Here is a 144,179-nt window from a genome sequence, read left to right on the forward strand (position 1 = left end):
GACTCAATTGTGCCAAAAATCTTAAAACATGCGAGTGCAGCGCAGCTGGACCGACCCAAGCAGCGACCTTTGCCGTCACTTGGATCAAGTCAGACAATTACCTTTTGTAATCCGCTCAATTACATAATCAGTTATCGTTAATTTATTAAATTCTCACATATATTTTTTTAGCGAAACTGTCAATCAGAAAACTACAGAACATCATAAAAAGTCCCGGGTCCATCTTTCTGTTGCTTAATACGTGCTACATAAATGTACTTGTTTTTTTATTTCTTTTCCAAGCGGTATTAGATATTCCGCAAAACACGAAAAAGCGCCGTGCGACTCGCACGGCACAGTCTTCCTGTTTTACGGGCTTCCTGTAAGGCAGCACCTATTTTATGTCTTATGGTACGTTTGCAAAGCACCGTTCATATATATATATATATATATATATATATATATATATATATATATATATATATATATATATATATATATATATATATATAGAGAGAGAGAGAGAGAGAGAGAGAGAGAGAGAGAAAGAATTGGAACCGTATAGGGAATTGGAAAATGAGGCCTCCAAGTTTCAAGCTAAAATAGCACCTTTGGTTGAGCAGGATGAGCCATAAAACTTTGCAAGACCTTCAGCTTTCACACTGAAACCAGTGATTTGGGTTTAAACAAGGGAAACTTTTTGATTCGCGAAAGTAAGCGAAGCTAATAGGCCGGCCCACCTATGCAAGTTATTTTTGAGCTGAACAACGTACATGTAGTCTTTTCATGCTTAGGTTGTCCGCCACTATAGTAATGCGCGGAGGCGACAATGCGTGACGGAGCACGCGAGGGAACTGGTGCGGCGCTGTCGGAACAGCGCCCTGGCACATGCCAGGCGTCCCACAACGCTGTCGTGACGAGGAACTCCGGAAGTGCTGTTAAAGAGGTCGCACCTCGATATTGCGTGGAACGAGACTGACGTAAAAGCGTTGGCAATGGCCAGCGCCCAGTGATAGCATTAGATATTGGCGGCGAGGAGTTACGGAGTCGCCATCTATCGGAAGCGCCTCGCTGGCGTAGTATGAGGGATCACGTGGCGCGCTCCTCATAGGTTTTGCTGTCAGCGCTCACTGAAAACACCACGCGCGAGCTCTCCCGGACATTTCTGTAAGTACTTTCGAAACGAGAAAAGTTTCTTACTGTCTAAATAATAACCTTGGGCAAACTGAAAGCACACAATCGTTTACAGACGCTATCTCTTTACCGAATACGTACAGTAAACGCCACTGCGCGCAGTCGCCGCGATGGAGTCTCCCGAACCGGCTTCTTGCGTGAAAGGTAGGTAAACGCTGAGAGCTAACTATGTGAAATATGTTCTTATAGTGTTTGTATAACTAAATGGAGCGTAATAGAATGAAGCCTCAATGCAGCGATCGCACAGATCCGCAGCGACCGTCTGCGCGTCTGCATGCATGTCCGCGCACTGTTTCGCTTTCTCCGCGCGTGCGTTTTCGCACCGTGCCATGAGCTTTAGGCCGCAGAATATGAGCATTTGACAGTATACAAGCAACCATTGTTGCGTGGGCGCTATCAGAGCTGTTCAAAAATAATTTCATTGTAGAGACTTCGACGCCTACGGGGACTGTGATGTGCCGTCACGACGATTCAATCTTTTTTTTTCTACTAACTTCTTTGACCTTTCAATACTATTTCTCGAGTTGCGTCGCACTGTATGTTTATCGGTGTTCTCAGCGTGCAATTCCCCGCTGCTCCTTTTTTGTAATCCAGTGCATTAATTCATAACACAAACATGACCATAAGCCATGCTTTTTTTTAATGTGCTTCTTACCGCTGCCTTTCCACTCCACTGAACTTGCCAGTATCTATAGCATCGACAAGTTCATAGACCAAACCGTCATGACATTAGTCGGGCAGCGGACTCGGGCGAGCGTCTCAGTGCGCGTTTTCAGAACATCGCAGACCGGGCGCCGTAGCAGAAATCTTCCCCGCGTCTGTGCTTGCTGCATACTCGAGTTGTAGCCGATGACTGTTTGCCGGTTTTATGTTTCGCGAGCCAAGCTTCACACAGCTTCTTGTCCTGCGGCTACGCGTGAATAAGGCTGACACCGTGCTCCGTCGCGTGCGTCCGGCATTGCGGCACCGAGCAGTAGCCTACCATGTTGTGCGCCTTCAAAGGCAGCCACTACCTATTGTAGTGCTTTCAAGCGTTGTAAAGGAGACATTCGAAGCGGGAAAATCTCGCCACTAAATGAGGACCGCAGCGTACGCGGGAATTTTGAACTCTCGTTTTCAGCTCGCTTCGGCGCGCCCGAAGCAGCCGACGCGGCCGCTATGTCCACGTGATCCCTCCTAGCACGTCACGCCGACGGTGGCGCCAGCTTTTCCAGTGGTGGAGCTCGAGGCCAATAGTTAGCTTGACGTTAAACTGTTCTTTGCGTGCACCACGGCGCCGTGTGCGCCAGAGACTCAGAACGCTAACATGTGGACGCAGTAGGCAAGCGCGGCCATCGTAAGGCGTCAGTCACGTGCTGGCGAACGGCGACGTGAACGGCAGGGTTGACAGCACTGGCATGTGAACGTTAGCAGTGTGTTCAAAGGGGCTGGGTGGTTCACCTTCAGAATAGAAACAGAAACAGCGCGACACAGGACGAGCGAGTAAATAGCACCGGACAGAGCGCTGGCAAGTTAAGCAGACGACGGAACGGTTCTTTTTCGGCTCTCAAAAAGCGCGTTCTTGCCAAATATGACCTTCAGCATCAGGTTTGATGTCTCGAAGGCATTGCATGGGATATTGAGCTAAGAGGTATTTGCTGCTAACGAAGTCCTTTACCATGACTGCTCTAATTTGTCTCTGGATTCATGCAATGACAAAGTATTTGTCGGAAGGCTACTCTTACTTCCAGAACCAGTACTATGGTTGTCAGCGATAAAACATAGGCTCACGCATGCACTTATTGGCTCCAAGGACAATGTACGGGCAGCCGTTAGCGTGATTCTGTTGCCTGAGTTGACACTGTACGTTTATGTGCCCCGGGTACCTTCCATAAATTCACGGCTAACAATTTTGCTTTTGCGTGGACGCTGTAATGAGTTTTGTTCTTGTTGCTGTTGTGTGGCGAAGCCAGTGTCAAGGGGACACCATTCATTATTTCATTTGCTAATCTGTTTTATTTACATCAAGTATCCTATATTACATGTGCTGTACCTTATATTGTACTTTTCGTTCATACCACAGTTGTAAGCGTGCCTACGGGTGAATAAATTTCCTTGTCAGCAAAGATGATTGCATCTGACGCCGAAGGTACAGCATAGAGAAAGAAATGTCAACAAGAGCGGACACTCCCAAAGAGCCCAGCGGCCGAATGGACTCTAGCGCACCAAGCGGATGGTATTAACATGTTTCGGTTTTGGGCGCACGCATTTTGAACGCCAGTTGGTACACGCCAAGCCGGCTCCACTGATCGGCGCGCCATTATTTTTGTTTTTGCTTCTACTGCTGAACCACGGGCGGCCTTGGCGCGGAATCGTTTTATTATTTAGGAAAAATGATTGCGAATGATCTTTACAAGCCTCCACCGAATCTGTGTGGCGTTCAATTTCATAAAGAAAACGCAAGACGTCTTCTGAAATGATGAAATGTTTATTTTGCTCGATATAAATGCTCGCTCCAGGTACCAGGTAAGCAGCAGTCGTACCGTACTAAGCTCGACCGGATGCCATCAGCTGAAAAAAAGTAAATTACAAGCATGTATCATTTTGATATATTCACCTAGCAGGAATATTGTGTGTAGAGGCGAAACTTGCGTAAGTGGTGAATGAGCGGCATTACGGATAAATTCACTTTTACATACATTTCGTAGCAAATACACTCCTCCCAAACAATGCCGTAAGATCTGAGAAAAAAGAAACAACCGATTTTCAAGCATCCCTCCCTTCCCGGGCATTCTTTACTGCACTTTAAGAGCACAAATACACGGGTGACTGCGCGTTTCCAAAACAACTTGGCCTCAGCCGACGCGATGGTACGCCAAGTACACAGAGGTGGCTACAACGTAGTTTCTCAGCCAGAACATGTGACACGCTCGCAGAATGCCTTCTAGTCGCACTCAGGACAGATTCGTGGGTGCAAAGCCTGTTTTTAGTCCCTCAGAAGACATAATTGTCAAGTCCTTGAGCTCCTGGGCGTTATCTTTTACGCGTCCTGCAGGCACAAGCAACACACTCCCGTGTTATCACTCTCGGCAATCGCTCGTCGCGTTTTCGACAAGCGTGAGTGCCGAAATAAGGCATATGTTGTTGCAGGGCCATAAAAAGCTTCACAAACTTGTTCTACTAAAATTTAGTACACGCAAAACTAACAGTCACCACAGTCGGCTTGCTTTTTTGCTAACAGCTTCACAACCCCAGGCGTGGCAAGCATGCCATAAAATATCCCAAAAAGTTACGCAAGGAATTACAATAATCTTTAGGGTCAGAGAATGCGTCACGAACTTCTCCCAGTAAGATTCAGTACACGCAAAACTAACTGCGCCACTACGCCGAGCGCGGCCGCTGTGCTTGAGAAGCACCCCAAAAAGTAGCAAAATTAGTTACAATAATGTCTGGGGTCAGAGAAAGCGCCAAAACGTGTCCCGGTATGATTCAGAACACGCGAAACTGCGTTACACGGCCGAGGTGATTTTTGTCACAAAGCCAGGTGGGGCGAGCGTGCCCAAAAACTACCGAAATAAGTTATAATAATGCTTCGGCTCTTAAAAAGCTTGGCAAACATCTTCCAGTACGAGTAATTAACTCGAATAGCTAGGCTTGAATGGCGGAGCTGTTTTTCGATAACTGCTTCACTACATAGGTTCAGTTTTGTGCAGTAAGCCTAAATGTGCTTGAAGTGTGTTGCAGACTGTCAAACAAATTCGTCACCTTGCTGTTGTCCAGTAGTGCAGCAGTGCCGTGTCGAAATGCAGACGGAACACAAGAGAACGCTGGGTGCCCCAGAAAATGGGCTACATCCAAAAGAGACGCGTCGCCGAGCACGCGAGCTTCACATGCGCAGCCTGCCTCGCTCGCTCCTGTGGCAGGTCTGGTGCATGACGTATGCATGCGCGTCTGGCGTGCCGCTAGCTTGTTGCTAGGCAACGCGAGGAAAATAAGTCGCAAAGTAGAAGTTCATTTACGCGCAAAACTTTTTTTTAGTTTTAGTGGGAAAGAATAAAAAATAATAAAACGTTGTCTGTAAGTTCATTTCACATTTTTTTTTCTGATGCTCGCGTCAACTAACGGATGAGGTTGACACTAGGCATGACGTGTTTCCTGTTGCCAGTCTCTGCCGAGTGTCCCCTTTTGCTGAATTTCTTTCTCTATGGGTACAGCAGCGAGATGTTCAAACCGTGTGCAGCCTTTTAGCATGGCGACGCCAACTGCAGTGGAGCACCTCTACAATGAACCCCTCTTGAATGAAATGACCGGTATAACGAAAGAATAACTCTGTCCATGTTCTTGCGTGAGCTGGGCGCTCCGCGAACTTTACAACGAAGTGACCTGTGTAACGAAGCATTCTGGAGGCCCCAAACACTTCGTTATAGAGACGGTCGACTGTATTATACTGCTTTGACACGACGGACACGTATACATCACGTCCCCCATAATATAAGCTAGTGCACTTGTGTGCGCTCTGGCTTCGATTCGGTCAAAAGCATTAATGACTTTCTTCGTTGCGTCACGAGCGGTAGCGTGTCGGTTTCTCCTATTCTCACCTCGTGTCAGATAACACTTTGAACGCTGTACGCCCTCCTTCGGGGCCGGCTCTCATTCCCCAGTCATTTTCCTCGTTGCAAAACGCTACGAAAATGCCGCCTTCTGTTTCGGCACAGTATAGGTTATAGGAATAAAACATTCACCGACAATTACGATACTTCCTAATGCGAGATCTATACGTGTTTTCATTTCGCGATATATTCGCTGGCGCAGACAATCTGTCTCGTGCGGCACGTTGGACACAGTTTGGCGCGACTGCCTCACTAACAGGGAGACTGCAAGAGGCAGCGCATGGGTGACGTGTGGGCGCGATTCGCAGCAGCCGTCGCAGGCAGACCTTAAATCATGCAGTGCTTTGTTTCCAAATATATTTTCAGTGCTGTGTAATGCAACGTAACGTCCCAAAGCGCTAGCTGTGCAGAGAAGGACGGAGAAAACTTGGAGGACGCTTAAGCTTCGCCTTTAAGAGGAAGCTTTAGCTCGAGTGCTCCTATCTAAATACATGTAAAAGCAGAATTCGTTTTTCTCGGTAACCACTGCACCAAATTTGACGAGGTTTGTTGCATTTAAAAGAAAAACTTAAAATCTAGTGACTGTTTGTTTCGAATTTTTGAGTAAGGTTGTGCATATTTTATTAAAAATCGGCAAAAATCGAAAATTTTCAGAAAACGGAACTATCAAGTTTACAACTCTGTTACTCAACAACAACAAAGGATAATACAATTCTGTGAATTGCATCTAATATTACATCTAAAGCGGACAAAATTTATATTCTACACATGAATATGAAAAAATTTACTTATATGGAAATACAGCTTTTGCAGAACCCTTGTAACCAACGTAACAATTTCACGTAAGATGTAAAATGACGTACCAAATTTGTCCGCTTTCAATGGTCTAATGGATGCCGTTTACAGCACCGTGATATCCATTCTTGATGCAGAGCTATGAATTTGTAAACTTCGTGCTTCTATTTTCTTCAAACGGTCGAATATTTGAAAATCTTTTTAACAAAATTCAGGCCCTAAACCGACATTCCGCTTCCAACAGTCACTAGAACTTAACTTTCTCTCTCAAATTCAACAAATTTCATTAAAATCGGTCCAGGGGTTATCTCAGAAAAACGTTTTTGCGTTTTACATGTATTTGAATAGGCCACGTTGGAGTTGGGCCTGAGCTAAAGCTTCCTCTTAAGAGTGGAACATGATAGGGTTCAAAGACCCCTTACTTCTGTTCATTCTGTCCGGCAACTGCAGCTGATGTAACCGCAACGTTTACCGGGAGACGCTGCTGGCTGCCAAGGCTATGCACGATGGCGAGCTTTCTGGTAGAAACGCGGCCTCTCGCATGGGTCGATCTCATGTTATTGTTTCGCACTTTTAATATTTCTGTCTAAGAAGAGCTAACATAAATGATATGCGCTATCGGTGTTTCTTCATTTACATTTGTTTATGGGGTGCCGTTCTCAAAATTCTGAGGAATAACTTTGTAAAGAATGAAAGACAAGGTATGAGCAACTTCGGTGGTAGCGAAGTGGTTCGGTGTGCCTGGTTCAAATTTTTCTCAACATAATTTTTGGCGAGGCGATGTCCGACGCTGGACGCCGGCGCCGGATTTTCCGCGACACGGGCTCCTTCACGCTATCGCGTTAATATAGAATCTTCGGACGCGCTTTCCGCGTGCCATCGGTAAACAGACGACGGCGCGCTACTCTGGCGCCATCTCGTAGTGGTTGTCGCCACAGATCCCGTCTTGCGCGACATTACGCTTTTGTTCTCAAGCTTTCGCCATGACCTCTTCATCCGCTTTCCTCCTCGCGCTTTCTTCGCTGGAGCCGTCTTTCATCAGCCGCTTCGCTCCGCGTTCGCACTCTGATCCTTCGCTGTACTCGTCCACTCGGTTACGCCGACGCTCAACGCAGAAACGGGCGCCTAAGATCTGTACTCAAAATTTATGGACGAAAAAGAGGCGTACGTCTCGCTTTGTTGTTTCTTGAGCTACTTCGCCGATCGCACACATGTCGGTAAGTTCTTGTTCTCTGTCCGTTGTAAGTACTTCTTTCTTTCTAATGCTTCGTCATTCTTAATGTCTTAGAAGCAAGCCCAATCTTCATTCATTGTTCATTTCAGAAAGCTTAGCGTGATGAGAGCCGTGTGAACATGGCAGTGCGTTTGCCGTAATCCACCTTAATCTACCCTAATCCACGTTATTGGCACCTAAACCACCTTAATCCTCGTTAACCCACCCTAATCGACCTTGATGCTCCTTTACCCACCTTAATCCACCCTAGTCCTCTTTAGTACGCCTTAATCCTTGTTCAGGCACCTTAATCCACCTTAATCGCCCCAATCCACCTTTATGTTCCTTCATGTACCTTAGCTTACCCTAATACTCCTTAATACAGCATAATCGTTTATGCACCTTATTCCACCTTAATCCTCCTTAATACACCTTAACCATCCTTAATCTTCCCTTATCTACCTTAATTCAATAACTAATGAATAATTAATCAACTTGTCGAGTCATTCATCTGTTATACATGCTGGACGTGCTTTGGGTCGCTTCTGGCTTTCCTGGGTCACGTGATATTTTCTGTTCACACTTTGAAAAAGAGACCGAAAGCCTTTCGCCTTTAAAAAACGCGATGTGGACTGGCTAGCGCTCATCACCTGCCATACCACGGGTATACGTGCCACTAATTTTTTCAGGGCCGGCATTCATTGTATGACTGACTCACACATTGACGTAAGCTGAAAATAATGGCTCCTGTGAAAGCCGCTATTTCAATTTTCAGTAAAACTGGCAACGGATCCTAACAATCGCGAAAAGTGTGATCGAGAGGCTATATCTTCGCACATAAATGTTCACAGCGGAAAGCAAAATCTATGGTGCTGAATTTCCGACTGAATAACAACAGTTGGCGACGTGCGAAGTAATGGAGTCACAGCAGAATATTAAGCATACTCAGGTCGACCCCATTTTTATGCAACGTACTAATTGCCGCAGCGAAAACGCTGGTGAGCGAGCCGAAAGAATTAAAAAAGTGCAGCATTAGGGGATGCTTTGATACTAGCAATAAGAAAGACGTCTCACCTCGCAAACAACCCTGTACTTTGTCGGAACAAAGTTCTTTCGGCCAGCGTTATGCAGCCACTGCTTCCTAAGCAGTCACGCTTTCCTTGCGGTGACATAAAAACTGCATAACCATTACAGAGGGAATAGGCAGAGTTTTCCGTTCCCCTATCATAAGCTCAACAGACCACAAGCTAGCACGCTCCACATGCTCCAGACAGAGCCTTACTCCTCCAGGGGTTTTCTGAACATGCTAGCAAACTGGACTCAGTCTGGTTAACCTTACTGCCTTTCCGTCTTCCCTTCTCTCTCTCTCTCTTCTGAACATGCTCCACCCGGACATTGATCCACTATGCCCACATTGTGGCACTGAATATTGCTCATAAAGTCAGGTGCTCTGGAAGTGCCCTGTGTTACAGGATTTTAACCGAGAAGAAGACTGGACGAATGCCATCACAGACCCCAAACAAGACGTCCAGCTCCTGGCTGTCCAGAGGGCCGGGGAACGAGCCGAGCCTCTCTGTTCCGACATGGGACTAGCCAACGGCTGAGTAGGGACCTACCTAGCAGGCCTCCTGCCTAGCTCCTCAGAACCCCAATAAAGTCGTTTACTGCTACCACTACCATCTTCAGGATTCTTGTTGCAGTTATTTGCGCAACAGCACGGCATATCGCTAGCACAGAGAGCAGGAAGCACAGCGTACAACGTTCGCTACGCCAAGCCAGCCGAGCTGAGAAAAATGGCGCGGAAGCAAAAGAAAAAACATAAGCAAACGCAAGATCCGTGCGTTTCCAAGGACTCGGGAATTTCTGCACCAATCGTCGTGCAGAAAAACAGGCGCAAGACCACTTCCCGCGAGGGGAGGGGGGGTCGATATAGGGCCGAGGAAGAGGCGAGGAGGTCGCGCGGCGGCGGCAGAATGCAAAGAGTGGCGGTACTCTCAATCTATCAAGAGATTTTAGGACAGTCGAATGAAGGGAGCGTGACGGCGCGTCCGCTGGGCTTACCCGTTGTGGCAGCCGAATGCATTTCGCGCCTCTGGAGGCGCCCTATATAGACCTCCAGGTGCGTGTCGCGCATGCGCCGTGGATACCGTAACAGCACGACACCCGCCGCAACGCAAACGGCATGAATGCGCCTCGAATGTCGGTACGACTCCTTTTACAATAAAATTACACTTCTGCAATAGCAAAGTAGCAATTTTCTTGTGCTACGCCATCAAATATGCACACGCAGAAAACGGACTTATGGCGAGTGACTCCATCCTGAAGTTTCCACGGAAGTGCGCCATTGATTCCATTGATATTGAAAAAATATTCAAATGACAAGACCTCAGACACTGTTTCTTCTATTATTTCAACATTCTTTAGTAGCGTGACCTACTGTGCGTGACCTGTACTGTGTGTGTTCTGCTTTATTCTCCGAGCTTCGCCATCTTGCTCTTGCTTTCGTCTTTCCTCTCCTTCTTCCTATCTTACATATCTATGCTTCTGTTTCCTCCTCTCTGAAGGGCCGGCAGGAGTTAATTGTGCCCCTTCCGCTGGTACTTGGCAGCTTGCTTCTCCCTTTCCCTGTTTTGTCAATTGTATAGTTGTTTTCAAATCCAATAATAATAACAATAATAATAATAATAATAATAATAATAATAATAATAATAATAATAATAATAATAATATTGTGCTGTTGTTTTTTTAGTTGCTTAGTGGAAAAGGTACCCCATTGGGTTCTAAAGGAACCAAATACTCAAGCTCGAGAGTCCGGAAGGTTTTGCTTTGCTGAAGCGGTCCAAACACGGGAAAGCACTTTGAAGCACGTTTGGTGCTACAAACTTAAAATGGAGGTTTCGCCGCCAATCAAAAAATGATAAATTTGGATGCATTTCCTGCGCGTGAACTGAAGCCTTTCCTAGCAAATGAATAAAAATGATTGTGGAGGAACAGGGCAGGTATTCCTCGAAAGGCTCGTTCGCTAGAATTGTCCGTGAGAGAAAACTTCAACCAATCCTGACGCTGGACATGATATTAGACGAGTTGGCGGGCCAATGGCAAACAGCACTTACAAACAAAAAGGCTTTACTTATTCAGTATTGCTTTTGAGAAGAAGCTTTAGTTAGGGGCAACTCTGATTTCCCTATTCAAAAATACATGTAAAACGCGGGGATGCTCTTACGGGAACACTGCTGAAGCAATTTAAATGATATTTGTTGCATGTTCGAGAAATAAATGTAAATTCTAGCTACTGGTGAAGGAGAATTCTGATTTAGGACCTCGTACTTTTTGCAGAAACAGCCGTATATATATATATATATATATATATATATATAGATTGGTAGGTTTAAAAGAAACGCAAGGGACAAAGTTCACAAATCCGTAACTCTGCACAAAACGCAGCCATCTCTGGTCTGTAAACAAGAGCTATTTGAGCATCTAAGGGGGACGAATTCAATTTACAAATTTACAGCCTAGGTGGAATTGTACTACTTACAAATTAGGGATGTATTTGACAGAAGTATATATATATAAGACATGAATCTTGTCGGTTTTAGAGGTCTTAATAGTGCTTAGCGAATTCTGTTACTGTGTCACGCATCCGAAGGCTTTGTACTTCAGGATTCTTGCTGATCTTTTTTTACGACATCCAACAGTTTTGTATAGATATTGATGGCCTAAATAACAAATTGCCTTGCTTCCGTTACCATATCTTAACCTTTTCTCTTAAATTCAACAAGCACCGTCCACTTCGGTGCTGTGAATGCCGAGATAAGGTGATTTCTCCGTTCACACGTATTTACCCGGTTAAGGGTATCGGCGATTTCAAATTTGGAAGCAAGTCGATCAAAATTGGCTGTGAGTATAGCTATAAACTTTCCAAAGCGCGATTGCGTGGTGACCTTATTTCGCCCGCCAGCTGTATTTCTTTCAACCGTTTCACACCTCTCCGCAAAATATCTCTCCAACTCCCGTTTCGTCATGGTAAGGCACTTTCAACGACTATTCCAAGTTTACCATCGGTTGGAGCTATATTACCTTACGGCTTTAGCCGCGGGGCAACTTGCACCGGTCTTCACAGGTTCACTGCAGCATCCAACTGCATGGCTTGGTTACTAGAGGTCTCATCTTTGCTACGACGTCTTTTTTTTTTTAGGTACCCACGTCACTTTAATTTCAACTTCTTTAGTATTTCTTGTAACTTCGTATCAGTTTTGTTACGTTGGATTGTCATTTTTGCATATTTTTACTTTCTTGTTAGTCACTAAATCATCGACGGTGGCCGATCCCGTATGGGACCGATGCGTTAAAGATTTGCCATCGCCATCAGCAACGTCTAATGAGGGATGGAAGGAACAATACGACCACGCCACAACAGCTCGCATGTAGGTGGCTTGAGGTTGAATCCAGCGTAGGGAAAAAACAGAGTTTCTTTTCAGGACGATTTCTTTCAAGGAAAACCCACAGTGAAAACGTCATGATAATACCAGTGACACAAGGCACGCTCTGAACATACCGAAACGTAAATTTTGTACTTGACAGATATGCTAATGTTCAGCCTCCTAATGTGTACTGTAAATATTTCATTAACTAATGAAAGGAAAATGAGACATCCACCTAATCGTAGCAATTCCTACAAAGGAAGCCCATACGGGTTCCTCGAAAGAAAAGCTTCGCAGCTGAAGAAAAATTTGTCCTGGTCCGGGACTCGCACCCGGGATCACCGCCTTTCCGGGGCAGCCGCTCTACCATTTGAGCTAACCAAACGGCTAGCGGAAAAGCCTGAGAGGCTTTTCTTTCGAGGAACCCGTATGGGCTTCCTTTGTAGCAATTGCTACGATTGGGCGCATGTCTCATTTTCCCTTCATTAATTACTTCTCTCCACCTTGCGGGTTTCCGCAGAACTATTACGTCAAACTTGATTAACTAATATTGCGTCGTCTGACAGAAATTTAATCTTTTTTTTATTTACTGGGTTATCGGGTTAGGCTTAATTGTCCGGCCAGTCCGTCCATTAGTGCATGCCGTTACGCTGACAAGGACGGTTGTCGTCATGGACAACACATAACGGCGATTTTTTGTTATGGTCAACTCACTTTGTCAACCCTAGCTTCTCCCTCCTCACTGGCCTAACGAAAAGAAAAAAAAATTAATCCACAACCGCCACCACTGGGATTCGAACCCATGTTTCTGGAGCACTGTGTCGCAACGTCGGCCCGGTAGGCGCTTTGACGTTGTCCTCCTAGATTATCAGAACAGAAAATACAACTGTTTTACACAATTTTTCGAAACTTATTACACTGACCACAGCGCCACGCCACCATGATAGCACACAAAAGAAACGTAAAGACATATGATGCAGCAAGATTGTCTGATTCGTGTATACATTAATATAAGAAGAATGTTGAACCTTTGAAAAAAAAAAGAAATAGCATAAGGCTTTGGTAAAACAGCTGCGTACGAAAGGTTCCTTAGATCTATAGATTTCAACTAAATAAATCTAGCTTACTTTGACATGGGGGGCATGAGAAAGCTATGTTGTGTCCATGTACATATTTCGAGCTCCACAACAAGCACTACTACTATAACGTGCTAACTTGGGCTGGTTGGTACATGTCTGAAGGAAACGAGTAACAGCGCGTAACAACGGGAAGTCAGTGAGGCAGACGACACCGCTGTCGTCTGTCTACGTCCCGTCCCGTTGTTCAGCACTGTTACTCGTTTTCTTCATGCACTTCTACGTCGTAGAGAGGAAGTCACGTATACCGCACAGAAGTCACAATTTGCTTATAACATCTTCGGCTTTCTTTTTGTAATTTCATAGAGTTTATAGCTATCGTGTTATCATTAAATATCATTTATATGTGCTTTGTAATTCTTACTTAAACGATTACACCTTTTTTGCTATTGCACCCCTCTTCACAACCACAACTTCTCAACACAACTGTTCACAACTTCACAACATGGGTTGTTCTGAAGAACAACCCATGTTGTTCTTCAGTTCACAGTAGAAGGCGAGCGCAATGATTTGAGGGAAAAGGTCGGACAGAGAGAGAGAGAGAGAACAAGGACAGGAAATGCAGGAAGGTCAACCAGACGAGCACCCAGTTTGCTACCTTACAAGGAGGGGGGGGGGGAAGGGGAATAGAAAGAGCAATCCAAAACAAGAGGCGGTCTTCATAGAGAGAGAATGGCGCTGTCGCAACAAGAGTTCAAAGCCGAATTAATCGCTGAAGTCAGCTGCCTTTTTCTTATTTCTTTTCTTTATTTCTTGATGTCAAAGAAGTAATAATTTTTTTTTTCTGGGTTATGCTCTCCGCTGTGCGCTGTCAGCATTGCTTGTCGTTACGTGCTGCCAGCGAGAGTTCGAACGCGAAATTGTGAGACTTCGCAAATTGAAAAAAAAAAATTATCTGTTACAACCTTTCGCGTGGTTTCTAAATGTGGGTTAAACCTCTTTCTAAACCTCTGTGGGTTGTTATGCCCTTGGGGAAAGGCCAACCTTTTCAATAGGGCACCCCCAAAACTCTTTGTCAGTTCGTCCCAAATGTCCTTGCATTGGGAGTTCCTTAAGCATTAAACAGGAAAGCTACTAGATTCGTTGACAGTCGCTTTTTTTTTTTTTTACCCAGCTCGTCAACTGCAAAGAGTTCATTCCCATTTTGGCGCGTCCGCCCGCCGTCTGTCCTGTACCCGGCGTGTGTGGGGGCGACTTGTAACAAAAATCGACACAGCCGGGCCGGTAGATACTACGGGCAGCACCTTTGCAGAGAGTGTGCAGAGCAAGTGGTGGCACTGCTGCGCCGACGACGAAAAGGATGGAGTGCGTGAATTGTTGCCTGGTGTCTAACGAGCAACGTCGCTTTATCCGCAAGCATGTCTAGCTAGGGCTTAGGTCCTTTCAGAGCGCGTTTGTCAAAAAACATAAAGCCAGCAATTAGACAGCACAGATGCTATGAATCTAGGAACCCCGCACCGTGCGGAATCTGGTGAACGTAAGCATTGGTTACCCTCCTCCACCGGACGCCACCGAAGGTTATGGCAAATCCGCCTTTATTTTTTGCATCATAAATGCAAGGCAGTGATGTTGAGGCGCCGACGCAAGAGAAAAAAGAAGAAAAAAAATAAAAAGGCTTGAATAAGGCCTACTAATCGTTGGCAGACACAAGGAAGAAGACAGAAGAGAAGCCTATATTCACAACCATATTCACAAAATCAATTAAGATCCTGTCAGCACTGATATATACGTATATAAACATATACATCATAAACAAGGTAACAAAAAGGACATGTGCGCTTATAAAGGAAAGAATACCTCAGAGAATACTAGAGATACCTCAGAGAATGCTATATTCGGGATAGATAAGAACTAAAAAGATAAAGAGCACACCGCTGGCTAAGAAAGAAAAATAAATTGTCAAACAATATATATCAAACATGCGCATAAAGATCAAAGGAACAACCATTTCGTGGAATACGTGAACGTATTTTGAATAGAAAGCACATGGGCAGGGCTGCAGATGCTTCTGAGTGAAACGCTCGGTATATATATAGGCAGTAGGCCCCGTGTATACATAGACCATTAAATTTCGGGTGCAAAATCGTATACACCATGTTCAACAAATTTGTAAAGAACGTGGCATGTGGAAGTTATTTCGAGCCTTTATGGGTTTGTTGTAGGTTGACGCTGTTCGTTATGTGGACCTCGTAAATGTAATCTATCTGCAACTATACTAAATATTTCTTTTCTTTACCTTTTCATCACCTGTTCCATGCGCTTGTCGTTAAAGCGATACATGGATCAAGCCCGAAGATCTCTGCGCGAAAGTAAATGCAAAGAGACCGCTGAAAGGGCAAGCAGATTGATTAACTATACCAAGGTTCCTTAACAAAACATGACACGATCGTTCTCATTATCTCTCTACTAACGAGGTCACCGCAGCTTCCGCCCCAAGGGAAGAGGTCAGCACGAAGATCCACGCCTTGACCCAAGTCTTTTACGTTCCTTTGGGAGACCACTAAGCCGCGATTTCCATGACCAGAAGAGCATCACTTAACCCTAAACTAACCAACCTAACCTCGTGAGGCTCACGGAAGGCTAGACGGGATCACACCGGCATCACGACGTCCGCACTGTATACAAACTGCGGCCACGTCATGATAGGCATGCTTCGCACCATTAATCGCATGCTGGCGATTTCCCGGCAAATATACGATCTTTTATTCTGCACGCCACCACTTTAAATCCCAGAACCTTATGCAATAAACGATGAATGTTTTTGTATATATGCCTGCCTTGCACGAAATGCTCTCACGATACCAAGTCGTCGCTTTTCCCGAACGGAGCGAAATCCTGAATTGTTCTAAGAAAGATCCTTCGTTTTCCTGGCCTGTTTTGAAATATCCTGCATCTATTACAAACAGGTTGTTGGTCCTTAACTGCGACAATGTCGGAAGTTAGATTACTGAATAGCCCGCTATTTCAAAGTTATTGTCATGAAATACAAATCAGCATAAAAGAGAAATGTATAGATAAAAAGTGTGTGTATGTGTATGTGCGTGTGTGTGCGTGTGTGTGTGTGCGTGTGTGCGTGTGCGTGTGTGTGTGTGCGTGTGTGTGTGTGCGTGTGTATGTGTGCGCGTGTCTATGTGTGCGCGTGTGCGTGTGTGTGCATGTGCATGTGTGCGTGCGCGTGTGTTTGTGAGCGTGTGAGTGTGTGAGCGTGTGAGTGTGTGATTGTGTGTGCGTGTGCGTGTGCGTGTGCGCGCGTGTGCGTGTGCGTGTGTGTGTGTGTGTAATGCTCACAGAAAGAAATAAATCACCAGTGTACACTAAGTACAAATGATACAGTTACAAACTTTCAGTGTTGCAGTAATTTAATTTTTGGATCATTGTCAACTGTATGTAGAGTAGCCGAAGCTTCTTCAGGCCTATTTGACTTTTGCTGCGATTTCCTGTTTCTTTGAAGAAATAAAAAATAAACTTGCCATCACTTCACACGTATATTCATCTATTGATTATTCGGACCATCGCATAACTTCTTTCGAGCGTCTGATCAGGCTGATATATTTTTTTTCACAGCCGCAGCAAGACTCAGAAAACTTGCAGTTTTGCCCGAAAGGCGACGCATCGATTGCGATAGCACATTAGCAGATTAGCATATTAGCATATGTAGTAAGGATAGTAGCTTTATCGGCTGTATAAACTGGGAATCATTCGCTTACTGATTAACCTAACAAGCATGGTGTAATCGCGCAAACACAAACGTAAACACATCACACTCAATGAGCGCTGTCAAAACGCTCCTGCGAGCAAGCGCGGCAGCAGCGGCGAGCGTAGTGACCTTCGTGCTCTCTATCGCTTCAACGCAAGCTGAGCGGCAAGAACACAGCACGCACGGAGGTGTGCGCCGTCTGCAGATCGTTTTCAAGATATGGCTCACATGACCGCGTGTGGCCGCGCAAAGTACGCAGTTTCTGCCCGAGTAGAACGCCACCCCCTCCTCCCTACCGCGCTACCTCCCCGCTTTTCTCCCTTGCGCGCGTGAAAATGAGCCGCCATCGTCGGTTCCCATGCGCGCGGTCGCGAAATACGTAGTGGCTGCCGGAGAACAACGCCTGCCCGCCTCGTTCACTCCCTCCGTCCTTCCACGGCCTTTCGCTGGACGGAAGACTGCGCGTTTCCTCCCAGCTTTCCGCCCTTGCGCGTGCCAGATTGAGCCGCGATAGTCGGCTCCCCTCGCGCACTTTCACTCGCACATACCGCACACAGCGCGCGGCGACGGTGTTATCGCGCTTGGATTTTATATGGAACATCATGACGATGGCGACGGCAGAAATGCGCCTGTAGTGTCCCTATAATTGCTATGGCAATAAAATTCGCTCACGGCGAAAACCCAATAGGACGCCCGAAAGAGAAATGAACACATCAAAGCACGCAAAATGTCACTGACAAAAAATAGACCCATTGTAACGTTACAGTGTCATGAAATTACGTCACGCAGAGAGGCGGCCACCCCAAGCACAGCTGTAGCGATGCACACGGACACGTTTCATTGACACGACAGCTATTAGCCACGAGATTGAGTAGAGTCGCCGCCTGGCAGACACTGGCTGAACCACGGATAGTGTGGATTGCGCCGCTCGTCGTCCGCTACGTCATATGTGTTTACATGTCCACATATGGCCGTGCGTATCTTTAAAGATCATTTCTTCCGCGTGATCGTGCAACAGCCGCAAACGCTTGTCTCCACTTCGCGACGATGTACAGAGCCATTTACCCTTGCGCTGTCGTCTTTGCGCAGTAGTAATCATCCATCTCTCGATGTCACGACTTCACCCAACATCAGAAGCAGGGACAGCGACCGCTAAGTGTCTGACACCGGTGTTAGGCCATCGGCCACGTCACAGTAACACATATACATAGATTCTCGCGGAATCAACGAAACTAAGCAGCATAGGGTTCAGGAGTTCCTTCGGACGGTGATGAACAAGCGTGCACGGGTCCAATCCGTATTATAGCTACGCGCTGCGAGAACTAAGCGCTGCAACATAAGTTAGGCAGAGTCCGTAAGATTGCTGGTCGTATGGCGGGAGACAGGGGGAGCCGCGTTAGACCTTTGGCATTTTCCGGGTTTACTAACGATTACACGCGCGAATCCAAAAAAAAAAAAAAGCGCGGAGTATGGCACTGGCGTACGTGTGAGACGGGTCGGTACGCCATAACACCGGTGGGTTTAATGAACAGCGTCGAGTGCTCCTTGCGCTATGCTGACACAGGGGTCGAACTTCGTGCTGCGAGGATCCGGCCTATACGCAGAAGGGGTTATAAAAATTGTCGCGCTCTTAATTGTTCCGCAATTGGGACGAAGGTCTTACATCACGACTTCTGATGGCTTACGTAGCGCTGTATGTGTTGACTCATGCGTATTCTACGTCCGCGTCTGTCAACCTTCAGAACAACAAACTATAAGATGACCTACCAACAAGTCAACATCGGTAACTTTGCAGAAAAGACTTGAGTTTAAGATAATGCTCTAGTAATAGCCGGCGGTGTACGGGCATATATTTCTGTTGATTGGCCCGGAAACGGGCGTTAGTTGAGAGCACATTCTATGTTCTTCGCATGATGTTGTGCTGACCATAAACAAACGACTTCGGGTTCAACTGCATATTCAATAAACTGAAACAACAAGGCTGATCTCACATTGGGAGGAAGACCCAGTTAGATTACAAATTCCCCGCTTGGCGGAGCAAACGTGTGCTAGCTATGCCGAGCAGCGTCGTCACACCTACAAGCGTGTACGAACCAACATCCGCAAGTGTACAGTAGTTTTTCAAAGTCCATATGTTTTATCTAGGTTATCGCTTTTGCACTCATTAAAATCTAGGAGGGCATAATAGCCACATGTTGACACTACTGCGTAATACAAGTGCAGTGCAACCTTTTGCGGCACGAGTGCTGTTCAGTTTATGAAGTCGACTAGCCGCAGGTGGTATTTATTCGCAGTGTGCTGCGTAGCTATCCAGGTGGGCGACTTCTTAATTAACTCCCCTCGTTTTATTGCTTTCGGGTGTTGTAGGTCCCAAAACCGCGATATGATTATTAGGCACGTCGCAGTGCAGGACTTTGGATAAATTTTTACCACCTGGGATTCTTTAACGTGCACTCAATGCACCGTACACGAGCGTTCTTTTCTTTTTTTTTTTTTCATTTGGCCCTCACGGAAATGCGGCCACCGCGGTCGGGATTTGATCCCGCGACCTCGGGCTTTGCAGCGCAACACGAAGGCCATAATGTTACCACGGCGCGTAAACCGGATTCTATCATTTTATTTCTTCCTGCATTTGGTTGCTTATCTTGCGTATTTATGTGTGTCATAATTGAGAGTTCGTACGTGACTAAGGCAGCACATCTAGAGAGAGAGAGTGAGAGAGAGAAAGGCTAAGGAAAGACAGGGAGGTTAACCAGAGATAATCTCCGGTTGGCTACACTGTACTGGGGGAGGCGCAAGGGGATGCGACAGGTGAGAGAGAGAGAAGGATTTTAAAAAAATAAGAAAAAAATTCTACACACACACGCACGTACACACGAACTGTTTCTGCGGGCACTGTCACGCAGCCCGCAAAGGCGTTCCTAGTGTTGTGCAGTGTCACCGTACAATCCTGCGTCACACAGTGGTCATAATCTGTCGGAAAGTCTTCAATATTAGCAAAAAAGCGAGATGGTGAGCACTCTTTGAGTGAGAATTATATGAGGCAAATCCTGCCGGCGGCCACCGAAACTATGCAACACACTGCATGGCCTCCAAGATCGGAGGCATGCTCTGATAACGCGCCGCCATTTCTCGGATGCCACGTTCAATGTAGAAATGTCGCATACCTATACTGCAGCACTCCCATGCAGTCGAAGACCAACTGGTAACAAGGTTTTATGATGTTTCGGTAATCTCAATGGAATTGTCAAGTTTGAACGACATGGCCGGTGGCAAGAAACGACCTATACAAATCAAAGAGGTGCCGCCTCACATACCGTATTTTCGCGATTTTAAGCACCCCTCGATTCTAACCACCGCCCTCTACTTTCGCGAAAGAATTTGGAAAAAAAGTTTGCATGCGAATCTAAGCACCCCCCCTATTTGCTAGGAAGAGCGCGTAGCCAAAACCGCCAAGCGCGCTTGCTCGCTTTGTCATCGAGCCGGAGCCGTCGCAGTCCCGAGGTGGAATGGCGTCCACGGCGCGATCTTGCCGCACAGCCGGACTGCAGAGCCGCGCGGACTCGTGAGTGGCAGTGATAGTGACTAAGCACCCGACACAAGCGGTGAGCTCACTGTCTGCACCAATTTTTCTTTTGGATGTTTGCAAAATAAAATGTTATTTCTCGCACCCGTCTCGTCGTGATGTCGCAGCGAAAAGGGAGAGGGGGGGTCATTCCAGATTTTTCGAATCTAAGCACCCCCCCTTACTTTGGGCATCGCTATCATGAAAAAAGGGGTTGCTTAGAATCGAGTAAATACGGTACCATTGCAGTGCAGAAAAAGTAGGCATGCGCTCTTACTACTAGACTTCCAAAAAGTGTAGTCCAAAAATGGTCAATACGTCATTCGATCCCCCTAAAAATATACGTAGTAGCCCAGTGTGCGTACTGGCATGCAGAACAAAAATAAAAAACAAAGAGCTGGCGATGCGAACTCTTCTTCGCGGAGTTTTCAATCGCGTAAGTGCCTTCGGTACTATGATATATCCACATATCTTCAACCTGAATTCGCCGGGGCATGACAAAATCGCATAGAATTGTTTCACTTTATTGCATCACATAGATAGATGATATCTGGCTGTTCAGCTAATTTTTCCCGCCTATAGGACTTGATACATCACTTAGCACATGTAAAACTTAGAATTGTACGCCTGAAAACAACAGCTTCCGAACCTCTGAAGCCTGCGGAGTTACACCACGTTTCTTTGTTCAAAATATCTGGAGTCGTTTATTATTCGATTAAGTTTTACTCCAGATGCTTTTTTTAGGTCTTCCGAAAACTTCGTTTTCATGGAAGCTAGGTCATCGCCCGGCATTGGCAGGCAACCGGGCTGGCCGCTTCAGAACAAACAGGTAGTGTTTCGAGAACACAACATAAACAACGGCCCAAAGAAGGCCCACTTCCTACGTTCTACGCCTATACATACTATTGCGAAATGACCAAAGAGTGGAAACATGAAAGGCATGAACAATTTCGATCCTTTGAGATCACCCAATACCAACCCTGCAACTCCTCGAGGCCTTGCTGTGTGGTGGGAGCACAGGGGAGGTCAGCGATCAGTGGGCGCCGGTCCATCTGGCACGAGACGTGAAAGCAGCTATTGGCCCCACCCGAAATTTTCTCTATAAGACTTCTGTAGACACTTTTGTCCCTCTCTCTATTGGATTCCCTTTGCGAGCGGGAGCTCCCGTCTGGAGAGGATTGAAACGTTCATTTACGTTCGCAAGCGCCCGCGCATGTCACAGGTAAGATGGTAAGATGGTCGCAGGTAAGATTGGCTTGAATTGGCATTGCTTCCGGCAGCATACGCCAACATATGTAATGTTTCTTTTTCTTTGTTTTCTTTTTTTTTACCTTTTACAAAATTTTTAAAATTCACCCATGGCATGCAGTACAATTGTACTTCCTGCGCTACACTACTGTCAGATGCCGACATTATTTGCACGAGAACTCCAAATGAATATTTAAATTAATTACCCAAATCTTCGCTAATTAACTTTTAAAGGAAACACTTTTTGCAGCAAGCATTGCAATTTCGGAATTGTAGCGAGTGACTTCGAAAGTCATCCACTTGGAACGAATTCTGAGGATGAAACCAGTTTCGAGGTACTGTTTCCCAAGGCATAACGACGAGATGCGTTCGTGTTCCAGAAATTTTTGGGCTTCAATGCATAAAAATTCATCTTTGTGAAAAATGTATGTGGAACATTACCATATCTTTACTGCATTATTTTCTCTGTTTATGCAGGGTGTCTCAGCTATCACGCACCTGGACTTAAATATACGCAAATGCCATGTAGCTCGACTGAACCAAGGTAATCTTGTTTGCCGTCGCTTGGAGATGCTGAAATTATTTTCTGCATTCCGCATAATTATGCGCTGAGTCTCTTAATAATTCCACTTCTCAAATAGGATAGTTAGATTAAAAGTGTCATTGTGAAAATTGTAGACCAACATGACAAACTCCCGATACAGCTTTCTGTTGATAAATACGTGCTGCATAAAGGTTTTTTTTTTTTCAAGCGTTAAAGAAGCCGAAGAATACACGCAAAGTTGCCGCATGACTGGCCACTGGAGGCACTTTGCGTGCATTCGCGGGCTTCTTTCATGCTCCGAAATTTACTTTTATGTAGCACGTATTGAGCAAACGAAAACTGATCGAGAATTTTCCATGTTGCTCTTCCATTTTCTCGTTGTCACTCTTTATCTAATTATCATATTTGATAAGTTGATTAATTATTAAAGCCTGATTATGCAATTAGCGTAGTGAAAGAATTATCGGACTATTTCCAAGCGAGGGTAAACGACATTACCTTAGTTCTGTCCAGCTACGTGGCACTTGCATATCCTTAAATTTTGGTGCTTGATAGTTGGGACACTCTGTATGTCTCAAAACTGGTGCTTGTTTCAAAGTTTTTTCCAAGTGGACGTGCCTTGTTTGTGGATAGCAATATGTGCCGTGAAGTAAGTAGTTAAATGTTGATTAGTGCATTTTTCTCATTTGTAAGTTTTCATTTCTAGTTTATTTTGTGCCGGCTTCTTCGAAGAACTGAGTTTAATAAGCCTAGTTGCGCATATATGCTGCAGGTAATTTTTTTAAAATTTTGTCAATGTTGAAAAAAAAAACACCCATTGCATACTCCCCTTGCTTGTGCGTCAACATTCGCGTCACATAGCTTTCATGCGATGGGTGCGGGTTCAGCTTCCACCGGCGGCAAATTTCTTTTTGTTCTTTTTTTGTCCAATTTCATTATTCCTTTTATCTTATCATTCCTACACTTCAATTAAAAAAACTAATAATTTCCTTTATGCGTTCCATGGCTTCATTATCTGTTGGCTTCATATGGTTGTGACTAACAAACATCGGGCACCTCTGAGTGCCCCTTCTCGTTCATCGCTTTTATAGATATTTCACGGCGACTGTTTAGCGCAAACTTCGCATAATGCTTCAGCGAGAACCCTGCGTGCATCCGTCAGGAGGCAATGTTAGCAATTACTCAGCAACTTCTTCGTTAGCTTCGTGTCAATGCTGCGTAATTTCATTCTTGAGACTTCTTCAATGACCAACTCTTTGCCCGCATACACTCACTCGCTTGAAAAATTTTTTGGCTTCTGGTATATGCCCTCTAAACGCACTCTTCTTACACGGTAATACCAATTTCAATGCGATATACTTGCAGATCTACTTGTGGCTATTTTGACTGTTCCTACGGCACCCAATGACCGCGTCTCCTGCGGTAACCTAGTTTGGCTCAGAAATCCGCCATAACTTATTTTCAACTGATTGTACCATCTATTGTCATTTACATCCTTATAACTGGCATGGCTAACTGGCATGATATGTGGCCCCTGGCTTCACGTGGCGCACTATTAACGTGGACACCGTTAACGCCGCTACTAAATGGCACAAGCAAGATTTTGTGGATTTAAATTTAAGCTTCGGGCCTCACAGCGTTTCTCCACAGCGCAGTGCTCCGCCCCTACATCAAGCAAAGACAATAAAAAAGAAACACATCAAGGACGGCTGATACGCACACAGCCACTCGCATCTACCGGACGTCCTTCGCCTTCCGCCCCATTAACATGAACCATCAACTTTCCTCCTCTCCCTCTATGCATATGAATGAAGCTGCAGGAAGCGTTGGCAAATTCTGTCGCTGCGTAACGACAAACAGCGGTGTCGCGAATGCGGGAGCATCATATCGAGTAAAGGATCTTCAGCACACATGACGCAAGAAGATATAGAGCAACGATCCAAGTCAGAACCTGGTGGCTGCGTCACCTATGCGCATCGCAGTTCAGCGACTGCCGGGACTCTATTAGTCACGTACACACTGACCTTTAAAGTGGGGGTTTTCCCGCGTTGTTCCTGGTTAGCGCAGACACAATAGGCAACAGGTTTTGCCAGTCCGCGTCCGCATTCTTTGGAGCTGTGTGTGCGGGCGCGTGTGTGGTGCGTGCGACAGCAACAAAGTGGGCGAAATCGGTGCCGTGAAAGTGATAACCCCTAAATGCAATTCACAACTAAAATCGCTCAGCAAGTTCTCTCGCCAAAGTGGTGGTCTTACGAGGAAGCTTGAGCGCGGGGTCAACACCTGTTTCACCATTCAAGTACATGTAAAATGAAGAAATATGCTTTTGTGAGACGACGGCTGCACCAATTTCAGTAAACTTTGTTGCATTCGAGGGAGAAAGTTGAATCGTGTTGGAAATGGCGTTCATAGTTGTGATTTACGACCTGGAAGTTTTTGCTGCGGCTACAGAAATCTGGTACGTCTAAAAGAAAATTGAAACACGAAGTTTACGAATCCGTATCTCTGCACCAAAAATATATATCGTAGTTCTGTAAACAGAATCAGCTATCCTCTAAAGCGGACAATTTTGATATATGAATTGACAGCTTCAGTAAAATTATTACAATAATTACGCGGCGTTTCGCAATAGTAGTACTATATATATATATATATATATATATATATATATATATCATCTGGCGCAGTTTACAGAATTTTGATATCGTTTTTCATTGCTAGCTTACAAGTTGTAAATTTGGTACATGAGTTACTTGAAATTTCGCATCTGCGAATATTTTTTCTCAAGAAATTTACAATCTAACTACAAGACCTGCCCCGTACATTCGTTTCATTTTAACTTTCAACTGCAAGAAGCCTCATCATAATGGTGCAGTTCTTGCCGAGAAGAATCATTTCTCCATCCCCATGTAGTTAAATAGCGGCTCCATAGGTAAAGCTTCCTGATAAGTCCCGTGTTGATGCAAGCTTGCAATCAGCGGATACAAGAATTGAATTTCGCGGTTTCATGAAATACCTGAAAATAAAAGTGTCTATACTGCCATGTATATACGCTCTTATGTAATGAGTTGCATGGAGAACATTTTACATAAAGATGCATTACAGTTTTCACGCAGCATGTGAATTCACTCGAACCAACCACCGGTTAAAGGTCCTGCTCATTAATTTGCATGCTGGCGCCCATTTCTCCTCCGTAACCGAGATAATAATGGGCCTTTCTTTTTTTCCTAGTGGCGGCTGCTATTTCTTTATCCTAGAACGTTTTTCGCGCCTAAATGTTTGTTTCAGTGAGAGAGCTAGATAGACGTTACTTTCTAGAAGACATTGCTAAATAAAAATGAGTTCTGCATTCATAACCATGTTGTGTCTTTAGAACTTTCTGACGCACAACAAAAAGGCGAAACACAGAGAAAGCACAGGACCAAGGCACTTTTCCTGTCGTTTCTTTGTCTTTCACTTTGTCATTGCGCTTCAAAAAGTTTTAAATATGACTGTCAATGAACTACCCCACTTTTCCAACCGCATTAATATGTTCCACCGCATTTTCGCGTCAGCGAAAGTTAGCCGATGCTTGGCCAGTAACATCCGCACTCGATAACCATATTGTGAACATCAGTTCACTCTGATTTGAATGTTCCAAAAACAGCCGAACTCGTAAACACCAGTTGTAAAATGAATCTAACCGTTTCGATTAACCAAATTCAGGGTGACAAACTAGCTTCGGGTACACCGTTTGAAGCCAGGAGCACTATAACACAACTTTAGACAAATCTTTGTGCTGCCTGTCATCCCCTGACTAGCTAAACTGCCGCAGTGACGGCGAAAGCAGATGCTAGCTTGAGATGGGGTTCTAATACTGTTACTATGTTAGTGTTACTATATAAAAAATGCATGTCCGAGAAAATATCCGCAGCAGCATGAGACACATATGTGCCTGCTACAGCGAAAGTCGGGAAACGACACGGTATTCGATCGGAAGGTCAACAATCAACAAGAGCAACCAGGTAAAATACCTAGGCATTAAACTCACGCCTAACCTTAACTGGGAACCTCATATTTCGACCATGTGTCAAAAAGCCATAGGCAAACTTACCTTTTTAAAAAGGAGACTTCGTGCAGCACCACCACACCTCAAACTAAACGCGTACAAAACACTAATAAGACCATGCCTAGAATACGCTGATCTAATCTGGAGCCCTCATCAAAAATGCCTTATAAATAAAATAGAACGCATACAAAAATTAGCAATTAGGTTTGTATATTCGGACTACAAAAGGCAGTCCAGTGTCTCGGGTCTGCTAGCAAGGGCTAACCTAAAACCCCTCTCGCAGAGAAGAGCAATTTCGCGACTAAAATTCATCTATCAATTATGCCATGGTCATTTCCAAATAGCACATTCTCATTACCTCCAAGATCCTCCAAAACGTTCAACCAGACTTAATCACTCCAAAACAATCTATCTTCCCCGAAGTCGCGTTAATGTTCACAAGCATTCCCTTTTTCCGTCAGCCATTTCCCAGTGGAACAAGTTAACTAACGATATTATGTGTTGCAATAACATCGACTCTTTTATTAACTGCATTCAGTGTATTGACTTGTCATCGTGATTTTTTTTTCATTGCGTCTCTGTACCACTCCTGCACGGGCCGTGAAGGGCCTGCAGTATATTCAAATAAAAAAAATGTCATAATGGAAGACAATATATTTTCCCAGCAAGGCCTGTAGGAAACGCTCACCTTCCATAAAGGCTTGGATTCAAAGTGGAATGACTGGTTAGCAATCGAGATAATTAAGAAACGTTTAGAGTACTGACGAGAAGTGTAAAAGCAGGAAAGAGATAAATTCTTCATACAGTTACTGCTACAAACATTTATTTGAGCGATCGGTAGAACTGCAGTTGTTACAGGCACACAATATTATTAAAATTTACAGATAGTGTTTTCAAGCAGAGCTCAAGGTGAGATAGGCAGAAAGCTAGACTCTGATAGTTGTAGTAAAACCTGATTAGATCAATCAACCTAGGTGACTTTGTCACGACCTACTTTCAAAGGGAACGGCAATAATAATCATAATCGTTATCATCATTTTCATCACCATAATATACAAGAAACTCTGCCTACGGCAATCTGCTTCTTACAGGCAGTAAATGTCAAAACTTTCTGCGCCAGGTGCCTTCAATAATTATTCCTCGAATTTCCTCTTAAGGGACACTAAACTTAAATCCTAACGAGCATGTATTTGTCCATTGCGCATCTCCAATAGCAAAGAGACCACTCTTTACACGATAGGTGGCAAGCATAAGCCAGAAAATTGCCGAAAAAGCGAAAGACGGACGGCGACGGCACCAAGAGATTCTCGCCACAAGCCGCGCCTCAAATCCATAGATTTCGACTGTGTTGACTCGGGTCATAGTTACCTGTCTACAGACGCAAAAAATTGGCTGAAGGCTTAGCTTGATTAAGCCTGGAAGATTGCGAAATCAATACCCTTGGCTGCGCCTAGGTTCGGCTGATGGTGTGGACATGGTTGCCCTTTGTTAAACTTATGGCTCTACATCATCCGAAATAGCGCAAGGCAGCGCGCCGACCACTGCGAGGAGCCGAGCTGTAGCCCCATTTATCCTCCTAGCGTGACGTCACACCAGCGAGCGCCCTCTCTCGGTAGCGCCGCAGCAGCGGCGTGCAAGGCTTCGCCTCCACCATCGATGCCGCGAGCTGGGGCCCAGTCTCTTGGTCTGGCGTGACGTCACACGGTCACGTGACGCGCAACTGTGTAAGGAGGCGCCACGACCACCGATAGGCCGCAAGTGCGAGCAGTATTGCTTTCGCAATAAAAGTGGCTGCCTTGTGTTCTAAATAAACAAATGCATTCACCCAGCAAGTTTCAAGTACGTTTCCTGCGCCAAAACTGTCAAATGTGAAAAAAGTTTTGAAGCCTGTTACGTAACACACATGTGAACACTCAGATTTCAGCGCGAATCAAAGAAAAGCGCCAGCGCTCAGCCTTCAGTTTCGCGTGCAGTGCGTAAAATACGCCACGGAACAAAGAAAGAAAGAAAGAAAGAAACAAGGCTGCGAGAAAACTGAAGGGAAAGCACCCCGACATCGTATGCAAAACAACGCGCTTTCCTTTTGTCGCTCGGGCTCGCATGCAAAACACCAACTGCTAGAATAACGGTGAGAAACAACAAAAGAAGCACGCGAAAGTGTCATGCGACATACGGCAATGCGACAACGCCGGACAGCGCGTCACCGTGACACGCACGTTAAACAAAGCAGCTGCGACTCAAGCTGTCAGCACAACGTGCCACTGTTCCGCGAGTACACACCCAAAAAAAAAAAAAAACGTAGCAGCACAGTCGTCACTCTGGCTTGTAAGTATACAGCGAGGACGCCGTAGTCAACCGCTCAAAAACTCTTGCGAACACAGCGGCAGTCTTTATATTACGCCCCGACTGGAGCATCTCACGCGCTCTCACGCACAGCAGCTTACATGCTAATCAAGCACTTGATCATGCGTGGAGCATGCGCTCGGAGCTGCGGGTACAAGGCTCAGTCCTTTTTTTTTTTCTTTTCACGGCCATTAAGGAAAACAAAGCAGCGTAACTCGTGCCTCATAAAGAGAAGGCAGAAGTCAGAAGTCAGAACAGCACGACCTGGGATGCGCAGAAGACCACGGGGTCTCTCGGTATACGGCTAAGACGTCAAATAATCTCCCCGAGTGTGGACACCTGCAGTAAACAAGGTTTCACAGCAGCGGCATTTTGTCTGAAAACCACGTACCGTGGTACATGATTATTATACATTCAAAAGGAAAAATATTCAGCCATCAAAATCGCTTTATTTTCGTTTAATTTCGCGAAATGCAGGGCCTATGAGCCACCAGTAATGACTACTACTCCCATTCATCCGAAAGCGTGCAGTTGTGAACTTATGGATGATTAGTTATGAATAGCCATAACTATTCAGGTCAGGTCCTTAAAGGACGCTGCAAAGGGGTGTAGCTTAAAGGAAGGGATATGTTAAAAATCATCCACTTATATTCCGTATAATATCATACATTTCCATAGGCTCAATATTATGCGCATGGTTAACTACGTTCAAAGCGATAAGTCGCACGCTGTTGGAACGAGAACGCGCAAGCGATGGCGACCAATGCCAGCAGGAAGGTCGTATCCGTCTTTGACATTGATTTGACTACTCATGTAGTCGTCATCATGATGATGATGATGATGATGATGATGTAGTCGTGCAAGTGTTCATTTATCTAAACATCTGTTAAGTTGTAGCAATTTTTCATATTACTATCGAAATAGGCAATTTACTTATTTGAATAAGAATGTTAACAAGAAATAACAAGGATGAGAACATGAACAAGCGCATACAAGCAAAATCATTGTTATGAATCAAGCATGTCATTGACCAAATAGTCAAAACAAAATTATGTCTTGAGATCAGTACGGTATCCTTGTTCCTACTCTATAAACGCGGTGGCACTTTTCAATTTCTCAATATATTTTGAACAAGCGACCTGTACATATTTCGAAAGGTTATTTTGTTTTGACAATATTATCAGTGACTGGCTTCAATGCTAACGATTATTTTATCAGAGCAGACCGCATTCGTCAAAGTCTCGACCAAAGTAGAATACTGGTTACCGGAAACTTGTCTCCGAAGCCGACGAAATTTACGTGAGTCAAAAGTAATCGCCTCGCCAAGCTGCCATTTTCAGTTGTAGAGAAGAAACAGTAATACATTCTTTTCTCTTGCTGGAATTTACTCAGTTGGAGTCGCGCGGAAATCAGCACATTGAGGACGGCGGTAGTCCTATAAGCTACTGTGACACTGAATTTGCCCGTTCGACTGGCCTATTAATGAACCCCAGTCAAATGGGCGTATTCTGTGTCGCTTTTAACGAGGGCGCTTCACCGTTAGTGTCATTCGGAGAATATATTGCACATAAAGGTTTCCTGATGCTAGCTGCAAAACGCACATGACAGTGAGTCGACCTTGGCTGTATATATAATGGGCCTGCACTGTGGACATGGTATCTGTGTGAAAGTGAAAGTATAGGCCACAGCAAACGGTCTGTATACAGTAAAGGGAGAATGAAAGTCATATTGCGCCAATCGTTTTTTTTATTTTATTTTTATGTTTTGTCATTGGCTGGTAGGAAGCCATTTTTTCGTTATCACCGGTATCAGCCACTCAATTCAATGGATGATAACAAATCAATATAATAGAAGGAATATAACAGAATATGGCCCCACGCTAAGGCTTCATTTTTCGCCCTACAACACAACGTCCTGTCTAGAATTCCGACAGACCCACGAAATCTACCGCGAGATATTAAGCAAAACGCTAGTGGACACTTGGCTGTCTCTTTTTACGTGCGTATGGATACTTGACATCAGTCTGGGTATATTTTTTGCCCCCGAAAGAGAATGTTCTTCGCCTCATTGCTTCTAACTAAGCAGTGGCTCCCGCTGTGTGTGTCTTTCTTCCTTTATCTTTCTGTCTCCCTTTACGCCTCCCCCAGTGCAGGCGAGCAAACTGGATGTTTGCCTTCCGGTTAACGTCCCCGCCTTTCGCTGTCACACCTTTCCCTCTTTCTGTCTTTAGCTTGACGCACGATCCGTGCAGCGAATATTATTCCACGCTCCTTTATTTATTTATTTATTTATTTATTTATTTTATTTAGTAATACTGCAGGCCTTAGAAGGCCCAGGCAGGAAGGGAAGGTACATACAAAAAAAGAAAACACAATAGATTGACGAAGGAGTAAAAAAAAAAAAAAACTCCGGAAAAAATGTAATAGAAAGTACAACTGCATAATGAGTAAAGCACCTATAAATAATGCGTAGAAAGTGGCAGATACAAATTGAAACACTGTTTCACAAGCACAATTTCAAAGCACAGGAAATGTAATAGAAAAAAAGGAGGAGTGCGTAATTCAAAATTGCTACAACGCGCAAATCAATAAAAATTGCACAACACAACGATACAAATCGAAACGAGATTTCGTAAGAACAAGCACTAATATTAGATAGTAATAGACGCTATTGAGTCAGTGCTGAGAAGTTTGTTATAGGGTAGGCTGTTCCATTCCGTTACTGTTCGAGGGAAAAAGGAAGACATAAAGACACTGGTTCTACCATTATAAGGCGTTAATGATGCAGCGTGGCGATGTCTTGTTCGGCGGGCAGTAAGGGGGGTTATGCAAGGTTCGGGAGAAAGAGATAGTTTATTCTTACTCAGCAAGAAGAGAAATTTAAGCGTGTGAATTTTTCTTCTTAGTTGCAAAGACTGAATATTGTGTTCAGCCATTAACTGAGTTGGGGAATCACTTGAGCAATATTTAGAGAAGATGAACCTTACTGCTTTACGTTGTATCATTTCTAGCGCATCGATGTTAGATTTAGTATAGGGATCCCATACAATAGCTACATACTCGAGCTTAGGACGGACAAGAGAGGTGTAGGCTATAAGACGGGTTTCAGACGGAGCGTGTTTTAATTGATGCCTGAGGTAGCAAAGCTTCTTAAAAGCAGAGTCGCAAAGATGGGAGATGTGCGAGTTCCAACTAAGGTTACTGGCTATTGTAACACCGAGGTATTTATATTCATTCACTTCCGTAAGAGGTTTGGATGCTAGGCTATTGCTAAACGACAATTTATTAATTTTTCTAGTGATTTTCCTAAATACTGTTTTATCAATTTTTAAGCTGCATATCCCAGCGCGCACACGAAGCTAGTATGTCTTGAAGGTTAGAGCTTAGAATAACTTGATCTTGTCGGCAAGTGATCTCATTAAAGAGGAGGCAGTCATCAGCAAACAGTTTTATTTGTGCGGGTTGAGTAACAGTGTCTACAATGTCATTAATATATATGTTAAATAATAATGGTCCAAGAACACTACCCTGGGGAACACCAGAAGTGACAGGAAGGGTGCTGGAAGAGCAATTATCAACTACTACGAATTGCGTACGGTTAGAAATATAAGCGCGAATCCAATTTACGAGATGTGAAGGAATGTTGAAATGTTCAAGTTTTTCTATTAGCTTTGCGTGCGATTCAAGATCAAATGCTTTCCTGAAGTCCAAGAATATGATGTCAGCTTGCCTTGATTTGTCGATAGTGCAAGCGAGACTGTGAACTACAGTGGTTAATTGGGTTACAGTGGAGAGGCCCTTTCGAAAACCATGCTGCATAGGGGATAGAATGGCTCTATCGTCGAGAAATTTATTGATTTCAGAAGCAATAATATGTTCCAAAAGTTTGCAACAAGATGAAGTTAGTGAAATGGGACGATAGTTTGCCACTAGTGATGGATCGCCTGTTTTTAGTATTGGAACAATACGAGCAGAAAGCCAGTCGTTAGGGAGCACCACTGACGAAAGGGATGCACGAAAGATAATTACGAGAAAGCGAGATAGCATTTCAGCCTACCTGTGAAGAAACACGTTTGGTAGGTTATCAGGCCCAGGAGATGATTTCGTTTTAATAGTCAGAAGCATAGAAAAGACGCCAGACAAAGAAATAAAACTAAAATCATTGTTGTGTGCTACGCCATTCACACGAGGGGAAACGGGCGAGTTCGAAAAGACACTGTTAAAATAAGCATTGAAGTGAACAGCGATATCTTGTTTAGCGACGACAGGATTGCCCTCATGCATAATATGGTCAGCTGATTTCCTTTTTTTTTTACTAAGATAACCCCAAAACTTGGAAGGAGCAGTTCTGATGAAGTTAGGAACTGTGAACTGGTAATAGCGAAGTTTAGCAACACTGATAGCCTCATTTAATTTTGCTTGGTAGGGTACTACTATGTCACGAGAAATACCCTGTCGTCTTAGTCGTTTGACCTTTCTCTTTATGTGCACTATGTCACGCGTCATCCAGGGAGTAGCTCTATATGTCTTCTTGATTTTATTTGGAATGAAGTTGTCAATACAGTGCGTACAAATATCCTTAAGTTCACCCCAAAGTTGAACGGTGTCATGTCCCCCAAAACCGCTAAGACGAAAGTCAAGATAATCAAGTATGCTCTCATCCCTGGCGCGTGAAAAATCTTTTACAGTAATAGTTTTACAATGAGTAGATCTGAGAGGATCAAGGTAGCAAGAAAAAGCCACAAGTTCATGATCAGAAATGCCATGTTCAACAGAGACAGAATAATTATCTAAAGTCCGGCTAATAAACACAAGGTCAAGTATTGAGGCAGAAGTAGTGCAAATTCGTGTTGGCTCAGTAACCACTTGCTGAAAGTTCTGCATCAAGATTATGTTACGCAAATGCTCATTATTCATATTAACATCAGCGCTAGGAGTTCCGTGAATCCAGTCAACTCCCGGAAGATTGAAATCACCTATGAGAAAAATTTTTTCGTGCACAAAAGACGCCATGTGATCACGCAGATCATTGAGAAATTGCGGAGCGGAATCGGGAGCGCGGTAAACAGCAAAAATCAAAACAGAAGCATTATGGCATAAAATTTTTAAAGAGATCACTTCAAGATTATCAGCTTGACGTAGGAGAACTGCCGAAATATCTTGTCTCACCAAAATAGCAACACCGCCACCTCTAGTATGTCTATCCCGACGGAAAGCACGGTAATTAGAGGGAAAGACATCCGTATCTTCTATTTCGTCATACAGCTATGTTTCTGTGATGACGAGAATGTGTGGCTTACGCGCAAGAATTATCGCGTCAAGCTGATCACTCTTGTTGATAGCACTGCGTGCATTGATATTTAAGATTCGGAATTCTTGAGGGGGAGCAAGTCAATCCTTTTTTGAAGTACTGCGATAGTGGTGGATTTTAATCCGGGTGTTCGTGGCATCATTCCATATAATGTATTCATTGTTGACCCGCAGTTTCGTGTCTATCAAAGTAACTTTTTTGCCCTCTTTCTTTTCAGCCTTCGCGCTGTCCCAAATCAATTTACGTTTTCTGAGGGTTTCATGCGAATAATCATTTTGTACAGAAATTCTGGTCCCTTTTAGCTTGTGGGCGTTTTTTAAGATCGCACGTTTTTCATTGACGTCCTGAAAGAACATAATATCGGGTCTTTGTTTACCAGTCTTCCCTAAACGGTGGATTCTTCCAATCGAGCTGCAATTTACGTTCAGCATATGGGAAAATATGTCGGTCACAATTTTTTGCTTAAGCTCTGTTTCTGTTTCAGCGGCTTCCTCCCGAAGGCCAAATAGTATTAAATTGGAACGCCTACTCCTATCTTCGAATTCTACTATCTTGGTTTCTAGAGGTTTAACGGTTTGTTCGAGTTCATCAACACGAGCGACACGTTTTTCTAAAACAGTGAAACGATTGCCCCAATCAGTAAAAAGTTTTTCCACGTTATTCTGCTGCGTTCTAAGCATCGCCATGTCTTCAACTAACTTAGTTTGTCCTGCCAGTGTATCTTTATCTCATAATCACAGCTTGCTGTCTAGTAAGGAAAAAGAAGACAGGAAGCCGTAAGAAAAAATATGATAATTACTTTTACAGCTGGCGAACCTTACGGCCGCCCTCTGCCTCTCGAGCGCGCATGCGTGAGCGAAGCCGCCAGCTAGCGCAGCAGTGATAACAGAGCGGGCATGTGGACGCAATGTTTCCTGGCGGCGCCTAGAAAATGAAAACTAAGAATCGCGATAAGTAGCCGTCGCCACACCGCTCGGATAACGTTACTCCTGCGTTACTTTTTCTCACTCAGACAGAAAGCGCCTGCCAAGATCGCCGCTTGGACCTTTGACAGTGCAACGGTGCGCCACCACCCTCACGTCCTTTTCACTGCAGCTTTTCCACACAAACCCGGTATAGGAAATGCGCAAACAGAGTCAAATTAAAGGTGCAGGTTCAACGCATCTCTTAAGACACACAAACCGTCCCTCTCTTGTAAATATTGAAAAGCAGTGGTGTGCTTGGCCTAAGCTGGTTCACATTTTACCCTCCGCGAGGTTGCAGGTGACAGTGTAATTGCCGACCTGCAGAAGGTGCATCAGATGCGTCATAAGCGCTAATGTGTGAGCAAGCTTCTGTGACGATCACCCAACCCTCATCCAATTAATTACGTTTTGTGCTTTTTTTGTGTATTATATATTGACCTATAGATATATATGGTCCTAAATGATTTGTTCACTTATGGCCGTGATATTTCTGTGGACAACTTATTATGAAATAGGCTTGTTTAATTGCTAGGTACATGGACTTGGGAATAGCGGTACATAGTACTTATGGAGCCACAGAGGCAAGTTCAGAAGCAGAGTAATCTATCTTAACTTTTTTTTTATGTCGCTCTAGTGAGATAATTTTATATAACCGCTTGTACACTTATACGGAGAAAGCAGCGACGGCCAACACAGTGACAAGAATATTAGCAAGCTCGCTCGTAGAAGGACTTGTTGTTGGGCTAGTTGGGTGTTTGCTTACCGACATCACGTAGCGCGAAGACAAAATTACACACAATGTGCACAGAACAGCGCCTGTGACGTGTTTTGTCTCTCTTCTGTGTAATTTTGTCTTCGCGCCATACATTATGTCGGTAAGACATGACATTCAAGCACTCGTATGTCTGAAAACAGCATTTCCGATAACCAGTACAGTTTCTTCGGGCATTATGGTATCATGCGACCTTGTGAATTATAACTAACAGTGCCAAGGTAGAACAGGGACACAAGACAAAATTGAGGAACACATGGCGCTCAATTCATTTGTCCACTCTATTTGGTCTAAGTTGTACATACGTGCACTTAGTCTAAATATGTTTAAACAACTAGTCGAAACATGCACCTTGCTTCGTAACCTCGGGTGCAAACGTGAACACGTCTGCGTCACACGCGCGCACCTTGAAATATCGCCTGAAGGTGTCGGTCCCCACGAAACCATGGACCCCACCAGAACGGAAGCCACGTTGCACTAAGAAGACGTTGGCCCGCCTCGTGTCAGAGAAAACTGAAGCACGTGGAAGAAGCAGAGATGAAGCCGAAGACTTTCGTCAACGCCGCGTCGCCTGCGGGATAAACGTCTGAAACCGCGCCGACTCAGCCGCGGAGGTCAGATCTCCCGACTCGCCTCCCAGCGGGAGACCACATCGCTTACCCGCTGACCACGGAAAGACGCTAGCGCAGATAAGCAAATAAAAAACAAAATACACGCCACAGTCAAAGCAGACCAAACGCTGAGGAAGAAAAAAAACAAAAGAAACAAATAGAAAGAGCAAAGCGCAAAATGAAAGTCTTCGCTTGCGTGCCTAAGCGCATGCGAGCGCGGACTCGAAACACTTTCGCGCGCCACGGGGCACATGCTCTTGGGACGTCCGGGCAGCGAAAGGATCGACGTGGCGATCGCCGGCTGGCCTTGCCTAGCGTCGATAGTGACGACAGCGGCCCCCAAAAAGCGACGCCGGGGCACCTTAGCGCGTATACGTGGGAAAACGAAGACGGAGGGGCCGGGAGCCGACCGCTTCGCACCAATAAGCACCTCAGCAGGGCTATAGCGTAACCAAGACCACTGCAGAGCCGAACGTCCGGAAGAGACCGTTGTCGATCGGGCGCGAGTAGAAGAGGTCCGGGCAGACAGCAACCCCCCGACACCGTTCTATTTTACATTTTGCTGCCCGCGTCGCAAGGTCAGTCCGGAGACGAGGCAGCGGCGAACGTTCCTCTTTATTCGGCGAACGGGCGCCAACAGGAGTTCCGCCTCTCCCGCGAAGTGGGCGAAGGTTCCGTTTTGTTTTTGTTTTTTTCTCCAATAATATTTGTTGAAGTGGTCGAACTGCTTTTGTGAACCGGCATCGCTGCTAAATCGCGTGTCATCGACGCCAAGACTTGCCGTTGATCTCCAGTCGCGAGGCTGTCTCTTTTATTTTGATTGCCAGCTTTTCGCCGAATCCCGCGCAAGTGTTGCCACAGGCTTCCCTCGGAAGACGAGGACGGACAAAGCAACAGAGAGAATGAGTATCTGACAAACGGCACGCCAGGCACAACGTTTGCCGAAGAGCTAAAGGGACGGCGTTGTTTATTCTGCCGAGAGGGACTTCGTTACTGCTCAGACGTTCCATAGCGTTCGTCGTGTGCTTGCCGGAACTTCTGTTTCTTCGAAGAAAGTGAACCCTGCCGTACGTGCAAGTTACGGGATGCTAGACAGAAGGTAGCGGAGGCGTCGAGTTAGCTAAACGTCGAACTCTCCTCGGCCGGACAACAGCGAAGCGACGACAGAGCGAAGCGTCTACAAAGGGATTGTGTGACGACAACTTTCGAACGTCTGCCGTCGAGCGGAGCTTCACGCTTGCGCACATTGCTCAAGCAGAGGATAACCACCACGTATTCCCACCATTGGTGCCGTTGCTACTGGTGCATCGTAAGCCTCAGAAAACGTCAGAAGAGCGTCCTTGTTAAAAGGTGAGGAGGAGCTTTTTTCTGCGTGGAAATTTTTTTTTTCATACGAAGAGTGAGCGCAATTCCTGAGAGTCCAAAAGAAGGAAAAAGAAGGATTCCAACACAGGTAATCTTGTCTGAACTAAGTGCATTGGAGGAGAATAGAAACCCAACCCCAAATTACCACTCGTCTTAGCCCCTTCTGGTACTGTGTGCACAGATGTACGCACCGCGATAGAGAACCAAAATGAAAAGCATGATAAAAACAACGATATTGAAATTGTATCGCATACATGTTGAAACACTTCTGATTGGACTAATGCTGCAAGTTCGATATCTGATTTTTTTTAATAAAGCGAGTTGGAGCCGATGACTGGTTGTTCGCTCTCGGCGTGAGTATGCGGTAATGTAACGGGTTCACTTTTTGTTTCACAATGTTTTACGTCACGGATATTTTTTAAGTGGTTTGACAGGTGCCCTTTCAAGTATTTAAGACATGAAATAGTTGCTTTTCTTGTACCTGATGTCCTGTAGAGAGTTCTCAACACGGAGCCCAAATCCTGTAAACTTGAACAATAACCGCTAGAGAACCTAAAATTACTAACGCATTCTGTGGCTGTACGCTTGTCACCATTGCAGATATGCAAGAAATATTGCAGCACCGAATTTTTCAACGCACATAAACAATTGCTGCCTCAAATAACCAGAGAAGGAAATCGTGCTTTGCTTCGTCTGTCAAGTCTAACATTGATCAATGGTAGCCAAACAAGAAAGAATTCACCTTGAAGCCAACCGTTTTGTCGAGAAAGCTTGCCTTTGCAGGCCTGACTTAGTAAAGCTAGTCTTCAAGACGCTTGAGAAAAATAAATCTCGTTCTTGAAACGTTGACTCCAGCATGAGGGTTCCCTTGTTTCGCCACTCTAGATTGCTTTAAAGCGGGAATGATCTGTCTTCCTTGAAGCTTGAAATCTATGCAATAGTATAGTTTCGACGTTTTTCGAGAGCCAATAATTTCTCGTCTACACTGGAGACGAGAGGGTACACAATCTTGTGCTGTTTTTTGGCTGCGTATCATGACGCGATGTGGTTTTCAATACAACAATCGTCAGCATGATCATTGAAAAGGCGAATGATACGAAGAGTTCTGTCAAAATTCTGCCCAAACAAGTCTGCAATCGATATCGCAATCTTCACCTTGCGTTTCTTATTGCAGGAAAGGAACAACTATTTCAGCATCGTACAGCTGCTGTGGTGGTTGCAAGATTTGAGCTTCGACCTTCCCCGACGATTTAGCATCTCGTGCATCTGTTGTTCGGTCAGAAAAGTTTTCATCTCAGTTGAAAGAAAACGCCTAAACAACTCTTAACCGGTCAAGGGCGTGAGTTGAGGGTTTTTCTGCCATAGAATCAACTAGGTATCAAGTCAGAGCAGTAGTGAAACTGTTCACGTACCGTTCGACGTGAGGTACTTGGCCAGCCCGAACAAGAAGGAAATCCAGCGCCTAAATCCAAGGACTCGGGAACAGTGCCACGCATTCACTTCGGACGCCGCACTAAACTCTCGGAGAAAGTGCGCGTTACGGCCAAGCAACCCCAGAGAGAACCTCGGCAGTAAAACACAAATAAGCCAAGGACCAATCGGCGGAGCTATGGGTGCCAAGATGCGCAGGTGAGAAATGTTAAACGTTCGCTCCCTTTCCTGCTTTTTATTTCATTATATTTAGCTCGCCAGCATATAGCGTATACTTAAAGAAGCATCGGGCTGCCTGAAAGTAGTGCTTTTGAATTCATGTTGTCTCTCATTTGTGAATGATTCAGGTGTTTTTTTTTCTTTTTTGCGGCCTGTTTCCTACTGTCACGCTTCCCTGAATCGCGATATGAAGGTGCACGGTTCATAGAGCGGGCTTCTGCTTAGGAGCCGTACGTAATTTGCGTCTCGTATAATGGGCTCATCAGTGTGCAATGCAGAGTGAGCGCTGCTGTCAATGAGACCATATGAGTCTAGGGCACGAGCGAATTTTTCTCCACGCTCACAAATCGGCTTAGCAGCAGATGACTTGCGGTTGGGGAGGCCGCATCTTCAATGCATTCACAAAGCCTCAGTGGGCACTTTTTCTTCACATTTCCGTGCTTAAGCTGACGCACATAAAAAATTAATCAATCTACATTAAAATACATGATCAGAAACAGTGTTACAGAGGCAAAAAGCAGCGCTATAAGAGACTGCAAATGAAGATTCCCTGACGACTACGCCAGAATATTCAAGCCAGAAACGGTATGTGTCGCCCACGACACCTACTGCGCAATTCTGTAACTCTGATTGGCAACGTCACACACCGTGGTTGCTCAGCAGATGGAATGCAGCATTCACTGCTGAGAACGAGCTCGTGGGATTCAACTCCTGGCCTCCAGTGTTGCATTACGCGGGATGCTCAACGCAAAAACCTCGCGTAGAAATACTGTAGTTGAGACTGCAGCATTTCTACGCGAGGTTTTTCCATTGAGCAAGTGCTGCTGTGGCCCCCCGACTTGCTTACTTTTTTTTTTCGGCTGCAACGCACGACGACGATATTCACAGGTCAGCGACGACCGCAAACACGGGGCCGGTATGGGCACGACGACTTAGTGGTCGCTCACACGTTGCGTACCTATGGGATTTAACAGATGAGTTCTGCAGTGTCTCTATCTGCGTTCTTTCTTCTTCAGCGACGGCCAGACAATAGTAAAGATTGCGTGTGTTGTTTGTTTCAAGTCGGAAACGAATGCACTACAGACGAATGCAAAATGTACTAACTCTGAACACACCAGGAACCGCAGTGCGTTACTAATTAAAGTAGCGCACATGTGAAAAACTTGGGCGCCTCTGCTGCAGTGAAGCACCAAAACGACACGCCTGGGCACATGCTGCAAAATACAGGAAGTACGACAGAACCGCACCCAGAAACACAATTTGTGAGTGCTGGAAGAAGGAAGGGGGGATAATAAGATTTATCTCTGAAAGTTTAAAGTGTTCCTGGGTCATGGGACCCTATGACGTGAAACTATTCCAACCTCCTGAGGTCAAATTCACATAACCACCGACGCGAACATCGGGCGGTAACCCACAGCGCTGTTTGAAAAGCCGAAGCAAACGCTCTCCTCGTTTATAGGAGGTCAATTTTGTTATGCTTCCAAAGCGAATAGCATGGCCTACATTGAGCGGTTTTTCTCATCTCATTGGCTGACAAGAGGGAAGCAGCACGTACGAGTGGAGAGGGTTTCGATGGGGCCGAGCCAGGGCAGTGAATGTAGATAACCGGATCAGGATCGTGGTGCCAGCACCACCGATTGGTCCGCTGCAGCTTGTGCAACGGAAGGCTAAAAATGCCGCTAAGACGGATCCTCATCAAAGAAGAGTTGGCAGAGCGATGTATTATACGTGATGAAAAGGCTCGCTAGCGTTGCACTGCCACCTAAAATGTTTTATTATATTAGAATAAATACATGCTCCCCGGCATTTCCGAGTAGCCAGTGCCAGAGCGATTGGCAGGCAGCCACCTTTTATTCCTTTGGGAATGGGCAGTCCGCGGCTATTCAGAAAAGAAGAGTTGTTTTGTTTGCCATATTAATCCATCTTTAACGCGTACACGTCACTTTGACGCGGTAAGCTTCCGCGATTTTGTGACCTCGCATGACGGACAAGCGAAGTGGCGGCAGTCAGAAAACCTTTGACAAATAGCAGAGGGCTAATGGCGAAAATAGTCGTCGAATCGGAAATATTCATTTTTTTTTTCGTTGAGGCTAGTCACGCATAACTAGTGTGTCGCGCCATATCAGACGGGGAGATACTGAGGTTTTTCGGAAGGTCGCGTGATAGACAGGCAAAGGGGGGGGGGGGAAGGTTCTGACCAATCGTGGAGAGCTGATTGCAGAATTAGAATAGAAAAGATTGGAATAGCGTTACGTCATAGGGCCGCTGAACCACCCCTTTGTGATTTCTGAGGGTGCAATGAAACAATCGCGCACCTTCTTTGTCAGTGCTCTCGTTTCAACCCGCAAAGAGCAGTACTCTCAGCCACCCTACACACAAACTGGACCAGCGCCCAATGACAGAAAACAAGATCCTTGGAAACTGGCCTACGGGAACATCAGCGCGATCGGCTATGAAGGCGCTGCTGCGGAATTTAAAGGACACTGGACTTTCTGACAGATTGTGGCTTCACTGTGCGACGCAGGATTTTACGGTGACACTGCATAACACTAGGAACGCCTTTGCGGGCTGCGTGACAGTGCCCACAGAAACAGTTTGTGTGTACGTGCTTGTGTGTGTAGTCTTCTTTTTTTTGTTCTTTTGTGTTTAATCCTTCTCTCTCTCACCTGTCGTATCCCCTTGCCCCTCCCCCAGTACAGGGCAGCCAACCGGAGATAATCTCTGGTTAACCTCCCTGTCTTTTCCTTGCCTCTCTCTCTCTCTCTCTCTCTCTCTCTCTCTCTCTCTCTCTCTCTCTCTCTCTCGGGATTGACGAAAAAGAACACAGCCCGCGTATAGCCTACGCTGCTGTGAACGTCTGGGTCAAATTTTGCAGTCTTGCAGGGCGCGTGGCCCTCGCAAGCGCAGCTTCAAAGCCCCCTTTCTCTCAAACGTTCTCTCTTCAACAGAAGCCTGCTCCTCATTCTCTTCTGGAAGCTTTTGTTTCGTGATAAAGTGGATTCCCATACGCGACTGCTATTGGTAGCTGCGGTCTGCTTCGTAACGTAGATACCTCGGCCATCGCCGGGTGTCGCGACGAGCCCGCTTGCTGAGCGCACTGCAGCTCGCAGAAGGTAGTTTTTCTTTTATTTACCTATTTCCAAACTTTCTGATCGTCCTTCGTAAGCAAATGTTGTAGCATTAGCAACTATTGGTGACGCTGCTGTCATTTGAAACGAAACACGAGGTCGACATAAGACACAGTTGCATCGGACAGGCCGACGAAGCCTGTAGTTTCCAGAACGAAATGCCTTTCTGGAGTCAGGCAAGAACTACGCTCAGTAGTCATAACTCGAAACAAATTATACTTACACTCAATGCACGGATTTCAACCTCCCAAACGAAACACAGGTGACTTGCGTGCAGTGCCAATTGTCTATTTTATGAATTCTCGGTTTTAGCTTATCCCGGCCCAGCAGATCATTTCGTTGGCACCATTTAAAGGGATTGGCTTATTGTGACTTGAAGAAACATGGCTTGTTGTGAAAGCAACAAGCGGTAACTGGTCCGCGCAGTGTAAGAAAATTGTTCCAAATACACGGCCGCGATTTCGGTGTGCGCGCCGTCGACGCTCTTGGAGTCTGCACAATAGAGAGTTTAGAATAGGGGCCCCAAACGTTTTGGGGTCCCAAAGAAATAGCGTCGAAGCCACTGCGCATGCGCAAGACGCAAACTGCGTTTGCGTTTTGCGTTGGGAACGCTATTTCACCGATTTAGAGGGAGCCTTAATAGCGGTCCCAAAAGCTTTGCGTCGGCAAACATGGCGGCACCCATCGAAGCGACGGCTCTAACCTAGCACACAACTGCGTTATATTCGCGGAAACGCGTGAAGTTCGCAAGCTAGGAGAATTACTGTGCGATTTTGCTTTTGCGAGTTCCTTTAGTGTCTGGTGAACTAACGCCATGTTTTGCGAATTGCTGATGTCACTATAAAGTGAAAACAAAGCTGCCTGTGAGCCACAAAAGATTAACCATTGTTCTCCTTTTTGCATTGAATTTATATAGCGTAACAAAGGCAGTAATGCAAGAAGCTCTTCTGCTGTTATGGCATCGTGTGAGATAGTTTAAACGTTTGTATTCGGTTCCATTTTGGGATGACAAAGGCAGCTGTAGAATAGTTTGTTTGGCAAGAACCATCTGTATACGTTTGAATATAGCCACGGTATCGAAAGTACAGTTGCTATAATGCCAGTTGTGCTGCTAACATAAACATATTTCGATGAATGGGAGATTCCACGCAGAACAGGTGAAGAATGTGCTATCTTTTGCTGTATAAGTGGGTTATGTACTTTAGTAAAGATGAGACCGACCCTCCCCATGTCGTGCCTGCTACGCGGTGAAGAACATTTATTATGGGGCATGTTTGTTCTTCGAGGGCTTTACTGTGAAAATTCTAAGAAAGTTGCCCCTTTAGTATAACTCCCAGCAATTTGTGTTGTTTCACTGTGCCTAAAGATTGTCGCTCATGGCACAGCTGAAAATCCTTTAGGTATACTGTGGTGAAAGGCAACACAGTCATCTTACTGTAAGACACTTGCATTCCCCTTTCCTTTAAGAATTTGTACACAATGTTCGGGCCTTCCAGCAAAGTTGATTGAACAAGGCTGGTACTTGAACCAGAGGCCCAAATACAAACATCATCCGCATATATGTAGAGTAGTGCAGGTGGAAATATCCGCAGTAAATCCGTCATCACAAAATTAAAGAGAAACAAACTTAAGACACTGCCTTGTGCGACTCCTTCAATAATATTATGGAAGGAACTTTTTCCTCCGCTTGTTTGAATAAATATTGATCTGCCATTCAAGAAGTTCGATTACCACCGTAGCGCCCTTCCAAAAACTCCCAGTTCTAGCAGGCCACACAGTACATGAGCATGGCTCTTTGTGTCGAAGGCTCGGTGATTGTCTAACAGAAACCGCTATTGTGACATTTCCCCTAGCTCGTTCGTGTTCAACATAGGTAACGATATCCAAAATTGCATCCATGGCGCATTGCCACCTTCGAAATCCTTTCATGTAATCGGCAAGAGCTTCCGTTTGCTTAAACCACCATTGTAACCTAGTGTCAATCATTTTCTCCATGACCTTACATAAACACTTTGCATAAGCAGCTCGTCAGACTCACATGACGAAAAGGCTGAAAAGAAAGCGGTGTTTTGCCAGGCTGCAATATCGGTATCACACGTGTCGTTTTGCAAGGGTCAATGACAGACTCCTTTTTCCACAAGTCATTGAGTAATTCCAAAAGTGCCAAGGGACCGCTAGGTTCCATGTCTTGCAACATACCGCATGTAATGTAATCTGGACCTACAGCACTCTTTGTTTTACAAGCCGCAAGCGCACATTTTAGCTCAATCATAGAGAATTCGTAGTCTAATTGTGCGTGGGTTGACTGAAACCAACCACACAAGAGCTTTTTCTTTTGTCATTTCAACTGAACATTCAAACTCAGCACTTGTAACAGATACACTTGTTCTAGTTATAACTTTGCAGAATTTCTCATTTATCACTAACTGTGAAGTACCTTTGGCTATCGCCAGAGCACAAATGGTTGTGTTTGAACGAGAGGGCCGCTTAATGCACGAATAGTCCTCCATACTAGTGAAACTGGTGTCAGTGGAGCCAACGTATCGCAAAATTCACGCCATCTTTTTTTTTCCATAATTTTTGTAGTCGTCTCCGCATGACTCCGTGGATTTGCTGCGAATTTCTATACTTTTCTATATTTCCACTCTGGTGATAAGCTCTTTCTGCTTTTCTTCTAACAGCTCTCAAATGTTTATATTCTCCAGCTGATGTGCACTCGTCAGGAATGGACACTTGTTTCGTACACATTCCCATAGTTTCTTGTATCGCTGATGTGAGTTTCTCTACACCAGCTTCACAATCCACTCGACTGGACAAGTGTTGACGAAAGAGATGCAGTTTGTTATATCCACGTATCTTCGTTTCGCAGTACATTTTAAACGCGGATGTTATATAAGAATTATGAAGTGATCACTTCCATGTGTTCCTGCGTCTTTTGTCCATCCAGCATTGGTAAGAAGATCATTAGAACACATTGTTACGTCTATGCAACTGGCGTAGCTATATCCATGCATGAATATCACACGTCCATCATTCAATACTGAGATTGCATATTTCCGCGCTGCATTGAATGATATTCCCACGGGCATCACAGTGATTACTCCCCTTTGTTACGTTGTGGACGCTAAAGTCCCCACATATGATAACGTTTGATCCTGTGATGTAAAAACTTTTACCAAATTATCAATAGTAATACGTCTCGATGCTTGCATGTATATGCTTGCAACTGTAACACATATTTTAGCGAGATATACGTTGCAGGCTACATACTCAGGAAAATCTGAACTGCTTATCGAATGAGGTGACAGTGCAAATCTGTTCGAACGTAGAGCTATGCTCTACTGTTTCCAGCTGGACAAGAGGACTTATATATTATGTAATTAGGAAGATGGAAGTCATCAGGTATTCCAGCCTCTAGTAGGCACAGCACAGGGAAGTGACATTATGCAACTAACTTGCGAAAGTCAGCAGATTTGGATCGAAATCTATGGGCGTTCCACTGAAATATTACGGCATTTTCGTAACGACTATTCAGGATTCCCATCCGGTAGCACTGATGTGGACAGCTGGCTCATTAATGGCTCCATGGACAACAGTGCCTTTACCTCTGGAAGCTTGTTCGCCTTAGGTAGAGCTGTGACCATTGTTGTAACTGCAGCAAACAACATGGGTAGAATCATCTGTCCAACACTGAGTGGCGCGGTGTTATCCTGGAATGCCGATGTTCCGCTCGCCCTCTGCGGCGATCGCTGAGGAGTGTTTTGAGATCGCTGAGGTTGTCCTAGGCTAGCTCGCTGATATTGTTGTGGCGTGCAGCCTTCAATGGCCGTAGGAGAATGATGAATGTGCTGTCTCTGGTACACTTGCCCAGCTTGCTGCTTTAATGCCGTCGAATACGATGCTTGTTTTGATTTTTGCTCAGTTGCTGTAAACTGGCTATTTTTCGCTGTCCTTATTGCATAAACGTTCGGAAGAGGCTCCTTGTGCCGTGGTTGCTTCCCATGTAATTCATGTTTTGCAAACGGCTCGTTCCTTCCACGTGCTCGTGGTCGTGGCTTTCCTCGTAGTGCTAGAGCACTGTTAGTGAATATAAGAGTTGGCCCTGTGTTGGGGCGCGAACACTTTTGTGGTCAAGGACGTGTGGACAGTCCACCGTGTACCTGTGGCTCCTGTGAGACACTTGCACACTTTATATTGGAGTGTCCCGCATTCGTTACACAACGTGCACTGCTAATTAAGGAATGTTGACTGATTAACCTCAAGTGTACGACCCTTGACGATTGCCTGTTTCTGAGAGGAAGTGCTGCTCAGCGCGACACGGCCATGGAGCCTTGGTAACTTTCATGCAGAAAACTGATTTGGCCTCCCGTTTATGGACATTCTTTCCGTGCTCCTACATTCTTTTGTTCACGCCTCTGTCATTTGTTTATTTCCTATTTTCTTTCCGATGTCTTTGTTTCCTATCTTCTTCACCTCTTCTCCTCTTTTCATTCCCTCCTCCCGAAAGAGTAGGCAGGCATTGTCAGCTTGCTCCCTCCCTGTTTCCTTTGTGTGCTTGTATGTTTCCATACCAAAAGTTAATAATAATAATAATAATAATAGTAATAATAATAATAATGTTTGCGTAGCATGGAAGCGGCTTTGATCTGCGGACATACTGAGAAGGCAGCCGTATGATTACTCGCACAATTTGCACATTTAGGCTGTCGCGCAGACTTTTATTCAGTATGCTCATGGTTCTCGGAGCAGATTTTACATCGACGTGTTCCACGACAGTATTTTGCCAAGTGTCCAAACCTCTGACAGTTATAACACCTCAAGGTAGGACCAAGGTATTCTTCCACCGGGTGGCTGGTGAAGCCCAAGTGGATTCTCTGAGGCATTGCTTTATCATCTCTGAAGTCTAGCATTACACTGTGCAAAGAGCGGGATTAAACTGTACCATTCTCCAGACGGTAGTATCTTGCTTCTAGGTGGGCTGATATTACTACAAAATCTTTCATGAACTCGAACAGTTGTCCTTCAGTGTACTGAAATGGCACGTGACAAATCATTCCGACATTTTGAGTGTACGAAGCCGGTATGTAGGGCTTAACTCTTAGTCCTGCGACTTCATGCAGTAAAAGCGGGCTTTTCGCAGATGCCACTGAGGTAACACGCACTGCAAAATTGCCATCTCCGTTTATTCAGGACGTTTGCACTTTCCCTTTGCTGCCGAGACAATTTCTGATGCAGCACAATTTAGATTGGCTTGCCAAAAATTGTGTCCTTCTGATTGTCGGAACACCACCGGGATTCCTTTTCTTTTTGTAGATCACAAATTTGAGATGTTCTTCATCACACTCAATGCCTTCATAATCGCTTAGGTCATGGTTTGAACTACTGTCGTTTTCCTGATTGAGTGTTTCATCAAGACGAGGTCTCGCTTTCACCTTCACTGGGTTCCACCATGGTCACCCCAGGCGGGCAGTCAGCGCCTTAGTGTCCAAGGAGTAGCCGTGCCGGCTTCATGATGTCATGCACATGGTGTGCGTTGGCAGTCTTGGACGCGTTCCTGCGTTGCACTCATGTGCCTCAAAACACGCTCGCGGTCATAGGGCTCGTGCCACCGTTCTCGGTTGCCTACCGCCATAGCGGTTGAAGACACTCCAAAGGAAAAGGCAAAGAAGGCTTCGTACCTGGTTTCAATGGGCTCGTAGGTCGCTACGCTTCTTCTCGCTGCATTCCTGAGCAACTAAGCCCTGGCACAATGTAAACAAACTGGTTAAAACTGAAACAAAAAGCGAGCAGCAACGAACAGGGTCACCGCCTCGGAGAACTTCTTTTACCCGCGGTGCACACATCTCGGAGGCTGCAACTCGCTGCGCACGGTAGATACTATTTGCCTCAAATGAGCTAGCGACCTTAACCTATTATGAGCTATGAGACGGTGGCTTGAGTGTTCAGAGAAGTGGGATCTCGAGCGAAAAAACACGAGATGCAGCATATTACATGCGCGCTGTGGTAGTCTCAGAAATAGGCACATATATTTTATTTTGGAAGGGGAACGCAAACGTATTCCTATGCAAGGAAGTGTAAGACGCAGAGGCGATCCCACACAGAACCTTTGGAGGGGGAGAAAAGAAACATTATCTTCCAGCAAGAAAGGTCCAAGAGCTAGGCAGAGACTGTTTTTTTTTTTTTTTATATGTGAGCTGGGGTGGGGGGAGGCATGAGTGAGGGGCAAATAAGGCGCATAAGTTCATTCTTCGGCAAAGCAAGAAAGAAGACAAGAATTTTATGTCCAAGTCGACGTATTCGAATAAGCAGCAGCGTTTACAAACCAATAAGCAACTTAAACCATTTTGGCTCTGATCGTTCGTATTCCTAAATTAATTACTCAGTCACGCCTCCGGCGTTGTGAACGTGGTGTGATGCTCTTCGATTTAGTATACTGTGGCGAAGTTTTGCTCAAGAACTTTACAAGTAAAATACAATGGGAATTTAACTCACTTTCGGTGAGCCGCTGACGGACTTGGCATCCTACTTCGCTCAATAGATGTTCGAGTGGAACTCGAAAGAATTGCTTTGCTGTCGGTCAGTACTCTCTGATCATTATGATAATTGTTCTGGTGTACCCTTTGCAACGGGTGGACACTGCGAAGCGTCCTCATCCCGTGACACCTGTCGACACCTATCACGCTCGTTAATCGGGGGACGCCGGCAATCCCAAGTAGAGTTACTTTCTGTGTAAGAAGACGCCACATGCTGCTCGCATCTGCAGTTCGCAGAGGCATACAGGCTAGCAGCTCCGAGAGATATGAAAGCTTTTTGTATTCCGACACCTGCCCCTGGACTGCATTCGGGTCGCTCACAAGGCTGCCGACCTATTTTGTAAAGATACGGCATCACTTGAAGAAAAACGCTCGCCGTGGAACCTGCTATGCGTGAGGATGGGTGTCGGAGCTTTTTTTCGCGGCATTCTTCCTGAGTCATGTCACCTACATCGCGCCGTAACTTAATTGGCGTAAAGCGGAAAAGGCCAAGCTCGGCTCCCTCATCAGAACCGGCCTCAAGCGCGTGCTCAGCCTTCCGCAGTCCACAAGCACTGAGAAGCTGCTGGAGCTAGGACTCCATAACACCATCGATGAGCTAATAGAAGCTCACACAGAGGCTCAGATAATGAGGCTTTCATCCACTAAGCCAGAGATTAAAATTTTAGATGAAGCGGGAATCCAACCCAGACGTGAACCGGCGAATCAAGTTAGCTCCTCCCGGGAAACCAGAACTCGCATCATGGTTGACCCTTTCCCGCGAAACATCCACCCAGTGCATAACGAGGGTAGAAGATTCGCGAGAGCCAAGTCCATCCTTAAAAAGATCAATCAGCAGCAACTAGATGCCCTCTTTGTCGATGCTGCCTGATATGACAGTGGGGATAAGTTCGCTGTCTCGGTGGTAGACGGGTAGACGGTAGACAGTAGATGCGGTAGAACCTGGTCAATGCAGCCTCTGTTTATACGAAGTTTGCCCATGTGGTGGAGGAAGCGGCGATCGTTCTGGCTTTTCACAGCTCAAAAGTTCCCGCTATCATCTTCTCGGACTCGCCACGGCGGTTAGATCCTCCTCGTCCGCCCTCCTATCTGAACAGGCGAACAGTATTGTGATTAAAGCACTTCAAAGGACTAGGCAGAGCAACGAAGGAGGATACCAAATCTCGTGGTTCCCAGCCCATCTAGATAGCTCAATTAACCCGCTTGGATGTACTCCTAACGAACAGGCTCACCGAAGAGCGCGCGATATCGCGCACCGCGCTGTCGCGGGTAGCCAGGCTTGGAACGAGGTCAACATCCACAAAGATCCATTATGTGCTTTCCACGAAATTGTTTCCCATTATCGACTAGGCAGGAGGACATTTCCACCCCCTCACCTCAAATTGAACAAACCTCAGTCTAGCACACTCAGACTCCTGCAAACCCGTTCGTATCCGACTCCTCGGTCCCTTAACACGATAGATCCTGAACACTCACAGCCGTGCCCCGAAGGTAGTCATGACTCATCCTCTTTTGACCACATGCTCTGGCTGTGCCCAGCCCTTAACGCCTCTCCACCCATCACGAAAGAACAATGGCAGGAATATCTCAAGAGCAGCAATCTCCACATGCAACAGGCTGTCCAGAAGGCCCATGACATTGCAGCTGGACTTGATCTCTCGGTCCCATCATGGGCGGAGCCACCGACTTGATCTTTGGGAGCCTTTGGTTTTGGCTCCCCAAGATCTCAATCCCTCAGGACTGAAATTTCTTGTCATGTCATGTCATGCCGGAGACCAATCAAAGCGACCGCATCAAGCAGGAAAAACAGGGAACGATTCGGCGTCTGATGCTGTGCCCGACGCATCAGACCGGCAGTCGGATTCAAGATGTTTTGCCATGTCGTAACGCCGGATGGGACGCCAGGCGTGTGACAAGCTGGGCAAGGGTTTGCCGACCGACAACCATACCGCCATTTAGCCAAAGGCAATGACCGCGCGGCTGGCGTGTGACGTTCTCCGACGTTTCTCCCACAGAGACACCACCGGCGGACCAGTTTCTGGCTGTCTGATCACACTGGATGAGGCGTTCGCTTGCATCCCGGCTCACGGCGTAAAAGAAATCCGCTACAATTTGTTTCTCACACGAAATAGTTACCAATTGAATATCATGTGGAAATCGTGCCGGTTCTCCAAAGCAGCACCTAGTACTAAGCCACTGCGGGATGGGCAGCCGCAACGCGGGGGCACATCGCAGGTGGTCAGCACACCATCCGAGAAAAAGGCTGCTCGACTGACTTGCACGTTTGCTCTTTGCATAGACGATGTCGACTAAACCAACTGTGTTTCCGAGTGTCATGAACAGTGACGTAGCTAGGTCTTCTGTCACCATCCCCCCCCCCCCAGGTGTAGTCAGGAAGGCAAGGATATCAACAATTTCCGGAGAGTCATAGGGGAGGGTTCTCTTCATTGTGATCCATAACGCCTTTCTTTATTTGCTGCTATTGGCAAACGTAATCATCCGAGCTGCGGTACCGCCACAAGATAGGAAACAAAAGAGAGCACGCTCAGCGTCAATTACTGGCGTCATCATGCAAAAATTTCAGGGCCGCCATGACCGCCAATTTTGGCCGCCAATTCAGGCGGCCAAAAAATTTTAAGGCTGCCATGAAGCCTTCTCCAGCGATAGCTTGCGCTACTGTTGGTCTGCACTCGCAATGGAGAGGATAGAGGGATCGACGACATGGGTGCACTATTTCATATTTCTTTCGGTACTGCCATACTGGGCTGCCCGCAGTGCCAAGTACTGCAGGCTCTCAGCACCCAAGACGATTTTGTTTAGAGAAGCTTTTGTTGAGTTAATAAAATGACTGGATCCTTGATTCCCAAATTGCTATGCTCCCACTATAATCGCTAATTAAGCAGTTATTTAAGATATGCATATTAATTACCTACCACATTTCACATGATACCGAGTTCCTAGTGGTCACAAAGACACATAACCTGATACAATATACGGAGATATCCCCACAATATCCACCTTTTTGTAAAGTTCCGTGCAACTGAAACCGGACACTGTATTTGCGACATGAAGTCTCACAACAAGGTGAGGTGGAAAAGGAGGCAAAGAAGAAAGGAAAGCTAGGAAGGCCAATCAGACGCACGTCCTGTTTGCCACCCTACACAGGGGAAGGAGATTAAGGGAAGAAAAGGAAGGAGAGGGAGGGGAGAAGGTACTATCAGTGAGAATACGTGCGGTTGTCCATAACTTCATGCCTGTGATCGCCCACTCAGGCCAGTAGTTTTCATGAAGTGTTGCAGTGACCCCGTCGCTTTGTAAGCCTGCGACGCATGGGGCCATGGTCCGAGAATCTTAGTCTCTGAAAATGGTCTGCTATCTAATCGATTTAAGAGCCTCCTAAGGACGTCGCGTTTGATCTCGTAGAGATTACAGTGCAACAGGTGCTCGATCACCTCTTCACAGTTGCATGAGTCACAAATCAGTGTGTCGGTCATACCAATACGGAATTAGTAGGCTTTCGCAAACGCCACCCCTAACTAGAGGTGGCAAAGTACAGTTGCATCACGGCGGCAGAAGTTCGATGGAATCTGCAGCTTCAATGTAGGATCAAGCCGGTGCAGAGGGCAGTTGGAGAAAATCGGGATGTTCCACAAAGTTTCAGTCTTGGTTTGAGCAAGTAAGCGACCCCTCGCAGCGTCTGTCCTTGATAAGGGTATAGGAAGTGTCAAGCTTGCCTTATGGACTCAACGGATGGCATCATCAGCAACGTCATTTTCGGCGATACCGCAGTGCCCCGGAAATCATTGGAAGATGATGTCATATCCGTTTATGAAAGCTTGATGGAGAACCTCTTTGGTCTCAAATACCAGTTTTTCATGGTTCTTGCGTCGTAAGGCTGACTGAAGACTTTGAAGGGCTGTCTTAGAGGGCAAGCCGGGGATGGACCGACAGCAAGTGCCGTGTTCGCCGTAGCCCTTGTTTGCTGCTCGACAAGTTCGTGCACCAACGATCACTGCGGTGGTCAGAAACAGGGAAGTCTGTGTCAACGAGAATTTGTTAGTCAACGGCATGATCTCTAGGATTCCGCTCCGCCCATTGACGAAGAAGAGTTACGGAGTGTCTTTTAAGGCCCAGTCTTGTGATTTCACCATAGATCGTGGTCCTCGTCGAGCATGCATATCTGCAGAACCGAGGAGGGCAAGCCGGGGATGGGCCGACAGCAAGTGCGGTGTTCGCCGTAACCCTTGTTTGCTGCTGGACAAGTTCGTGTACCAATGGTCACCTTGGGGGTCAGAAACAAGGAAGCCTGTGTCAACAACGATAGTTTGTTGGTCAACGGTATGATCCATTTGATTCCGCTGCTCCCACTAACGAAGTGTTGCGGTGTCTTTTAAGGACCGGTCTTGGAATGTCATCGTAGATCGATGGGTCACATGGTCCTCGTCGCGCATGCACAGCTGCAGAACCGAGGGCAAGCCGGGGATGGGCCGACAGCAAGTGCCGTGTTCGCCGTCACCCTTGTTTGCTGCTGGACAAGTTCGTGCACCAATGGTCACTTCAGTGGTAAGAAACAGGGAAGCCTATGCCAACAAGGAGAATTTGTTAGTCAACGACGGGATCCCTGTGATTCCGCTGCGCCTACAGACGCAGAAGGGTTGTGGAGTGTCTTTTAAGGCCCGGTCTTGTGATGTCATCGTAGATCGATGGGTCACATGGTCCTCGTCGCGCATGCACAGCTGCAGAACCGAGGGCAAGCCAGGGATGGACCGACAGCAAGTGCCGTGTTCGCCGTAGCCCTTGTTTGCTGCTCGACAAGTTCGTGCACCAACGATCACTGCGGTGGTCAGAAACAGGGAAGCCTGCGTCAACAACGAGAAATTGTTAGTCAATGGCATGATCTCTAGGATTCCGCTCCGCCCATTGACGAAGAAGAGTTACGGAGTGTCTTTTAAGGTCCGGTCTTGTGATGTCACCGTAGATCGGTCACATGGTCCTTGTCGAACACTATTTCCATAAGTATACTCGAGTATTTTTTTGTTCTTGGTGCAAAACGATGTGTCTTTTCTTTTGACTACGTATAACACCCACACACGTCGGGATATTGACATGCATGTGCAAGTTCTATGTATCTTAGGCTTGAACTATCCGTCGTACTGACTCTAACGTTTCGAGAATTTCCGTGAGCATCGAATTTACGCTTTAAAACGGCGCTTGCATTCTCTTCAAAAAAGCAATCTCTCTTTTTGCAGCCGACATCGCGCTGCAGGTGCTCTGTTGGCCATCGCAGTTTTAGTGGCGCTGCCATTGAGCAGTGCCGGACAACACCAGCGGGACTTTTACTCCTCGGTTTCTAACCTCTTGGATCTCGTCGAGCACGAGAAAGAAGTCAGGCTCATGCTTCTGGCCTACGCGGAACGCCTCATTACGCTGCACTCGAACATCCTCAGGTAACACTTTTTTGTATCACGATCTTTGCCCCAGCTGAATGAATGAATTAATGAATGATGATGATGGTGCCAGCGCCCTTTGATGCGGGCGATCCGACGATAGGATCGCGTCAGAAAAGTCCTGTTTCTGTTTCAGTGATGATGATGATAACGATGATTTCTATTGGGATACTCTTCGAAACGGTGCAGCGACAGCTGGTCACTAATATTGCTTGAGCTAATCGTGTTTTCCCTGCATTCATTGCAGTCCAGCATTTTGCCTATGTGTCCTTTATCTGCGCCGGCCGCGGTAACGCAGTGGCTGCTGAGTGAGCTCGAGGCAGTTAGTTGAATACCAGCCGCAGCGGCCGCATCCCCATAGGGGCGGAATGGAAGAACGCTCGGGTATCGGTGCATTGGATGCGCGTTAAAGAACTCCGCGAGGTCAGAGTTAATCCACAGTCACCCATACAGCGTGACTCATAATCGGATCGTGGTTCTGACACGTAAGACCCCAGAATTTAATTTGTGTTGTATATTCTGTGTCCATAAAAGCCTCTATATATTGTGCAGGTACCTTTACCTGCAACGACCATTGCTCGGATTGATCTCTTCCCAGATTTTTTGGCTGCCACCACGTCGTTCCGGCCGGCAGCGTTCTATGTGTGGCCGGGCGCGTTGTGCTGCATTTCAGGTCTTCTCTCAGGCCCGCAAAATCAATTATTATCGAAACTTACAATTCATTTGTATGCTTATGGTGTGGACCAAAGGTGGGCATTATTTTCTTGAGAAAGGGCTCAAATTTCGGCACAGTCCCGGTTGCATTCGTCATCGTTCCTGTCGCTCGACCACTCACCTTATGATCACGCAAGTCTCCTTATTATGCATCACAGCTGAGCAAAGATGGGCTGCGCCTGAACACATCAATGGATATATTAGACTATTCAGAGTGAAATTCATAAGCCGTCCACTAGGGAACATTTGTTTACCACTAGTGAAAGGATATTAATGCACAGCATACGTAATAGCAGATAAACTTGACCAGAACAGTGCATATATGAAAGCATTGTTATACTTTTAATTGGTCTGGAATGAAAAATGTAGTGGAGTTGGATCCGAGCGCAACTATTTGTGGAACCTTCATTAATTACTGATTTTGAGAAATACTTCTACAAGGCATATATCAAACCGAAGCAGTGTCCCTGTGGCTCAAAATTCTCGTGTATGACTGCTAGATTTCAATACTAGCGCTATCGTAAACAGTGTAGTCTGCCTTGCGTTTCTTTTTTCGCGAACTGGGATGTCCCTTTACATAGTATTTGGGGGCCCTTCATCTTGAAGGATATTTGTCAAAGACAGGAGAAGCGTTATGTCAATTTCTCACATTTCGCATGTCCACCCGCAAGCCGCACTCCTGCATGTTCAACTTAAAAGTAGTAAGTCAAGCTGCCTAAAAGCGGGCACCGCAAGGGTGTATTTGCGACGTATTAGAAAAGTGTAGCTTGTTCGTAAATGTATTGAGGTGGCGTGGTTAGCGCTTAGTTTGCACCTTGTTCAAAAGGGGATGAAATTTGCATAATGTTGGCGGACGCATTTATTGACTGCATACTTCAAGGGCACGATTGCTTGAATGTTTCTTACTTCACATGGGACATGACTTTCGACTATTGGCCTGTTTCGCTTGACAATACTGATGAGGAATCGACTACAGCGCACTTATTCTTGTTCTTTTGCCACTTCTTGCTGCATCTCCTGTGGATTCGTGAAAACCATTAATATGTTTGGCACGCAGTTTTGTGACGACGAGGCAGCCTTACCATGACCTGGAAACTCATACCGAGGTCGCTGACTACATGAAACACCCCGTCCATGCCTTCCACCTGATGAAGAGGATGATCGTTGACCTAGGCTTCGTCGAGTCGCAGATAAACGAACTGCGCGCATCAGGTGCGGAACGTGCTGCCCTTGAGTACAGCAGATCATCGTTATAACGATCCTCAGAGTGGCTGCCATATTTGATCGCACTTACACCAGTGAAGACCTTGTATAATGAGCTTTGTCTAAGCAAGCTGGAACCCATGCGACGTTTAATGTATTGGTCAACTTTTTCATGTTTTCCTTATAGATATAGTGAGGTGGTTTGATTTGTTGCATCACTGCCTAATATTCTTGGTGTGTATGCGAATGCGCGCACGTTCATGTGCGTGTGTGTGGGGGGGGGGGGGGTGCATGTGCATGTGTCTATGTGTGTGTGTGTGTGTACGTGCATGTGTCATTGTGTGTGGGGGGTCCCTGTACATGTGCGCATGCGCGCGTGTGTGCGTGGGGGGGCTGTTGATGGATGTGAGTGTGTGTGAGTGAGAGAGAGAGCAGAGCGGATCATTGTTTGAGCACCTTGTTTAGTGCGAAAAGCTACTCTAACTCCATTATTTAAAAGCATTCGTAGTATATATTTCACTTTGTGCAAAATATAACAGTCCTACAATGCTTGTCCTGCCTGCCTACTCTTTGAATGCCTTCCTATTTCTTTCGTTCCATTTCCTCTCTGTCCCAGACCCTCTACCTAACATAACCGCGATGCGGGCCAACAGACTGCTGCCGTGGGAAGAGGACTTCAACGGCATCGCCGTGTCGCTCGCGCGTCTCCAAGACACTTACCTCCTGGACATGTTAAACCTCGTCAACGGTCACCTGACCATTACGTCAGGTCCACGGAACCGCACAGTGCCCGGCCGCATTCCGCTCACTGGTGAGCCCGCGGCAAATGAAGCGGTGACTGTTACAGAAAGCCTGCGCAATATAAGGAAGATCGGTTCATCGGAAGCCCATAAGGTGGAGGAAGGTTCAGGAAAGGGCATATTGTCACATTGTACTGTAGCCCGACACTCGAAAGGGAACCTGTGCGGGTTTTCAGAAAGTAAACTTCACTGTTCAAAAAATTATTCCTGGTCCGGAGGATTCAACCAGCAACCAACGCCTATCAGGGGTGGGCGCTCTACCATATGGACTAATCAGAAGGCCAGTAGGTCGCAGACCGAGGCTGAATTTATCTGCAACTCGAACCACAGGGACAAAGAATACGGGAAATGAATTTGCCCGCAAGGTGCGAAAAAAAAATTGATGACAGCGAAAAATTGTTTTCTACCAGACTCTAGCACGAAGCTGCAAAAGAACGATCCCTTTCTAGCCTCGTGCTACAATAGAGTGGATGGTAACACATTGTTTTAAAAATCAGCTCACAGCGTAAGCTTATCGTGATTTTGTCCAATTCATTCCTCCGAGCTGTGAAATGGGTAAGGTAGAAAGATCGGCGAGATGCCAAATGATAAGGTGGCTCCAAGCCTCACGTCACGTTAATATAACCTTTATCCTCTTGAGTCACGAATTATGCTCTACTCTCATTAAATGTGCCCAACTTAGTTTCATTCCAAGGTGTTTCGCCCTGGACAGGCATAAATTCGCGTTTTTAGGATTATTCTTCTGTGCAGTTTCTAGTGAATATTCATAATTAGATTAGTTAAATTTCAACTCAGCGTACAGTCAGTCATGACGCGTTTCTACCTAAAAACACATGGCTTGGAACCGAAAAGACATTCTTTATTTGGTCATATTTTGAGTGCAGAATTAGGTGAAGACTCGTAAGCGATATGTATGATGCGTATATCACTATTGAATCTGCAGTATGAACACATGCATCTACACCCTACAAATATATAGTGAAACATTTAAAGCATTCAGTAGGATGTGCATTACTAAACTAAGATTACCCCTGTTTTCCCGCGCAGCTCGGGACTGCTTTTTCATGGGCCAAGTGGCAGTGCACAACGGTTACTACGACCGCTCCGTGGAGTGGGTGGAGAGAGCCATATACAAGGTGGCAAATGAGAAGCCGCCGTCAATCCCCACAGAGGATCTCACGAAGTACCTTGATTTACTCATAAAGAAGGTGCGTCGTATGCTCAGACTTATGAAGGTCAGGTTTTTAAGGAATCTTGCCGTAGAAGTTCAGAGTCAAGAACACGCACCGGGCCGCAAACCGCAAACGGTGAAGTACACTCGTTAAATTACCTGCTATCATGTACTGCAAGTATCGAGCATATAGGGGTAGGGTTAGCGGATACTGCCGGTATTCAAACTTTGTTAATATGGATTTCTTGAGTTCGCCCGGTAGTTCGAAAAGCGCGGGCTGTTTGCCGGTTGAGCCACAGAACACCTATACAAATTTAGAGAAGGGAAACTGTACCTTCCACAGTGCTACGGAAATAAGCGTAGCGGTGGCGTCGTGAACTAAAGTATGCGACCACGGGTGGCGCTGTACAACAGGAAACGGAAACGGGGTTTTGCACAGTTTACCAGGTGTTCTGTGGCTTTACTGGGTTTCTGGCTGCTGCGCCTTGATCGTGCTCCCGCGAGTTTAGTTGCTGTGTGGCAAACGTAACGCCTACATATGTATGTAGGCGCTACGTTTGCCACACAGCAACCAAACTGGCGGGAGCACGATCGAGGCGCAGCAGAATACATGTAGCACTGAGTCATATCGAGTTAAGGCACACCCTCAACTGACTTTTAAGGGCATCCCGAGCGGTTTTTCGTTTATTACGCCGCCGTTACCCCGAGTTGTGCCGCCGCGCTCCAGCTGTTGCATTTCGTGTAGGGCTACTGACAGAATGCGGTTTCCAGGTGGCACGATGGCCTCGACTGGAATAAACGCTCACGACACCAAAGATTGAGTAAGCCTGAAAATATTTTATTTGCAGTTTACAAGTACAACAAAAAACACACGTCTACGCATCCACACAAACGCGGTTACATAGTCAAGAACATAGTCAAGAAATGGCTCATTAATAAGGGTAGCACAAACGCACAAGAAAGAAGACCTAAGCTACAAAACGTATGGTCGGCTGCTAAGTATGATAATTTCCCTGTCACCGCGTGTCACTTTTATACAGCATCTTTACAGCACTACCAGGCCGGGTAGTTTGTCGGAAAGAACGCAACAGCTTACGGCCGTCAGCTGCCTCTTCCTTACGGGTGTCATAATTATCCTAATCTCCGCATCAACGTCGTGCAAGTCCGCATACAGGTATCTGTATCTGAACCATATGTGCCAGCTTAATACATGTGAAGTGAAATTATGATAACCACTGCGTCTTATCAAAGGTATTGGTTTTGCAAATGCGCATTACAGCTGACGGAACGACATACTGTAAGTGAAGCACAAGAGAACAAGGACAAAAGGAGAATACAACACTTGAAGAAGAAATGAAGAATTAGTAGGCGTACAGCAAACAAGCGATGACGGAGAACACACAATGATGCATCGAGTGTTCTGTGACATCGGTTTGCGTACTTACGGTGTTATGGAGATCAACGGCATAAAAACGTACCTTCAAGCGTACTCCCTCAACCTCCGCCGCATTCATTATGATAATCAACGCCTAAACAAAATGAGGCACTATTTCTTGCCAAGAGTAGACCTCTTTACAGCAAGTCTATGTAGTGACTCGCAGACGAAACCAGCATGCCTTCGAAAATGTTTTACCGCCGTAGTATTCGAACGCCAACGGCCAGGAAAACACATCGATACCAATAGGCTGTCGGCTGTCGGTGGTTAATCAAGTACAGAAACCTTGACGCTATGACTAAAAAGCAGCTTCAACAATCAAATTTAAAAAAAATCAACTGCCTATTTGCCTGAGGTAAAAAAGCATCCTTAGACACCTCGATTGTTTATGTCAATGGTTTGTGTAAAGTAAAACATTCAGCATGTTCAGCGCCCCTAGCAGAGAAAGCACAAATTAAAGTATTCGACCAAATTACAGTAGCTCCACTTGCGCGCTTACGCTGAAACGCGCCTCGATTGATTTTTCGCCCTCGGTGGCCATTTGTTGAACTTGAGAGTGTGCGGGGCATGGTTGAGCGAGGGGGCGTAAACAAGAGCGGCCGGATTGGTGGCGCCTCCTGGTGGACCTCAACCAGACAAACGCCGACCCACGGATGACCTTTTTCACTGCTGGTGCGTCTACAGCGGTGTACTCGTGCTCATGATTACGCCGCTACGGAAAATTTGCACCAACCGTGAGGTAGAATGTACTTCGTTACTCCAATATTAGGTCTGCGTTTGTCCGTTTGAGCACGGTGCCACCAGGTTGCCAAGTGTGTCCTATTTCGCCGTTCGCGTAAATATTTGGTAGGGGGTGCAATCCGTGGGCACATTTGTTTTATAAATGTGTTGATTAGTAGGAGCAACACGATGGTCACCAAAGAAAGTAGCGGACTGGCGTGCTAGTTCGCCGCCCATCGAGTCGGCTATTAAAAAGCTTTAGTCTTTGAACCGTACGATGCGGCGTAGCTTCAGCGGCGGCAACTCCTAAACTCATACGTATTTTTTTTTCAACTTGGTTTCATTTTCTGTTGGTGATGGGAGGGGTTGTTTGAGTGGGTGTGGTGGTGGTGATGGTGTTGCAGCAGGCGGGGTTAACCTGGCATACATAGCCGACAAACTTTGCGCCTGAGCCGCTTATGAGTTGAGATTGGGAGGACGTCATCAGGTGTCGATGAGCCCTTGTCTCGCTAGAAGGACAGATGCTGGTAAACTTCTTTAATTCAACCCCTGTACATCAGAACCAAGAGCATAGCGAATGACACAAAATTTCATTCAGTAGGCCATGATAATATCTCCATTTAAACGCTGTCATCAAATCCATGTACGTAAGTATGTCGACTAAACACAAAAAGTTAAAAACATCGATATTTCTCCAAGATCCTGCACCTTCTGACTGATGATTGTTTCGAGATGAGAGTCCGTGCTGTCGAATTTTTGCTGGCAAGATACATAAATTCTCAGTTCTCATAAAACGTTGTCATACAGTTGATCTGACATAATAGCAGTTTCCGCTTAAACCACCAATAGCCCATTGCCTGGCTCATTAATCCACAGCAGAAAGGTAGCACAAAGTGGTGCGGCCATTTCCAGCGGACCTGACCATGGGATATGCTCTTTAAGCAACTCTGACAACAACGTCTGTCATCAAAGAAGGATTAAGATCGAATGGCCAGTTGGCCTTTGATATTTTATGAGTTGCACGAAAACGCTTGGCTGGCTCGAGATCAAAGTATACACACGTTTCATGTCATCAGTGGCGGGTCGCTTGGCGTGGGACCAACAGCTTGTGTACAATTCGTAACGTTCTTCCATCACTCACTTTTTCCTCCTGTCACATTTTTCTGTTACAGCACGACGACGTACTGGATTCTATGGGAAAAGCCGGTGAGCTATAAATGTGACCTGTCCATCTTCTCTAAACTATTTGTTGGCGCTGACATATTGTTATTGTTTTCTCGTCTCCGGTACAAGCTTTCAGTGCCCCTTTGAAGCTCCTTTCGTTATTCTAACTGCACAATTGTTAGTATCCCAGTCTTAAGCATGTACACTTGATACGTTGAACAAAAATATTGGTAAGGATAAAAAAAAGGATATAATACTTATAATATACCTTCCGGAAAATTAAAACCCAAACTAGTTTGTGGACAAGCTGGTTTCTTATACTATTTTGGGCATTATGAGGCTTGCAAGTATTATTTCCTTCCGTGATTTAGCGGTCCAGGGCTTTCATTTAAAGCAAAAATAATGAAACATTCAAAAACGTCACGCTAGTACTTCTTTAGACAACCAATCTGTTTGTCCGGCGAAGGTAAGAACCCTAGAAATGATCGATGCGTCGCTCCTTCCCTTTCTTGCTCTGTGCATGGGTTTTTGTAGGACAACACTGGCAGACGTACGGAGTGCCCGTGAGTGAACGGTACAAGAAGCCGCTGCAGTTCCAGACCAAGCTGTTCGTGGAGCAGCTCACCAGTGCGCAGGAGGCACAGAACTACAAGCGGCTCTGCCGCGGAGAACAGCTCAGGGTCAGCAACTCGTGCAAGCGCACTATTCACCTAACTAGTCCACTGCAGCGAACAAAAGTGAGACGACTCTGGCTTCGGTCGAGGCGATACACCGGTATAGCTGGAGATCGCTCGTTTAAAACGTTCGTCCCATTGTCTTCACCACAATCGCCGCCAATGTTCTCATCAGTCAATGCTTATTTCGATGTGCAAAATGAAGGTACCCCTCCCAGCGATATTCAGATACCCCTGTCTTGTGCCTGCTGATTCCGTTGTGTAGCTGCAAATTTTGTGTTCTTGTCTTGCCAACTAAACCTCCGCTACCCTCGACTACGTTTCTTTCTTTTACCGCCTATTGTGCCTCTCTACACGGCCACCCAGTATCTGTTCTGCGGATTACACCATGTGCCTAGCACCACTTTCACCTAGGGAAGGCGAGGATGCCTATCGTCGCGTTTCCCTCTGCTCATATGACACTCGATTGTGCAAAAGCTAGCGAGGCAAGTTCCGGGAATTTTTCAATACCACCTAATAAACAAATATGTAGCTAACCACCTATTTACGGGACTATACGCAGACTCCAAAGATGAACAGCCGGCTTCGATGCCGGTACTTCTACGGCAAAGATGGCTTTTTGCGCCTTCAGCCCGTGAAGATCGAGGAGGCCAACCTGAACCCGTACATCATCACCTTCCACGACATCATCGGCGACCGTGACATAAACGATCTGATCGCGTTCGCAACGCCTCGGGTGAGTTACGATTATGTGTGTTCCGCCTAACCTGTAAGCGTTTAAAAACAAAATCGTATTTCTTTACTTAGCAGCAAGTAACGCATTAGGCCTGTATAAAGGCAAGACCAGCAGAGACTTCAGAGACCTTTTCGTGAAGGTAAATGCACAGATTTTGCGCAATAATAATTGCTTCACTGTTTAAATGTGGTTACCAAGAGTAGAAGGCTTATTTTCCTGCTAATCCCTAAGAGAATTAGCACTGGCTGATTATTGTCATAACCACTGTGTGGCACAGTGGCACAGCAGTTAAGCCTACACTCGCTTTACGCCGCGCATAGTCCCATGGAACTTTCCTCTCTATTTACGTCGCACCTTGTTCCCGGAGGGATGATCAGTTTCGCGGAGAATGCTCTGACTCAAGGATTCTCCACACTAGCTTGTAGCGTTCTGTTATAGCTGTCGTCAAATCCTTGCGCTGCGCTGGAGAAATTACACATATGAATTCTTCAAAATTCTGGGCAGATGTGGTTATCTCGCTAAACCGTTTCCACTACGTGTCAACTATTTAGTTGAGAACGTTCCTATCTTTCCTCTCGCGCAAAAAAAAAAAAAATGAGAAGAAAGTTCGACACCTGCAGGTTTCAAGCTCACCATGGCGCACTACCTACGAATGGACGTTGTTCCAGCCTTAAGAAGAATTTAATATCTTAATAAACACCACACTTGCAATGCGTTCTCTTGTTGCGCTGGTGCGTAGTTGCATGTCAACACATGCATCATTGCCTCGCTATACCGCAAAAGGACAGCTTAACAATTATCGATAGCTATCTTGCTGACCTTCTCAGCGAACAGTTTTCGCAAACATTTATCACTCACTCCCAGTTGGTTCGTGCAGGATTCGTACTACATCTGTGGCTACTGCTAACTCAACTCTATGTGTCACTGTAATACCTAGGCCAGCGTGTGAGCTAATTTTCGGCATCATTGATTGGAGTAGCCACGGCTCAAGCTACTTGTACCGATTCATGCCGCTCAGCGTCCATGTAGCATTTAAAAAAAAGAGCCGATTCCGAAAGAAACAAGAATGGCCGAAATCACTCATTGCCTATGTATTCAAATCTCATTGTGGCCCCATCAGCGCTTCAGATATATATGCTTCGCCGTCACGAGACTGTGCGCTTCAGTCGCGCGAGTGATCGTTGCTCCTCCTTTCCCAGCTTTCCAGGTCCACTCACTACGGGGCGCAAGGTATGGAGACATCCCTGATCCGGACCAGTTCAAAGTAAGATGGCGCCGTATTTTTCACGTGTTTTCTGGCTATCGCAATAATTGAACTCATTGACCCCCACACCAGCCACACCCGCCATTCGTTTAGCAACGCTGGACGTAAGAGAAAAGGAGAACGCTGGCAAACTTGAGACGCTTAACAAAAGCGTGCTGGTACTAAATGGTGTACAGGAATGTGAAAACGTCTCTTCATTGGTCTATTACACGACTGGAGCTGTTTGGCGGGTGCGTCAGCGCCAATACGTTTTTCCATTGGTGACTTCCTGTGTTAACTGCGTGTACGCTACTCCGTATTTCGCGTTTCTTACATCTCTATGACAGCGTATACAGTACTGGGTATTGTATAGGGAGTGCTTGTTCTACCAATGACTCCTCAAAAAACATGTTCGAATACTTTGGTTGTTAGTTGCATTTCGACAGGCACCTTACTTTTAATAATATAACTATACATTTCTTCATGTATGCCAGTCCTGCTATGGTTGCATTGTTTTATGAATGCTGAATTCTAGTGTTTACTATGAGTGCTCATTCGAAATGCATTTTCCCGGCTTCTGAGCTCTTGCTATGGTATGCTCTATTCGTTTTTATCATTTTTTTTTTTGTGAAATTGCACTGGCACTAGTGTCTTAGTTTTAGCATTCGAACTTGTTTATCCATGTATGCTCCTCCTGCTAAAATCATGCAAAGGATTGGCAGTAGGTACAAATATATAGATATATAATACACTCCAAGCATTTACTGAGGACTCAGAGATAAAGGCGTACACACTACGCCGTCTCTAGACTAACAACTATCAGCTAACGCCGGGCACTCGATGGGGTTGAGAAGGAAATCAGCAGCGAAACCATCCCAACACGTGACTGTGCTGCAAGCTGCTAGCTGTTGTTAGTCTAGCGGTGGGAGCGTTGGGTTGTGTAGGGGGTCCTGTGGTGGGCATGGTAAAATTTCGCCACATTGCCAGACACGCCATCTTCCCAGCTGCGATTCGCTCGCGGGGCGGCCACTACCTCCCTCTGATTGGCTCAAAACTTCAACATGGCGGAATTTATAGTTTGTCCAGAATAGCACCCCTGGTATCGCTGGTGGAGAGCTTGACCAAGTATATCGGGAACGCTGAGCGATACGCCTGCTTTGCAGTGCTTGGCTCGGCGATGAGGATGCACCGGTGGCAACGAGGTTAAACCGATTCGTCGAGTCTTTGCTTGGTCTGGGAACACACTACCATAAAGCAGAAGCAGAGTTCTACCAGGTGAGTGCATGGATCTCATGTTGAGGAATTCTGCATGTGTTCGTGCATTCCCCGTATAACTCTGACGATATTATTGATTCGCTCGTGCAACAAGCGTACTAGAGCGTGCCACGCTTGAATGGATAAAACGACGTTTCGTTAAGAAAGTAGCTGCAACGCCAAGGCACTTCTCGGGAAAGTTCGGGAATTAATATCTCTGAACCGGTGTCATCCTGAGAATTCGTTCCAAGTGCCTCGCGAACTCCACGGCTAGAATTTGCAAATTCCGATGTCGGCGATGAGGTAAATAGTTAAACCCTCAATTAGTTATTTTTTTTAATTCGTCGATTATGAATTTAAATTATCTTTCTGCATGCCCCCTCTTCGAGTAGACCAGCTCATGAACAAGAATTGTGCTATTTGCCGCAGGCAACCTTCAAAAATTTTTGAAAGTGTTCGCTGAAACACCCGGTATTTGCTGTCTATAAGTACAGTAGTAAACAAAACAACATATATTTCATTTGGGTCGCGTGAGCTAAGTAGAAAACGAACGTTGGTGCTGCATTATGCCAGAGCGCCAGCCTAGGGAAATAGTCTCTTGAACACGCACTGCAATGTTGCGATATTCACTCGACATAGTGCGTCGACAATGCGCGCAAGTTGCGTATTAAGAACGTATCGATAGGAAACTGTATACATCCATCCACTATGTCAAGATACGTCCGTTCTGGTGAGATAAATATTTGTGGTAGGTAGAGTTAGATAAGTAAAAGGTATGCCATGCTATTGCAATTTTCATATGCATGCCTGCTAACTCTCCCGATTTATGCTCGAGTCTTCCGAATCACGACCGAGCCTCCCGATTTTTATGCGCACGGCCAGAAATCTCCCGAAAATGTGTCACAATCCTACGCGAGAAGAATGAAAAAAAAAAACCGTCATGCGCAGCCGGCATCGTAATTGCCATTATGCGCTAGGTAGCTAGCAGAAGTCAAATTTAAATCCAAGCCTTCTGTGTCTAGTCGGTGTAGGCATAACATTGCGTTTTGGATCGAGACATGCCTTGAAGAGTGCGCGTGACGGAAAAGTCCGAATATGCGTTTCATATTGACCGGTTTTTTTAAGTCAGCTTCGGTGTTATACACAAGTGCTGTGCGGCAAAGCATATCAAAAGTGAGAAGGGGTGGCTGCGTGGGACGTAGTGCATCCCTGAACTATGCACGCGCGCATGCGCCGTCTTCGATCACAGCACGTGCACCGAGACGTCTAATAAGTGTACTCGCAGCCATTGAGAGCTGTTGCTGAAGTGGCTGCGGTTAAGAAAGAAAAACGATTTTTTTTTCTTTGTCGTACCACCCACGCCGAACTTTCCGAATTTCGAGGTCCCCAGGTTGGCAAGTACAGACATACATATAACAAGAGATGAAAAAACGGGAGAAAAGAAAAAGCCCACACAGCCACTCACACAACTCGGATAGGCGCAGCAGTGAGCACAATGAAATGACACAAAGTGTATAAAGTGTAGCTTCACGGCACCATCAATAAACAAAGTATTATCCATCTCTGTCCTTTGGGCTGCCCCACAGAAGTGGATAACACTAGCGAAACTTCGTTGATTAAACAAACATTCATTTTATTTTTCGTGCAAATGATGTCCACACCTTAGAGTAATCAACCTCAATTACAATAGGGCTGGATGTCGGGAGAGATGTTTAAAAGTTCTGTTCACGATAAAAAAATAAACACCTCGTATATATGTGCAACAGTACGCAACATGTCTATGTCATGTATACTAGAGTACTGGATTGTAGAGCAACTAATCTGAAGAAAACACTAAATCTTCCTAAGACAAGAAGTAGCCGGCGCCGCATTTGAGGGCCAATATCTTCCTTTTAACAGATCAATAAAAGAAGATTAACAGTTTACACCATTGTGGCTGTCCTCCGTATGGCAATGTTTTTTGCTGTTTTTGTTATTGTATATTTTTATTATTGCTGCTCTGTGCTCCTCACAGCTGGCCAACTATGGCGTGGGAGGCCAGTACATTGCGCACCACGATTTCCTCGCCGACATCCTCAGCGACCCAAACCGACAGGTGAGAGACCGTATAGCCTAGCGTAGCCTGGCTGTCTACAAAGACCGTTTCATAAGACACGTGGAGCAAAATGCTGACGCCTATATGGTCGGTGATAACGTAAGAATGCATGGAACAAAATGCACTGCTTCCCGACTGGGTGCGCCAGCCAACTACGTTCGTTCATTTCTGCCTCGTCACAGCGGCGGGAACTCCTCATTTTTAATTATCGACGTCCTCTAGGAACGATCTTTTCGAGCGCGGGAGCACGGGCAACAGATGACGGTATTGTGGTCGGTGCTTGTACCGTGTACCCTCTGCTCACGGAGCAAGAAATATTTAGGAGTGGAAACTCCGCTGTTTGCGGCGACCAGTAAAGGTCACAAGCCCGCGGATATATTTTCATGCTGGCGGCACCTGGCGGCATGAGAAGAAATTACCGCCGTTTCGGTTGCCAGGGCAACCAGTTGAGCGTGTTGCTTCCGTTCGGCCGCGCGCGCCGGATGTTGAATTCCAATGGCGGAGTCGGAGCAAGTTTTTCTGCTCATTTCGGAGCAAGTTTGTTCCAATCACAGAGTGAGAGCGGGAGCAAGGTGTTCCAATGAGAGAGTCGGAGTGGATTCAGAGGGGGAGTCACTCCGTGGAGCAGAAAAAGATGCTCCGCCAAAATCGGCGGAGTGGACCGGAACTCTGCGTGACGTATTTACTTTACCACGTTTGCCTGCTGGGAGGCGCCACCGGTCACGACTCGCTAGGAAACAAAAGCTGCTGCACGCTTGGCGAGATATCCATTCCGCACTTTTAAAAAGGCAACAGGTGAACGGCGCTGAAGAGACAAGTAACCGGTGCGGCGGTGCTGGGAGCAAACAGCAGAAGGAAATGACAACACGCAAGGTATCCTGGGTAACTCGGTGATAGAACTTCCGCTTCCGCCTTGCTCCGGCGGCGCAGGTTGTGTTCCACTCGCGGATCTGGAGGCATTGCTCTGCGCCAGAGTCGAGTGCTCGCTCGCGGAGTCCGTCGCCTGCTTCGACTCCGCCATTGGAATTCAACATGAGTTCTACCACGGAGTGGCCGGAGCTGCCGGAGCCGCCGAGCCGCCTGCCGGGCGCTGCTTTTTTTTTTCCGTTGCGGCTTCTACGACGCGCCGCATGGTACCGCCACTGCATACGGTAGCGTCGGCGCATGCAACAATTGTGACTTTATCTGGTCGCCCGCGCTCGCTCGCGCTGACGGGAGTTCCACCTCCTATATGTCTTACTCCGTGCCTCTGCTTGACAACGCCAGCGAGACGAAAGGCTGTCTTCTATACGCGTCACGACACCATATGCACTTCGAACGTCGCCTACGAAATACATTTAAGCTGTGGAAAGGTATACACATTTGGTAAACTGGGCAATGCTTCAACGATATAGCAAGGCAGCACAAAAAAAAAGGAACAATGTAAAGCACAGATGCCCGTAGCCATCTGGACACTCATTGGAATATATGTGCATGCGCTCAACTGCTAGGCGGTAACAGGTGTCTGAAATGTGCAAAAACCAGAAGAATAAAGAGAAACTGTAAAGGCATACTGCATAGTTAAAGCAGAAGTACTTCAGGGTACCGGTCACTTACTCTATCAAAGTTAGAGCTGTTTTTTTTTCTGTTTTCTTGATAAACACCTGTACTTGTATGGTGCTCCTGTGCGCATGCCTGCCAATCCTCATGGTGGTTGTTGTTTTGGCGACAGATTATGAATTACTAGTACTTGCTCGGATAAACTTTTGTTGGCTCTCAGAGCTAGTCCTGTCGTGGTTGTTTTCTTCTTCCTGACACCGTCCCTTCACGCTGATTCAAGTTATATTCAGTCTGGTCCTCGGTTTGCGAAGGGAAACCAAGATTGCGCAGCTCGGTTTGTGATAACAGTGGTTAGGCGAATATGCGGTAGCGTCTCCCGTGTAGCTAGCAGTAAACGCGTGGTCAGCCGCAACAGTTGTTGGCTTGAGCTCGGTTAAGGCTGTTCGTGTGACAGGGGTATGAAGTAGACAAGGATTCAATTTAGCCAGTTTAAACAACATCTACCGAACCACAACGGGCTAAATCCGAAAAGAAGGCAGGCATTTCGAAATCATTGACTTCACACTGACGTACCGGCGCAAAAATTGTAACAACCTTTTGAATTTCATCTTCTGTTACAATGATCAACATATCATGGCAAAATTAAAGCACTGTTTTGAAAGAATAACTTGATTACGCTGATTTAGCCTTTCTCTTATGTGTCACTCCGGCAACAAAGACCCCATCTCAGAATTAGCGTGTTCATGCGTGCATGACCCTCTGGCGAACCTTGAGAGCCAGTTTGATTTAAACGACTTGGAAGTGCATTTTATCTTTTCTGGTATGCCCTCTCAATTTTGTGCGCTCTGTTCCCTATCAGACGTATATTGCAGATCAACCGCAGAAGGCCAGCAGTTTTCATTGTTACTCTGCGTGTTACAGTTGCATCTTGCATTTCGCTTCCATTACAGATGGACGACTTCGAGCGTACGGCTGGTGATCGAGTGGCCACGCTGATGTTTTACGTGAGTCGACCGTGCACTTCACTCGCTCTTCGTAAGGTGCTGACCACGTGCGCCATCATAAGAAGCTGAAAGAGCAAAGGCAAAATAAAAACCGCAAACCACCTCGCACGTGACTAAATTCACGAAAGCGAGGTGTTATTTCATCGCGTATCTGCTAGTTGAGCATGCTGCGCACCTGGAAACTTACTTTAGGTTTAAGTTATCTTATGCCACCCACGCATAGACATGCACGCACGCACGCATACACACGCACGCACACATGTACGCATACGCACACACGCACACATGCATAAAAAGCATCACACATGCATTGAAAGTATAAACGAGAAAGTGCAATATAGCTTATCCTGTGCAGTCTTGTTTGCGCGTTCACTTATGTTATGTGCTTGGCGTGTTCTATCACGCTTCTCATCGGAGCGGGGTGCATTCATTTTAACCAAGAACCGCATGACCAAAAGAAGTTAGCGGTTCCTCACGTTTTGCCGTAAATGCATTCGATCGCACTGTATCGCATGTAAGTTATCTCATCAAAAATGTCAGCCGGCACACAACTAATGAAACTCGATCGCGAGCTGTTTAATAGCTATATTATTAAATGTTTGACGCGCATACGAATTTGCGCCGAGTGTTGGTTCACAAATACGAAAGTATGCGCATTTCATCGCCAAATAACCACTGTGGAAAGTCACAAACTGGCAGTGGATTAGCGCGAAAATTCCTGGACTTTCCACAGCTTTCCACAGTTCATAGCTGAATATTGCATATTGCATACTGCATAATGCGTAGCTGCAGGGTCGGAATGGCTTTGCCCTCACAATCGCACCAAAGATGTCGTTAACCTTTGGAATTCATTACCGTGCGGCACCGTTTAAACACAAGGGGATGCAGTGTTTATTTCTTGGTTTATCAAACGTAGTGCTATACCGATGGAGTGATAACAAAAATGCGCGCTTGTGTATGCGAGACTAGGGTAATTCAAAAATCGATACTAACTTCCTGTTGCCACTCTGTACAGTATATGAGCGCTTAGTTTATGAGTGGTACCTCCGAAACGCGCTCGCTTCTTTTGGTCAATCCAATTCGTGGTGAAACTATTACGTGTTAGTTGTGGTATTCATCATATCGTGCTTGCGCTATGCTCAGCATGCTTTGCTCTTTGCAGCTAAGTGATGTCGAAGAAGGAGGGGCGACCGTGTTCCCACATCTCGGCGTGCGGTTAACGCCCAAAAAGGTGAGACTACGCCAGAGGGCACGTCGACTATTTGCAACGCGCTGAAAAGCATCCTATAGGCAGTGCGGGCCGTGGTATGCTTGGAGGAATTTATTAATTCGTTCTTCGTTCGTAGGAGCCGTTTCCCATTGGGCCTCTCGCCTCGGCTATAATAACTTGTCGAACATATCACATTTCATGGCGCCTGCTGTTATGAACGGCTCCGCCGTGAGGAAGTCACTTTTGCCTGAAAATCTCAACACAGTCAAACGCCTTTACAACGATGCACTTGAGACCTCCGAAATCCTTTTTTTTTTATCTAAGTCACTTCGCTGTACGGATCGCGCACCGTCCCCATTGGAATAGAGCATGTTAAGCACGCTCAGCCGATCGTCATCAACAGCGACATTATCGTTAGTCGTCACGCCCGCTGCTGTTTTGCAATGCAACAGGCGGAATAGGGATTGAGCGATTCCTGGAGCTGTGCAGTATAACTGGAACACTCGCTGTCATTGGTATGCGCGTCAAGCGGGTCGCTGGTTCAGCACAATGCGTTGGCGGGCTGGTTGGTGCGAATCCACGAATACTTTGTTTCGCGCAAAACGACAGGCACAAGAAAGGCGACCAGGACAAGGCGCCTTGTCCTGGTCGTCTTTCTTGTGCCTGTCGTTTTGCGCTAAACAAAATATTCATGCCGTCGCTGGTGCTAGCACTGGCCATAGCCCGGCGGCGGCTGAGCAGGACACCGGCGGCGCCCCGCTACGTGCCGTTCGCTGTAAAACAACGAGTTCAACGAACTCGCACTTTGTACACGCAAATTCGTTCTACAAGGATGGCGAATTGTACGAGTTGGAACCAAGAGAGAGAGAGAGAAACAGGGCAAACTCTGTCCTTCAAATAAAGTTGAGAGAAGTTGAACGACAGAGCTTGTACCGCTTTTTTTCTGTCTTCGTTTTGCCTTGCGCTGCTATCAAGGATAAACTTGCAGTGTCTTCCCTGTGGAGGCGTTCGAAATACATATGAGTGATATGGCCGTTCGGTCGGCAAGTATGGAGTATTTCGCTATGCAGGCGATTTTTTCCACGCGCAATGAAAGACAAGGAGCAATTGGGAAGAAGGAAGAAGAAATGTAACAAGGCTACAGTTCAAGAATAAAAAAACAGGTTTGGTACACCGCTGCAAATTTTGCATTTCTGTACGTGAACAAGTCTGTTCTTTGTGAAACTGACCCAGGCCAGCTTTCTCGACTGTTTTATTCGTTCGCTTCTCTCTTTTTTTTTTTTTTGTCCTCTTTTATTTCAGGGAAACGCAGCCTTCTGGTGGAACCTGAACGCGGACGGTGAGGGGGAACAGCTGACAAAACACGGAGGTTGTCCCGTCCTGTATGGTTCTAAGTGGAGTAAGTGACTAACTTGCTGTTAGCGAACTGCCTGGCTTTTCCTAATGCCAGTTCAATATTCATGTAATAAAATATAGAATAACCATGTATCTGTATATCTGAGATAGCTGTTTTCAGATTGCTTGTTTCAAGCCCATTGCATCGTTTACAGAATCCTATAACGTTGATTACTAGAATATCATATTGTATACTGAGGGGGGGGGGGGGGGGGTCAGACCACAAAGAAGGCATAGAAGATGAAGAAGGTGTTCCTTGTGTTCTGTCTGTGCGCTGCCCGTTTCAGTATTCAGTATGCGCGCCATAGCAACTTGCTCAACCATCGACTTTACTGAACTTCATTCTTAGAAGAGAAACCCAAGTCCGAATTTCCACTCATGTCGATTTCGCACCGAAACCCCCATTTCGGCACGTCAGGGTGACGCCATTGATTTTAAAGTGTCGTTTCTCGCATTTGGGCCCGTTATGCATCAGAAAAAGTCCTGGAAACGTGCCAATTTTAGTATTTCGCTCTCTCCATTGTAGCATATAGAATATCTTTAGCGACACAATAATTACCTCTAGTCGAGCAGACACCGTCAAAATCTACGACGTAACGGCTAGCTGGCGCAGAAATTTCAAGGATGGCGTCTCCTTCATCTGTCTTTAGTTTTTGCGTCCCTTTGCGTCCCTTAGCAAGACTCCTCTCTCCATGAGAGAAGCTCGAGGGGCTTTTCAAGTATTCTGGAAATGTAATTTGCTAATAGAGCACACTCAAGTAATTTTTTATTTTTGTTTTGTCTTTGATGTTGAGCTAAAAGCTGAGGGTGTTGATGGGGTGTCCAGCGTCGGGTCGCATAAGCAGTGCTGTGGCCATGCGACATTTCAGCGCAAACCGTACAGTAACGCAATAATCCTTGTAGATAGAGAAAGAGGCACTATTAAAGTGCGACTGGAGATGACGTTTACCTAGTCATGTGCTTAACATACTGCTCCAAGTAACAGAGAAGTGATACATGAAATGAAGGGTTTGTACACAAAATCTTTGACGTCATGGAGAGCGGGTGCAAGAACCACCAAACGGCTTTCACCACCCTTCTTTCGTTTTCCCGTTTATACTTGTTGACCAAGATCCTTTTGAAGGCATTAGTGACATTTTAGTATTGTAGAACGTCGCTTTACTAATGCAGCTTAAATTATTTTTATTGTTAGTGTCCCTTTAAGAGTAGGGCGAAAGGTAAGAACAAACAGCACGGAGTGATAACTTCAAATGGCTCATGCCGATCACACCGACGCACAATTTATACAGTTCGCAAGTCGCCGATGGCGCATATCCTTTGTCTCACCGCTCCGTACTGTATCTTTCGTGTTGCTCGTTGTGTGCCATTCCGTTTAATTGTGTCTTAGTTTTTACGACACATGTAAATTCCACTCAGGATAATGGGCTCTGGTTCCACGCGTTCTACAATAAAGCAGGTTATTTCACTAGTTATAAGTCCTTAAGGCGAGGGCCAAACAGCAACAGTTTCTTTTTCAACTGGAAACACGCGTTCTCTTTTGCGTTGGCGACCCGCGATACAAAACCCTTGCATGGGTTCGCGAATAGCAATTTTTGAGACCGAATCGAATATGAATTAAATAGTGTCAGAAGCAAATCATACCGAACACTGAATACTTTTTTGATCGTTTTTGAATAAGGAACTGCCGTTACCACGACCGATCTTCTTTCCGAGTATAATCTCAGCGTTAGCAAGATTTTGTCATTCATTGCACGTTATGAAGCGTTGCTCATGAAAAGTTCACCATGGCCTAGCGGCTATGGTATTGCGCTGCTAAGCACGAGGTTGTTCCCCGTGGCCTAGCAGCCACAGTGAACTTGCGCTGCTAAGCACGAGGTTGCGGGATCGAATCCCGTTCGCGGCAGCCGCATTTCGATGGGGACGAAATACAAAAACGTCCGTGTCCCGTGCATTGGGGGCCCGTTAAGGAAACCCAGGTGGTCACATTATTTGAGTCTCACATTACGGCGTGCCTCATAATCAAATCGTGCTTTGGCACGTAACACCCTAGAATTCAATTAAATTAGAAGTTCAAATGAAGCATTAGTAGCAGTCAAACAATTTATTCGAATTGTCGGGGCTCATTAGTGAGTGCGAATAACATAGTGGTACAGCCGGAATTCTGGCTCCCTGAGTGGCCTCCTATAGAGTGCTGCACTATGTAACTTCTGGCGCTCTGTGTCTGATCTGGCCGCCGAGATGAAGTTGATCGTACGGTTTGAGATTTGGAAAACTATTAAAGAATATTCGTAATTACGAATAGAGACTACTCAATTCGAAGATCAAATCAATTATGGCAATATTGGAATTCTTATTCGAAAGTTTCAAATATTTGCACAACCCCACGTCAGAAAGCTTTAGCACGAATCGGGCCTGCATCCTAGTCCGCCGTCATGGTTGACATAGGCAGAGTGTTTCGAAAGTGAGACATTCCTGGAAATCTGAAATGCGAGAAGATGCAGAGGTTCGAGGGTCAAAAGCCTGATGATAAAAGAATACACCACGTTGATAAACACTAAGCTACTCCAAACATTGCTAAGCGATCCGCGTGGCGATGTTTTGTTAGCCATATATACCGAGCAGGTTTGACACTCAATTCTTTTCTCATTACTGCTGATTCATTATGCTACTTTGATACATTGATTGGAACGAGCTACAGTGATTTGTGCGATGTCTGCGGCAGCAAAGAGAAGGTCAGGTGTTAATTGTGCCACTGTCTTAAAATGCACACGCACAAACAGACACTCTCCAATTCATTGCGATGACTGGACGATCGGCCGCTGTCCGTGCAGGCGCTACTCGGACACCGTCGCTATCGCTCGTCGGCCCACAAGGCTGTGAAAGCACTTTTGTGTTTGACGAGGGCGACTGGCCCGTGTGAACGCCGGGACTTAAGGTGCAAAAACATGTGCGCGATTTTCGACTGACGGCTACAAGCGACCTCCCGCTTCGATCTGAATTCGCTCTTGCAGCTTGTTATTTACCGTGGCAACAAAACATAAATAGTAACATCAGCCATCGCTTCGTCTCGTCTCAAGCTGAGGACATAGTCTAATTGTTATTGAGGTCAGTTGTTGATTTTGACGCTGTTAGACCTGAAACGCCACCGAGAGCCGCAAGAGTGTTGAGTTTGGCTAACCTAATGACTGCCGTGGGTATGTTAACCAGACAAGCATCTAGTATACCCAACTAGATGCTTGTCTGGTTAGCATCACTTCTCCCTTTCCTTTCTCTTCCTTGATATGTTTAATAATAACAATGAGAAAATGAGGCATCCAACCAATTGTGGCAGTTGCTACAGAGGAAGCTCATACGGGTTCCTCGAGAGAAAAGCCTTGCATGATGAAGAAAAAGATTCGTCCTGGATCGGGACTCGAACCTGGGACCACCGCCTATCCGCCTATCGATAAACCATCGCCATGATAAACCATCGCCATGATCTATTTTCGCCATAACCGCCACGTGGTAATTATAAATTCTGATTCTCGCCAACGTTAAGCGTATTCATTTTCGTGTCGACAAGGTCTTCTGTCTCCATCGCAGGGTTGAAGCTTCCTTGGTGAACATTTAATGTTTTGCCGACAGTGATTGAGAATAATGAGACCCTTGTTTATATCTTCGTTGATGTAGTCTTGCATAGCCACAGCCATTTTTATCTATAGTTCTTTGTGTCGTGCTAATGGCTGATTGAGTGATGCTTTGATTCATTCATTCATTCATTCATTCATTCATTCATTCATTCACTCGCCAACTCACTAAGACTGACAGCTGAGCGAATTTATAATAGAAACTGAACCCCAAAACGATTCGTCACTGTTCATGATGACGAATTGTCCTTCCTTGACTGCGTTTTCTGATAGCGCTAAAACAGTAATATTTCTGTTAGGGGGACGAAACGCGGAATGTCTTCTGATGATTAGCTTTGCCTGAAGCATGAGCAGTTGCACCATGTATGTTTTCTACGCACTTAATGCTTGTTCAATAGATAAGTACTTGTGTCGTTCAGTCACTCCTTGTGTCCGTCTCCAAATTTGGACGCTGTTTTTTCATCGTGAACTCAACCATTTCTTCAATCATTGTCGCGGTTGTCGTGTTGCTATGCAGTTTTGATCAATAACAAAGCGCACCACTCTTTCTTTTGCTGCAGTTGCAAACAAGTGGTTCCACTCCAACAGCAACATGTTCCGGCTCCCCTGCCCACGGATTCGCAGCCAACCTTTGGGTCCGCTCGTCTGACCTCGACCCCAGCAGACGTCGTCGCGGTTCGTGGCGCTCGCGCTACGCCTTCGCCTTAAGTCATGCCAATGAATGTGTGTCACTGTCCGTCTATTTAAATACTCATGACAATAAACTCTATGATGGTTCATACTTCCGTCACGTTTTATTCGGGTGCTCTCCACGAACCTTCGCATTACACCTGTGCGGACAGAGATAGATAAAATGATAAATGAAAGGCAGGAAGATTAACTAGAACTGAGCCCGGTTGGCTACCCTACACTGGAGGAAGGGAAAGGGGAGGGAAATGGCAAATACTTTACCGGTGAACAAGGTGTAGGTACATCCTCCTGTATTGCCTTGTAACTGCCTCCGCCCACCCATCAATTATTTCAAACTCAAATTTGCTTCCTGCTTGATGCCATGCTTCAATGTGCACTTTCACTACGCCCACCTAATTTTGAGAGTATCGTGCTTGATCTCGCGTTTCTGATACTGACAAGATAGGAAGCTAGGACTAGTTGGTGATCGATAACACGAGGACAAAGAAAAGATAAAAGGCACCCAAATCGCTGTCTTTCAGTAAAGTTGCAAAAGTTCCACGTGTGCGCACGCAAGTGCAAAATAATCTAAAGTGCCAAATGGTTGTAATATGGACAATATCACTCCTCAGCAATCACGCAATAAAAAAGGCAAGGGGCACCAGAGAGCAACAGGCTCGCGTCTATAATCTCACTCGATGATAGCGTAATATAAGAGGTGCTAACCAACCAACTACGAAGTTTTCTCGTCTGCATTGCGAACAGTTCGCAACGGTCAAAAATGGGCGCACAGCCGCCCTTGCAGCACTGAATCTCCGGGTGGCGTTGAACCGCTTTGTGCGCACTATTTCGGTCATCTCCTAAACACTCGTTTAGACTTGCCTGTTTACCCGGCTTAACGCATTCCATATGTCAATGGGTCATGTATTCCACAACGCTAAAGCAAGGCTTAAAACACGTCCAGATATTGACGGAAGGCGGGAACAATCCAGCAAAGAAGACAACTGAATTGCCAGCAAGCTGTGTGCTGCTTCTGAGCCGGAGGAAAACGTCGTCTATATGGGAGCATGGCAAGCATGGCCGCTAACGTACAGAAATGACGTAACCGAATACAAAAGGATATTGACGCAACATAACGCTTATATATGCTTAATCTTTGACAAAGCTAGTGGAGTTCCTACACTAGCTTTGTACACATTACAGAAAAAATGTAACTGATAACAATTACTATTACTTTCAAAATTGTGCTCGATTACAACTACCACATACAGCCCAACGAAAGTACATGAGTACAAAACAAAAATCGATTGTTTTGCCGTTACTTTACACAATAATTTTATAAACATTGCACAGATACTGTAAGTAGAACGAGCTGGACTGGAGCTTTCCATGAATCATCTGCGGTTTTTAGCAAGTTCTTTATTCACACTAGGAATTGCTTTTCAAAATTGTCTTCGGTAGTCTTCCCTAGTTTTGTTGTGAAGACATTTGGCAGCGACACAAAAAAAATGCTCAGTGTCCGCACTGGAGAGAAGGGTTGTGCTTTGACGTACAGACACTTTGCTCACAAAGCAGAATACGCCAATACATCAGCATAGCTGTATTCAAGGCGGGGCATGCCGATTCTATGAACTCTAAGAAACATTGAGCCCTTCGCGAGGACTTGTCCAAAATACCGAGATGAAAAGGGCGCTTTGCCTCAAAGCCTGCAAAATAAAGAGTTTCCGCACGCGTGCCTGCAACACCTTGTGTTCCCGGAAGGGTCAGTTATAGCCTGAAGAGAAGCTTGAAGACGTCTTGCATTCCTATGAGAGAGACTGGTTTTGTGGGCGTAAGGTGACAAACCAAAGTGACGTTGTAAGAGACGCTTGATCAGAGTAATTGACGGTCTCGATCACCAAGGTAAGTAAACCCGCCATTTACTGCCGCCCACTACCACCGCCATCACAAAAATTGTGGTTATACTGTTTGCGGCGATTCTCGCAGACTCTACGAAGTGCAGCGCTTCATTGTTGCTGGGGCTAAGGGTAGGCGCACCCGACAGGCCCAGTGAAAAACTGAAGAGTCGCCCTAGGTGATTCCCTAGCATCAGCATCCAAAGAGGCCGTCGACATCGAGCCATATAGAAGCGCCATTTCGATTTGTCGGCCGACATCATGTGGACGTCCCCTTGGCACTCCTCAATCATGTCAATCGTTCGCTATATTTTATTAAACGACTAGTTCTAAATGATGCCAGCAAAGATTCACATTTCTCGAAAATGTTGCAAATCAATAAGGCAACGTATTATGATGCGCCGTATTATTCAGCCTAAATATACTGTTCGTGTGCCAGTATCGATCGTAAAAATGGATTATATGAGTCACGTATACAATACGTCCTAGCTAACGTTAGCCAAGCTGCTCAACAAAAAAAAAATATGCAGATTTCACTTACTGTGGCAATCGAAGTTATGCCAAGCATTTTGCAAACAGCTGGCTGTGACATCGACCCTTCGGCGGCGTGCCTCGGCGGACTCTTTGACTCTCTCGATGACTTCGAGCAGGCGCTCAATTTGTGGAGCTCGGACATGCTGAGGGTCAGAACGAACGTGGACTTGCCCAGCTGCTCGATCACTGCGAACACGTTCCACTTCGTCCGCTCCAAGTAGTACCCCAGTAGTACGCTATCCTCGAGCTGCTCAAGTAAACCTCAAAGGAACGCAATGTCCAAATTGGCGAATTTCTAAACGAAGCTGCGATTTTCCAAGAAATTCTTTGTGAGCGTCAGGAGCCGGCCGGCGTTCACGGAGCGGGAAATTTCATTTTGAATCGCCGTTCGTGTGGAGGAATCCACCGTACGGTGTTCCGCAGCCGACAGTCTCCTTCGACGATCACCGCTCTTTCTTGCTATTTATCACTGGAACAAGCTGCCAAAAGAAATTGCTTCTATACATGATCATGACTCATTTGTAAATCATTTGAAGCGCAGTCCTATGTCGAGTAGAATTTTGTGCCTCTGACGCATTGTAAGTGCATCTACATGCTTGTACTGAGTGTTTTTTTTTTCCATCATGTATGCATTTCTTTCTTTCTTTTTTTCCTTTTTATATGTTCTTGTAGTTGTATTCAGTGGTCTTTACCACGCACGGTGTTCTATATTGCTGTTCCCCCCTAATTGTGTTTGAAATATCCTGTTGTTAACACCTCCCCCCCCCCCCGCCCTATGTAATGCCCGCAAGGGCCTTTAGGGTATCTGAATAAAAAGAAATTCTTACGCGCGCCCGCTAGGTCGGCAAAGGTAGTACGCGAGAATCAAAGGCAAGAGTCGGATGACGGAGCTGGAATGACGACGACGCTGCGAATACGCCGGCAACGGTAAATTATACCCAACAGTTCAAGTTGGTAGGCACCGCCAGCCACAGCGGTGTAGTAGTAGTAGTAGTATAGTAGTAGTATAAGAGGAGGAGGAGGAGGAGGGGATGGAGGACGGACGGATGGACGGACGCACCCGCTCCGTCTCTGACTTGCGATCACGATCGAAAATGATCGCTGCTACCCAGTTCAAGAATTGGTATCGTGTTGGCTAAGCTCTGAGGCCTAAAGTGTACTAAGTAAGTCTGAAGCCAATAATAAAGGCGCCCAATAGGTAGTCAAGGTAGTTGTATAAAACCTTTTTCGGAAAAGTGACTTCTTTATTGGTCCTTTTAGGTAAAGTACGTGCCACGTCCGCCGATTCTGTTCATCAGCAACTCTCAGAACTACATGCGTGGTGCCGACGCTACAGACAAAGATTTGCAAAACTACATGTAAATAAAAAAATTTTTTGCACCATTGGTTCAAACAAGCCTCTTAGGGCGTTACCTCTTCGACTCTTCTTCTTTTTCGTTGTACCTCGTTTTCTAACACGCTGAGCTAGGGGCTGACTACGTCGGTCTCTGGTCACAACTGGAGAGTTCGATCACAACTATGAAACACCTCTTAGCGCCCAGTTAGTACATCCAACAAAAACGATCTGCAGCTCTGAAGTCAACTGCGCTAAACTATTGCGTCCACGCCACACTGGTGAATTCCGCAGAGATCATGGCATCAATATCGAGGCAAACGCCTACCTTAGCATACGTGGGAAGCTAAAATACCAGCGAGCGAGGTGTCAACACACAAGTGGACACGACTTTTCATTCGACGCTCAAGCACACACTTTCGAGACAGTCAAGCAAAGCGCGAAAGTCTGGGCGACCACTTCAAACAGATCGTGGCGTAAATACACCGCACTGTAGGCACAGAAAGAAAGAGAACTGTAAGTGACGAGCGAACTGACGTGACCGGTGGGCACGAAGTCGACATGAGCTTGAATCGCTCGGCGCGAAGGAGGGACGCGCATGCGCGATAACCGAGTGCCAGAGCGCTCCAGCGGGAACACATACTGCGTTAAAATTACAGAAAGTGGATCACTTACGTGTTCGTCGAACCATGGGCCAAAGCCTTGTGTCGTCGATCCAGCCGCTTTCCATCGGTGAACCCGAAACAATGTTGTTTGCCGAACCGTCACCCAAGCCTAAAGCCGTACGGCCGCTTCGCTGGCCTTAAAACCAAGGCCAATCATGCCAGCGTGATCACGTGGCCAAACATGGCGGCACCCGTGCGCCGCTGCTCATGGAGGAAGGAAAAAAACTAATGATTCGCCCGCTCCACCGGAGCCAGTTCACGGAGTGCTGCACCCTGCCGTTCGTTTCAACGGTGCAGTCTAGCGCCCTCTGCACTCTGGCATTCGTTTCAAGAAGTGCCCGAAAGGTGCAGGGCTGGTTCACAAAATTTCGGCACCATCAGAGTTGGTGTGCCAAGTTGGTGCAGCCTTGTTCGTTAGCAGGCATCCCAAATGGCAGCACACGGTATGGTAGTATGCATTGATGGCGTGGAACAAACAATAAACCCATTGACAGCCGAAGACAGTTCTCGGCTGAGGAACGGCCCACAGAACGCAAGGTACGCACTACCCTGGTATGCATTTACCGCACGAGCACTTTAGATGTTATAATACTTGAAGAACTTCAGTCGCTACGGTGGCGCAGTACTACGTGCACATCGCATGTGCGGTACAAAAAAAAATTGTTTTCTGTAGATGAAAAAGGTGGTATGCTGGTTTTCAGCCTCGAGGGAGAGAAGATTAGACTTTATAAGTGCGATATGTATCCCGTGATGCAATAACTTCACGCCGAACAACAATCCGCGCGCGTGTTGGTCGGTGCGCCTTGTGTGTCTGACGTGGCTTTTGATCATGTCCTTTCGTTCGTGCTCGAAAATCTCGGTGGCCGTAAACAAAGTGCGATTTGTTTGGCAGGGTCGCTTAATAAAACATTGTATGGCCTGTCGCGGCAGTCAGGTTGTAATGGGAGCGAAGCAGGCCACACCATGTGCCTTTTTACGCAGCGACTGTACCCAGCGGCCGTGGGCTTGGATTGGACCGGGTGGAATTGAACTGGAGATTGCAATAGTCGTCGACCAGTATGATGTTCTACTTGCACTGATTCACGCACAATCACAAGAGTCCATGTGACCGTCACATTGGGTGACATTGCTCGCAATCTATCAGCTCTCCTTTGCAGCTACCTTATAAGACTACAAAAACTAGCCGTGTCATGTACAGGATGGACGGATCAAATTACCGCATTTCAAAGATAGCTCTGTTCACTCGCTCGGTTTACGTGAGTTGTGGTTAGTAATATGCTGACGGCCAACATTAAAATTATTTCGCACTTAGTGTGAACACAGAAGGGGTGCAGTGTTTCTATTATATTTTGAAGCTGTCTACAGCTAGGCACTTAGCACTGCTCTCCCCCTTTCTTTTATTCTTGATACAGAGCGAGCAGCACTGCTAACAATATTTGTGGCCACTACAGCATACAACAGCGTGCCATTGTCATCAACCACACCGACTACGGGCACTGCAACGCCAATTCGTCCTGGCTATTTCAACACTTTAAGTGAAACACAGGCTACGTGCACTGCTGTACTACCTTTTGCGCAGGGCCCCGAATAGTAAGACCGTCGCTTCAGTTAATCTGAGCACCACCTTCGGAGCGGGGCCAAAACTCTATTTTTTAAATTAAAAAACATAGGGAGCTGAAAGAGCTACGCCGCAAGAAGGAGTGGCTTTCGGCAAGTATAACTTATATTTTAGGTAAGCCATTTGGCTAAAGAGTGAAATGTATTTCCTGTGGAATAAACACGCTCAATTATCCTATGCATCAGAGTAACCACTTCAATTTATCATAATTGGACTTCGACTTGCTTTTGTGGTTGACGTTGATGTTCGCACATGGTAATTCATTGCTTATCTCGCCTTTGTGGACATTTTAGCGAGGTCAAATTGCCAGTTCGCCCGGTTAAATTAAATTAGTAATTGTTATGAAAAATCAAATAGCAACCTAAAGCCTGTTAGCATTGGTACTTGACACAAGCTAGCATTGTTATTAATGAAGCTAACTTATGGCAATTTCACCTCAGTGTTCAAAACAAATTCAGCCGCTTCCCTAAACAAGTATGAAAACGATGCACAAGCATGTTTCTTTCAACTGTTATATTCAACCATTATCTTCAACTATTATTTACCTATTTTCGACCAACTGTCCTGCTTAATTGGGCTTGTTTAGAGAGGGTTACCACTTTCTGCCTGTTTCATCTAGCCAACATGTTAGAGCAATAACGTGGTATGTGTAGCATACCACGTTATTCATGTATTTCGCCACTGTGGCAAAATACATGAAAACGTATACCTTGCGTAATAGCAGCACAGGCTTGCGCCTTTATGAGGTAGTTGTTTCTTCAGTATTTATATCAAAGTGTATTACTCGTGCAGTGAGTTCATTGACTACTTCGCAAGGGTTGGGCTTCAACGCACTGTTTGTGGCTCTCGTCGCATTTCTTTCAGTACAATGAAAGTTTTGCTGTTACACCTGGTCTACCTTAGCTCGACGGAGTTTGAGTGCACAGTGAGGTCACTGCAGGCGCAGAGCAAATGGAAGAGTTTGTAGGGGTGCCTATAAGTGTAGTAACTCAAAGAGCTCCTCATCTTGCCACTCCCTGGTTACCTGCGAGTACGAGGAGAGACTACAGAGCATTATTTCCTTTGCTTCGTAAACCTACTATCTGATATTTTACTATTCCTAGGCAATTGGCTAAGCGCTGCAGCGAGAACTTCATATCACACCGACAGTCCTCGCGGTGCCAGGAGAGACTACGGAAAACAAAAGGTATGAGGGCGCTACTTGAAGTGTAGATGTTTCTAAGCCTGATTCTTTTTTATGCTTCAGAGAGGGCACAAATGTGCAGAGTGCCGACACCGTAGAGATTGAGCCTTTCCAGGAGTCAGGGCTACCACACAAGACCAACTAAATCCCAGCAAGAAAAAGGAAATCCACTACCTCTGTGGAAGCCCTTGCAGAAGAATATGGGATTGCGAAGCACTTCCACTGAAAAATTGCACTTCTGGAGCGCCCTGTTGGCGCCGTAGAGGCATGTTATGCCAATAATGAACTTCTTAGCATAAATGAATGCTTATTTTCTTATTAAACTCCACAAGAATGCTTCACATTACCTCCCACATAAAGATCATCATCATCAGCCTGTTTTATGTCCACTGCAGGACGAAGTGGACTAGAAAACTTTATTCTCGTACTGCAGGACGCTCTTAGCGGGCAGCTGGCGTCTCCCACGTAGGGACTGACATGGTATATATACCATGTCAGTCCAGAACTCGTCCAGCAGGCCTGCGAAGCGGCCGCCAAGTATATATACTTGGCGGCCGCTTCGCGGGCCTGCTGGAGGCCCATTACTGGTCGGCAGGTAGTGACCTTCTGGAGTACTTCCCTCACTTGTCCGAAGTTGAGTCAAGAAGAGCGTTTCTACACTCCCAGAGCATGTGCGCTAGTGTCGCCGTGTCTCCGCACGAGGTTCGTGTCACTGTGGTACGCGTCGGGATAGAAAACTTGTATAATTTGGAAAGGTTTGGGTACGTGTGTGTCTGTAGTAAGCGTAGTATTAGCGCCTGCTTCCTGTTAAGTTAGGGGTGTGGTGGCAGAAAGATACGGGGCCCCAGGTAGAAGTGCTTTGTAATTTCCCTGTACGTATTGAGCGCGTCCCGATTGTCCTCTATACCTCGACGAGATGCTAGACGACGCGGTTGTTCAGCGCGCACGCTGCATCGTGGGCGATCTCATTGAGGTTGGACGGGGTGGCCGGCACCCGACCGAGATGGGCGGGGAACAAGATGACAGTGTGGTGCTTGAGGGTGCTTAGATCCGCGCTACGGAGAATGTGCAATGCCTGATCGGAGACGATGCCCCGTTCGAAGGCTTTGACGGCCGGTCTGAAGTCGCTATAGATGACTTCCCGTTTGCCGTCAAGCACGGTCAGGGCTATGACTACGTGCTCCACCACCTCGGGCTCTCGGGTGAGGACCGTAGTGGAGTTGATGGTCCGCTGCGTGGATGAGACCGCGACCGCTACGAAGGCTCGGTTTTTGCGGTCGGTGGCGTCCACAGGCATGACGTCATCCGCTTTCATGTCTATGTGCTGGAGAAGGGCGGTCGCTCGGGCAAGGCGCCTGCCTCTGTTGTGGTCAAGATATACGTTTCGCAAATTAGGAGCGATCGTGATGAAGCCCCGGATCTCGCGAGGAACCGGCGGAAGCTTCGGTGGATACCTGGTAGTCGAGGAGAACCCGAGCTCGCCCAGAATGTGGCGGCCCGCCTTGATAGTCGTGAGTCAGGTCACCTGCGTTCGCTACTGAGCCTCGGCGATCTCTTCTAGCGTGTTGTCCACGCCGAGCTCGAGGAGTGTCTGAGTGGAAGTGGAGATCGGATTATGGCCAGGACCCTAATTGAGTCTACCTTGGGGACGGTACGGCAGTCCCTGGTGCAGATAGTGATGTGCTCGGCCAGGGGTTTCCGCTCTCTGGGGCTTGGCGCCCCGGCGTTTGAGTGACTACAGCAACAGTTCCGACTTGGTCGGGGAGCACTTGAGACCAGTGTGTTCGAGGTAGGACTTGGCGGTTTCGACGCCCTCCGGCAGGGCGGATTCGATGAAGCCATCCGACCCTGCGGAGCTTGAGATGGTTGTATCATCCGCATAAATGGAGTGGTTTAGGCCATCGATCTTTGAGAATCTCTCGTAGAGTCCGATCATCACGAGATTGAAATATTTCTGTATGAGGATATTGGCGACGTCTTCCGGTGGTGCGCTGCGTTTGGCTTGATGGAGTATCTTCGCAAGCAAAAGGCACTGGTTAGTACGGGTGTTATTGCCGTCGAGTAGGTGCTTGAGGAGGTTCCACGTTCCACGTTACGGACCTGTCCATCCATCGATTTATCAGATCTCGTCCCACTACTGTTTGGAAGTGGTGCGGCAGTGATCTGCTATGCTCTTGTTTAACTCGCATATGTGTTTGCGGAGCATGAGACTGAGGCTCTGGCCTTTCCAGCTAGCCAGGAGGGACTGTTGGGCCTCGAGCAGGTAGGGCGAGGCGACTGTCCATCTTCTCGGTCGGCAAGTCCGTACTGATGGTTTGGGCAGCCTTAGCGACGTCGGCTTTAAGCTGAGTCGCCCACCTCTCGAGGTTCGGTACTTCGTCGGGAGGGAGTCGTTCTGCGCGAGACTTACGGAAGAGGTCCCAATCGACCCACGTGTAGCACATGGTCTTCCTGCCGACGGTTGGGAAGTGTACGGCCAGTACGAGTGGTCGCTAGCGAACTCTATCGCAAGGTAGGGCCAGCGGGCGTCAGCGATGTTGACGAAGCAATGGTCCGGGGTGGTTGGTTTCTCTTTGCGTGGACGTTCCAGTGCAGGTGGGAAAAGTCTTGTCCGTAGTGAGGGTAAGGTCCATGTCGTTCGCGTTCCGCCAGAGCTCGTTGCCCTTGGGGGTGTAGTACGCGTAGCGCCAACTGCGATGCGCGGCGATAAAATCGCCCGCGATGAGGATATTGATATTGTTAAGGCGACGTTCAACAAAGGTTTCAACGTCGTGCAATCACGTCTTCCCTTGGTCACTGACATTTTACTGCAGACATGTTAATAGGCAAAAAGTGCAGGCAGCTATTCTCTTAAAGCACCGGAAATAATTAGACATGCACAGACGAGCTTCTTTCTTTACGCGATGGTTTAAGTATGCCCCGTGAACGTAAAATCTCTTGCAATGCGTTTCTCACAAAATTGTCTTCCATAGCTTTACTGTAGTCGGAGTAATGAAAAGCGTGTTTCTTTTTAAATATTTTGTTCATTTAGCCAGTGACTCTGCCGTACCATGGAATAAATTCTCATTTACAGTGTAGCCGAGAATAAAAATTCTTCGGATGGAGCACGCAGGCATTGCCAGCGCTCAGTGAGTGAGCATTAGCTTCAATCCCCCTTTAATCTACGCTCCGCGTAGATCGGATCGGCATTTCCGCTGAAGATACGTCCAATTAGTATTAAAACCCCGATTAGGATCCCGGCCATTCAAGCGTCATAAGCGAAGCTTCGTTTAGTGCAGCTTAAGTCTACTCTCGAAGTGCAGCACGTTCGTCTATTAGTTTTTTTTTTTCGCAAGAACGGCGAACTAACGCTTAGCTTTCATGTTCACCGAGTTACTAGCTAAAATTATGGGGTTTTACGTGCCAAAACCACTTTCTGATTATGAGGCACGCCGTAGTGGAGGGCTCCGGAAATTTGGACCACCTGGGCTTCTTTAACGTGCACCTAAATCTAAGCACACGGGTGTTTTCGCATTTCGCCCCCATCGAAATGCGGCCGCCGTGGCCGGTATTCGATCCCGCGACCTCGTGCTCAGCAGCCCAACACCATAGCCACTGAGCAACCACGGCGGGTGAGTTACTAGCTACCACCTCACTAAACATTAAATACTTGATGAGCTGCATTGTTTTCTTCGCAAACTTCGTCACGTAACTTTTACTTGTGTTACGGACCCCAATGGGTTGTAGCCGGAGAGGCGCTTGGCTTTCTGGAACAGATGTTTGAACCACTGTCTCTGGTTGCGAGGGTTACTGTACACGTTGAGCATATACACTGTTTGTCGAGACACGTTGCCATGGAGAATCTCTACAGTGACGCACTCGATTTCGAGCCTGTCGAGGTCGTGCGCTAGGCAGGAAATCTTGTTAGAGACCAGCGTGGCGGTACCGCGTCCTCCCTAGGGTCCGGGTAACCACTGGTACCCGGAGAACGTAGCAGCGGGTATTACGGCTTCTTGTAACAGGATGACGCGGGGTTTGGCTTCGTGGCTACGGAGGTAGTGCTGCAGGGAGGCTTTCTTGAAGGCGAAGCTCTCCTGCATTTCCACTGCCAGATGCGAAACGTGTCATTTGGCCTGGCCATCTTGAATCATGTGGGGACCGACCCAGGCACCCGGCGGGTTAAAGGGCGCCGCGCGATGGGGTGGACTGGGCGCGGGTGTGCGTTGCGAGACTGACTTACCCTTGTCGATGGCGGGAGTGACGATGCGTACGAGATGACATTCTACTTGGCCCAGCCGATTACCGTGGACCACGAGGGTGGACAGCACGAAGGCCGTGTTCTCGCCAGGAAGCGGATGCTCTCCTTAATCGCCTAGAGTGTGCTCTTTATATCGTCTAATTCGTGCTTTACATAAGGCTGGTCACGGGCAACCGCAAGTTTCTTAGGTGAGCTCGCGCCATCGTCGTTACCGGCGTCTACGGGGCGACTGTATTGGCAGCATTGGCGGCGGCTGGTGTAGCGGCATGCGCGCTCCTGTCGTTTTTTAGTTCAGCGATGACGGCCGTGAGTTTTTGTATCGTTTCTGTCATCATAGCGTTTTCGCGTTTTAGGAATGCTATCTCGGATGTGGTGTATGAGTCGTGCTCTGGCAGTGAACCCGACCCTACCTGTGATGCAGCGTTTCCTATTCCCCGCCCGGTATCCACCTAAGTGAGGGTGCCTCGCTTATTCTTATTGGAGTTGCCTGCAGTGGGGCCAGCGGGCTCAGCGATCGTTTGAAGCTGGAGCGGGACCCGGGGTGAAAGACCGAACGCGACCTGGGACGGCACCGCGATTCAGATCCAGTGGGGGCCCCGTGTGGCGCACTGAGGGACCGGGATCGAGGACCGCTCCGGCACCTCTATACGCGCTTGGAGCGGCTCCCGAAAAGGCCCCTGAACCGGGACCGAGATCGTCTGCTAACGGATTGGCTATCTCTCGGAATTCGCGCGAATTCATCATCGTTGGTTTCGGCAATTGTTGTTCAGGCGATCGTCGTCGCCTCGCGTCGAACCTGCTCGCTCCCATAGTCGCTGTGGCACTACATAGGGAATGTGGTAGCGTTCTTTACATGCCTTGTCGGCAGTGAGGTGGGATCCACCACACAGCTCATACTCTGGTGTACACTGATACTCCCTATCAGAGTTCGGGGCACCGCAGCCTCGGCAGATAGCATCCCCAGTGTTGGGGCAAACGTCCACGCGATGGCCGAGCCGCCCGCAGGCGTAGCAGATATTTATCTGACTGCCGCACAGCGTGCATTGCACCACCACCGACCCATAATGTAGGAAATTGGGCACGCGATGTCCGTCGAAGGCCACGATAGCTGCGGTGGTACTGCCGGTGCGCTTGACGGCCAGGGCTTGTGGATTCCTGTCGTTGACGATCTTTGCATCAATGTCCGCCGAACCGTCTTGCACGGGGAGCCCACGGATGACGCCTTTACACGTAGATTGCGGTGCCGCTTCGCAGGCACTAACCTCGAACATCTTCTCACCGATGTAGATTTGTTTTACCTGTACATAGCGGTTCGTCTTTTCGGCGGGCTCGCCACTAAGATGTTCTGTTTGTTGCTAGGGCAAAGCGTGTCCGAATATTGTTCCGCAGGGCTGATACCGGCCGAGGTGGCAATGGCGTCGGCGAGGACCGTTGGGCCAGCCTTGGCCATGTTGAGTCCCTCTGGGTCTGATGATGCGGATATCGTCTTCTGGCAGTTGCAGCATTTTGCTAGCTCGGATGATGCTGTTTTTAACATTTCCTCTACCGCGGGGCTTATTCTCGCCGCGTTTCAGCGTGCCATATGTCGGAGTGCGGTTACCGCGTACATGTTGACATATTGCTCGGCGAGACGCGGCGGTTTGCCAGCCTTGATCTGTTGGGATTTCTTCCGAGGCATTGCACTCCCCAGACACTTGATATTCCATTGTTTAGCGAGAAAATGCACCCGAAGCGGCAGCGACAGCGTGGAAGAGAGCCCCGTGCCAGCTGCGGGGCCACGCTATAGCGACTGCGTGCCAAGTCAAGTTTACACTCGCTAGAGCTAGCGAGGCGGCGGTCGAGCGAAGATGGTAGAGTTCTTGAAAAACGTGGAAATAAACACTCATTGCGTACAAAAATGTGCCCACAAAGTCCCTTTGCCTCCGCGATGCCGTTTTACACAAATATAGCGTTGAAATGTTAAGAAAGCGTCGCAAAAACGTAGAGTAAAGCGGGAGCCGAAGTGAATGAGCAATGGCTCCAGCGTAGTCATCTTGTATTCCTTTGTAGGACCAAGGTGATCTCCAATTACCGCTGCAGCGCTAACCGATTCCAACTAGCTGCCTACGAATTTCCTCATTTCATCGCCCGCCTTGTCTTCTGCCGTCCTCGACTGCGCTTCCCTTCTCTTGGCACCCGTTCCGTAACCTTAATGGTCCACCAGTTATCTAACCTACACATTACATGACCTGCCCAGCTTCATTTTTTTTTCTTAATGTCAATTAGAATATCGGCTACCCCCGTTTGCTCTAATCCATACCGCTCTCTTCCTTTCCCTTAACGTTACATCTACCCTCCTTCGTTCCAACACTCTTTGCGCGGTCCTCAACTTGTTCTCAAGCTTCTTTGTCAGTCTCCAAGTTTCTGCTCCATGTGTACCCTTTTAATGAAATGGGACACTAGCACTGCTTTTGTGCAATGGCCTTCCTCAAATTTTCAATGTCGTTTTCATCATCGTTTCCAACAGATTCGAGCTGTGGAATTTCTTGCAGCTCAATAAAATTATCCTCCCTCCTGGTTGCAAATGTGCAACACACAAGCGCCCATTACTGTGAGGCAGCATGGTTTGATCGTAGCAGCGTGAACAAAGTAACGCCTACACTTTAGCTTTAGCGAACCAAAGGCATTCTCAATAAGAAGACCTTTGCCGGAAGTGGCACTTGTTATAGCGCTCCTTCCATGCCGCAATATTGTGCTCATTATTGCGGCACGGTGTCACCAACCATGGATTCAGTGGGTGTGTAGACTATCCAAGCAGGTTACCACCAGCACATCTTGTCTTTGCAACCTCTAAAGCAGGGGCCTTCACTAAACACCCTGGCATCATGTGCCGATCCATGGAAACCGTTGAAATGTTAATGAATTTACTTGTTCCTATTATCACATATTCCCTGGAGCAGCACAGACGGGAACTTCTTGCGGTTGAGGTAGGACTGTGAGGGTTCAGCCGGCTTGTTGATCTCTGTGTGGCACCCGTCAATACAAACTATATGGCGCTGCGCGGCCCTTTAATGGAGCTCTTTACCAGGAAGACCGCCTTGGTCCGTTGCCTGTTCGGCCATGCAATGGCTTCTCCGCTTATGCTGTTTAAGATGTTAAACAGTCGCTCAATGCACACGTATACCGAAGATTCGGATAAAACAAATCTGTCAGCCATCCGTGTGCGCCCTCCTGAGTAATCAGAGAGGAACGGTAACCTGTAGCCTTCGCTCCGGTACGGGCAGCAACTTCGCCTTACACTGCCATGAATGTGATTTGTGCCTGATTGGTCTGATTTCTCATGGAGCGCGATCAGCAAACGCTATAATCACGCTTGTACATGTGAAAAATTTGAGACTGCTGCTATCGCAGCGAATGGCGCGTCTTGCGTCAGCACTCCGTGTTTGACCTTCACTGAGGCAGAACTAACGTATCTTAACAGTCGCAATAATTCTGGGGAAATCTAATCGGTGTCTCGTTCTTCTTGGTCATGCGCGATGATGTACCTTTGTTTTCTTTGAGCATATATTTCTGTTCCTTTCTCAATAAAGAATTCAGTCAGTAAGCGTTGGTGTGCGTTCCCATTCTTGTCTTTCGCCTTTTCGTGCTGTTACCCTGTCGTATATGAACAGTGTCCATTGCTCCAGCAATGGGCAATGACGGGAAAGGTGCTTCCGCTTTGTTTGATTTTAGAGCGAAGCTCTTAAGCGTCCGTTCCTGCGTTGAGCGTCGGTGTGCGTCAGCAGCGTTATACCTCGTAACCGAGTGAACGATCGCAGGCGAAAGGTGAAAGCGAACGCGGAGTGCAGCGGTAGATGAAAGAGCGCGTGAGGAGTAAACTGGAGGAGGCTACAGCGAAAGTATGACATGGAAAGTGTAGGAGTAGCGGAGGCAAACGGCCTACGCATGCGCTGAGTTGGAGGCGGCCACGGCATCTGCAGCCGCGTGGGTGATCTCATCAGCGCTTTCGAGGGGAAGCCAGGGTGGCATGAGGTGGAGAGGGCTACGCTCGTCCGCGGCCTCAGCTGCTGAGGTCAGTCCGCGGAACTATCGTTTCTGGCATGCATCACTGCTCCTGCAAGGGGCGATGGCGAGAGGCTACCAGTAAGGCTCGATGTGGCGATCCCTTGGGTGTTGTCGCCACTGACACTCGTGGCATGATTTCTCCACGACGAAGGGCCGTCCTCGTTGTTGGTGGAAAGGAAGCGTGAGATGAAAAGCGTAGCGGCCGCGCAAGACGGGCTGTGCGGCGACGATGGCTACAATATGGCGCCAGAGTGGCGAGCGACTGTATGGCGCGCTCCTCACAGCGTTCTCTTCCTAGTATAAACCTACATAATCATAAGGCAAAGTTTTCACACGCAAAGTGAAAACACCTATAGAGCTGCGCTCAAATTTCGCAATAGGGAGTATCATAATCGTCGGTAAATTTTGTTAAAGAGCTATGCACAATCCATTTACTGCGTATTTTAAGATATAATGGAATTTGTTGTACACACTACAAAAAAGCTGCCAGCACTTGACATTATTACTATAGCTGAAATGAAGGCTAGTTTGTTATTCAGCATCGTCAAGTAGCATTGCGTAAAAAACAAAGAACGAACGTTAAGAGACATACACAGATCTCTGTATGTCTTTTCAGATGTCTCTTTACGTTAATCCGCCGTTTTTTACGCGCTGGTAATTTAGATGCTCTTGCAACGCTACCTCACTTTAAAGAAGAATCGCAGAAGTTTCAGCAAGCTTATGTCGTATTCAAGTGGGGTTGGACAAGAAATCAATGCAACAGTTCAATACAAGAGGTTGAGTAATACATGCAAAGTGTCGCAGAAAAACGACTTGGACATTACGGGTGGGTGTTTTCTCTCAGTGTAAATCGTCTTGCCTCGGGTCCACTTATTTCAGTGTTGTTTTTTTCTTGTAAAGTCTTACGCCAGGCATATTTTTCATGTGGCTGGATATCATTGCTTTCAGAATATGGTAGATGTGAAATAGTTGGTTCTCTCATATCTGGGGATCCCGTAGAGAGTTTTCGCATTGCGTCCGTATACTGTAAACGTGAAGAAAAAAAGTCACTAATGAACTGAAGATAATAGTGAGTTCCGCACCACTGTGCTTTTCATGATTCGGAAGATGCAAGAAATGGGGATAGACTAAAATTTCCATGGACAGAATTAAATGGCTCTGAAAGAGCTGAGAGAAGGAGACACTGGTTTGCTTCGTCGTTCAAGTGTATAACATTGATTAACGGCGCCAGAGCACAGAAACCTTCAGTTTCGATCCAAAGTTTCTACAAAGAAACTTGCCTTTGTCGGACCGCTACACGCGAGGGCTCTCTTAATTAATAATAATGTTATCTTGATCGGTTAATGTACAGAGACATTTTTGGACCTGCCAAAGCCTTTGTGGTGTTAGGGATGGTGACAAGCAGCAACGGGCAACACCGTTCACAGTAAAATGGTCAACAGCCGGTCACTTTCAAAAATAATGGAAAATAAACAAAAACACATGCAAAAATAACAAATTAAGAAATGTTTTTTTGATATCAACATACACAAAAGTACACATTAGCTATTGCACTACATATCAAAGAATAAAAAAACAATATTACTCAAGTACGCTGCACACTATTAAAGTAAAAAAATTAAAAATATTCATTACGGAAGCAAATCGTGTACGAAATCTTTCACATTTTTTCGGAAACTTAGCGCGAAGAATTCTACAGGCAATTTTATAGAGATAGCATGAACATAGCAGCCTCTAACCCATTCGCATACAGGACACGTGCACGTGGTAAGCCGGCCAAAAGGAGCCCGGAACGAAGTTCACGAACAGGCATGTAGGACCTGCCTGTTGCGACCACAGATACTCAAGAAAGAACAGTTTCAAAGAGCAGATGCTCAAAGTTCGGCATACGTGAAAACCAAAAACACAGAGCTATTGTAAGGCTTGTCAAGGACATGGCATGTCGTCGGAACATTGGCTCCACCCTTGTTTAGCCACTGTTGAACAGTTAAAAGTCTTAATTTTGCTCTATACACTTTCTCTTGCTTCAAACGCAAAGTTAATGCGACAGTACAGTTTCGACGCCTATCAAGAGTCGATGACTTGTAGTTTATACTGGAGACGAGACGATACGCATGTGCATTTTTCTGCTGTGTATCACGGCGCGAAGCCACCTTCAATACAATGGGCACCGGTTCCGAGAAAGGTGAACGAAACGAAGAGTTCCGTGAACGTTTTGTTCAGACGATCCCGGAGCAATAGACATCGAAATTATAACCTCGCGTTTCTCTTGGCAAGAAAGGAACAAATAGCAGTGCATTGTACTGCTGCTGCTGCTGTAGGAAGATTTGACAGGTGACCTTTCCTCAGCGATATAGCTTCTCTTCAATGTGTTCTTCTGTCGAAGTACTTCAGTCAAAGTACCGCTATTGACCGTACGAGAATGTGGTTTGACTGAGTGCTTTCTTTTGTTCACTCAAGTAACTATCAAGTCTACGAAGTTGTGAAACTATTCAGCTATGGCTTTCGGCGTCAGAATACCTGGCATGCTCAAACAAGGAACAAATCCAGTTTGGATAGCCGAGGACTCGGGAACCGTGCCACACACTCACTCGAGGCGCCAAATTAAAATTTCAGAGAAAGTACACCAGTTTCGACCAAAGGACCCGGAGGAAGTGCCCACACTAAAACGCACGCAAGTGAAGGACCAATCGTCGTAACTATGTGGACCACGCAAAGGTGAGAAACGGGAAACTTCCATTCCTATGCCTATATTTTTGTTTCATTACCTCTTGCTCGGCAGCGTAGTGTGTACACTTCAGAAAGCGTTGGGCTGCCCGAAAGGAGTGCTGTTGAATGCACGTTGTCTCATATTTGAACTATTCATGTTTTTCTTTACCTTTCTTTTGCTTCTTTATTTCTTCGGCCCGTTTTCTGACGTCATGTTCTTGTGAGTCGCAGCATGAACAAGCAGGTTCTGAACGTGGGCTTCTGTTTAGAGACCTAATGAATTATGTGCCTCGTGTGGGTCTCTGCGAGGTGCAATGTACAGTGTGGTCTACCATTAAAAATAACGTACGAGTCTATTCCACATGAGAAATTTTCTTTCTCGCCACAATCACCAAACTCTGCAGCAGATGACTTGTGCTTGGGGACGCTGGCACGTTTCTGTGCGCCTGTGCAGTACACGGACAAAGTTTCAGCCAGTGTTTGTGGGTATGGAAGGCCCTAAATTGGAATACTTCGCTTTAAAGTGTTCACTTCACCAGCGGATCGCACTGTATGTGCAGAGGTATGCTATCTGAAGACAAATATTAATTTTCGAACTCTGTTTTAGGGTGTCTTATCTACAGAGACAGGATGCCATGACAAGCAGAAAAAGTTGCTAAGCTTCAGCCTGACCAGGTGTTCACACTGCTTTAGAAAAACAGAAACGTGGACGAAATGAACATCTTGCGTCAGACTAAAATTTCTACGCTCAGGCCAATGCATAAGACGGATCGAATAACAGTAACAGCAATGGTCCAAAATTGTGTTAAATAGACAAAAGTAACGCTAAATAACTGCAAATACAAATTCCAGGACGAGAACGTCTTAATTCGCCTTATGTGACCTTTTTCATATGTAAAGAAAACAGCATGTGAATGGGGTCCTTTGTTTATGTGTTTTATTCGTTCTTTTTTCGGTAATATTTTTTTAGGAGAAAAAAGCCAGGGAGAAATCGGGGGTTTTGTTTTCTGGTAGGACAAAATTGTAGATTTTTCCGGGAGTATTCGCTAACAATTAATAGAAGCAGTGGTTTTTTTTTTCGGCAAGAACGTCTTATTTAAACAAGTGAAATCACTTACAGGAACATCGTATAAAATCAGAGCTGCTAGGAAGTCATATCAGTAAGATATGACTTGCTAGACTTGCTTTTCTATATATATATATATATATATATATATATATATATATATATATATATATATATATATATATATATATATATATATATATATAAGCTAGCAAAGCTTATCTACATGCAAACCTTTGATGACAGGCATTATTTGCACTTTTTAAGGAAACCCCGAAACAATACAAGCACACTGCATAGATGCTTGGCCATGCTTTTTTCTTTTACTTTGTTCTCTGCACCTATTTTGCAAACTATAAAAAAGGAAAAGCACAAATAGAAGTTCACACGGGCGCGCTTCACAAGAGATGTGGTGCTTTTCTTTATCTTACAAGCCCTTGCTGACGTACATCATCATTCGCATTTTGAATACTTCTGTGTCTTCTCTAAAGTTGTCGGGCCAATATACCTGTATTTTCTGTTGTAAAGGCATCCTCCAAGGGATACCGCTGCCATTTGCAATGCAATTCAATCGGTGCGTTTGCTAGTCTGGAGAAGCAAGTGCTCTCGTCCTGCCAGCAGTCCAGCACGGGAATGTTGCCCTGGGCGCTTCGTTCTAGCAGATGTTCAAACTCATACGTTAAAGAATGTACATCCACCGTGAGGTAAGACATAATACGGCAAGAGACGTAGTCGATAAATGATTTAATAAGCCGGCTTTTTGCCTACAGGAATGCAAAACCGCGCCGATTCTCCATAGATTGTAGGCTCGCTGTAATCCTTATCATTGCAGTTTCGCTGCAATTTCCCGGCTCACTTCTTGCTCATATTGTCGCACCCCTTCCCCCCCCCCCCCCATCCGCCCAAAATCTTTGGCGATAAACCTTTCGCAACGTGATATGCCCAGGCTTCCTGCTCAGGCGAGCAATGTTTGTTTCATGGCTTTTGCAACACCTGCATTATTCCTTACGCTTCGCAAAAGGGTGGAATTTTGTGTAAAACTTGTTCAAGGTGAAAAAAAACATCGCTAATTACCGGGTTTTACCGGAAAACGAAGGACCCTCCATAAAAAGCGCTTCTATAGGCGACGCGTGTGGCACAATTTGTTAACCCTGATTGGTAGCACACACACCATGGTGGCTCAGTAGCTGCATAACACTACGCTGCTGAGACCGATGTCGCATGTTCAGTTCGCGGCCACCGCGAATGCATTTCGCCGGCAGCGGAATGCAAAAGCTCACGTAGCCATACTGCGGTCTACAGCACTGCTGCGGTCTTTGACTTCTCTGCTTCTTCGACGGTGACGCACGACTGTGATTTATCGATCTATTTATTTATTTTTTTACACACTGCAAGCCCTGCTATAGCTATTCCGGGAGTGGGGAGAACGTCACACATGAGGTCTATTCTATTCAGCCAAGTTTCTACGCACCTTTTTCCCCTATTCACGGTGCACTGCACCTAGGCCTTCGATTCCCCGAGATGCAGCGGTGCACCCTGCACCCCTGTGCACGATTGAACGGGGTGCAAGGCAAGGCTTGAGGCAAGGTGCCGCCGCGGTGCCGTGCCCCCTTAAACCCTGCAACGAGTGGGTGCAGCCCGGAACACCATAACTGGCACCCCCCGCACCTTTTCGTTTGGAGTGCCGTTCACCTTTTTCTGAATTGAACAAACCTATGATATGCAGAAAAAACATTAGTCACTGGCGATGATCGAACATCTCCAGGCAAAGCATGCCGTTATTCTATTGTTAACGTTCTACGTTCAAACGCTAAAGGCCTCCGAGTACAGGTAGGTTCAGTGAATTCAATACATTTTACTAAGAGGGTACAGCAGGACGAATTAATCAGGGTGAGCAGAAACCTTTGGCTTTCAGTATGGCGACGTGCTCACAGAGGGTTTAGGATCAGACTAGAAGCGTTAGAGGAAGATGAAAACGCTATCACATCAAAGGCAGATAAAACATAAACAACGTACAACTGGTTCATGAGTAGACTCCATCTTATTATTATAATTTTTTTCTGAAAATGGTTCCGGACTACCTATGCATATTCCAGGACTTGTATTAATATTTTGTATGTTAGCAGTTTAGTTCCTTAAAGGGCGACACGAAGTGTGCGTTGAGGGTATCTAAGTTTTATTGATTTAATGTACATTACTTCGACGGGCTTGATCCAAGATAAATTATTAGGGAAGAGGAGTGAAAATACTTATAATAAAGAGCCTTTAGCCGCAGGAAATCATTGAAGCAGTGCGAGCAAACAGAAGCAGCTAAACGTCATAGTAACTAACATAAAGACAGTTTTGTTGAAGTCAACCCTCATTTGTCAGGTGCCACACCATGAGCGAAAGTGTCAGAATGTATCGTTCAGAGAAACATGCTCTTCAGAAGAGGTAATTTCGTGGTATATCTCGCAGTCACCAGATTAGATACTTATGTTAGCAGTTATATTCTGTGGTAAGTGATTAATGTGCAGCGGAAAAAGAAGGGCCGAGGACCGTTTCCAGCGGTGCACCAGATGACACATGAGCAACAGCGAAGTTATAAGCTCTGCAGGACACCTATTGAGCGCACTCATAAAGAAAGGTGGCTATCTATCCAATAAGTTCCGGATTATTTAAGGTGAAGCAGTTTGAGCCGAATGCGTTGGACAAATCCATGGAAATTGCGTCAGCCTTTATCTCAAGATCTCAAAATTTAGGAATGTCGTGAGTGAATTCAACCAGTTGTGTCAAATTACTGAGACCACGAGGAAAGCAGTTTTTACAATTTCTTAGTATGTTGTCAGATTCCAGGTGCGTCATGACATGCCCATAAATTATATGTTTTAGTATAGTTTTGCAAGAGTCAGGGACTAGGGAGATCGATTGTAAGTTAACATCTGCTTGTTAACAGACTTGTATAAAGGTAGAACTTTAGCCCATTGTCACGCAGAAGGTACGGGAGCACTTGGTAATGACTTGTTAAGTATAACTGAGATAACGACTTAGCCAAATGGAGTAATGAACAAGGAAAACATTGCAAATGACAGCAGAATCCTTGCACTTCTTACTACCGAGTTTTAAGGCTAAGTTCAAAACTTGGTCGAGCGACACATGTAATGTGATCACAGAATGCACATGATATGCCAGGAATGGAGGACGTTCGATGTCATCTCTAGTAAAAATGCATTGAAAATGTTAGTTGAAAGCACGTGCAATTTGGTCACGATTATTTGCAGTTTCCTCAATAATTGAAGTTCAAGTTCAAGTTTATTGTTATTGCATGTACAAGAAACGGGCTTACATATTATATACAGCATCAAGAGGTCCCAGAGTGAGAAACCGCCAGGGGGACCTCCTATCATTAGTGGGAGCATAAGAGTATTAGAGCAGCAAGTACAGGGCGAACAAACAAACAAAACAAAAGAAAAAAGAACGGGTTAAGAAATACAATTCGTAATGAACAAGTGCAAATAAATAGAAGACAATTAGATATATATTAAAAACAGCGTATTAAAAACAGGAATATCTAGTAATCTAACAAAAATTTGGGCTCTTCTGCATATTACGAACAAAGAAAAATACAAAGTGTTTTACAGAAATATGAAGCCTAACGATACAATAATAGAAGTAATGTAAAGAAAATGTAATAAATATGAAAATGTATTTATGACAAATGAAAAGATGGTTCTGCTAACAGTATTCTTTTCATATTGTGTTTAAAAAAACTGCAATGAAAGAGATGACTTAATATTAACAGGGATGCGATTCCAAAGTGAAATACCATAGGAACGAAGTGTAAATTTACCATAGTTAGATCTGATTTTAGGTAATAGAAGGTTATTGCGTTCTGAAAACCTAGTATTATTTTTGTTCATGAGGTTATCAAAAGGAAGACTGTCTAAGGTTATTTCACGATGAAAGAGACGAAATGTAATGAGTAACAACTTATGATAGAACAGCTGTTGAATGGGTAAAACGTTAAGACGTGATAGATAGGTAAAGAATGGCAGCGGAATGAGCTAAAGGTGATTAATTTTATTGCCTGATTTTGAAGACGTTGAAGTGGTTTGAGATGAATGGCATATGTATTACCCCATGAAGATAAACAGTATCATATATGACTGTTAATATAAGCATGATACAACGATCTAATAATATGAGGGTTGAAGAATGCGCGTGTTTTAATGATAATGCGGATGCCAAATGAAACCTTTTTCATTAGCAAGTTGATATGGCTATTGAACTTAAGGTGTTTGTCGAGAGTAATACCCAGAAATTTAACAGTATCAGATGTCGGTATATAAGTACTTAACGAGACAGTTATAGGAGAAGGAATCGGCGTTTGTGGATTATGAAATACTACAAAGGTTGTTTTTAAAGAATTGATTTGAAGTTTATTATCAGTGCACCAGGAATACACATTGTTAAGATCAGTGTTAAGTGTGTCTTGAAGTGCGGTAAGTGATTTCTGTGATGAGCAGATGGTAGTGTCATCAGCATATAACAAACAGTTACAATTGGTAAGTACATTAGGTAGATCATTTATAAATAATAAAAACAACAATGGGCCTAGTATAGAGCCTTGGGGAACGCCACAGTTAATTACTTTAGTAGAAGAGAATTGGCTATTAAGATACACTACTTGAGGCCTGTTAGACAAGTAGCTACGAATAAGATTTAAAGGTGGGCCAGTAATACCGAAAGATTCGAGCTTATACAGAAGAATAGAATGATCTAGAGTGTCAAAGGCTTTTGTTAGATCGATGAATATGGCTCCTGCAGCAAACCCTTCGTCAATAAAGCGTTTAATGTTATCCGTGAAGTTAATTAATGCCAATTCCGTCGAATAATTCGGCCTAAAACCAAATTGGAAAGGGAAAAGAAGATTAAATTTATTGAGATAGTGCATTAGACGAGTGTAAATAAGTTTTTCAATGGCCTTACTAAAAAACGGCAAAATGCAAATTGGGCGGTAGTTATTAATGTTTTCCCGAGAACCCTTTTTGAACACAGGGATTACTTTACCATGTTTCATCAAATCAGGAAATATGCCTGTGCTAAAAATTTTGTTAACGATATCTGCAAAAACAAATGATATGTCTGCCGCAACCAGTTTTATTCTAGAAGGCTGAATAGAATCTAGGCCAGGTCCAGTAACATTAAGAGAAGAAATTACCTTTAAAACTTCTTCGGAAGAAACCCAAGAAGTTTGCTGCTATTTCCACTTCAACTGCTAACTTAACGCACGAGTGTAACAATAATCAGGAACGAGATACTAGCCCTGAAAGAGCAAAAGAAATAAAAGCGGTCAGCAATGACTGCAAAACAGACATGAATTTTGGCAAAACTGATTCCTTCTACACACTGACTACAACTAAAACGGACAGGCAATTACTTGTGAAAAATTAGACATATTTGATTTTCTTCGTGCATTTCCACCCTTCTTATCGTATTTTGCACAGTACGTTATTGTTCAGAATAGTTGACGTTGATCTAAAGTTACGATAGCTGTCAAAGCCGCATGCGAGGTTATCTGCCCAACAACACGAACGGGACAAACTCAATGGCTCCAAACTTAGTTCTTTCCCGCATTTCTTTAAAGTTTATTTCTACAATTTTTTTATTTGTTCCTAAAGCTGGCGCCCTATGCGCGCACTGCCCACCGACGGACGCGCCACTGGTGGCAGCCTTCGTAAGTGCACTCGGGAAAGGAAGCAGACACCCGCCAAAGTGTTCTGCGTCGTTACTCCTGTTCTCTCTTTGATTCAGGTTTTTTTTTTTTTTGGAGTGACATAAGCAACACCTGTCGCATGTGTGCGGCGGCCAAAGCTTCAAGCAATGTCCGAGAAGCATTCTTGCGCAGTGGGGTTCACAAATATCTGGAAAAACTCACCGCGGCGACACGGTTCTAGTCTTTCCCAACGGAGTTCCAATGGAGGGAGCAATGGCTGCAATGGTTCACCGCCATTCCGCAGGAAATTTCTTCTTCCCGTGAGGGTTTTCTCTTTTCATTTCAGTTTTTGTTGCACTCAATCACGTTTACGAAGTTGATCCCGGCCTACCCATCTTTTGGCTCTGCTTGTCCGCAGTGCGGTATACGGAATACATGCATTTCGCTCAGGTTCTGAATGCCGCTTGCAGCTTCTTTACCGTGCTGCTCTAGCTAGGACGCACGACTGTACGAACGCATCGTGTGGTGTGACGAAGCTGCTGAAGTTTACTAGGAGTGATTTTGTTCGGTTTGTGCGGCCGTTAAATTTTCATACCAGCTGTCACGCAGTTCATGTTTCTGGATCTATTTCACGTGAGGCTTCGCGCATGTTTAAGTGCTGCTAGTATCGCCATCCAGAAGTGATGTTTATTATTTCTTTAACTAGGAGGTTTTCGCCTTGGCACGTTAATAAAGAGCTTAAACCACGCTGCGTTTTATTGGAACGAACAAAGAAGAGTACCTCTTTAACAGCTTTATTCTTTTCGCCCAAGGACATCTTCCACATTGTGCTTATAACCACAAGGTAGAACGGATTTCCCAAGATTTCCCAATCTGTCGAAGAGATTTCCCAAGCAATCTTGACAAAAGGTAGCTCAGAACGAGGATTGCTATTAGCTGTCGCCTATAACATTGCCGTTGGATTTTCGCTGAAAAATTCGCGCCATATTTGTGAAGACCTTAAACCCTGACGTTGTCTGAGGAGACTTACCGCGCAGATTGTTTTGTTTGTCTCCGGTTTGGCTTTTTGTGTGTAAATATTGTACTAAATTGATTTCTTTGTTATCTTTTGCGGCATATGAGTGCAATGCCCACGCCACAAAGGAACGCGGCTTTGCCATCAGCGCCGGTATACCTTCGCCGGCGCTGCTCCACCTTCAACTGTATCATGTGTCTTCTACCTTCCGTAACATAAGGAAATGCTCAAAAGTTGGTAAGACTTGGTAAGAAGGTCACTAAGGCAACTGGAAATTGGGATACCAAAATTGCGAGCCATCAAAGCGTGGCACCGAAACCCACGACCGTTGGTGGGAGTCGAACTAACGATCTTTGGTGTTCAGGCAAAGTTAATTAAGATAGAGTTAATCAAGGCATTCGCACCCAGGACCTTTAGTGAGAGTCGACGCCACCGCTTTTGTTTTGGCGAACTCAATTAAAGCACTGTAACGCACGACCTCTGGTGTTAATGTCTCGTTAGTGCGCATGCTTCGCCTTCATCCTCTTTAGCGCAAAGTGACTGTCAACCTCTGAAGCACATAAACAGTAATATAGGAAGAGCAGAATTCTGAAAAACAAAACGATTGAGACATCGCATTAGCTAACGAAGCGAAGGAGCCACGTAACACGAGCTCCACTTCATATAGCTGGGCTTCGTTGTTCTTGCCTGCGGTACGCACCTGACGCGTGTGCGGGCTGGGTTGCCCCAAACTCCAGTAAAAGAGTGTACTTGTCCTCTCTCATAGAAGCCCGCGCCTTTTCTGCAGCTGTCGACGCTAAAGGAGATATAGCGAACTTAAAAAGAAAAGTGGGAAATCGCCGCCGCGAAGTTAAGCCATACTTGCTGCAAAGCGTGGAGGAAGGAAAAAGCTGGCAGGGAGAATAGCGCAACGCGATTGAAGCCACACCTGTCGGCCCAACACGTAATTGCACGTCAGAATGCGAGGTTGGTTTCAGTGTTCCCGCTGTGCAGGCAGAGCCACGACAGTGCAGCCGAACAAGCGCGCACCGAATAAACTCTACTGGCATATCTACTGGGAGCCAAGCGTCTCAGCAAATCTCGATTCTTGCTCTGTGATGTCAACGCAAGAGGTCACGTGTTGAGCTGCCACTGAGCAAATGAACTGGCTTCATGGAGTGTTCGCTTGCCAAGGCTCGCTGCGTCACGTAATGCTCGCTCCTAACTCTGACCTTTCTCCATGGGAGGTGCACTATACGCCTTTAGACAAAGTTATCTTCCCGATACGACACTGTCGAAAGACGAAATAAATTTATAATTTGCAATACCATTTGCGAAAGATGCTAAGGCATTTTCGCTGAACTTGGCGCCGAAAATCCTCGGTCATGGGAGCAGTAAAGGTGGCAGCATGACTTGCCGCAGCGAGCATTCACAAGCCAAATGCGCGTAAAGCCGTATTCTTGGCCTTTTCTCCCTCCTCTCTCTACAAAAGTCGGCCCATCACGTGAACTCTCAGTATCCGCTGCTCTCGGCGCACTCGGCCCAGTATGCTTGGTTTATGATAGGTTTTAATCGATGCGGCTTTATTAACAGCGTAGCTGTTTAAGCTTTTATTTCCGCCGTGGAGCGTTACCAGAAAACTCAGTCCAGCTGTGCGCCACCTCAAGTTGCCTAGCAACAACCTGCGAGAGCGCCGAACCACGTAACCTCCGCGAACCCCAGGAGTGTAGGGTGGAGTCGTGACGTCAAAGGCGACTAAAAGCTAGGAACAGACATACCTCTCGCCTCCTCTACTCCGTGCGTGCGTGCTGCTGTGATGGGAAGACCGAAGAAAGTCCGGACGCCCGAAGAAGAAGCGGCTTACCAGGAAGAGCGCCGTACTGGCAAGCGAGAAGCGATGCGTACGGAGAAGCGATGCGAGAAGCGGAGCTGGTCCGGAACGCCGCGCCGAAGCTGCGGCTGTGGAGAGGCGACGCTGAGTCGAGGTTCCCCAGTTTCAGTCCACGGAACGCGTGAGTAGGCGCCTGAGCGCTCGACGTCGCCAAGAGAGCGATCCCGGCCTGTGACTGCTCGAAAACTTCCAGCATCACGCCCACCGAGACAACAAGTTTAGCAAAGCCTAACACAACCTCGCAAAACCTAGAAACAAATTAGGCAAGCCGCGTAAACGCTAGATGATCACAAGCTCCGCTGTTGATTCTAGCCTTGCACCACTCTGCCTTTTAGGCTTCTTTTATCACGTGACCCTCCTCCTCAGTCCTATAAAGCGATCGCACTTATGAGCGCGCTCTCGTTTACGGTGTGGTGTCGTCGCTGGAATACCAAAATCCTTCGCGAGAAAATTAGAAAGCAAGAGCAAAGATTATCATTGTGTCGTGAGTATCCGGACTTGTAAATAACAGATTCGCTGTTCAGGATTCCAATTCTCCGTCATGTTTTTTACAGCGAAGCTATACATGGCTATCCGATTCGACCGTCCGTCTGTCACCTGTACGCCGAATACTCCTAGGGCGCAACACTATGCGCATGCGTGAAAAAATAGAGAAAGAGAGGCGCGCGATTGGCTGCGCCAGTAGCGACGTCGTTGCTCTCCGTCATAGCCGAGAGCGCGCGCAACAGTTTCTCTCCGGCTAGGTAGGCCACGCTTCATACGTGCTTCTAAGGAGCAGGCAGCTTTCGATCAGCAATGCCGGGAGCAGAACTGGGAACGAGCTCGTCCACGCGGTGCCGAGACTGCAGCCCTGCCAGAAGAACAGGCTCGTACAGCCGAGCGCATACATGCAATTGCGTACCGACGATCGGGCAACCTACGAAGCCGTCGTGTAATGAACCGTCGGGATTAAACCAGTGATAAGCACCGTAGCCGCAGGCTTCAGCTTCACTGGTTAACCGTCTGTACGTAGTGCTTGGGCAGCGATTTTTCATGCATGCTATTTATTGCAATGAGTTGACGACGTTTGATTGTGCCCGATGAAGATTATCTGCCCTTCACGGTGTTGCCCTTTAATAATTTTTTGCTAATTGAACGACACAGTTTATGGAAGACATTAATGTTACCGAAATGATGAGCACGTTATTTCTTCGTCAGTACAAAAGAACAGACTGGTGGGCTAGTTGATGTTGCATAACTTGAAGTAAAGCGCGAGAGAGCACGTAGGGCAGCAGAAGGGGACGGAGACACAGCGCTGTGTCTTCGTCCCCTTCTGTCGTCCTACGTGCTCTCTTGCGTTTTACCTCAAGTTACTTCGTCAGCAGTTTCCGGGCTTTCCCTGAGGCTTGCAAAAAACTCACAGTTCGACCCCAAAGGCGAAGCACCGATTGCAATAGCACATTAGGGGATAGCTGTACGAAGTAAGAATAGTGGTTTTATCAGCCGTATAAGCATGTAAACATTCGCTTACGAACTAAATAAACAGTTATAGAATGTGTAAGCGTCACTCATCGAGGACGTAGAAAGAAACAGGCACACAGAGACAGCGCTGCATTTGCGTGTCTGCGTCTTTCTACGTGCTTGTTCAGTCGCGCTTACCCATTGTATCAAGGATTCAAACCCGTCAACGTGTTTCAACTAAATTAACCAGCCCGGTATCACGCGCGCACAGGTAAGCATGAACACATCGCGCTCAATGACAGCGGAAACAGTCTGTAAGAACACTGGAGTTAGGAATCGCGGCAGCAGCCGCGAGTCAGTTGACTTCCGTGCGTCTGTCACTTCAACGAGAACGAAACGTCGAAACGCGCATACGAAGCTACCGGCACAACGCGCACTCTGCAAACATTGCAGATCGCTTTGAACATGAGCCCCGCGATGGCGCGGTTTTTGGCTACGTCACAGATTACTTTCAAGACACACGAGCGCCGGCAACGCGTCCCTACGGAGTCCGCCGAAGGCTTCTACTACGGCGTCTGCGATGCGCATGGGCAACGCCGTAGTAGACGCCGCAATGTCTCCACTCTGTACGAAGCAGAGGGCGAGGAGGAATCTAGACACCTTGGCCGCCACCGGAGAATAACACCCCTCCTCCCTCGCCTCACCCCCCTTGCTTTGTCAGATGGAAGAGAGGGCAGCTCAAAAAGTGCTGTCCCCTATTGAGAGTTCGGATCTCAGCCGACCATCATCATCCGTACAACCGCCTCAAGCAAGGTCTCCAGCACCGTATGGGTAAAGGAGATTTGGTGTTCGGGGCGGGGGTCATGTTCAGAACGGGATCAAGCCACCGTACTCTGGCGAGAGCGGCTTTCGGTGCCATAGCACCGCATTTGAGCGCGCTACCAGCACCTTTGTAAGTGGCGATCGAGTTCTTCAGAACTCCACAACTATCTTTCCTTGTCGCTGGGAGAAAATTATCATGGGTCGGCACCATGTTTGGGAGAATTGGAATGTACCCCAATTAACGTCTCTCCCTCTCCAGGTGGAACCTCAGTTCCTTCCTGATTTTTGCTAGTAGTTCGTGAAGTCCCGGTTGTTTAGCTACACTCAATCATTGATAAACTGGTTTATCCGTTCTTTGGTGTTTAGAAAAAGTTTATTTCAACAAGAGACGATACGAACACTGAGTCATATGCACGGCACAATACCACCGGGACGATAACATGTAAGAAACGAAGCACAGCACGGAAGAAATATAAACGATAGCAACACCGACGAACACTGCGCAACACGCTTTCACAATATACACAATTATAACCTCCCAATATGGCACAGTTGGATTGCTTGAAATACTGGCATTTCTTCTGTGAATTACAGTTTTTGTGCTACAGCACTCAGCAGAATCTTCTTTCTCTCATCATTTAAATAAAAGTTATAATTGATAATTTGTAAACTACTAATTATAGTTTTCCAACGTACGGGGCCAATGCAGCTACAATTGTTCGGCCGCGATGTCTCTTGGTGTGCGCTTCGCCGACAATCTTTGAGTCTCTACGCCTGCCTATGCGACTGGTGGTGTGCTTCGTTTGCGCCAGCACCGAAAGACGGCGGCACCCTGCATCCAAAGGCTAGGGAGCCTCTGCAGGACTTTGCATGTCGGCTCACTCCCAAAGGCAATGAGGTTTAAAAAAAAAAATGAGTTCTTGACTAGAGGTTTTTGTCCGGTGCATTTCAAGCGATAAGCGTTGATTTCGAAACGCTTCAAAAGTGATTGGTCGCCACGGCGTTGTCGTTAGCTGATCTCGGAGGCTGCAACTAGCTGCACTTGGTATATACGCTTTGCCTCAGATGGCGCTAGCAACCTTCAGCTCTGAGACATCGAATTACGTGACCAAGATGTGCGCGTGTTTTGAAATATTGTTTGCAATGGGAAAAAAAATTGGAGATGCCGCACATTGTAGGTCCATTTACTGAGCAGCGTTTCTTGGCAGAGAGTCGAACATAACATTGTGGCGTACTTCAGCGCGAGAACCTCCTACATGAAGTAAGTTTTGAACTCAAGGACGTCTCCGGCAGGCTTTGTAATACGATTAGTGATGCACCAGTTTTTAGCATTTCTATTTCATCAAACACCAAGTCTGACTTTATTGTTCATAGCTCGGCAGAACGCGTGGAAACTCACTCACTCGCAATCGCTCACCAATATTTTTGCAGGCTATGTACTCGCAAAGACGTGTATTTTCATGTGATCTAAAAATGAACGGTGGTGCCTTCATATGGAGAAGAAAAAGCAAAGGGGTACTGCCAGATAGCTTGCCCCCCTCCTCCCCTACCAATCTAAGGCCCTGTGCAGGCCTACATAGCTACGGGTGAACTTGATTGGGCAGCAGCACTTTATATCCGTTCGTTGTAATCACATTCATCTGTCTCTGTAGCGTTAAACCTGCACACGCTGCCGTTTGAATTGATCGCACGTTTATCATCGCACATTAAAATAAGACACTCGGGCGTAGCAGTTTCATGCCCGCATAACTTTGCAAGGCTAGAAACTCCCGCGTAGCTCATCGGCCTCCTCCTTTAACACGTAACAAAGGACCGCTTTGAGTGCGTGTAGTGAAAGAAAACAGTGGGCCGTAAACCCTACGACTGACTGGTTCGTTCTGCAGACATTACAATCAACAAACGTACTCTTTAATTAATCGATTCCGATCCAACCATCTCAGCTATATGGTGATGGCATTTACGCTTGCCAACATGAAGCGCAAAGATGCACACAAGCCAAAAAATACACAAACGGAAATGCTGGTGCACAACTTAAAAGATTGTTACGGAAAAACTTATGCAGGACAGACAATGCACTAGGTTCATCATCAGCCAACAAGTGGCTTGTAAATAAATCAAGAAGGATCCCCAACTACAGCACACAGCCTACAAAAGGCATAGCTACGGAAAAATTACCCTCCTTATTGTTTTCAGCAACTGAAGACAACTTTAGTATCCTGTCGCACATCCTGCCTTCCGATTACGAATTGTTGCCATATTAAGGTGTCTACGTATTTTCTTCTTTGTTTCAAAACAAGATTACTGTTTTCATTGACTGCGGATAACGCTGACATGCTTGGCAATGTTGTCACATGTGGGAGTGCTTTTATATCTTATCGACTATTAAGAAGCGGTACCAGGCGGCTGATCTTCCAATCTTGGGGAATTTTGCTCTCCTGCCAGGACTCGTTATAGATATTAAGGAGTGCTCTTCGTGCCCGTTCACCAAGGTGACATAGCATGCGGTAAGATATGCCATCCGGACCAGGCGACGACGACCGATTACATAGGGCGAGCGCCGCGTCAAGCTCTTGCGTCGTGAATAGCAGATCCATGCGTGAATCTCGTATACAGCGCGCACCGGCTGTCACTAGCGACCGCGTTGGCACGCCTTGACGACAGGCCACTTTCAGAACAGTCAGTTTTGGAATGCCGACGTGAACTGTCGTCGCAGCAAAAGTCGGTCAAGGCTCTGTTGACTTTTCTACGTGACAGTGACCTTTTAGAAAGACTGTAATGACCCCATTTCGTCCCTTTTCATCTTTTTTTTTTGCTTTTATTTTTGTTACGCTCTTCTTTCCGTCTTTACTTCCCCTTTCCCTTCCCCTAGTGCAGGGTAGCAAACCGGACGTTTTAAGTCTGGTTAACCTCCCTGCCTTCCTCTCATTTGCATCTCTCTCCTATCGACTAGAACTATGCGTTGCTCGACCTGGTTTTGACACCTTCTGCGAACTGTAACGCCCGTTTGCCTTTTGTCTTTTTTCACAGCAGACCTCGTGCTGCGGGTGTTCTGATGGTCATCGCAGTTTTACTGACTCTGCCGTTGGCCAGTGCAGGACAGCACCAGCGAGACTTTTACTCCTCGGTTGCCAACCTCTTGGACCTGGTCGACCAGGAGGAAGAAGTCAGTCTCATGCTTCTGGAATACGCGGAGCGCCTCAAAACGCTACGCTCGAACATCATCAGGTGAGCTCCGTGCTGTGTCGTTGGTTCTGCGCCAGTTTTGGTTTCTAAGTCACAGTTATGTACGCCTCTATCGGCCATCCTATGTAACAGCCTGTGTCTTCTTGTTTCTTAAGTTTAATAATTTAAATGCCATAAGGGCGCTGTATGGCAATATATAAGGTGGGAAGGCAGAGAGAACAAATGACAATCAGTTGATGAGTAAAAAGCAAACAATACAAATTATACCTATCAATTTGGGCAACCATGTAAGTAAACCGAAGAAACAAAAAACTAATTTACCAAGAAGCGGCATATTTTTGTAACAAAGCAGAACAGAGCACATTTAGCCGAACATTTCAAAAGCCGTGAACTGTTCCTAAATATGTTAGCAATAATTTTTGGCAAGTGGATGACTCTGTTAGAGTTACTACGTTCACTCGTAAAGAATTACATTCCTTTATCGACAAGGGAAAGAGAGACTGTTAGAACATATTTGTTGGGCAAAAATTGGCTTTAATTTGGGTCTAACGAGCTCGGAAGCTTGAGTTGCCTGATGAATGTGGATTTGAGCAAATGATCATTTGCTGTGCTACAATGAAGGCACGAAAGAATGACAAGTGGCCGTCCTTTCTGCGCATTTTGGGTGACAGTATTTTAGGCGTTTCTCTCAGAGCTTGTAGACACGCTGCGATATCGGGAGCAACATGATGCGGTGAGCCCAGCCGCCTTGTTTTGTACCACTAGTTTGGTTATTGTGGTGAGGTCCGATTACGTCAAGTCGTTATATAAAACGAACCATATTAACCATAAATTCTCTTCTTCCTGCTATCCCTCTGCCTTTGCTCGCCCCCGTGTAGCCCAAGCCGGTGGCATTTGTTGCTCCACCGTACGGCCTCCTTACAGAATGCGTCGGCGCACACTTCGGCCTACGAACCCGAATGACATTACATACAGTTGTGTCGTTAGGGTTCAGCACATGAGGTGGGATTTATTTCGTCCAATAGCGGCTTAAACATTGTTACGGTTGAGGAGCGCATTCGTTTTTACTTGTTTGTCAGCCAGTCCCCTTCTCGTTACACTATAGACACCCTTTGAAGCGTGTTTCCCGTGCTTCAACTCGGCTATGCGAAAGGCTCAGATCATCAATGATGGCGCGCTGTCGCGAAGCGTTTGCCCGACGTGTCGCGATTCCGAGCGTCTGCCCGACCCAGTGACCAGGACTAATCGCCACTTTTCCAGCAGCAAGAAACTGCCCCACCGCCCGCTGGCATACGTCGCAACACTCACTCCATACAGCGCCGCCACACCGCCATTCGTCAAACGCAGGGCCACCAAGTCCACATTGTACCATTTTGCAGCAAGTCCGAATTCCGCCGCTCCACCACAGCGGCCGCGCAAAACCGGTTCTGTTATGTCTGCTGCGGGCGGAATCGTACAAAATTTGCAGCATGCGAAACGAACTTTATGCAGCATATATCACTGGACATATAAGAGTCTTTAGAACAATTTTCATTGGACCTGATCGAGGTCTAACTTTATGCACCACAGGTTAAACGCAATTAGAGCAAATAACGCGTAATGCCGGAGGAATCTAACCAGAAAAGTGCGCATGGAACCATTGTTATGAGATATTTAAAGGCGTGGCACTTGAATGGAACCCTTTGTAAGAGCTGCACTAGTGACATTAGGTACTGAGTGTGAGAAGCAAGAAATGTACACAAGAGGGCACTGAGAAGATATCCTATAACTCGAAATTCTCATCCTATGTGGAAGGTGCTAGATTCGAATTCTGGCACTGTCGGGAACACTGTGGTTTCCCTTGCCTTTCGTTGTTTTTGTTGTTGTTTTGTTTTGTTTCGTGGATAGAGATGTCACTTTGGTTAGTGTTAGAGGCTGTTCATCTTAAAGGTCATTTTTTCAAAGACAGGCACATGCTATGATCGTTTTCTTAATAATAATAATAATAATATTTGGGGTTTTACGTGCCAAAACCACTTTCTGATTATGAGGCACGCCGTAGTGGAGGACTCCGGAAATTTTGACCACCTGGGGTTCTTTAACGTGCACCTAAATCTAAGCACACGGGTGTTTTCGCATTTCGCCCCCATCGAAATGCGGCCGCCGTGGCCGGGATTCGATCCCGCGACCTCGTGCTCAGCAGCCCAACACCATAGCCACTGAGCAACCACGGCGGTTATCGTTTTCTTAAGGCATACCGCATGTCTCCCCGTGAACCGCCCCTCCCCCATGTTCACGACAACGGCGGCACCCAAATCGCCTAAAACTGAGAACCATATAGAGAGCACATTTGTGACGTCATTTTAGCGAACCGTGTCCCGGCGTCAGCGAAATTTACCCTACAAGAAAATCCCGTTGCGACTCTGCCTCAACTGCGTCCCGTGCAGTTGCCGAATACACCGGAATCGCGAATGCACCATTTCGCCACGTGAAGAGCACGGTCGAATGCGATGTTTTGTTGCACGTCGACGTCAAGCTCCGGACAACGCCGAGAATGCGTCGCTAATGCGTTGCGCGGTCTCGACTTATAAAACTCGCATGCGCTGGCCAATAAACAGGACAGCGGTGTGGAGTGCACAGAGAATATATGCGCATGCCCGAGACGTTTCACACGCCTTCTTCAGAGATTTCAGGTGATCTCGGGGCGATCCCTTCTCTCCCAACACCAATTGCACTGGTCGAGCGTCCGCCGGTGCTCTCGAAGTCACATGGCACACATCTGCCGCTGATTACCGAGCAGTCATTAATGTAGGAGTTGAATAGAACTTGAAAGCTTCAAAGAGAGAGAACTTGTAGAAGCAGTTGTTATGTATGTTGGCCGACGGAGAAGGGAGGCTTTGTTTCCGGCCGCAAAGCCCTCCACGTCTCAGTAAGGTGCCTGGAGGTGGTCTCGTGCGGACGCTGCCCTCTCGGTGAGCGCATATTTCCCCTCATCTTTTAAAAGGTTCAATACTTACAAGCATTTGTCTCGCAAACCACACTTACTTCAAGGGAATTTTCCACGTCTCAATAATGTCTCTCGTCGTGTTCGAGTGCTGATTGGTGTGTTATCGTTTGTTAACGACGTTTTCCCTCAAGTCTAAATATTTTAAGGCAGTTTGTCGTGTGCGTATCATGGCCACGTACGCTTTTATCGCCTTCCGTTTCTCTAACACGGATGCGCTTTAAAACCACGGCGCTGCAATTTTGCTTATATATAGATATATAACATTAATTGCAATTGTTTGCATAATTGGCCACATTCACCTTGTTCACAAGGAGCTCAACTTACTATAGAGTTGACGAATCCTTTCATACATACATACATACATACATACATACATACATACATACATACATACATACATACATACATACATACATACATACATACATACATACATACATACATACATACATACATACATACATACATACATACATACATACATACATACATACATACATACATACATACATACATACATACATACATACATACATACATACATACATACATACATACATACATACATACATACATACATACATACATACATACATACATACATACATACATACATACATACATACATACATACATACATACATATTTATTTCAGCAGTTCACAGCTTATTACACATATCGTGCCCGCATAAGCGCAAGTCGCTTGTGGGCGGGTCACGGCAGACATGAGGTGCTTGCTCGCTGCTAGCAAAAGAAGTATGACGTATATGTTACATATCTCAACAGTTTAAAGAGAACACTGAACAGGAAAACTAATTTGAAAAATAAAATTTCCCTCTATTTCTTTGGGAAACACATAAATAAAAAAGATCACAATCTTTTTGTTTACAAGACAAAAGTGTAAATAATGATAGGAAGTGTTTAAAAAACATAAGCACACAATACCTGTCAAGTATTTTGAGGATGAAGTAACCATGCTTTAATTTGTTGTTTGGCTTCTTTTTGAGAATGCTGTTGAATTATTTCTTTCGGCAACCGGTTAAAATAAGAAGGAACGTAATATTCTCGACACTTTTTACCATAGTTCATATATATACGCGGTAACTGATAAAGGCATGTTTTTCTTAGCATTTTAGGTTTACTCTGTATTATTTTGTGGCGATTCGAGAAAATATTACGAAGAAGTATCACTTGTACAAACAGATCCGAAAAGGACTCAACACCTGCAATATTACTTCTCACGTCATTGTCTGAACAATCGTAAGCGGTACCATACAGTATGCTCGCAGCTATCCTATGCAATAGCTTATCCACTCGATCTACCTTCGTTTGTGAGCAGGAACCAAAAACTGAAATACCATATCTGAGCAGAGACTGGCCTAGAGCTTTAAAAACTAACCTTCGCAACTTAACAGGCGTGTTAAATTTAAGCGTGTATAACTGAGCTGCTACCGTTCGTAAACGCTTCATTATGTAGTCAATATGGACATCCCACAACATACGGCCGTCAAAATGAAGACCAAGGTACTTAGCAGAAGAGGATAGCGGTAGAGACAGGCAAGAGCATTTTAAACACTGAGAACCATGTAATTGAATGGACAGGTCTAGGCTAACAGTCTTATGAAGATTTCTGAAACATATCATGGTGGTTTTGTCTTTGTTTAAATATATTTGATTAGCATTTAACCAATCAATCACACGTGTTGCGTCTTCTTGAAGTAGTTTTACGGCTGCAGAATACGATTCGTGTGATATAAGTAGTGCAGTGTCATCAGCGTATTGAAATATTGCAGCGTTCAGTTGTATACTGGCAATGTCATTTACGTAAATGTTGAATAAAAGAGGTCCCAAGACCGATCCTTGAGGTACACCATATTTAACTGATGTAAAATTACTATATGTATTTTTTATAGAAACTACATGCATACGGTTTGAAAAATAATTGGAAAAGAATTTCGAATAAGGACCTCGGAAACCAATACTTTCTAGTTTGTACATCATGATGTTGTGTTCTATGGTTTCAAAAGCTCTTGTCAGATCTAAGAAAAGGCCAAGCAGAATATTATTTTGATCAATATTTTTACATATATAATCGTTACATTCTTCAAGCAGATCGACTGTACTTAACCTACGCCTAAAACCGTATTGGGAGGGACTTATAATATCAGATTTATCGCAAAAGGATACCATGTAAGTGTAAATAAATTTCTCCATTACATGCGCTAACACATTCATTATTGCAATTGGTCTATAGTTATTCTTATCTAATTTACTACCTTTCTTATAAATTGGTCTAATTACTGATGTCTTTAAGCCCTGCGGGATTATACCTGTTTCGAAACATCCGTTTAAGAGAAACAGGAGTACGTTCTGCAGATGATAGAAATGGCACTTTATATCTCGCACTCTTATTCGGTCATAGCCTGCCGGTTTGTTGAGTGGAATTGCGTTGATCAAGTCCCACAGGTCACTTGCATTAATGGATGGTAGAACAGCAGAGTTTGGAATCCTCTGCCCTAGGTAATTTAAACTTGGAGTTCATGTTGCATACTTCAAGAGTATGATAGCCTCACTGTTTTCTTGTTCCCGTGGGACATCGCTATCCACAACCCGTGTTTTCCGCTTACCAGTACATATGAGAAAAGTAATAGAGCAAACATACTTTCGTGTCTTTTTCTTTTAGTCTAGCTGAAAACGCTCTGCTCTCGCGGCGTTTTTTCCGTTCAAAGCATGAATACGTTGCGCGCGCAGCTTTGTGGAGACGAGACAGCCTTATTATGACCTGGAAACTGATTCCGAGGTCGCTGACTACATGAAGCACCCTGTCCATGCCTTCCACCTGATGAAGAGGATGGTCGTTGACCTGGGCTCCATCGAGTCTCAGATAAACGAACTGCACGCATCAGGTGAGGAACCTGCTGCCCGTCAGTGCAGCAAAACATAATTTTAATGATCCTCAAAATGGATAACTTACGTGATCTCGCTTACAGCAGTGAAGACCTAGCATTCTTGCAGCTTTGTCTAAGCAAGCTGGAACCCCATGCCATGTTTCATAAATTTCTGAACTTTTTCATGTTTTTCTTGCAGCAGTGATGACGAGGTTCGAATTCTCGCATCACTTCCTGATATTCTTGGTGTGTTTGAAATTTATTAGAGCCTTCAGCCTTTTTTCTGCTGTGTGTATGTGTGTGCGCGCACGTTCACGCGTGTGTTTAGAGCCGTGCGCATCGACTGCATAAGCACCTTGTTTAGAGTGGAGAGGCTACTCTAACTCCAGTATTTTCAAAGCATTTGTAATTGTGCAATCACTTTCGGCGTCCACTTTGGGCAAAATATCTAACAGTCATTTACGTACAACGCTTGTCCTGCCTCCCTGCGTTTTGAATGCTCTCGTATCTCTGTTTCGTTCCCTGTACTCTCCGCACCCAGACCCTCGGCCCGACATAACCGAGATGCGTGCCAGCAGACTGCTGCCGTGGGATGACGACTTCAACGGCATCGCCCTCTCGCTCGCGCGTCTCCAAGACACGTACCTTCTGAACATGACCAACCTCGTCGACGGTCACCTGACCATCACCTCGGGCCCACGAAACCGCACTGTGCCCGGTCGCATTTCTCTCACAGGTGAGACCGCGGCCGATGAGGGGGATGAACTTCACAAAAACCTGCACAAAATATGGCAAACCAGTCATGCGGAAGCCCGCAATGTGAAGTAAGGTTCATGGAACGGCACTTTTGTGCAACCGCCCGACTAGATGCGAAGCTACAATGGAAACCTGTGCGGCTTTCTCTGAAAAATAAAATAAAAGTTTCGGAGTTGAAAGAGAACTCGTCCTTGTCCGGTGATCGAACCCAGGACGGGAAGGGCGCGCTTCGTCGCCGAACCTTTAGAAATGATTCACTGAGCTTCGTAGCTCGGAGGCGCTTCGTCAGCGATAACGAGTCACATGACGCCATTTGCCATTTCAACGCGGTGTTCGTTCGCGGGAGTAGCCGTCAAACCTTGGAAAATATCGCATCAACGTAGCCAACGCCTGTCTGTAATTGAAGAACGAATAAAGTTTGGAGCAAACATTGCGAGCCAGCTATCCATGCATTCATTGGTAGCCAGGGAAAAGCGGCCAATTATTCTAAGTGCGTGTGCATGAGACGCACGAAAAAATTATTATTATTATTATTATTATTATTATTATTATTATTATTATTATTATTATTATTATTATTATTATTATTATTATTATTATTATTATTATTATTATTATTATTATTATTATTATTATTATTATTATTATTATTATTATAAGCGCGTTGGTCAGAAAGGCACAGTAATAGAAAGCCTCTGTATTGCGCGCAAGGTTTAGTCAATTTTCCTCATTGGAAACTACTGAAACTACGTATTAGTAGCTATCTATATGCCGAACTCAAGATAGAAATCAAAAGGCACGCCAGATTGTTGAGTCGTTCGACGTCACTAAGGACTTTGATAATTTCGTGTCAGTATTCTTATTTCCCTTTTTGAGTTAAAGACTTTTGTTTTAAAATGCTAGGTGTGTGCGTACGCAACCGCAACTGGTCGTTTTGTGCATTTAATATGCGGCCCTCTTTTATTTGACTCGTGTTACTCAGCGGCAGTCCTGCGAGCTGCCTCCGTGTGTTTACGTCACTTTTAAGGCTATATACAAGCATAAATTGAAATCCCTAGATCTATATGGCTTTAACACAGATCATGAGTCGAAACCCCATGAGCGACAGGCGTTCTCTTAATGAGCCATGTTTGCTTACGTAATTGCGTGAAGACTCGTTTGTGATACGCATGCACAACGCGCGTCGCTGTAACAACTGTGGTGGGAACACAACTTCGCCCTTCCGATAGCGTAACATCAAGAACGTGACAAAATATGTAGACTAGTGAATTAACAACACCTATGTTTTCGCTCGCAGCACGGGACTGCATCTTCATGGGCCAAGTGGCCGCGCACAACGGTTTCTACGATCGCTCTGTGGAGTGGGTGGAGAGGGCCTTAGAAAAGGCAGCAAATGAAAATCCGCCATCAATCTCCACAGAACATTTCGCGAAGTACCTTGATTTGCTCATCAAAAAGGTGCGTCATGTGCTCACACTTCATGTAAGTTCGTAAACCTCAGTATATTAAAACCTAATCATTATAGCCCACAACATATCGAATAAGGCAAATATTCAGTAACTAGGTCATTGCAATATCTCTATTTAAAGACTGCTATCAAATCCCCGTAACACGTACGTATACTATGTCAACTCGACACAGAAAGTTTGCAACATCAATATTTCTCCAGAATCGAGCTTCTCGTGACTGAATCTTCCCGCTGCTTTTGTTTCAAGATACGAGCGCATGCTGTGAAATTTTAGGCCGCCCAGTTATAAAATACCGATCACGTGCCGACGGGGGAGCGGCCCTCTACGTGCTGACGCGCGTTCCGAAGGACCTGAATAAAGTTTAACCATACCCCACCACCACGAGACGAAGTTGTTCTGACGAAATTGCAATTTCCACGTAAACTTCAACTGGCTCCCTCGGCCTAGCTCATCGATCTGCAGAAGAAAGGCAGTGCTGAGCCGCGCGACCATTCTTAACGGACCTGACAAGAACACATGCGCTTTCGGCGATGTCAACAGCACTATATTGTCGCCGCATCTGTCATGAGAGAACGGTTCCCATCCGATGGGCAGCTTACATCAGAGAGGCTCTTGACTGTTCGTGCGTGGTGCGAAATGCTCGGCTGACTCGCGAATGCCGTGTACATGCGGTTCCTGGTATTGTAGTGGGCACACGAGCGCGGCATGTAACAGCTGGTGTACAGTTGCTGACGTTGTTCCGTCGCTCACGTTTTCTCCCTTGTCGCTCTGTTTATCTACACAGCACGACAGCGTACTGAACTCCGTGGGAAAAGCCGGTGAGCCACTCATTTGACCCGTACATAATCTCTACAGCATTTGTTTCGCGTTTTGCATAACGTTCAATGTCATTATTTCCTCGTCTGCGACGCTTCTTATCTATAAACGACGGTTATTATCTCTCTCTTAACCATTCAGCCCTGTATATAGCGAACGAAATACTAGCAGTCATTAAAAAAAAAAGAAGTAACGGTTTGACAGCCCTGATAATTCGGTCTAAAACTCCAGGATGCAGTTTTTTTTTCTTTTTTTTTTCTGAAGCTGAATAGGGAAAAACCTTCGAAATGCTGCTGACGTAACTTAATCCTCGGCGCTGGATTTCCGGCTGGAAGCTGTTTTCTTCCACCGTGTTGCTCCTTACTAGGTTTGACACTGTTGACAACGAAGTGCATGTTGAAGTTTGACGATGTGTTTCATATAAAAATCGCGGTAAATGATGCCGCGAGTATCGGACACAAACCACGTAGTTCATCGACCACCGCTTGCACAAAAAGAATGGTATTTGTCACTAAGGTACCTATTTGGGCCTGTTGGTATGTCGTATGTATGCGCATAGTAGCGCATGAAGGACACAGGCACCATCGTTTGTCCCATCGTACTTTCTTGTGTCCGTGCCCTTTATGCTCAACTCTGTACATACCGGTAGTCGGTCGTAGCATCACAATGCTTGGTTAATTCCGATCTCTATCCATTTAAATGTGCTTCTTTTTCTTTTCGCTTTGCATTATCTATCGTGAATAAAGTGCTAACCACGGCCGGTTGGTACGTGTGTAAAAAAAAAAACACGAATAACAACGCCAATAACAGGACGTGCAGGCTAAGACAGACGATAGTCTTATCCATGGTGATGTATAAAAGTGGTAGACGACGCGAAGCTATGTACTCTTTCCGCACTGCGCATGCGCGTAAGGGACAACGTGGCTGACGACACTGGCCGTGAGGGAGGCAGAAGATGACGCTGCTTAGCGATGAAATCAAGCATGTACAGGCTCTTTAATTCAGGCTGAACATACTCCTTTTCTTTCGCTTACGTTTGAAGAAAATGCCTTCTTTGACAATTTCAGATCAATTTGGGGTTCGTGGGATCTGACGTCAACCGCTGATGATCGAGTCGCCTTGTCTTTGTTCTGTTGACAGTATGCACAGCAGACGAAAGAATCGTGGATGAGGGAGAGAGAAAGGTTACATAGAAAGGCAGGGAGATTGACCAGATGTAGTTCTGGTTGCCTACCCTGCACTAGGGGAAGGAAGCAGGGTAGTAAAATTAGAAAGAGGGGAAGAGAAGAAGGAGTCGGGCACCCCCGAACATAGTTAACTGAGTACAATGTACGATGGGACCTGGTAGCCGTTGTGTAAAACAATAACAAGGAAGAAAACGTAGTCTTCCACTAGAAATGCGAGCGCACGTAATGTGAGAACAGAGGAGGCAGAATGTACGACACAACAACATTGACTTGTACGTACAAATATACGTACAGATTTACTGCATTTTAGAAGACTAGAGTTCAACACGTGTTTTCTTTCTTATTTTCTGAGAACAAAGATATGCGTCACCATTATAAGTAACAAGATAAATGTATGCACAGGATGCGCGTATTCACTAACGTCCCTCCAGTATCTTTTTTTTTTCTGTCTCGTTTTCCGATGTCCTTTCTGCCTGGTCATCTGGCAATAAACTCTCGCGGGAAAGCCGGCGAACAATATCACCAAGATTTCCGTGGTCAGCTAATGAATCAGCCAAGTAATTAATTAATTTTCGGTATGCTCACCTGGAGGTGGAACAAAAAAATACGTGCACCAGTGTATCCGCAAGTCATTTCCAATTAAAGCAGGAAAACAAAGGGCCTCATTTCCCAGAGGCGACGTTTTGTTTTGAGGAAGCGGAGTATGACAGCTTTTTATGTTTTATGTTCCAATACTGCACGGATGGTACATTAAGGGCTGCCGATTTTGATCAGCTAGAGTTTCTTGACATTTACTAAGTAGTCTAAGCGCACTAACGGAGAGCGGGCAGATGACCGCTCTAGGCCTATGAGGCGAAGTGGGTAAGTGAGAAGGATCTAAGCCTAAGGGTTAATCTTCAGATATTCGGAACTCAGTGTCCCTCTGACGTCACCACGTCGCCGGACCCAGTCCTCGAGCGACGTCACCTCCTTAGGTCAGTACTTTCTCCAGAATATCTCTAGTCCTTCGCGTTCCTGCACGAGATCATGAACGCTTGAGCAGTGCTGTCAACCTCCAGATACAGTCTTTCTCCTAACTCCGACAAAAAGTTTCCCTAGGGTTCCCTAGATTTTAGCAAAATGTGGCTGTAAAGTTTTTCAGTGTTATTTCTGTAGAGATAAGCTTTTGTTTCCCTTACGCAAATACACTGCAAATTGTATTGTATCCCTTTATTTCCATGTTCGTTTTAAGATATCAAGATAAGTGACGAACTTAAGCTGACGTGATTACGCAGTGCAAGTTGTTATGCGAAACACGCAGCCTCCTGATTGAAGTCACTTTCACAAAAGAAGACGTTAACACGTATACCGTGTGTCCCATCTAACGTTAACCAAGCTGTTTCAAGACAACAAAAAATTTAAAACCTGGTGTCAGAAAGCAGTCTCAAAATCTGACATCGTAAATTTTAGATCGTATGTTGCACAGTGTTCTTTCTTTATTTTTTTTTCTTTGAACAGCTTGGCTTAAGGCAGCTGGGACATCCTATATACTTTGTTGTTGTCCAAATTTGTTTTGCATGTTAAGTGCCAAGATTACACGGAACCTTTTTCGAATTTTAAGCAAGATGGACGCCGGACCTCTCACAAAAAGTGACAGTATCAAAACAGTGCCCGGCTTCGTGACAACAATGCAAACGACGTGAATAAATATTTTTTTTCATTGCCGTGTCCTAACTTAATACCACAACACTTAGCGTTTACACGTTATTTGCGGCGAAGCACGAAGATACGCGGCAAACTTACATCTCTCTTCCAAAGCAAAACTCACCCAAACACTTGATAGTACAAGGTGGCTCTGCCTGTAAGCAGTTCCCGGTAAATTTTTGTATTTGCGATCGCCAGTCGGCTGTTTAGTGCCACAACCACATTAACTTGCTCTTCTTATTTATTTATTTATTTATTTATTTATTTATTTATTTATTTATTTATTTATTTATTTATTGCCTGTTTTGTACTACTATATGAAACAACAAATGACATCTGAGAAAACAAGATAAATTAGTCAGTTTTCAGCACCAAGTGTCAGCCTTGAATGAGTATATTAGAATTCCTCGAGCGCGGTCAAGGGTTCCACCCTCGACAGCCACGCAGGTACACAATCTTGTGCTTTCTGAATTTCTGCAAACCTCGACATGCATTCTCGAAAAAGCATTCGTGCAGGCCGAGCATCCGGATCGCAGTGATACCCCGCCATACGGTCCCGCCATAGACAGTGAAGGCCAACTACCATAAGAAGGTCAAACGACACTCCATCATCCTTTTCTATAGATGAATATCAAATACCCTGTGGATCTAAAGGAAAGTCTTTTTTGATAGTACTCTGAAGTACGTCCCAAAAGAAGACACCCGCCCATCAATCTAGCAATACCTGATCTATAGTTTCTGGTTTCATACAGATCAAGCAATGCGAGCCCCAGGGTAAGAAAGAACCACGATCTTCTAAAAAGGTTTTGACGGTCAAAGTACCCGTGTGAAGCTTAAAAAAACAAAGACTTGGTCCCTGGCGTTACTTGCATTCTTTTCACTCACATTAATACGCTCGATGCTAGGTACATGCACCCGATTACGCACAGATTTGCATGTGCTTATTTGTTTGCACGGTGCTCCAGTATACACTTCTGATGCCTCTTGCTGATAAATATTTCGTTCAGAATGTACAGACATTGCAGTTCGAAAAAAGGCTCCGGGAATCCACACCCTGTCGTGTAACTTGACGAGATGAATTTATTGCCGCCAATCTACGATCAAAACTAAGCAGTTTGCGCGCTAATGCGAAGGTAATTTGCAGTGTCTTGAATTCAAACATGCCCTCGCGTCAGAACTTCCACGGCATCAATGTCTTAGTGCGATATTTCCCTAGATTGTGATATTTCATTTCATTTCATTAATTTTTTCCTTAAAGGCCCGAAGGCATTACATAAGGGGGGAGCAAAATCAAGGTCAAAGAGTAAGAATAAATTGACAAAAGAGAACAATAACAAAAAAAAAGAGTATGTAACAGTGAAATGTTCTTGTCACGCGTATACAATGCAAAGTAAGATTCACGGGATTGAAACACGAGAGAAAAAAAATATAGATATGTATATATATATATGAAACACTTTCTTTCTTTATATACTTTCTTGTTTCCTTAAACGGATGTGAAAATCCCGAGATCTAGGAAAATTTCCCTAGAGTTCGCTGCACTGACTTAACTGTCACAGCTAACTATCACGAAGCTTGTTGGCCAGCCCAGTGCAGCAGCTTAACAGACAACCGACCGAGCTGGAGAGCGTAGAGGAAAATCACGGTGTACTGCTCCCGCATGAGTATACCATATGCACCGTGATATCAGAAGACATAGCTCTCACGGGAACCGAAACCAAAGCCGGTTTGCAAAAAAAAGTTATTATAGTGAATAATTAAGACGCTAGGAGGCGTGTCAGTATTTCTTTTTTTTTAATGGTTTGGCGGTCGATGGACCTTCATTTCATGCAGCAGAAATAGATTAGCGAATGTCATATCGGTACTCGTTTAACCAAAAAACTGTCCAATGTATATTACTCGTACCAGGGGTCGAGCCCCGGGAATGGTCGGCGCGTCGCCCGTGTTCATTCTAATTTTCTTGTCCTGCGCGCGATATTTTATAGGACTCGAATGGCAGACCTACGGAGTGCCCGTCCGTGAGCGGAACAAGAAACCGCTGCAGTTCCGGACCAAATTGTTCACGGAGAACCTCACCATCGCGCAGGAGGACCAGAACTACAAGCGTCTGTGCCGCGGCGAACAGCTCAGGGTGAGCAACTCCTGTCGGCGCGTAATTGAATTAACTATCAACTGTAGCGAGGAAAAGTGAGTACAATGACTGCTTCGGGCGAAGCAAGACAGTGGCAGTTGGGTGGACTCTAGTTTAAAACCTTCGTTCTAAAGAAAATGTCATCATCATCATCATCATCATCATCATCATCATCGCTATCATTAGACTATTAAAGTCAAACTGCAGTCTGAAGACGTGTCCGAGCAATCGTCAGTTACCCCCTGTATTGCGTCTGCTGACTCCATTCTGTGCCTGCAAATTTCCTAATCTTATCCCGCCAACTAATATTCTACACTCCTCAACTATGTTTTCTTTCCTGTACGCCGCTCTAAAATGCCACCGATACTTTTCCCCTTCATCTTCTTTATTCGGTGGACTTGCCGCAATGCATACTTACACAAAGAAACAAAATTGCAAGAGGTGTCAAATAAATGCGTGTAGCCCTGTTTGATGCAGATACTGCAGCGATAAAGTCACATACTTGTTGCTCGCAATTCAGCCGATAAACTCATCTGGGACATCCGGCTTTAGTTTGGATTTCCTTAGCATCTTGTAATGTCCTTTACGCCAAGACAGTCACAGGAGATGACGACGGTCCGTCGTTATCTGTTCTACAGATTACAGCGTGGGCCTAGTTTGACCTTTACCGATTGAACTCAACGATACTATCATATTTCCGCGTCATTTCTAATACATTGTGTCATTCTTTTCTTTCTTAACGTTACGCCTAACTTACCCCCTTAATGTGGCATGTAGCTGTAATTTTAAGCTAGGCTTTGCCATAGATAGTTGCGCATTCCTTAGCTTCTTTCGTGCCATCACAATTTCAGCTCATAGACTAGTACTGGTACGATGCCACTACACTCAGCAGTGTACTTGAAATATCATCGAAACGATAATGACAAAATAGCACTTGCACGGATATTAAGGAAGGAAGGAAGAAGCGTTTTATCGTTTGAAAAGGAGCAATTGCAACACTTCTCACTGACGGAGATCTGTACTTGTTTTCGCTTTCCAGTTTAGTCGTCCGAAAGGCGTTCGATGCGGAACTGAATGAGATTAAATTTGCGAAAACACAGCCGTATAGTTGTTGAACTATCCACCCGTAGCAAACTTATGCTTCTTACAAAATTATTCATTTGATATATATATATATATATATATATATATATATATATATATATATATATATATATATATATATATATATATAAGTAAACGAGAAGAAGGGGGTTAATTGAGGGGCCCGATAGTCATATCATAAGAAGCGAACTCACACTGACACCAAGGACTTGTGCTTAATAAATGAAATAAAGAAAGGATAAATTAATGGAAATGAAAGTGGATGAAAAAAACAACTTGCCGCAGGTGGGAACCGAACGAAAGCGAAATGCGAAGGTCTCAGCGCCTTAATCCGAAACCCATGGATTAAGGCGCTGAGAAGCCTGGTCTTCGCGCGTTAGAGGCGACATTCGGAGTCATTTTTTTTTATTTCACTCTACATGATGGTTAGAAGCGTGATGTCGCGTTGGCGCACTTTACTCTTCATCGTATACTTCGACATGAGCAATTAATTTTCCTGTTTCGAGCGCGAGAACTCGGAAGCAGTCTATACGGTTGTTTTGAAGAACATTGTACACTCTAAAATCAGTTGCACCCGTTGGGACGTATATTTGCCAAACGACGATAATCGTCATCTGTCTTGCCGGCATTTGCTTTCTTTAACGCTGCGAGCCCGGTATTTCCAAGTCACGAACGACATGCGTGTTTTCAGCATGATATGACATGCGTATTTTCAGCATTCTAGACAGGAAAGTAACGAGCGCGGAGTTTTCAAGAAAGGAAACGCAAGCAAAACAGATAACGATTATTGTGGTGTGGCTAATATACACCCCAAAGGGTGCAACTGTTTTTAGAGTGCAATGTGGTGGCACTAAAGGGGCTAAAAATCAGAAGAGCAAGGAAAGCAATGGGAAAGAAAGCTCTCAAAAGTATTTCATCATTTTATAAGGTAGACTGGCTCAACAGGTTAGGCTGGATTTCAGTTGCTTTTCTTACCTGTTTTGTTCAGCGGTCGACCGGATTCCTCGTTCTTTTCAATCTATTTTTGCCTGCATATAATTTTCGCTGCTCACATCAGCGCATTGCATATTCTTCGTCGCGCTGCGACATTAGCAATATAGTCCTGTTTCGAGCTCCAGAACTTGGAAGCAGTCGATACAGCTGTCTTGGAGTACTTCCCAATGCGGTTGCTATAAAAAAGAGTTGCAATATAGGAAGAGCGAATCAAGCAATGAGAAAGAAGGCACTCAAAAACAATTCATTCTTTTATAATGTGCAGCGTGTCAGCGGGTTAACCTGCACTTCATTTGCTTTTCTTACAGGTAGATCAGTTTCTTGCAGTGGTCTGCAAACAGTGTTCTTCATTCATCATTCAATTAGACCATTTTGTTAATGATATCGCTTCTAACCTAGATACAGGTAACCAAGTGGATGCCATCTCTGTTGACTTCTCTAAAGCTTTTGACTCTGTTATTCATTCCAAACTACTGGTAAAATGAAACGCCATATTTAACAATCCCTGTCTTGTTTCTTGGATAGCCAGTTTTCTTCGTTATCACTCACAATTCGTTTCTTTTAACTCAGTGGACTCAACTCCTGTCGACGTCACGCCAGGCGTTCCTCAGGGATCCGTATTAGGCCCTTTATTATTTCTAATATACTTCAATGATTTACCTCGTAGCACCACGTCTAAGATAAGACTTTATGCAGGTGACCGCTTATTATACGAATCTATTAACTCCACTGATGACCACCACCGTCTTGCCCAATTCCTTATGTCTATCTGCGCTTGGTGCAAAACGTGGTAAAAGAACATCAATTGTAGTAAAACAGTCGTGATGTCATTTTCCAATAGACAGAGCCCCCTCTGGTTCGATTGTTCTCCGGATGGCATCCAACTTAAAAGAGTGTCTCAGTATAAATACTTAAATGTCATTCTAAGCGAACATCTTTTATGGTATAAGTATATTGAATATGTGAACGGAAAAGCCCTAAAATATATAGGTTATTTGCACTGAACTTAGCTAAAACCCCACGCGATACTAAACTGTTATTATATAAAACGCTAATTCGCCATATTTTGGAATATGCATCTGTCGTTCAGTTCCCCTACAAACAATGCGAAATATGCTCGCTCAATAACGTTCAACGAACATCTTTCCGTTTCATTTGCCAAAATTACAGCCGCACTTTCTCACCAACACAGGCTCAAAAATCTTTGAACATTAAGCCGTTACTTTCACGTTATCACATTGAAGCCTTAAAACATTCATGTGCAATTAATAACTGCACCTCTAGCCTTTCTGACTGTAACTATATCGCATTTACTAACGCAAGTTGTACCCGTAGCTCCCACGCCTTGAGCATAACACCTATTTATGCCCGTACTAACACATTCAAGTACAGTTTTCTTCCAGTGTACGTGTTCCAGTGTTCCAGCTGTTAATGTGTAATGTATAGTAATGTATATTGTCCCCACTCGTGCTATAGCCCTATGTTGGGCTGCAGTATAAATAAATAAATAAATAAATAAATAAATAAATAAATAAATAAATAAATAAATAAATAAATAAATAGATAAATTATTTGCCTTCCCGTCATATCATTTCCTTCTATTCATATGACACTCGACTGTGGAAAAGCTAGCGACAAAGGTGGCCAGCACTTTCAATACCCATCAAATAAAGCAATAAATATATAGTTAAATATATTTTCCCCCGCCACTCGCAGACGCCAAAGATGGACACCCAGCTTCGATGCCGGTACTTCTACGGCAAAGGTGGCTTTTTGCGCCTTCAGCCCGTGAAGATCGAGGAGGCCAACCTGAAGCCGTACATCATCACCTTCCACGACATCATCGGCGACCGTGACATAAACGACCTGATCGAGTTCGCCACGCCTCGGGTGAGTTAAGATTACGTGTGTCGCGCCTAATTTGTAAGCATTCAATGCAAAAACATATACTAAAATGACATAGCACCAAGTGGAGACGTCAGATCTACAATAAAGCAAGGCCAACAGAGACTTCAGAAACTCGTTTTTACTTAGTGGTAAGAGAAATGCGCGAATTTACTGCAATATTAGTTCATTCAGTCTTTGGGTATGGCTCCAAACTTCATGGCTCATGCTCCTACTAATCTCTTAGCGAATCCGTATAGGCATATTAGTAGCATAACGACCATGTGCGGCATGGCGGCACAGAAGTTACGGCCTACGCTCTTCGCGTCGTACCTTGTTACCAGGGGATAGTCATTTCCGCGGAGAATACTTTCGTCAATGAGTGTCGGCGCGCGGTCTGAGAGTTCCCTTACTTAATATCCTTCCGCTGAACTTGATAAATGAAGCATGTGCGCTTTACGCACTTGTGGGTATATGCGTGCATCTAGCGTTGCCACTACGTGACAACTCTTTCATTGAGCATGTTGGTGGCTATATTCTCGCAACAGATATATATATATATATATATATATATATATATATATATATATATATATATATATATATATATATATATATATATTGTTTTAAGCGCGCTAGGTGCAATCGTAGGACGATGTCATCTCATAACTGAATAAACACCCCTCATGGGAGGCGTTCTCCTCTTGTGCAGATGCTCAGCTGCAGTGCAACAGGTACATACATCATTGCCGCTCTACAGCATAAGGGTCACTTAGCAACTATCAATAGATATCTTCACTGCATGGCTTTCTAAGCCAATACTTTTCGTGAACATTAGTCGCTGACACCGAAGGGCCCGTGCCAGGCTACCGCTGCATCCGCCCGAATAATGCTAACACTACCATGTGGGCCACAGCTAAGCTGCTAAACTTGTGTGTTACAGGCGTTAGACCTAGGTGTTAGGTCGAGGTGTTACAGTTAGGCGCGTGAGCTAATCTCTAGCAGCGCCAATCGAGAAGCCACTATACGAGTCACTTAGACCGATGCATGCCACTCAGCGCAAATGCAGTACTTAAATGAAGAGCGACTCATTCAAATACAACTGAGAATGACTGCGAATACTCATTGCTTATGTAATTGAGTCTCAAAGAGCAACATAATCGTATCCATTAACAAAAACTATCGCACAAGCTATCTCACCACGAATGTCGATGTAACGCGTTTAGCATTGAAGCAATGCAACGGCACACCCTATTGCCATCGCCGAAACACGTATTGCATGAGGCGTCTACTGAAGCCAGACTCCTCTCGCGCGGTTCCCTGTGGACCCGCTGCGCCAGCTAGCGGCGCCGCCGCGAAGTCCACGCATGGCCTCCGAGACGCGTAGAGCATCGGTGTTTGTGAACGCTGCGAATTGTTTCATCGGCTAGCCAGGCGCATTCGTGGCACAGCGCACTAGCGTGTCACGTTGCTGCGCTTGAAAAACTCACGTGATGCGACTTGGATTCCGCTCATCACCGGAGAAGTTTTAGACTATTTGTTATGACTGTGGCACATACCCATTCTGGTGCACTGACCAGGAACGGGCACATATCCGGTCGCACATACCTTGTTGCGCATGCTGTGGTCCAGTAGTTGTCTATTGCCGCTTAGCCTCAGTGGCGCAATACCAAGTGGTCCTATTTTTGTATCCGGGAACCAACACAGAAGCATATACCCAGTGGCTCAAATTATGGCGTGGGGGGGAGGTTAGATACGAACACGCTGCAAAGTGGGTAAAGTTACTAAAGACCAATAATCGCATTAGAAAAGTCACCTCGCTTCGAATGTGCTTTACCGTGACAGGGCTGTGCACGTCACACACATGAGTGATCGTTACTCTTGCTTTCACAGCTTTCCCGGTCCACTCACTTCGCCGACGACGGTATTGAGACATCCCTGATCCGGACCAGCTCAACGTAAGACGGCGCTGCTTTTTTTTTAACGTTTGCTAACTATTGTAATTATTGTAATCATTGCCGGCACCAGCCATACCAGTTATCCGTTAAGCAGCTCTGGCGGTAAGGGAATTGAAGAATCAAGACGCGCAAAAAAAACGCTTGATGACACTCGATGCAGTACAAGAAAGTCAGAGCCTGCTGGATGATTGAGAGCAAAAATGTCTGTTTCTCGGTCGCGTCAGCGCCAAAACGTCTCCTTTTGCTGTGCTCCTGTGTTGTTAACCGGTTGCACGCTTTCATATTTCACGCTTCTTTCATCTCTATAACAATTACACCATGCACACAGTAAACTCGTTTGCTTTTCTTTCTTTCGGAAGCGTTTAATAAATTTATGTTCAGTTAATCACGTAAATGAACTGACCTTCCAGGAGCCGACTTATCCTAATTTATTTACAAATTGCCATAATCGTAACCACCGAATGGGGATTATTGAGGAACGCTCTGCGTTTTTTTCCTTACTAACACACGGATGAGCTAAATATCCTGATCACATACCTGTCAGACGGTTGTAAATGCTGTATTACAATAAGAAGGCGTGCTAATTTTGCAGGAGCAGCTTTATTCCTGTGGTAATGGTGGCATTGCGTATCGTGCGAATGTAGGGAAAACGACAGAGAAAACAGCGCATTCGAGCGCTACGCAATACCGCCGTTATGAACTATTACCAACATGCCCAAGCTTCTACCCTAAACCTATGATTATTCTTTAGCCACTGTTCCATTTTCTCCGACTAGACCCCGTTCGCACAGTGACTTCAGCACACTGCAAGGGCATTTGTAAATATTTCGGACTTCGTTCTTTGGAATACGTTTTGTGGGCATGGAAACTTACAATTCCATTTCTCATCATTGTCTAAGGATAACTCATGGAAATTACACAAAAGAAACAGCGGGGGAATACTCATCCGCAGAATTAATGCTTTCGTGAGGGACTTTTGCGAGAGTTCCTGACTGAGGTGCTGAATCACATGATTGATCTAAGTACTGCCACACCGTTGCATACTGGGATGCTTGGTGGGGCAGCATCTGTTTATCCCGTGTCAGTAATATGGGCACAGAGGTGAGGACGTAGACACAACATAGCGCTAGGCCGACAACCATCGGCTAAACGGAACCCTTGGTGCCGCTTAGGTGAAATGACTCGTGACATCAACCCAACACACTTTCAAACTTCCCGTTGGTACATTTCTTTGGTCAAGCAGTGTGTTCTCCGTACGTCCTGTCATCTGTTTCTATGCTGCAGTGCTATTCTGGGCATCGTCAAATTCATCCATCTTGTCAAATTGTCATCTTGTCAATGTTGTCAAATTCGCCATCTTCTCAGCCGTGATTGGCTCACAGGGCTGCCGAGGCCTCTCTGATTGGCTGGAAATGCCAACATGGCGGAAGTTGAAAACATGGCAAAATTTGACAATGTGCACAATGGCACCTCTCGTTTCATTGGTTAAATAACTAGTGTAAGCGTATCGCGAGTGCTAAATGATCTACCCATTCGCAGCGCTTGGCTAGGTGACGAGGATGCTCCTGTGGCAACGAGACTAAATCGATTCCTCGAGTCCTTGCTTGGTGTAGGAGCTCGATACCTTAAAGGAGAAGCGGAGCATTATCAGGTGAGTACATGGATCGCTGGTGAACAAGACCCGCGCGTCCGAGTGTTCACTTTTTTATTTTTCTGTATCGTTATTTCACTATTGTTAACTTAATTGAACTCATCGTCTGACTTCGAGAGACGTGCGTAAAAGAAAACGGCGTAGAAGAAGCATACAAATAAACTCCGGATGCTTGAGTTGCCACGCCACGCACCGCGATCTTCAACTGCAACTTCTAAGCTCCAAGGAATTTTGAATTCATTTCGTTATTGCACCTCAAGGGCATGCATCGAAGTGCTTAAGTCAAAATACCAAAAAAAATAAAGAAAGAGGAAACAAAACTACCAAAAGATGTTATGCAGCAAGCATCGACTATGATTGCCAATGCAAGCGAATAGCACGAATGAACAGACGAAAGAGTGAATGAGCAAGTGGCAGCCTCTCTTCCTCCTCCCTCGGGGTCCTCGATCCCGCCATCTCGCTTGCCCGCGAGCTTACGCGCGAAGGTCTCTTACACCCCTTTCGACGTTTCCCCATGCCCCTCTTCGCAACTTAGTTGCCCTAGAGCACACGCCCTTTCCCTCGGCGAGTTTAATAGGTGTTCCTCGCAAAGTCCGATCACCATGCAGTGTCCCCCGACCATCGTCGTATCTACCACTAAAACGGCCGAAAGCGTTAAAGAAAGCTATTCGCTAAAAATTGAATATGCATTAAAATGTAGACACTAGCAAAATTATACAATTGGCGTTTCCACGGGTTATGACATTATTAGGGGGAAAAAACTTACTCGTCATCTCCGCCCTGCGAAAGAGGATGTCCAGCGAAGCTGTTGAAAACCACCACTACAGCTTCTGAGGGAAGTGTGCAATGCTTTATTGCTTTAGAGTATTGGTACTAATGGTAATTTAGAGTAATGGTAGCAGTGGGAATAATGGTAATTTGGCAGCACACTGCTGGTGGTTGTATTGCCGTTTCTTTTACGCTTAGCCGCTTCTCGTACTGACGCTGCTCCTCGGGCGTCCTAACTATGTGTTGCCTTCTCACAGTAGTGCAACAACAACAAAATCAGTTGCTAGGCTGGTTCTTTTAAATGTGAAAGGCTAGTGATGCCACTCCCCAAGCTGCCGTCGCCGCGGCAGCTTGCCCAACAGTAATCTTTACCGGAAAACGTATGGGGGCAGCGCTATGTGTTCCCATTGTTATCAGGCGCCCATTATCGTTAATGGTGCCGTTTGGATGCTTGTTTCGTGCTTGCTCTTTATTGAAACGAATGCTGCGCCGTATTTTGTATGCGTGATACCAAAGAATGCACGCACCATTCACTTCAGTCGCTGAAGGTTTTTTTTTTTTTTTTTACTCAATGGAGGTATTCTTATTTTTATTTTTTCGTGAGGACGCGCCACGAAATATCTCAACCGACTAGAGGCTAACAGCTTCACTGTAAAAATTACGTAGATTTAACGGACATGCTGGAACCTGTGGGAAGCGAAGCTTCGTGAAACTTTGCTCTATCCGAGCATGAAAATGGGCTACGAGGAAGTGCGTTCCGCAGAGTTATTCTTTGCAGAAAGAAAGTGCTGTTTATTGCCGATGTTCGGTCTCTTAAGCTTGCCATTGAACGTCTGCGGGCCAATCATGAGAATGTTCTCAGCAACGGGTTTAGTAGTGCGAGCATTGCGTGTGACTTATAAAGGAAAGAATTAAGCAGGCACGGGCGAGTGATTATGCGACGACATTTACGTGCCGGAAGAGAATGGGTGTGTTTTTCCTGCGATGATGCAAACAATGGCGAAAGCGTTGTGTTAGACGACTCAGTAAAACTATGCAGCGATAAACTAAAAATAGACCTGTGGCAAAGTCGACCCCGCGAAGTCATGCACACTTTATCCATAAACTATACTCCATGCCACAAGTCATTCGCAAGCCCGTAAAAACTGCAGGAATCCTTAGCCAGTAGGAAGGCTGAACGCACCTCGACATGTGTTCATCTGCGTCACGTCGTTTACTTGGCGGCTGCTGAATTCGCCGTATACAACGTGCAAGCGCCAAGGCCTTAACGTACGTGTCACATATCGCTGTATTGTATCACGTACCAAGCAAATACAGGACTCGCTAGACTCCGTCTCAGACATTAAGTGCAACGCTGTGAAGGATAGACAGACTTTCTGCAGTGGCTGCGTTCGCGGTTAAAAATAGTTCGATGGTTTCTTTTTCTTTTTTTTTTTACCACAGTGGTGCGAAACTGTTTTTATATAGGCTCAGTATTGAACGCAGGAAGTCTTTATTCTCGAGAGCACACTAACTGAGGTATACGGCTGATAATGCTTTGTTTTCGATCATATTTTACCTCTCGTAGTTTTTTTTTTTTCTGGTTTTCTATTTGCAGCCCGTCGCGGCAGCCTCACGTGCATGTTCGCGCGAGCAAACGCCTTTGGCGTGCATCGAGGCGTGGACGGAACGAGCGGAGCGATAAATTTTCGAGACCGAACTTCTTGCGGAGCTTCCACGACATTGCACCTTATGCCTGAAACGGTGTATAATCCTGCCAATAATCAGACAGTTGCGCCCGGAACTACACCCCGCTGCGCAGGGATATTGCCTGCGTACGCCTCGTATCTTCGGCAGCGCTGCAAACGAGGTGGAGTACAGATCTGCGGTGTGGATTGAACGACTCGGCCGTGGCCAGCGGGGTAGACTGCTGGTGCGTGCAGGCCTATATTTATTACATTATCTGGTGCAATAGGTGTGCGATAACGTAGTCCCCGTCAGATAGACTGGTAGGAAGGACAATGATGAAACTTACGAAGACCTCGTAGCAAAAAACACTTGCTCCTTCCACTGGGCTTCACGCTGACAATAGTAGAGGGAAACGTATACGGTGATAGCGCTATTTGTGTCGCTGCTCAGCCAGCACGCCATGGTTGGCTCCGCAGAGATTTCCACTGAACTCACTAGACGGAGCACTGGCGCTAATGTATACGGGAGCTGCAAGCAGGGCGGTTCAGCCAGCAAGGGAATGATAGTTAGCAGGATTATTTTTCTAAGCTTCGTCCTTACGGCTTCGAACGGCTCTGACTTTTCAAACTGATCATTTCCGACAAATATTGCGTTACAAACGAATAAATGAAACATGTATAATATCGTCCGACGACCACATTTGAACGGAGGACCTCGTGCACAGAAAGGCGATGTCGTAATCATTACTTTAGAAAAGAAAAAAAACATCCTTAGGGCGCAAAACGAGGAAGAAAGGAACAAGGCCAAAAGAGAGGACGCACTGTTTAAAGAAAATGTTTCATTAACCAGCCCAAGCAGCCACCTTCTCGCAGTACTCATTAAGCCACGGATGCAGGCGTCGACAGCCGGAATAGCGTAAGACTTTCCCGCCGGCACGCAAGAGCGTTGAATCGCTGGGCACGTTTTGATTTGGCCACGGGGAAAGAAACCCCTCGACAGGCCGAACCAGTGCAATTAGCAGCGATTATGCATGTTCGGAGAGTCTTATTCCCTTCTACCTTTAGAAAATTAGTGATTACCTTGACGTTGATGTGAATAAGGGCAGATAAAGCGTAATAAACAAAGCTACAAGAATGTTTGAAGCCGCAAGTATGAAGACCAGACGAGTATATTTACTACGTCCATCGTTCCCATGGTGGTTGGACGATCGGTGCGCCAGGGTTTCCTCTAGTAATTTTTCTATGAAACTCTATGATCTGCCCAAACTTCATCTATGTGACTTCTAACGACGTTGTACATTCTTATCTTAATCTGCTCTAGCATATACTTTCATTGCAAGTCTTTTGATTGGCATTGAGTAGCTTCTCCTAGCTTTTAATTTTTACGTTAGGTTGTTCTCGGAAGACCATAAAAGTAGTTGTTTAGCGATACGAACATAACTATGCGTAGTGGCTGCCATAAAATTTATCAAAATGCAGCAATACATGCACCTAAAAGTGCCATAATTTATTTATTCGTACTTAATCAGGTAACATTGTGTTAGTGTGAGCGTAAAACACCTAAATTCTCAGAGGGCACGCAGCAAAGTATGACTACAAAAGACGCACAAGAAATGGGTTTTGCGATATGTCTTCTAAGTAATCCATGTCATTTTATAAAATAATCCATATATACTCCGTATGACTATCTAGCGATTATACGACTGCAGTGTCATACGTCCCCAGAGTCATTTTAGTATGAAGCCTCTGACTTCGAGAGGCCGGCAAAAAATGCGCGACAAGAAGATGCTCACCACTCGAACTCTGTGACCGAATGCTCGGTCTGCTCCATGCTGATAAGGTAAAAGACAAAAAAAAACGAGGCCAGATATCGCCAAAGGTGAGTGTTCTGTGAGGCACGATATTCAGTTATCGCATATCCGGCTATACAATGTAGACTAACGGCACACGCCAATTTCTCTTTTCTTTTGTCCTATTAACAAGTAATATAGTTCATTTTAACCTATTGCGTTAAGCGACGTAAGCCACGTAAGAATAGTATACAGAGTTAGGGGCTGTGAGCTCATCATACTGCATAACTGCAGCTTTAATCTGGAGTACCATCAGATTGTTGTACGTGAGGACAAATAAGCTCATTTCATTTCAAGTTGATAGGCAATATAGGCAAGATAAAGGCAGGCAGTACACAATCAATGCAGAGCAAGCATGCAATATGCTAGGCAGGAAACGTAAGTAAGCTATGTGAATACGTTTAAAAGGCATTCTTATCATGAAGGAGTCCAACGTTATCCCTAGTGAACCAACAGCTTAGAAATAATTCCTTATGAATAGTGGTACAGTTCGGTGTCATTAGTTTCGATCTACATACACCGTGAGCCCTTTTCTAAAAAAAATAGCGCTGCTCATATGAACGTTTAACTTTTGCTGTCATTCCACGCTTTGAATGTTAAGTGGAACCGCTGTTTTGTTCGCAAGCGTGCATCAAGTGTTCCCGTGTAATCTGGCGTTTATACTCTTACGTAGAAGAGTACATGTCGCACACATACATGTACAATAGAAATGCCAGTATATATATATATATATATATATATATATATATATATATATATATATATATATATATATATATATATATATATATATATATATATATATATATATATATATATATATCTGTGTGCTTATTAAAATTTATATGTATATGTTCGGTGTATGCTACGTGCACAAGGCTGTTGTTTAGCCCCATATGCGAAAAATACTGAAGCTTCGGGACACAAGCAGCAGGCGGCCCTGCATTCGCGCGCCAAGATTGCCTTCTTGTCGTGTAAATTACCAAGATAATGTATTCCTGATCCCGTGCTGGCTATCACGTGCAACTGTATCCTGATGTTCCTCAATTTATTCTTCTTTTTCTCTCTCTTTCCTCTCTGTATCTCGCAGATTGCCAACTATGGTGTAGGAGGCCAGTTTGCCGCGCATATTGACTACCTCGACGATATCCTCGCCGACCCTAACCGAACGGTGAGCGACAAACACCACGAAGATTGCTCCAAAAATGTCCTGGCGGCTGAGTAGCCATAAGCCGCCATGTTTGTTGCGTGAGGGTTCAGGAAGAGCTAGGGCTCAGGAAGAGTTAATTGATCGGGGTCAAGGAGGCCTGAAAAATTTAATTCTGGAGTGGAGATGATGTCCTAAAGGTGAAGCCAGCCCCCGCCATCTTACAAGTGGAATCGACATGTGACGTTTCGAAAGCGTATTGTGGGAAGTATTTCTTGTCACTGTACAAGTTACGACATTCTTTGTCCTTCCGATAGTGTCTCCGCTATCTCACAAGTACCGCGCACTTACCTTGACCATGTTATGTCTGCGGAACGCATAGAAGTAGATAAGTAGGCCGCGGTATTAACCGGGCAACACTCCACATTCGGAAAATAAAATTCACAATGTTGTCCGTTCGTAAGCGCTCTTTGCCATTGGGCAGCACGTTTTCGCTAATAATATGTTCAAAATTATGACGATTTCGTGGCAGCCGGTTTTTACGAACAGCTCCAGCGCTATAATATGCGGTAACACACCAGTCAGTTATGAGAACCGACTTGCTATATGCCCCTGAACTGCCTGCGGGGGGATATATTCATTCGCTCTGATTGAAAATCAACTCTCGATGCACCTATCGTGCTCAAAATATTTGCAGTGCAAACGAGAACGACAGCAATGACTACAATACAGAATTGGCCCGTTTATGCGTTGCACTATGGTGTATCTCTGGAGCCAATTAATTTTATTTCGCGCCATCAAAACTGTTTTCTTGCGTATGGCCTCTCCATTTTGTACATGTTAATCTCCCTCAAACGGGCTCTGCGGTTCAACTGTAGCCAACCAGTCCTTTTTGTTCTTACTCTGAGCTTGTGCAATCCCAACAGTTATGTTTCACTTCCGTTACAGATTGACGACTTCGGCCGTACGTCAGGTGACCGAATAGCTACGCTTATGTTTTACGTAAGTCGACTGCGGATCTCACTAACTCTTTAACTTGTGTTTATCAAATGTGCAATGAAAATTTGTTGGAATTTCGGAAGGAAAATGTCAATCACAATACTTCTCCCACGCGATTAATTCCACGAAAGTATGATGCTATATCAATAAGTATCTGATCGCCTAACATGCTGCTGCTACAGAGATTTACCTAAGGGATAAACAATTGTATGTTAATATGCTATGCTAATACACGCGCAGACACACACACACATGCACGCATACACACGTGCACACGCACACGCAAGCGCACACACTTTTCAAAGCACAATCGAGAAAGTTATTGTTTAGGCTGTTATGACTTGTTTCTGTTTTAAGGTGTGTTGTAGCGTGCTTGGTGTATTTCATCAGATACAGACCTGTACGGGGTGCAGTGGTAATAGCTATAAACGAACCATATGACAATGAGATTCGTGGTTCCGCGATTTTCATCGTAAACACATTCGAACGTACTGCATTGCAATGCAACTAACCTCACCGAAAGTGTGAACCAGTACATTAGCAATGCACTCATAGAAAAGGCTGAGTCTGTAAATTAACTAAAGAACCTCGATTTTGAGGCAGCCGATTACCATACCATTAATGCTTTGACGGACATACGAACTTTAGCCGGTGGTTATTTTACAATCACACGAAAAAAATATGTATACTTCATCGTGAAACAACGAACGAAGCAAGCCGCAATATCGCAACGGACAAACGGGAAAATTCGCGGGCTTGCTCCACGTTATTCGGGAAATAAAATTCACGAAGCTGTCCATTCGTAAACGCTCTTTACCATTGGCCAGCACGTTTTCGATAATTATGTGTTCAAAATTATGACGATACCGTGGCAGCTGTTGTTCCGAGACAAGGTCTCGGAACCACGTCCGCGGCCGTTGCCCAGACCCACTAAAAAAAACGCCGGACTCAAATATCGTTCATTTGAAAATAAAAGTTTACGCTCTCCCCACGTTATCATTCACACTGTCAGCGATTTCTTGCCCTGACAATCACCCCAGAAACGCCGTTCAGCATTGGCATTCATTGCTGGCGGCACCGCGTAAAGGCAAGGAGCTGCAGTTTTTCTTGACGGCGTTTATGAGACGTCTTTCTACACGGTTAGACTCTGGCAAACATCTGGCTAATGCACGCAACACTAAGGTAAGTTAAAAACCGAAGCTAACTTCATGTTACTACTTTGTGTATTATATAAGCACTGTCATTCTTCATAGTCCTTCCTAGACGTGCTCAATCATTTTAGTATATTCGATTGCTGGTGCAACTGTTCACGTGTCAGTTCTGGTAATAATCATATCGCGCTTGCGCTATGCTTAGCATGCTTTCCTCTTTGCAGCTAAGTGATGTCGAAGAAGGAGGGGCGACCGTGTTCCCAAATCTTGGCGTGCGATTAATGCCCAAAAAGGTGAGGCTACTCCAGCTCGCTACTTTGTAGCGAGCTGCGAAGCACGTCATAAGTAGTGCGGGCCGAGTTATGTTCACGAGAATTTCGTAGTTTGTTTTCGCTTCGCTGGAGCTGTCTTTCGCTGGCCGGCCACCATGGCTAGATTCATGGTAGCCGGCCAGATTCATATCCGGCTAGATTCATATTCTAGCCACCATGGCTAGAATAGCACGTCCTTTATAACATTTCACGGGATTTGCTCTTGCTAACAGTTCTGCCGTAAGAAGGTCTTGAGAATACCAGCCCAGTTCTTCCCTGAAAATTTTTATTACACTTCACTGCCAAAACGCTTGTCCTGAAAAAGAAAAACCGATTACCAGAGCTGGCGTGCCCTTTGCGCAATGAAGAGGTGTGATAAAAAAATATATATACACGCAAAGCATTGACGCTCTGCAGAGGGACGAAAAACAGTATCAGGTATCCTGATTCATACTTTATAAACTTTATAAACTTATAGTTTAAGACTAGGAAGACGGGCTTAAGGTTCGTCTATAGCAATAGACGAACCTTAAACGACGAACCGAGTCTATAGGGAGTAATTATAGTAGCCTATACTTTCGGCCTTTGGCTGTAGTTCGGGACTATAACTACAAGAAGTGTACTATTTCAGGCTAGTTGGAAACAATCCACAATAATTAGTTTGTTTCGCACAAGCTGATAGATGAAGGACTAGGGATTTGACGAATACAGGCGCAATGCTGCGCTTGTGTTGCAATTATATAATTAATGTGATTAATGTGTTGTAATCGTATGCTAATTACAAACAAACATTGATGGTGTCGCCTTCAGTGTGCTAATAGCTGATTCCAGCCGCATTAATTTGTAAAATGCTTGTCATACGAATGATGCGTAAGTGCGAAGTTGACAGAGAACGTTTGAGAGCTGATATTGTTTGCCGCAGACGTTAACTTTCAGTGAATGTTATCGTTTTGCTGTACATTATGCAGTTTTCTTTCTAACAATTTAGTTGCTGCTTCACGTGCGTTGTCGTAACAATCGTATAGCTTTCATGAACCATTACCGCTCCGCATGCAGAATGTAGAATTCAGCTACTCAAGGGAGATAAATTCAGACAAAGTTCGTTATCACACCGCTACCACCACACGTATCATTAAAGGATTTGTACAGACTTTAACGTATCCCTTTCTCTAAGTTAGCAGAAAGAAAAGAGCGGTATATTATACCTTGCATATATCCTTCAGACATTTTAAACTGACTGCTTAAACATGGAAAATACTAAAGTGTGTACTACCAGACTTGCGTTTTTTGAGATACAGTCTCCTTATACAAAGTTTGAAATTCTAAAAAGGTTTTGTCGTTCCTCAATTAGGTCCAACAATTTTGACGCTGCTCCACTTGCTCAAATTACCTATCATCACTGAGAGATGATAGGTAATTGGGGAGGATAGATAACTACAAGACCAGCTTAATAATAAAATGATTGTTTGATAGACAACTGCAACTTTTAGACTGCTATGCGTGAATCGGAGCTTCCAGTCAATTGTTATGAAGCTAACGCTTCTTTCTCGGCTTCTGTTTTACACGTGCATTCGGCGGTGTTGTTCTCTTTTATTTCAGGGAAACGCAGCCTTCTGGTGGAACCTGAACGCGGACGGAGAGGGGGAGCAGCTGACAAAACACGGAGGTTGTCCCGTCCTGTATGGTTCTAAGTGGAGTAAGTGATATCGATGGCAAATGACTTGCGGTTAGCGAACTGCCTGAGTTTTCTAAATGCCATTTCAACTTCGATATCACGAAATGTAGAATAACTGAGAGCTATATCTCCGAGATATAATGTTCGAAAAACATTTTGCCGCAAACTCGTGACACCAAGAATTTCACAAAAACACAAAGTCACCGTTTTTTCACTGTCCGCGTGGAAATAACATGGCGTTAAATCACTTGCTTAAGGGACGCTGAAGTGAAATACTAAATCAGTTTAGGTTAAAGGAGCATTCCTTCAAAGTTAGATCTTCGTTAATTTTGCGGTAAAGGCCCACTTAGGCTCAGACCGCACGCCTGCCGCACGCGTGCGGTCATGCGGAACACTGCACATTTCGCCGACGGGTGCAAAAATATTGGTTCACGGTTCATGTGCTAACCCATTGTAAGCTGAAAATGTGTGCACGTGTGTGCAACATGTGAAATTTCTCGAATGACCGCACGTGTGCGGCATGCGCGTGGTGTCGCGTGTCGTTTGAGCGTAAGTCGGCCCTTAGACGTTGAATTTTAGAAGGGAAACTGAAATCAGGAACTTCCAATCCGATTCACTTGGCATCGAAACCATCACGCCCACATACGTCAGGATTGGGATCAGAGATCTGAAAGTCATTTTCTCGTATTTTGGGCCTTTTGTGTGTGAAAGAACGTTCTCGAAGCTTGCTAAGTTTAGCTTTTCGGTGCTTTAGAATGTAATACAGCCCATATTTAGCGACATAAAGATCACTTGACTCAAGCAGAAGCCGTGGAAATTTGCAACGTCATGGCGAGCGGGCACGGAACCTTCAACATGGAGTCGCTGTCAGTATTTCCACTTTTGCTTCTTCTTCCGGCTTATCTCTTCTCGCGGTGAGAGTGTATCTTTCCCTATTGACAGGCTTAGTTCCCTATGACCGGCTTAGAACCCCAGGCAAAACGCCGTCATCGCAATCTTTGTATTCCAGGTACAGTGTTAGATAATTCAGAAATACGTAAGCTTACTAAGTACTCTTTTTTTTCCTGCCAATAATCAGTGCAGAAGCGTGGAAAATATCTCAAGCTGGCGAGCGAGGCGGAAGGCTCACGTGTCATTCCAATATTGACTCCACTTCCGGTGTTTCTCCTTTTCCCCGGCGCTCCTCCGCTGCGCTCACGGCGCGAAAGGGGTGGAGCTTTAACCTAAAGTTTCCCGCGTGCATACAGTGTTAATTCTCTCTCTCTTTCTTTCTCTCTCTCTGTCTGTGGTCCTCTTTTTACTCTCTCTCTCTCTTATACCTAGGGACCTAATGTAGGGTAGCAAATCAAACGCCCGTCTGGATGACGTCCTTGTCTTTCCGCAAGGTGTATATATATATATATATATATATATATATATATATATATATATATATATATATATATATATATATATATATAGTACGCACGCACGCGCCATGCCAACGCAACAGGCACAAGAAGAATACTTGGTAACAAGCGTGTAAAGCGTCTGGACCAGGCCGGTTTTCCGGAGGCAGTCTAATGGGGCTTTCGTCGCACCCAAAGCACTACGTTGCATCGCTGCTCCCCTGTACAAGAATATGGTAAAGCTCGAAGGAGTTGTTGCATAAATCTCCAGCAGATCCATTACGCTTGCCCCTGGGACCTCAAGGCGCGTATATGTGCATAGAACATAATGTAAATCATCGCGCACATTGTGCACACTACAGTGCCTACCTTGTACTTACATTCAGCTAGACGGAAAGGCTGTCAGTGCTGTCAGTTGCTTTTTCGTATTGTAGCACAGCCTATAGCTGAAGCCCTCTAATGTTAAACAGAATTCGCACTGGAGGAGGGACTACAACTCGGTGCGTCCATCATAATTCGAAAGGTATGAGTAAAAGTCGCCTAGGGCAGAGGAAGCTTAGTGCTGGTATTAAAGATTGACACAGAGAACAGGAATAGTTGGACATTATATGACACGCAGTGAAGCCAAAGGAAGTGGAAAAGCAGTGGGATCTACCAGAACAGTATATCCGATTTGCTACCCTGGTATAGAGAAAGGAAAATGGTGCATAGCAAGGTAGGGAGGTTGAGCGCAGGTATTGTTTCTGTTGTGCACCCGCACGGCTGGACTCATTGGTGTATTGCACACTCAATGCAAGAATTTAGTGAAACAACAAAAGAAAAAGTGGCCACAAAATAAAAGCGCGCACAGTACGGGTGCTCACCAATCGCCGTTCATTTCTATCCTCAAAACGAAAAAATATATTCAAATTCACGCACAAGCGCAGACGTTGAATTCGCTGAATTTCGGTATTTCATTACTGTGCGCGAGGGTGCAGGACAACGGAAGAGAGAGAAAGGGAGCAGTGAAAAATGTGCAGCGGACGCACAATTCAGGGATCGCACGCAGCTCTGTCATACTCCACCATGAAGACCCGTAGGGCCTCAGAAGCTTTAAAGATGATTAGATCAGAAGTAAGAACGAAAGAAGAAACATACAATAAGTATACGCATGAGCAAAAGCGCCTGCACATATGCGTGCAAGTCATGTGCCCGGTTACACTG

General features: G+C 45.5%; 2 protein-coding genes and 1 long non-coding RNA gene across 6 annotated transcripts in view; 2 read left to right on the top strand and 1 right to left on the bottom strand.

Annotated features, from left to right (window-relative positions):
* Positions 1–3,619: 3,619 nt before the first annotated feature.
* On the bottom strand, positions 3,620–80,101 carry LOC142557150 (uncharacterized). Its single transcript, XR_012822729.1, has 3 exons — positions 79,642–80,101; positions 57,191–57,322; positions 3,620–3,723 (listed from the first exon to the last, which is right to left on the bottom strand). It is a non-coding gene; the product is annotated as an uncharacterized LOC142557150 (long non-coding RNA).
* Positions 36,697–77,326, top strand: LOC142557149 (prolyl 4-hydroxylase subunit alpha-2-like). The gene is made up of 16 exons (XM_075668802.1): positions 36,697–37,780; positions 38,970–39,424; positions 54,356–54,553; positions 56,325–56,479; positions 57,087–57,281; positions 58,318–58,478; positions 61,769–61,802; positions 62,295–62,440; positions 62,997–63,170; positions 64,370–64,434; positions 65,577–65,688; positions 67,682–67,762; positions 70,252–70,305; positions 71,468–71,536; positions 72,818–72,914; positions 77,097–77,326. Exons 2-16 carry the CDS (start codon positions 39,405–39,407, stop codon positions 77,183–77,185), a joined length of 1,650 nt encoding a protein of 549 aa, XP_075524917.1. The 5' UTR covers positions 36,697–37,780; positions 38,970–39,404; the 3' UTR covers positions 77,186–77,326.
* Positions 80,102–95,215: 15,114 nt separating the features above from the next.
* Positions 95,216–144,179, top strand: part of LOC142557151 (prolyl 4-hydroxylase subunit alpha-2-like) — a 59,368-nt gene continuing 10,404 nt past the window's right edge. The window contains exons 1-14 of one of the 4 annotated variants that reach the window (XM_075668803.1): positions 95,216–95,432; positions 110,359–110,556; positions 116,252–116,406; positions 116,930–117,124; positions 118,442–118,602; positions 119,398–119,431; positions 124,285–124,430; positions 128,244–128,417; positions 130,305–130,369; positions 131,909–132,020; positions 137,396–137,476; positions 138,401–138,454; positions 139,827–139,895; positions 141,513–141,609. In XM_075668803.1, the coding sequence (XP_075524918.1) occupies positions 95,416–95,432; positions 110,359–110,556; positions 116,252–116,406; positions 116,930–117,124; positions 118,442–118,602; positions 119,398–119,431; positions 124,285–124,430; positions 128,244–128,417; positions 130,305–130,369; positions 131,909–132,020; positions 137,396–137,476; positions 138,401–138,454; positions 139,827–139,895; positions 141,513–141,609 (1,558 nt within the window). In that variant the 5' untranslated portion in view covers positions 95,216–95,415. The remainder of the gene's footprint in view (positions 95,433–110,358; positions 110,557–116,251; positions 116,407–116,929; positions 117,125–118,441; positions 118,603–119,397; positions 119,432–124,284; positions 124,431–128,243; positions 128,418–130,304; positions 130,370–131,908; positions 132,021–137,395; positions 137,477–138,400; positions 138,455–139,826; positions 139,896–141,512; positions 141,610–144,179) is intronic. The other 3 variants (XM_075668805.1, XM_075668806.1, XM_075668807.1) reach the window with 3 other exon arrangements.

The sequence above is a fragment of the Dermacentor variabilis genome, chromosome 9 (genome assembly GCF_050947875.1).
Source record: "Dermacentor variabilis isolate Ectoservices chromosome 9, ASM5094787v1, whole genome shotgun sequence".
NCBI classification, from domain to species: domain Eukaryota; kingdom Metazoa; phylum Arthropoda; class Arachnida; order Ixodida; family Ixodidae; genus Dermacentor; species Dermacentor variabilis.

Coding starts and splice junctions, on each gene's coding strand:
- LOC142557149 (XM_075668802.1), top strand. CDS start 39,405: ATGGGTGCCAAGATGCGCAG. Junction 65,689..67,681: donor CAGAAGCAGAGTTCTACCAG/GTGAGTGCATGG, acceptor TGCTCCTCACAG/CTGGCCAACTATGGCGTGGG. Junction 71,537..72,817: donor TGCGGTTAACGCCCAAAAAG/GTGAGACTACGC, acceptor CTTTTATTTCAG/GGAAACGCAGCCTTCTGGTG.